This window comes from Melospiza melodia (assembly GCF_035770615.1).
Source record: "Melospiza melodia melodia isolate bMelMel2 chromosome 17 unlocalized genomic scaffold, bMelMel2.pri SUPER_17_unloc_1, whole genome shotgun sequence".
Taxonomy (NCBI): Eukaryota; Metazoa; Chordata; class Aves; order Passeriformes; family Passerellidae; genus Melospiza; species Melospiza melodia.
Window position 1 is genome coordinate 813,044 of NW_026948502.1, and position 140,164 is coordinate 953,207.

The 140,164-nt window shown below is 58.0% G+C and overlaps 7 protein-coding genes and 1 long non-coding RNA gene across 8 annotated transcripts in view; 7 read left to right on the forward strand and 1 right to left on the reverse strand.

Annotated features, from left to right (window-relative positions):
- Nucleotides 1–22,743, reverse strand: part of LOC134432996 (adhesion G protein-coupled receptor L1-like) — a 33,906-nt gene extending 11,163 nt beyond the window's left edge. Inside the window, exons 1-7 of the mRNA XM_063181872.1 lie at nt 22,689–22,743; nt 20,814–20,963; nt 14,562–14,583; nt 14,271–14,405; nt 13,770–13,826; nt 11,780–11,889; nt 5,236–5,250 (exon numbers count right to left, since the gene is read on the reverse strand). Coding sequence (XP_063037942.1) covers nt 5,236–5,250; nt 11,780–11,889; nt 13,770–13,826; nt 14,271–14,405; nt 14,562–14,583; nt 20,814–20,963; nt 22,689–22,743 — 544 coding nt within the window. The remainder of the gene's footprint in view (nt 1–5,235; nt 5,251–11,779; nt 11,890–13,769; nt 13,827–14,270; nt 14,406–14,561; nt 14,584–20,813; nt 20,964–22,688) is intronic.
- Nucleotides 22,744–26,096: 3,353 nt separating this feature from the next.
- LOC134432980 (uncharacterized) lies at nt 26,097–31,499 on the forward strand. Its single transcript, XR_010031451.1, has 2 exons — nt 26,097–26,163; nt 29,877–31,499. It is a non-coding gene; the product is annotated as an uncharacterized LOC134432980 (long non-coding RNA).
- A 1,259-nt stretch (nt 31,500–32,758) lies between these two features.
- Nucleotides 32,759–39,399, forward strand: LOC134432997 (sterile alpha motif domain-containing protein 1-like). The gene is given in 7 exon segments (XM_063181873.1): nt 32,759–33,128; nt 33,199–33,293; nt 34,802–35,084; nt 35,984–36,077; nt 37,318–37,367; nt 37,370–37,428; nt 38,588–39,399. Coding segments are annotated over 7 exon segments (1,113 nt in total). The 5' UTR covers nt 32,759–32,761; the 3' UTR covers nt 38,753–39,399.
- A 1,602-nt stretch (nt 39,400–41,001) lies between these two features.
- Nucleotides 41,002–70,690, forward strand: MAP2K7 (mitogen-activated protein kinase kinase 7). The gene is made up of 11 exons (XM_063181856.1): nt 41,002–41,140; nt 54,063–54,198; nt 55,899–55,965; nt 57,467–57,580; nt 58,419–58,538; nt 59,484–59,591; nt 61,346–61,525; nt 64,003–64,083; nt 65,393–65,535; nt 66,752–66,797; nt 68,478–70,690. Exons 1-11 carry the CDS (start codon nt 41,017–41,019, stop codon nt 68,610–68,612), a joined length of 1,254 nt encoding a protein of 417 aa, XP_063037926.1. The 5' UTR covers nt 41,002–41,016; the 3' UTR covers nt 68,613–70,690.
- Nucleotides 70,691–88,723: 18,033 nt separating this feature from the next.
- Nucleotides 88,724–94,736, forward strand: UBL5 (ubiquitin like 5). Its single transcript, XM_063181903.1, has 5 exons — nt 88,724–88,815; nt 90,858–90,915; nt 92,595–92,678; nt 93,060–93,097; nt 94,422–94,736. The coding sequence occupies exons 2-5, from the start codon at nt 90,860–90,862 to the stop codon at nt 94,463–94,465; spliced, it is 222 nt and encodes a 73-aa protein (XP_063037973.1). The 5' UTR covers nt 88,724–88,815; nt 90,858–90,859; the 3' UTR covers nt 94,466–94,736.
- A 564-nt stretch (nt 94,737–95,300) lies between these two features.
- Nucleotides 95,301–124,201, forward strand: FBF1 (Fas binding factor 1). Its single transcript, XM_063181855.1, has 24 exons — nt 95,301–95,362; nt 95,588–95,676; nt 95,938–95,965; nt 97,541–97,582; nt 98,289–98,338; nt 100,132–100,336; nt 101,365–101,470; nt 101,547–101,641; nt 101,747–101,816; nt 103,661–104,860; nt 106,956–107,095; nt 108,739–108,776; nt 108,902–109,045; nt 109,948–110,103; nt 110,652–110,725; nt 111,720–111,838; nt 114,302–114,420; nt 114,786–114,908; nt 117,758–117,931; nt 118,024–118,200; nt 119,672–119,809; nt 121,205–121,328; nt 122,691–122,848; nt 124,089–124,201. The coding sequence occupies exons 2-24, from the start codon at nt 95,650–95,652 to the stop codon at nt 124,146–124,148; spliced, it is 3,567 nt and encodes a 1,188-aa protein (XP_063037925.1). The 5' UTR covers nt 95,301–95,362; nt 95,588–95,649; the 3' UTR covers nt 124,149–124,201.
- A 2,131-nt stretch (nt 124,202–126,332) lies between these two features.
- LOC134432998 (acrosin-like) lies at nt 126,333–138,282 on the forward strand. Its single transcript, XM_063181875.1, has 6 exons — nt 126,333–126,616; nt 127,531–127,710; nt 132,932–133,182; nt 134,841–134,971; nt 137,299–137,444; nt 137,529–138,282. The coding sequence occupies exons 1-6, from the start codon at nt 126,549–126,551 to the stop codon at nt 138,280–138,282; spliced, it is 1,530 nt and encodes a 509-aa protein (XP_063037945.1). The 5' UTR covers nt 126,333–126,548.
- Nucleotides 138,283–140,015: 1,733 nt separating this feature from the next.
- Nucleotides 140,016–140,164, forward strand: part of EMC10 (ER membrane protein complex subunit 10) — an 8,493-nt gene continuing 8,344 nt past the window's right edge. Inside the window, exon 1 of the mRNA XM_063181876.1 lies at nt 140,016–140,030. Coding sequence (XP_063037946.1) covers nt 140,016–140,030 — 15 coding nt within the window. The remainder of the gene's footprint in view (nt 140,031–140,164) is intronic.

Sequence of the window (140,164 nt, forward strand, 5' to 3'; positions counted from 1 at the left end):
GCGAGAAGAGGAGAGAAAAGAGAAGCGTTCCATCAGCGACTGGGGGGTCCCACGGGGGGGGCTGGGGGGGGACCCCAACCCCGGGGGATTTTGGGGACCCGGGGGAGGGAGCGGGACGGGGGGGGGGTGGGAGGGGGGGAGGGGGGGGTCCCTTATCGGGGGAGGGGACAGAGGGGACGGGACAGAATGGGGGGGTATTGGGAGAGGGGGACACCCCGACTGTCCCCGGCAATGGCGACAAGGGGGCGCCGAGCCCCCCCCGCCAACCCGGGACCCCTTTAATGGGGGGGTCACCCTGAGGGGGGCGGGGCAGCTCTGCTTGGGGGAGGAGCCCTAAAACGGGAGGGGGTCAAATCGGGGGGGGGGCCTAAATGGGGGGCCCTAAATGGGGGCGCTCTAAATGGGGGGGCTCCTCTCCTCCCCCCCCGGGCCCACAGCCAGGGACGATCGAGCGCGACCGAAACACGGGGAGGGTTGGCGGGGGGGGTCTCGGGGGGGTCCCCCCGGTGCTGGGGGGGGTTTTGGGGGGACCCCCCCGGTTTTGGGGGGCTGGGGGGGTTCGGGGGTCGCGCGTGGTCCCGGTGTCCGCTGGCGCTGCAGAGAGGCTGGGGGAGAGAAACGGGGGGGTTAGAGCTGCGGGAGAGAACGGGGACACGGGGGGGGGACACGGGGAGGGGACACGGGGGGACCCCCGGAGCAGAGACCCCGCCCCCAAATACCCAAACCCCGCCCCCAAAGCCCCGCCCCCACGGGGGTCTCTGCGCGGGGGGGGGTTGGGGCTCCCCTGGGGACGGGGCCAGGCTGGGACCCCCCCCAGTGCCACCCTGGCCCCGCCCCCTCAGCCTGGCCACGCCCCCTAAGCCTGGCCCCGCCCCCCGCCCGGGGCGCGGCACGAGGGGGAGGGGCCGGGACAGACACGCGTGTGCGGGGCGGCACAGGTGAGCACAGGTGTGAGCAGGTTTGCAAATATGTGTGCACAGGTGTGCAAATATGTGTGCTGGTGTGTACAGGTGTGAGCTCAGGTGTAAGCATACAGGTGTGCACAGATGTGAGCACAGGTGTGCAAAGCTGAGCACAGGTGTGACACAGGTGTGTGCAAATATGTGAGCACAGGTGTGAGCACAGAAGTGTGAGCACAGGTGTGACATAGGTGTGACACAGGTGTGAGCACAGAAGTGTAAGCACACAGGTGTGCACAGGTGTGACACAGGTGTGTGCACAAGTGTGAGCCCAGGTGTACAAAGCTGTGAAAAGCTGAGCACAGGTGTGCACACAGGTGTGAGAACAGGTCTGTGCACAGGTGTGCGCAGATGAGCACAGGTGTGTTCACGTGTGCACATGTGAACAGGTGTGAGCACACCTCCCTCCGTTCTAGGGGTGCCCACACCTGTGCACACCTGTGCAGCCACACACACACCTGTGTGAGCCCATTTGCACACGCATGTGGGCACGTGTTCACCTGGCCGTGTGTTTGCACAGTGGGTTGTGAGGGTGTGTGCTCAGGTGTGAGCACAGGTGTGAGCCCAGGTGTGAGCACAGGTGTGTGCCCAAGTGTGCTCAGGTGTGCTCAGGCAGCAGCACATTTGCACACTCAGATGTGCAAGAGCTGCCACACCTGGGTCACTCTGTGTTCACACCTGTGGCCGTTACCTGTGCAAGCTCACATGTGAGTGTCACTGTCACACCTGCCCAGGTGCGTGTCATTGTTACACCTGCCCAGGTGTGTGTCACTGTCACACCTGCCCAGGTATGTGTCACTGTCACACCCGCCCAGGTGTGTTACTGTCACACCTTCCTGAGTGTTTGTGCTCACACAGGTGTGTGTCACTGTCACACCCGCCCAGGTGTGTGTCACTGTCACACCTTCCTGAGTGTTTGTGCTCACACAGGTGTGTGTCACTGTCTCACCTGTCCAGGTGTGTGTCATTGTTAAATCTGCCCAGGTGTGTCCCTGTCACACCTGGCCAGCTGTGTCACTGTGTCCCTGTCACATCTTCCTGAGTGTTTGTGTTCACACAGGTGTGTCCCTGTCACACCTGGCCAGCTGTGTGTCATTGATACACCTGCCCAGGTGCATGTCCCTGTCACACCTACCCAGGTGCGTGTGCTGCCCCACCTGTGCCCCGACGCACACGCGTGTGCAGGGGGCCGCGGGGGCTGCGTGTGCAGGGGGCACACCTGGACGTGCAGATGGATCCAGGTGTGCACAGGCACCTGTGAGCGCACAGCCCCAGGTGTGCACAGGTGTGCACAGCCCCAGGTGTGCACAGCTCAGGTGTGCACGAGGACTGGGAGCACACAGGCCCCAGGTGTGCACATCCCAGGTGTGCACAAGGATCCAGGTGTGCACAAGGCACAGGTGTTCAGAGGCGTGCCCAGGTGTGCACAGCCTGGGTATGCACAAGGATCCAGGCGAGCACATGCCAGGTGTGCACAGGTGTGCACACAGATCCAGGTGTGCCCAGGTGTGCACAGCCCAGGTGAGCCCATCCAAGTGCACCCAGGATCCAGGTGAGCCCATCCAGGTGTGCCCAGGTGTGCACATCCCAGGTGTGCACAAGGATCCAGGTGTGCACAAGGCACAGGTGTTCACAGGTGTGCCCATCCAGGTGAGCCCATCCAGGTGAGCCCATCCAGGTGAGCCCAGGATCCAGGTGTGCACAAGGATCCAGGTGAGCCCAGGTGAGCCCATCCAGGTGAGCCCATCCAGGTGAGCCCATCCAGGTGAGCCCAGGATCCAGGTGTGCACAGGATCTAGGTGAGCCCATCCAGGTGTGCACAAGGATCCAGGTGAGCCCATCCAGGTGAGCCCATCCAGGTGTGCACACGGATCCAGGTGTGCCCAGGTGTGCACGGCCCAGGTGAGCCCAGGTGTGCACAAGGACACAGGTGTGCCCAGGATTCAGCTGCGCCCATCAAGATGTGCCCATCCAGGTGCACCCAGGATCCAGCTGTGCCCAGGTGTGCACACAAATCCAGGTGAGCCCATCCAGGTGTGCCCACGGATCCAGCTGTGTCCAACTGTGCCCATCCAGGTGCACACACGGATCCAGCTGTGTCCAGGTGTGCCGCCCGGCCGTGCCGCAGCCCCCCCTTTTCCCCCAGGGATTTTTGGGGTGTTCGGGGGTCCCCGGGAGGGTGGGGGAGGGGAGACTCACAGGCTCGGGGGGGCCCCGCGGTCCGGGGGGGCGTGGCCGGGCCCTGCGGGAGGAGGAGGAGGAGAGAGACACGTTAGGCCCCGCCCCCCGCTCCGGCACCTGTGGGAAGAAGCCGCGGCCCCGCCCCCGCCCCCGCCCCCTCCTGCCCGCTGGCCCCGCCCCTCCCCTGCCACGCCCTCCCCGGACACCGCCCCGCCCCGCCCCCCCCTCCTTCCCGCACGGACGGACTGACGGACACGGGGGCGACGCCCTGGCTGTGACCCCGGAGTGACCCCGGAATGACCTCTGAGTGACCCCTGAGTGACCCTGAGTGACCCCTGAGTGACCCTGAACTGACTGCTGAGTGACCCTGAGTGACCCTGAACTGACCCTGAGTGACCCCTGAGTGACCCTGAACTGACCCTGAGTGACCCCAACTGACCCCAATTATCCCAAATGATCCAAACTGATCCAAACTGACCCTGAGTGACCCAAACTGCCCCAAACTGACCTCAACTGCCCCAAACTCACCCCAAGTGACCCTGAGTGACCAAACTGACCCCAAGTGACCCCAATTGACCTTTACTGACCCCAAATGACCCGCACTGACCCACGGCTGCTCACCAACCCAAAACTGACCCCAAACTGACCCAAATGGACCCTGAGTGACCTCAGCTGACCTTGGCTGACCCCAACTGACCCTGACTGCCCCAAACTGACCCCTGAGTGACCCCAGCTGACCCCAACTATCTCAAACAGTTTTTGAGATAGACCCAAACCGACCCAAACTCGCCCTCCCTGATCCACAGCTGCACCCCGACCCCAAACTGACCCTGATTGACCCCGACTGACCCCTGAGTGACCCTGACTGACCCAAACTGACCCCGACTGACCGTGACTGACCCCTGATTGACCCCTGAGTGACCCAAACTGACCCCGACTGACCCTGACTGACCCCTGAGTGACCCTGAGTGACCCAAACTGACCCCGACTGACCCTGAGTGACCCCTGAGTGACCCTGAGTGACCCAAACTGACCCCGACTGACCCTGACTGACCCCTGAGTGACCCTGACTGACCCAAACTGACCCCGCCTGACCCTGACTGACCCCTGAGTGACCCTGAGTGACCCAAACTGACCCCGCCTGACCTTTGCTGACCCCAGCACGGCCCCAGCCCCCCCGAGCTGTCCCTCGGGATTATTTTGGAGGATTATTTTTGGAGTTATTTATTTTTGGGTTGAATTTTGGGGTTTATTTTTGGGGAGCTCTTTGATTTGGGGGGGTTCAGAGGGACCGGGGAGGTCCCAGGGCTGCCCCTCTCCCCCCATTTTGGGGGGTGACCTGATGGGGGGTGGGGCCCCCCCAAACTCGGGTGGGGCCCCCCCAAACTCGGGTGGGGCCCCCCCAAACTCGGGGGGGGGGTCCCAAGGTTTGGGGGTCCTGGGGGGGCTCGGGGCACTTTGGGGGGTCCCGGGGACCCCCGAGGGGATGGGGGGTCTGGGGGTGCCCCCAAATTAATGAGAGTTAATTACGGGGGGGCAATGACCCCCCCCTGTGTTGGCGACCTGGGGGGGGGGAAAGGGGGGAAGGGGGGAGGGGAAAGGGGGGGAGGATTTGGGGGTTCAGGGGATGGGGGAGGGGGGGCGGGAGGAATTGGTGGGGGGGCAGAGGGATTTCAGGGTGGGGGGGGTCAGGATTTGGGGTGGGGGAGGGGATTGGGGGATGGGCAGGATTTGGGGGGCGGGGTCAGCGGGGGCGGGGGGGGTGAGGATTTGGGGTCACTCTGGAGGGGGGGAGGGGTTCGGGAGGGTATTTGGGGTGCAGGAACAAGGGGGGGCAGGGGGGGCCTGGGGGGGTCTGGGAGGGGTTTGGGGGTTCAGGGGTGGGGGGTGGGGTTGGGGGCGGGGTTTGGGATGGGTTGGGGGGCGCGGGAAGTTTTGGGGGGGTCTGGGGGGATCAGGAGGGTTTTGGGGGGTCGAGGGGGGGTCGGGAGGGCTCAGGAGGGGTTGGCGGTCTCTGGGGGGGTCGGGATGGGGTTTTGGGGGTCAGGAGGGTTTGGGGGTGTTCGGGGGGGCCGGAGCGGGGGGTCCGTGTTACCTTTTTGTTCCACTTCTATTTTTAGCACCGGAAGAAAAGGCGGGAGAGAGCGGGGGGGGGGAGGGGCGGGGTGCGGGGGGGGGGAGGGGTGCGGGGTCACACGGGCGGGGGGGGGGGGAGGGGAGGGGGAGGGCGGGGGGGGGGGGGCGAGAGAGGAGACAAAGAGAAGAGAGATTAAACGGCTCCGGCCCCCCCAGCCCGGGGGGACCCCGAAACCCCCCGGGAACCCCCAAACCCTGCGGGGGGAGCAGGACCCACACACGGACACACGGACACGGGGACAGATGGACACACGGACACAGGGATGGACACACGGACACGGGGACAGATGGACACACGGACACACGGACACGGGACGGACACACGGACACGGGGATGGACAGATGGACCAATGGACATTGGGATGGACACACGGACACGGGATGGACACACGGGCATGGGGACAGATGGACACACGGACACAGGGACACGGGATGGACACACGGACACGGGGACAGATGGACAGAGGATGGACACAGGGATGGACACAGGGACACAAGGATAGATGGACAGATGGACACATGGACACGGGATAGACAGGGGACGGACACACGGGCATGGGACGGACACACAGACAGATGGACACACGGACACAGGATGGACACGGGACGGACACACGGACACGGGATGGACACACAGACAGATGGACACATGGACACAGGATGGACACGGGACGGACACAGGATGGACACGCGGACACAGGGATGGACACACAGACAGATGGACACACGGACACAGGATGGACACACGGACATGGGATGGACACATGGACAGATGGACCCATGGACAGATGGACATGGGATGGACAGAGGGATATGAGATGGACAAGGGGGTGGATATGAGGATGGACACACAGACACAAGGATGGACACAGGGATGGACAGATGGACATGGGACAGACACATGAACATAGGATGGACATCAGGATGGACACGTGGACACAAGGATGGACATGGGATGGACAGATGGGCACAGGACGGACACACGGACAAATGGACATGGGATGGACGGACAGACACAAGATGGACACGTGGACACGGGATAGACATGGGGATGGACACATGGACACAGGATGGACAGATGGACATATGGAGACATGGACAGATGGACATGGGATCTACAGATGACATGGGAATGGACACACGGACACAGGATGGACAGATGGACACGGGATGGACACATGGACAGATGGACAGATGGACATGGGAATGGACACACGGACACAGGGATGGACACACGGACACGGGGATGGACAGAGGAACAAGGGGGACGTGGAGGGGAGGATGGAGGGATGGACACACGGCAGGAGGGACTGACGGACGGAGAGGTGGATGGACAGATGGACATCAGGATGGGCAGGAGGACGGACAGAGGGACGGCAAAAAGCTGGACAGAGGGACAGATGGACAGAGGACAGAAATGGGGAAAAGTCAATGGGAAGGAAGGAGGGACAGAGGGAGCCGTGGAGGGGACAGACGGACGGACACGGAAAGGGGGGATGGGGACGGCCTGGGTGGGGAAGATGGACAGAGGTGATGGATGGGCAGACGGACACAGGGACAGACAGATGGACACAGGCAGAGATGGACACAGGCAGAGATGGACATAGGGATAGACGCGGGGGCAGACAGATGGACAGACAGACATGGGGACAGAGGGACACGGAGACAGACACAGGGACAGATGGACAAATGGACAGATAGACAGACGGACACACGAGGGGTCGCAGGGCTCCCCTCCCCCGCTCTCCTGCCCCCCCCCCGCCCCTCCCCCCGCCCTGCAGAGAGAGACGGCGATGGGGGAGGGGCGCGGGGGGGGCGGGGCTCCAGCAGCTCCTGCAAAGGAAAGAGGCGGCCCCGCCCCTCCCCCACCCCCGGATGGACACGCCCCCCGAGCGGCAGGGACGGAGTGTGAGTGTGAGTGTGCACTGAGTGTGTGGAGTGTGAGTGTGCACTGAGTGTGAGTGTGTGTGAGTGTGAGTGTGAGTGTGCACTGAGTGTGTGAGTGTGAATGTGCACTGAGTGTGTGAGTGTGAGTGTGTGTGTGTGAGTGTGAGTGTGCACTGAGTGTGTGAGTGTGAGTGTGAGTGTGCACTGAGTGTGAGTGCGAGTGTGAGTGTGAGTGTGCACTGAGTGTGAGTGTGTGTGAGTGTGAGACTGTGTGAGTGTGTGTGTGTGTGAGTGGGCACTGAGTGTGAGTGTGTGAGAGTGTGGCGAGTGTGTGCGAGTGTGTGAGTGTGTGTGTGAGTGTGTGAGTGTGAGTGGGCACTGAGTGTGAGTGTGAGTGTGTGAGTGTGTGTGAGTGTGAGTGTGAGTGTGTGCGAGTGTGAGTGTGTGAGTGTGAGTGTGAATGTGTGAGTGTGTGAGTGTGAGTAGGCACTGAGTGTGAGTGTGTGCGAGTGTGTGTGTGAGTGTGTGTGAGGGTGTGTCTGTTGAGTGTGAGTGTGTGAGTGTGTGTGAATGTGTGTGTGAGTGTGTGAGTGTGTGTGTGTGAGTGTGTGTGTGTGAGACTGAGTGTGAGTGTGCCCTGACTGTGCTCTGAGTGTTCCTGCTGTGTGATCAATGTGTGCCTGGTGTGTAATTAGCCTGTACTTAATGAGTAATTAGTGTGTGTTAATGTGCCCAGGTGTGCCCAGGTGTGCCCAGGTGTGTCCCTCGCTTTGCTCTCACACCAGGTGTGTGTTTCACATGCTCAGGTGTGCACCTGGAGTGTCCCCACCCTCACCATTGGCCCAGGTGAGTTTAACGCACACCGTCCTGCACACCAGGTGTGCCTTGAGAGTGCAAGGTGTGCACTTAGCATGTCCTTAGCATGCTCAGGTGTGCACAGAGCGCTCTCAGGGTGTGTTCAGTGGTGTGCTTAGCGTGGCACAGGTGTGTCCAGGTGTTGATTGTGTCCTTGGCACACCCTCAGTGTGTTCAGGGACCCTCGACCCACGCCAGGTGTGCGCTGGCACATGCAGGTGTGTGACTGCATTGGCATGTACAGGTGTGAGCTGGGTGTGTCCTGAGTATGCCCGGGTGTGTTTAACCCATGCTGGGTGTGCCCTGAGTGTGCCCAGGTGTGTTCTACCCATGCCAGGTGTGCATTTAGCACACACATCACACGTTCAGGTGTTCACCATGTCCTTAGTGTGTCCAGGTGCATTTACCTGCCCAGGTGTGTTAAACCCGTCTAGATGTGTTCACCTGGCCATGTGTGTTAAACCCGTCCAGATGTGTTCACCTGTCCAGATGTGTTAAACCTGTCCAGATGTCTTCACCTGGCCATGTGTGTTTATCTGCCCCAGGCGTGATAATCTGCCCCAGGTGTGTTTACCTGTCCAGCAGTGTTTACCCACCCCAGGCGTATTTACCTACCCAGATGTGTTTACCTGACCAGCTGTGTTTATTTATCCAGATGCGTTTATCTGTCCCACGTCTGATAATCTGCCCAGGTGTATTTACCTGCCCAGCTGTGTTGATTTATCCAGGCATGTTTATCTGGCCCAGGTGTGTTTACCTGTCCAGGTGTGTTCACCTGGCCATGTGTGGTTACCTGTCCAGTGTGTTTACCCACCCCAGGTGTGTTTAACTATCCCAAGTGTATTTACCTGTCCAGATGTGTTTCCCTGCCCAGGTATGTTTATTTGTCCACGTGTGTTTCCCTGTCCAGCTGTGCTTATTTATCCAGGTGTGTTCCCTGTCCAGGTGAGGGCGGGGGTCCTGCAGCCCTGGGGCTGGCACGTGCTCCCTTCTGTGGTTTTGGGGCATTTTGAGCGCAGTTCTTGGGTGGTTTAGGTGTGGTTTTGGCCATGTTTTTGGTGTGGATTTTGAGTGGTTTTGGTGTGGTTTTGCTGTGGATTTTGCGTGTTTATGCATTTTTGCCGTGGTTTTTGCCGTGGTTTCAGCCATGTTTTTGGTGTCGTTTTGCCGTGGTTTTGGTCTGGTTTTTGGTGTGTTTTTGCATGTTTTTGCACGGTTATGGTGTGGTTTTTGCGTGGTTTTAGTCTAGTTTTGGTGTGATTTTTGCGTGGTTATGCCATGGTTTTTGCATGGTTTTGCTTGTTTTGGGTGTTGTTTTGCCGTGGTTTTTGCGTGTTCCTGCCATGATTTCGGTGTAATTTTACCATGGTTTTGGTGCATTTTTGGTGTGGGTTTTGCGTGGTTTTGCCATGGTTTTTGCTATGGTTTTGGCCATGGTTTTGGTGTTGTTTTGCCATGGTTTTGCATGTTCCTGCCATGGTTTTTCATGGTTTCACCATGTTTTTGCCATGTTTTCATTGGTTTTTGCGTTGTGTCCTGTCCTGTTCCTGCCATGTTTTTCCTGTGTTTTTGCCATGGTCTTTATGTGGTTTTTTGAGTGATTTTTGCTGTGTTTTTCACATGTTCCTGCCACGATTTTTGTATGTTTTTGGCCATGTTTCTGCCCTGTTGCTGCTATAGTTTTGCCATGGTTTCCATGTGTTTTTTGCGTGTCTTTGCTGTGTTTTTCACCTCTTCCTGCTGTGTTCCTCCCATGTTTTTACCGTGATTTTTGCATGGTTTTGGCCTTGTTTTTAGTATGTCTTTGCTAATGTTTTTCGTGTGTTCCTGCTGTGTTCCTGCCATGTTTTTGCTGTGTTTTTCACGTATTCCTGCCCTTTTCGTGCCTTGTTTTTGCCGTGTTTTTTTGCATGGTTTAGGCCATGTTTTTGCCCTGTTCCTGTCATGGTTTTTGCCCTGTTCCTGCCATGGTTTTGTCATGTTTTTTGCATGGTTTTGGCCATGTTTCTGCCGTGTCCCTGCCGTGTCCCTTGCTGTGTTCCTGCCCTGTTTTTGTCATGTTTTTTGCATGATTGTGGCCATGTTTTTGCCGTGTCCCTGCCATGTCCCTGCTGTGTCCTTGCTGTGGTTTTGCTGTAGTTTTGCCATGTTCCTGCTGTGTTTTTGCCAGGTTTTTTGCATGTTTTTTGCCATGCTTTGGGTGTGTTTTTGCCGTGTTTTTTGCATGTTTTTGCTGTGTTTTTGGTGTGTTTTTGCTGTGTCCTGTCGTGGTTTTGCACTATTTTTTGCATGTTTTTGCCATGTTTTTGCTGTGTTTTTTGCATGGTTCTGGCCATGTTTTTGCTGTGTTTTTGGTGTGTTTTTGCTGTGTCCGTGCTGTGTTTTGCTGTGTTTTTTGCCATGTTTTGGTGTGTTTTTTGGTGTGATTTTGCCGTGTTTTTTTGCCATGGTTTTGTTGTGTTTCTGCTGTGTCCGTGACGTGTTTTTGCTGTGTTTTTGCATATATTTTGCTGTGGTTCTGGTGTGTTTATGCCGTGTTCCTGCTGTGTTTTTGCTGTGTTTTTTTGCATGTTTTTTGCCATGTTTTTGCGTGTGTTTTGGGTGTGTTTTTGCATGGTTCTGGCCATGTTTTGGGTGTGTTCTTGTTGTGTTTTTGCCGCGTCCCTGCCGTGCCCATGCCGTGTCCCCGTGCCGTGTCCCGGTGCCGTGTCCGGCCCTGTCCGGCCGCTCCCTCCGGCGGCTCTGGTGGCGGCTGCAAAGCAAATGAGGGAGGGGCCAGGGGGGTTCTGGGGGTTCCCGCGACGGCGCCTGGGGAGAGACGGGGTCACCCCAAAACCCCCCAGGACCCCCGGGTCACACAGAGCCCGCCGGGGCTGGGGGTCACCGCACCTGCCACTGGGGGGTCACAGCCCGGCCTGGGGGACAAACGCGACACGAGGGGACCCAGGGGGGCACAACTTCCCCCACACACCTGGGGGCTTCCTGAGACCCCTCCAGTCCCACCCACACCCCAAAGGTGCCTCCAGGGTTGGGGACTGGGGGTCCTGGGGGGCTGTGGGGTCCCTGCGGGGGCTCCATGGGGCTCCATGGGTGCTGTGGGGTTAGGACATGGGGGCATTGTGAGATCCCTGTGGGGTCCCCATGGGTGCTGTGGGGCAGGACATGGGGACACTCTGGGGTCCCTGTGGGGTCCCTTGGGTGCTGTGGGGTGGGACACTGGGACACTGTGAGGCCCCTTGGGTGCTGTGGGGCAGAAACTCCCCAGGTGCACCTCTGGGTGCTGTGGGGCTGTGGGGGCACTGTGGGGCAGAGCTGTGGGGCAGGGTCTATAGGGCAGGGCTGTGGGCCACAGCTGTGGGACTGAACAGGGTTATGGGGCAGAGCTGTGGGGCAGAGCCATGGAGCAGAGCCATTGGGGCACGGTTATGGGCCAGGGCTATGGGGCAGAGCTGTGGGGCAGCAATCCTGTGGGGGACCAGTGGCACTTCAGGTACTTACAGGTGCCAGGGACTGGGGGTGCTGTGGGGCAGGACAGCGCAGAGCTGTGGGGCAGAGCTACGGGGCAGGATGGGATCTATGGGATCCATGGGGCAGCACTCACTGTAGGGCACGCAGTCGGACTGCACCTCCAGGTATTTGTAGGGCCTGGGGTGGCTCTGGGGAGCTGTGGGTCAGGATCTATGGGGCAGGATGGGATCTATGGGGCAGGACGGGATCTATGGGGCAGGGCTATGGGGCAGGATCTGTGGGGCAGCACTCACTGTAGGGCACGCAGTCGTACTGCACCTCCAGGTATTTGTAGGTGCCCGGGCAGGGGTCGGGGAAGGCGTCAGAGCCGGCGACCACCACGCACTGAGTGCGGTTATTGCACCTGGGGACACGGGGACACGTCAGGGACATGGCAGCGACACGGCAGCGACCACGGCAGCGACATGGGGGACATGGCAGGGACAGGGGACACAGGGACATGGGAGGACATAGCAGGGACACGAGGACACAGCAGGGACAGGGGGTACACGGGGACACGTCACGGACAGGGACGTGGGGACATGTGAGGGACAGGGGACATGGGGACACAGGGGGACACGGGGACACGTCAGGGACACGGGGCGGAACATTGGGACACATCAGGGACAGAGCAGAGACAGGGCAGGGACATGGGAACATGGGGGGGACACGGCAGGGCCAGGGCAGGGACACGGGGGGACATGGGGACACATCAGGGACAGGGGACATGGGGACACAGCATGGACAGGGACAGGGGACATGTCAGGGACAGGGGGGACACGGCAGGGACAGGGGGGACATGTCAGGGACAGGGGGGTCATGTCAGGGACATGTCATGGACACGGCAGGGACACGGGATAGTGGGAACTCAGGGACACGTCAGGGACATGTCAGGGACACGGGGACATGTCACAGACACAGGGGACACATCAGGGACATGGGACACTGGGGGACAGTGGGGGGTCACAGGGGGACATGAGAGAACAGCAGGGGACAGCATGGGGGGGACACAGGGGGACATAGGGACACGGGGACACAGGGGGACACAGAACATGAGGAGACACGGGCGGGACACAGGACACAAAGGGACACAGAGACATTGGGGGGACACAGGGGGACAGGGGACCTGAGGGGACATGGGGACAGTGAGGGGACATGGGGACACAGAGGATGTCAAGCGGGGACATGGGGACAGGGACAGCAGGACAGTGGGGACACACAGACATGGGACTAGGGACATGAGGGACACAGGGACAGTGGGGACAGTGGGGACATGGGGCAGGGCACAGGTGTGGCCCCTGACACTTGGGGACACAGGACTCAGGTGCCACCACCAACGTCCCTGGGGTGGGGGGGACGCCGTGGGGACACAGGGACATCCTCAAGCTGTGCCACCCCCGTGTTGTCCCCAGGGCCACCCGCCCCACATGTCCCTCAGTGTCCCTGTGCCCCCCCCCGTGCCACCTCCACACCTCCAACTGTCCCCAGGTGTCCCCACGGCACCACAGGGCCATGTCCCCAGCATGTTCCTGCTCCCCCATGTCCCACCCTCCTGTGTGCCTGTCCCTGTGTCCCCAGAATGTCCCCAGCCTTCCACATGTCCCCATGTGCCCTGCACGTCCCCGTGTCCCCCCGTGTCACCCCCATGTCCCCTCTGTGCCATCATGTGCAGGGCCAGGGCCAGGTCCCTGTGTCCGCACAATGTCCCCATGTCCCACCCTGTCCCCGTGTCCCCGCAATGTCCCCATGTCCCCACCCTGTCCCTGTGTCCCCACAGTGTCCTCATTCCCCTGCACATCCCTGTCCCTGTGTCCCCTCTTGTCCCTCTGTCCCCATGTCCCCAAGCCCATTGCTGTGTTTCTGTCACCTGCCTGTCCCCATGTCCCCAACCTCCTGCACCTTCCCAATGTCCCCCAGTGTCCCCAATGTCCCCAGTGTCCCCAATGTCACCATCCCCCCAATATCCCTGGTATCCCAAATTCCTCCAATGTCCCCAAATGTCCCAGTGACCACATTGCCCTGAGTGCCACGAATGCCCCCAATGTCTCCAATGCCCTCAATGTCCCAAATGTCCCAATGTCCCCAGTGTCCCCAATGTCCCCAACGTCCCCAGTATCCCCAGTGTCACCAATACCCCCAATGTCTCCAGTGCCCTCAATGTCCCCAATGTCCCCACTGTCCCCAGTGTCACCAGTGTCCTCAATGCCCCCAATACCTCCAGTGTCCCCGGTCCCCCAGTGTCACCTCTGGGCCATGATGGCCTGGGCCTGGGGCAGGTGACATTGCACGTTCGCCATCTGCCTGGGGTCCCTGATGTCCCCATGTCCCCCCAATGCCCCCAGTGTCCCCAGTGTCCCCCAATGCCCTCCAGTGTCCCCAATTCTCCCAATGTCCCCAACAGCCCCAATGTCCCCAATACCCCCAATGCCCCCAATACCTGCAATGTGTCCAATACCCCCCTCTGTCCCCAGTGTCCCCATGTCCCCCAATGTCCCCCAATTCCCCCAGTGTCCCTGTGTCACCTCTGGGCCATGATGGGCTGCGCCTGGGGCAGGTAGCGCTGCACTTTCGCCATCTGCCCTGGGTCCCTGATGTCCCCATGTCCCCAGTGCCCTCAGTGTCCCCAGTGTCCCCACCATCCCCAGTGCCCCCAGTGTCCCCAGTGTCCCCGGTTCCCCCAGTGTCACCTCTGGGCCATGATGGGCTGTGCCTGGGGCAGGGTAGCACTGCACGTTCGCCATCTGCCCGGGGTCGGCGTCGCAGATTTTGTCGTCGGTCCGGCCGTAGTTGGCGTCGGCCACCAGGACGACATCGCTGCCGGGGCAGCGCAGCTCCAGCGGGTACCCCTCGCACGCCAGCTCCCGGCGCGCCAGCCCGAACGGCAGCGCCCCCCCGGATCAGCCCTGGAACCCCAAAATGGGTCAGGAACCCCAAAATGGTGTCAGGGAACCCCAAAACCCCCGGGGGTACCCCAAAACTCCACACCTCCAGCAGGTACCCCTTGCACGGCCCAGTTCCCGGCGCGCCAGCCCGAATGGCAGCGCCCCCCGGATCAGCCCTGGAACCCGAAACAGGGTCAGGGATCCCCAAAACACTCGGGTAACCCCAAAACACCCGGGTACCCCAACATCCAATCCTGCTGTGCCAGCCCAAATGGCTGCACCCCCTGGATCAGCCCTGGAACCCCAAATGGAGTCAGGGAACCCAGATGGGTTCCATGAACCAAAATAGGGCCAGGGAACCCCAAATGGGGTCCCTCATTCCCACCTCTGTGCCCCGCTCAGCCCTTGGGGTGCAGGGACCACCTGGACCCCAAACCCCAAATCAGGGCCCTGGGCACCCTAGCCCTGCAGCCCCCAGCTCCCAAATCCCAAATACCTGAAACTCCAACCCCAAACACCTGAGACCCAAACACCTGGGATCCCAATCCCAAACACCTGGGATCCCCAATCCCAAACACCTGGATCCCTGACTCCCCTGGGTTCCCCCAGTCCCTGACACCTGGGACCCCAAACTCCAGGGTCCCCCCGATCCCAAACACCTGGGATCCCACCCCCCTGGCACTGGAATTCCCAATCCTGAACACCCAGGTCCCCCCATACCTGGACACTGGGGACCCCAAATCCCCGAAACCGGGGACCCCAATGGATGCTTGGAGTTCCCCAAAATTCTGGGTCCGCATTCCCTGACATCGGGAACAATCCCAAACACCTGGGATCCCCCAGTCCCAAACACCTGGGACCCCAAATCTGACACACCTGAGTTCCCCCAACCCTGGGAACCTGAGAGCCCAGATCCCAAACACCCGGGACCCCAAATCCATGGTACCTGACACCTCGGATGGATGTTCGAGTCCCCCAAAATCCAGAGGCCCCCCCAAGCCTCAACACCTGGATCCTCCCAATCCCAAACACCTGGGATCCCCCCAATCCCAACACCTGGGACCCCAAATCCCAAACACCTGGGATCCCCCAATCACAAACACCTGGGATCCCCCAATCCCAAACACCTGGATCCCCCCCAATCCCAACACCTGGATCCCCAAATCCCAAACACCTGGGACCCCAAATCCCAAACACCTGGGACCCCAAATCCGTGGTACCTGACACCTTGGATGGATGTTGGGTCCCCAAAAAATTCGGACACCCCCCAGGCCTCCACACCAGTATCCCAGTCCCAAACACCTGGGATCCCCAATCCCAAACTCCTGGGATCCCCCAATCCCAAACACCTGGGACCCCCCAATCCCAAACACCTGGGACCCCCCAATCCCAACACCTGGGATCCCCAAAACCCAAACACCCGGGACCCCAAATCCATGGTACCTGACACCTTGATGGATGTTTGAGTCCCCCAAAATCCAGAGGCCCCCCAAGCCTCAACACCTGGATCCCCCCAATCCAAACACCTGGGATCCCCAAATCCCCAACAACCTGGGATCCCCAAATCCCAAACACCTGGGACCCCAAATCCCAAACACCTGGGACCCCAAATCCCAACACCTGGGATCCCCAAATCCCAAACACCTGGGACCCCCAAATCCCAAACACCTGGGACCCCAAATCCCAACACCTGGGATCCCCAAATCCCAAACACCTGGGATCCCCCAAATCTGGCCACACCTGAGCTCCGCCCATGCTGGGAACCCGGGACCCCAAATCCAACGCCCGGATACCCCAATCTCGGACGCCTGGGACCCCCCATCCCACACTGCCGGGAACCCCAAACCCGGCTGCCCCCGACCCCGGACCCCCCAATCCCGGATTTCCCATCCCGGATCCTGGGGCACCCCGAGAGCCAGGCCCAGCTCAGGGCTGTTGTGCCAGCCTTGCACGCTCATTGCACGCCCCTTGCACAGCCTTTACACAGCCCTGACACAACCCTTCCACGCCCTTTACACATCCCTTACAAAAGCCACCGCGCACTTCTTACACACCCCTTACAGAACCTTTACGCACCCCTTACACAGCCCTTGCACACCCTTTAAACACCATTTACACCACTCTTTGCACACCCCTTACACACTCACCACACTCTTTACACCTCCCTTACACATCTGGGACTGTTGTACACTCCTTACACACCCCTTTACACAGCCCTTACACACTTCTTGCACACCCCTTACACATCCTTTACACACCCATTGCACAGCCCTTACACAGTCACTGCACACTCCTTACACTCCCCTTACACACCTGGGGTGTTGTACACTCCTTACACACCTCTTACACACCACTCACACACTCACTGCACACTCCTTACACACACCTTGCACACTCCTTACACACCTCTTACACACTCCTTACGCATGCCTTACATACCCTTTACACACTCCTGACACACCTCTCACACAGTCACTGCACAACCCTTATGCACCCTTTACACACTCCTCACACACCCCTTACACACTCCTTGCATACCCTTGCACAATCCTGGCCACCTCTGTCGTGCTGCTCAGCCCTTCCACAAGCGTTACACACCCCTTGCACACCACTGAGCCCCTCTGTGGTGTTGTACAGACACAACTCTTGCACAGCCCTTACACAACCCTCACACAACTCTTACACAGCCCTTACACAATCCCTGCACACCCCTTTGCACAAACATTTCACAACCCTCGCGCCCCCAGGCACCTCTGGGCTGTGACGCAGGCCTTGCACAGCCCTTACACGCTCCTTGCACGCCCCTGTGCACCCCTGAGGTGCTTTACAGATACGCCCCTGGGTCGGTGTGCAGACCTCACGTTCCTTGCACACCTTTTACATTCCCCATTGCACACCCCTAGCACCCCGCGGTGTTCGGACACACCCCTTACACACGGGGTGTTTGCACAGGCCTTACACAGCTCTTACACAATCCCTTGCACAGCCTTTACACACTCCTTACACACCTGGTGTGTTGTACTGCCCTTGCACACCTTGCACACACCCTGGGCACCACTGGGGTGTTGTAGAGACACAATCCTTGCACACCCATCACACAGCCCTTGCACGTCCCTTACACGCCCCTTACATGCCCCTTACACAGTTCTTACACACCTGTTACACAACCCTTGCACACCTGGGGTGCTGCACCAGGCTTGCACAAGCGTTACACAAACCTTGTACATCTGGAGTGTCATAGAGCCCTTTCACACACTCTACACGCCCCTTACCCCCTGGGGTGTTGTGCAGCCCTTACACAGCCCTTACACAGCCCTTACACAGCCCTTACACAGCCCTTGCACGCCTCTCGCCAACTCCTCTCACCACTCACACACCTGGGGTGTTGTACGCGCATTTCACAGCCGTTACAAACCCCTTAACACCCCTGGGGTGCTGTACAGCTCTTACACACCCCTAGAGTGTTGTACACACCTTACACATCCCTTACACACCCCTTACAGACCAGAGGTATTGTACAGCCCTTACACACCCCTTACAAACTCCTTACACCCCTGGGGTGTTGTGCAGCCCTGTCACAGCACTTACACACCCCTTACACAGCTCTTGTACACCTCGGGTATTGTACAGCCTTTACACACCCCTTACACACCCCTGGGCATCCCTGGAGTGTTGTACACACCTTACACATCCCTTACACAATCCCTTACACACCTCTTACAGACCAGGGGGATTGTACAGCCCTTACACGCCCCTTACAAACTCTTACACACCTGGGGTATTGTACAGCCCTTTCACACCCCTGGGCATCCCTGGAGTGTTGTACACACTTACACAGCCCTTACATGCCCCTTACAAACTCCTTACACACCTGGGGTATTGTACAGCCTTTTCACACCCCTGGGGCATCCCTGGAGTGTTGTACACACCTTACAAAAACCCTTACACAGGGGGCAAGAGTGTTGCACACCCCTTACACAACCCTTACAAACCTGGGGTGTTGTACAGCTCTTACACAGCACTTACACACCCTTTACACACCCTGGGGCACACCTGGGGTATTGTACACCCATTACACACACCTTACACACCTCTTGTACACCTGGGGTATTGTATACCTATGTCACAGCCCTTACACATCTAGAGTGTTGTACAGCCCTTACACACCCCTAACACAGCCCTTACACACCCCTTGCACTCCTGGGTTATTGTGCAGCCCTTAGACAGCGCTTACACACACCTTACACACCTCTTACACACCCCTGGGGTATTGTACAGCCTTTTCACACCCCTTACACACCCCTGTGCACCCCTGGAGTGTTGTACACACCTTATACACACCTTACACACCCCTTACACAATCCCTTACACACCCTTTATACCCCTGGGGCATTGTACACCCATTTCACAGCCCTTACACAGGCCTTACACACCCCTTACACCCCTGGGTATTGCACACCCATTAAAACACCCCTTACACAACCCTCACACAGTCCCTTACACACCTGGGGTGTTGTACAGCCCTTTCACAGCACTTACACCCCTGAGGTATTGTATACAGCCTTTATACAACACTTACACACCCCTTGCACAGGGGGCAGAGTGTTGTAAAGCTCTCACACACCCCTGGGCATCCCTGGAGTGTTGTACACACCTTACACACCCTTTACACACGCCTTACACCCTTGGAGCATTGTACACCCATTACACAGCCCTTACGCTCCCCTTTCACAGTCCTTTCACACCCCTTACACACCTGGGGTGTTGTACAGCCCTTACACACCCCTCACACCCCCCTGGGCACCCCTGGGTGTTGCACACCCATTACACAGCCCTTACACAGCACTTACACTCCCCTTAACACCCTTTATACACTCCTTACACACTCCCTACACACCTGGGTGTTACACACTCTTTACACGCCTGGGTGTTACACATCCCTTACACACCCCAGGGGTATTATACCCCCATTTCACAGCCCTTGCACATCCCTTACACACCCTTTACACACGCCTGGGCACCCCTGAGGTGTTGTACACCCATTTCACAGCCCTTGCACAGCCTTTACACAATCCCTTACACACTCCTTACACCCCTGGGGCATTGCACACCCATTTCAGAGCCCTTACACACCTGGGCTGTCGTACAGCCCTTACATGCTCCTTGCACCCCTGGGGTGTTTTACACACCTCCCACACCCTTACACATCCCTTACACAATCCTTTACACACCCCATATACACCTGGGGTGTTGTACAGCCCTTTAACAGCACTTACACACCCCTAGGGTGCTGTACACACTTTACACACCCCTTACACAACCCCTTGTACACCTAGGGGGTTGTACAGCCCTTTCACAGCATTTACACACCTGGGTGTTGTGTACAGCCCTTATACAACACTTACACACCCCTTACACACCCCTCACACCCCTGGGGTGCTGTACAGCCCTTACACAGCCCTTACACAGCCCTTATACAGTCCTTACACAACCCTTGTACACCTGGGGTGCTGTACAGCCCTTACACACCCCTTATACAGTCCTTACACACCCCTTGTACACCTGGGGTACTGTACAGCCCTTTCACAGCACTTACACACCCCTTACACACCTGGGGTGTTGTGTATAGCCCTTATACAACACTTACACACCCCTTAACACCCCTGGGGCATTGTACACCCATTTCACAGCCCTTACACACCTGTGGAGTAGTACAGCCCTTACACACCCCTCACACAGCCCTTACACCCCTGGGGTCTTGTTACACCCCTCACACACCCATTACACCCCTGGGATGTTGTACACCCATTACACCCGCCTTACACCCCACTTACACACCCCTTGTACACCTGGGGTATTCTACAGCCCTTACATAGCTGGGGTATTGTGTAGAGCCCTTACACACCCCTTACACACCTGGGATATGGTACAGCCCTTGCACAGCCCTTACACAGCCCTTACACACTCTTTACACATCTGGGGTATTGTACAGCCCTTGCACAACCCTTACACACCCCTGGGACTTCTGGGGTGTTGTACACACCTTACACACCCCTTACACACCGCTTACACCATCCCTTACACAATCCCTTACACACCCCGTACCCACCTGGGGTATTGTGCAGCCCTTTACACAGCAGCTGGGCACCCGGGGGTGTTGTACACCCCTGACACCCCTGGGGCATTTGCACACGCATTTCACTGCCCTTACACGCCCCTTACGCGCCCCTTACACACCCCTGACACCCCGGGGCATTGCACACGCATTTCACTGCCCTTACATGCCCCTTACACACCCCTTACACACCCCTTACACACCCCTTACACACCCCTCACGTCCCTGGGGTGTCGCCCACCCCCCTCCCGTGTCCCCCCCCCCCGCCCCCTCCCCTGTCCCCCCCCTCACCGTGGCAGCCCGAGGGCAGCAGCCCAGCAGCAGCACCGGCACCAGAACCGGGACCAGAACCGGGAGCGGAACCGGGAGCGGGAATGGAACCGGGCCAGGGGTGGGGGAGGGGCGCGCCATGGCGGGGGAGGGGCGCGGGGACCCCCCAACCTCAGCGGGGGGATCCGAGCTGGGGAGAGAAAAACGGGAGAGGGGGGGAATTATGAGGGGGGGAATTCATTAATGGGGGGGGAAGGCAGGGGGATTAATGGGGTAATTAATGAGGGGGGAGTTAATTAATGGGGGAATTAATGAGGGGGAATTATTAATGGGGGACTTAATGGTGGAGGACCCTGGGGATCAATGGGGGTAATTAATGAGGGGGGAGTTAATTCATGGGTGGGGAATTGATTCATGGGGGGAATTAATGGAGGGGGAGTTATTAATGGGGGGAATTAATGGGGGGGATCAATTAATGGGGGAGAATTAATGAGTGGGGAATTGATTAATGGGAAATTATGAGGGGGGAAATAATGATGGGTTAAATTAATGTGAGGATAATTACTGAGTGGAAAATAATGGGGGTGAATTAACAAGGGGTTAAATTATGTGGGGGGTAATTAATGAGGGGGTTAAAATAATGTGGGGGCAATTATTGAGGGGAGTAAGAAATGGGGTGAATTAATAAGGGGTTAAATTAATGGGGGGGGAATTATTGCGGGGGCTTAAATAAATTGGGGGGTGAATTAATGAGACGGTGAAATTATTGAGGGGGTGAATTAATGAGGGGGTGAATTAATGGGGGGACAATCAATTATTGGGGTAACTAATGAGGGTTAAATTATTTTAGGGGTAATTATTATGAGGGGTATAAGCAATGGGGTGAATTAATAAGGGGTTAAATTATTGGGGGGTCATTTATGCGGGGGTGGATTAATGAGGGGAGCTGAACGAATGGGGGCAGTTCAATTATTGAGGGGGGTTAAATTAACTGTGGGTAAATTAATGAGGGGGTTAAATAAATTGGCGGGTGAATTAATGAGGGGGTGAAATTAATGAGGGGTTTAAATTAATGAGAGGGTAATTATTTGAGTGGGGAAATAATGGGGGGGAATAATAAGGGGTTAAATTAATGGGGGGTCATTTATGAGGGATGAATTAATGAGGGAGCTGAACTAATGGGGGGCGTTCAATTAATGAGGGGGGGTTAAATAATTGTGGGGTAAATTAATGAGGGGGTTAAATAAATTGGAGGATGAATTAATGAGTGGGGTGAAATTATTGAGGGGATGAATTAATGAGGGGCTGAATAAATGGGGGGAATTAATGTGGACGTGAACTAATGAGGGGGGTGAATTAATGAGGGGGTGAATTAATGAGGGGGTGAGTTAATGGGGGGGGGGAGGGGGCACCGTGCTGTCCGGCCCCCCCCCGCCATCTGTGCCCCCCCGAATTGAGGGGATCCGAGCCCCCCCCAAATTCCGCCCCCCCAGCACCAACCCCCCACCCCCCCCCCCCCCCCCCCCCAGCCGGGCGCCTGCCCCTCACCCCCATCCAGGGAGGTCCAGCTCCCCCCAGACTCCGGGGGGGCCCTGACGTTCTGTCCCCCTCCCCTCCCCGGACCATCTGCTCCCCCCCAAATCCGCCGGGATCAGAGCCCCCCCCCCCGGCCCCAATCCGTGGCCCTCCTGGGGGGGGTCAGAGCCGATTATCGATTATCGATTATCGATCATCGCCCCCGCACACCCCCCACCCGGACCCCCCCGGCCCCCCCTCACCCCGCGCAGGGGCCGATGCGGCCGCGGTGCATTGTGGGAAGCCTCAGCCCCAGGGTTGCCAGGGGCGACGGCGCCGACGTGCATTGTGGGAGAATCCCCCCATCACACCCCCCCCCACCCAGAATGATGGGGGGGGGGCGCAGCGCCATCCCAGAATGCTCCGCGCGCGACATCGGCCCCCCCCCCACCCAACCCCCCCCCAACTCCACCCCCCCTTGGGGAAACTGAGGCGGGGGCGGACCCCCCCCAGCCCCTCCCCCAAAATACTTGGGGGGTCCCCACCCCCCTCCCCCCCCGCCTCAGTTCCCCGGGGGGGGGGAACGAACCGCGTCCCCCCAGAGGGTCCCAGATGAGGGGGGGTCGGGAGGGGCCGCACCCCCCTTTTCAGCGCCCACCCCCCTCAATTCCCGGCCTTCCCCACCCCCCCCTTTATCCGCGGCCCCCGCCCTGCTCCCCCTCCCCCCAAATGTCACCCCCGGCCCCCCGGGACAGCGCTCACCCTCCCCCCGTTTTTCCCAGCCCCCCTCTTTTCACGGCCCCTCCCCCGCGCCTCGGGACCCCCCAGTTCCAAGATCCCCCCCCCCATTTTCGCGGGACCCACCCTAGATTCACGCGACCCCCCCATTCAATCCCCCCTATTCCAACCCCCCATTTTACCGACACTCCTTTCTCATCCCCTCCCCATTTCCCAGCGCCCCCCCGGCCCCTCCGCACCTGCGGGGGCGGCTCCCTCCCCCCCCATCCCCCCCCGCCCCGGGGGCCGCTCCCCAGACCCAAACGGCGCCCCCGGACCCCCCCGTACCTGCGGGTTCAGCTCCATGCGGCGATCGCGGCGCGACCCCCCCGCACCACCCCCGCGCCCGCGGGCTCCCCCCCTACGGCGGCCGCCGGAACTGCGGGACCCCCCGCCCGCCCCTCCCGGCCCGGCAGCGCCGCCCGCGGCCGCCGCCGGAACTGCAGAGACCCTTCCCCCACCCAGCACTGCCCCCTGCGGCAGCCGCCGGAACTGCAGAGACCCCTCCCCCACCCAGCACTGGCCCCTGCGGCAGCCGCCGGAACTGCAGAGACCCCTCCCAATCCGAGCGCCCCTCCCGGTCACTGCCGGAACTGCAGAGACCCCTCCCCATCCCCCATCTCACCCAAGCCCTGCCCCCTCCTGGTCACCTCCAGGACTGTAGGGACTCTCCCCATCCCCCAGCCATCCCCCCATCTATGCCCCACCCCCACACCACCCCCTCCTGGTCATCGCTGGAACTGCACCGACCCTTCCCCATCCCCCACCCTGACAGCGCCGCCCATGGCCAGCCCTGGAACTGCAGCGACCCCTCCCCATCCCCCACGCCATCCATCACCCATGCCCCATCTATGCCCCCCCCCCCCACCACCCCCTCCCAATCACCGCCAGAACTGCAGGGACCCTTCCTCAACCCCCACCCACCCCCACCCCAACACCGCCCTCCCCTGGTCATCACCGGAACTGCAGCGACCCCTCCCCATCCCGGAATCCGTTCATCGCTGCCCCCTCCTGGTCACCGCCAGGACTGCGGGGACCCCTCCCCATCCCCCACCCAATCCATCACTGCCCCCTCCTGGTCACGGCCGGGACTGCAGCGACCCCTCCCCCCACCCTGGGACAGCCCCTGTCCCCTCGTGGTGACTGCCCCTCCCCCTCACCCCGCCCCCTGCCCCCAAGGGTCATGACCTGGACTGCGGGGACCCCTCCCCATCCCCCACCCATCCATCACTGCCCCCTCCTGGTCACGGCCGGAACTGCAGGGACCCCTCCCCATCCCCCATCCCTCCCCCATCTATGCCCCACCCCAGCACCGCCCCCTCCCGGTCGCCTCCAGGACTGCAGTGACCCCTCCCCCACCCGGGGACTGCCACTGTCCCCTCGTGGTCACCGCCCCTCCCCCTCCCTGCCCCACCCCTTTCCCCCAGGGTCATGGCCGGGACTGTGGGGACCCCTCCCCCATCCCCTACACCACTCCCGCCCCCCGTGGCCACTGCAGGGATTGCAGCACCGAGGGGCGTTAATGAGGGGCATTAATGAATGGGCGTTAATGAGGGGCGTTAATGCGGGGGTGTTACTGAGAGGTGTTAATGGGTGTTAATGAGGGGGCGGTAATGAGGAGTGTTAATGAAGGGGAGTTAATGAGGGGCATTAATGAGGGGCATTAATAGGGGTGTTAATAAGGGGCGTTAATGAATGGGCGTTAATGAGGGGCGTTAATGCGGGGGTGTTACTGAGAGGTGTTAATGAATGGGTGTTAATGAGGGGGCGGTAATGAGGAGTGTTAATGAAGGGGAGTTAATGAGGGGCATTAATGAGGGGCATTAATAGGGGTGTTAATAAGGGGCGTTAATGAGTGGGCGGTAATGAGGGGCGTTAATGAGGGGGCGTTAATGAGGGGCGGTAATGAGGAGCGTTACTGATGGGTGTTAATGAGGGGCAGAAATGAGGGGTATTAGTGAGGGGCATTAATGAGAGGCGTTAATGCGGGGCGGTAATGAGGGGTACATATGAGGGGTGATAATGAGGGGTGTTAATGAGAGGGCATTAATAAGGAGCGTTAATGAGGAGTATTAATGAGAGACGATAATGAGGGGTATTAATTAGGAGCATTAATGAGGGGCAGTAGTGAGGGGCAGCAATGAGGAGCGTTAATGAGGGGTGTTAATGAGGGCAGGGCAAGCTAATGCGGTAAATGGGCTTGATAAGGGATGAGTGTTAATGAGCAGCGCTGCTAATTAGGGGTGTTAATGAAGATAGGCGGGGCAGGAGTGAGCCAGAGCTTCAATGATTGGGGAGTTAATGAGGGAGGGTGCTAATAAGGGGTGTTAATGAAGGAGGTGTCAGTGGGTGAGCTTTAGGGAGGAGTCTTAATAAGGGGTAGCATTAATGAGGAAGGTTAATGAGCTGGGGGTTATGACGTGAGGCTCTTTAAGTTAATTAACAGGCAGGCCCATCCCAGCTAATGAATAATTAAGAGCAGCACGAGCCCTGCTAATCGCTGTCATCAGCCATATATTAGCATATGCTAATGAGCTGGGGTAATTAAACTGGAGCTTGTTAATTGTGCAGGGATAGGAAAGAAGGTGCATTAATTGACACGGAGGACTGAGTAGTGCTTATTGAGGGCCTCATTAGCTTAATTAAGAGGTTAATAAAGGAGCCCTCGTGCAGGGCACGAGGCTGAGTGAAAGCCACGCCCTTAGCCTGCCCAGCCCCGCCCATCCCCTGTCAATCACGGATGTCCCGCCCCTCCGAACAAACCTCGCCCATTACATGTCAATCCCGCTAGGCCCCGCCCCCTGCCCGAGGCCCCGCCTCTCGGCGGGCTCGAGTTTAATGAACGGGGCAGGGCCGGGGCGATCTCCGGACTGACGGCAGCGCCGACCAATGGGGAGCAGAAGGAGTGGGACTCGGGGGCGCGCTGGCCAATGGGACGCCGGTGGGTGGGTCTCGGGGGCGCGCTGGCCAATGGGAAGCGAGGGCCGGGCGGCGCCAATGAGCGGCGGGAGCGGGAAGTGGGCGCGGCCCGCGGGAGCGCCGGGCCCGTGAGGGGGAAGACGGAGGGAGCGGGAGAAAGGTGAGGGAGTACCGGGATGTCGCGATAGAGACCGCGATGGACAGCGGGACATCGGGATAGAGACCGGGATACACAGCGCCATTGCACTCCGGAATATCGGGACAGGCCCCGGGATAGATACCGGGATAGGCACCGGGATAGACAGCGGGATATCGGGAGAGCGGGTACCGGGGAAAGCCGGAGAGCAGAACTCCCGGATATCGGGACATCGGGGGTAGCGGAGTGCAGGGAACGGGGCTGGAGAGGGTGAGCGGGGTACCGGGGCACCGGGGCTTGGGCCCCGGGGGACCCTGAGAGCGGTGAGCGGCGGGAGCGGGATCGGGGGTCGGCAGGAAAACAGAGCGGGAGGGGGGAGACCGGGGCCAGCGGGGGACAGAGCGGCGGAGACCAAGGGGCACCGGGAGGCGGAGAGAGCGGTGAGCGGCGGGAGCGGGCCCGGGGGCTCCGGAGGGCACCGGCACCGGGGGTCCCGCGCCCCCGCTGGGCGAACCGGGGGGCGCTGGGCAGCGGGGGAGGCTGGGCAGGGTCTGGGGGGTCCCCTTATTCCCCCCCGAGGGTATCACCCCCTCCCCAGTGGGCGGGTCCCTGGGAAGGGAGCGGGCGTTGCCATGGCACTGGTTGGGGGCGTAGCCTTAGGAGGGGGCGTGGCATGGTTGTTTAATATGAAATAAGGGGCGTGTCCCGTTAGTGGGCGTGGCCTCGGTAAGGGCGCGGCGCTGGCGTTGCCATAGCGACAGAGGGCGCGCGGGGTTGCCATGGGATCGGGCACGCCCCTGGGAGGGGGGGCGTGGTCAGTTGCCATGGTGATGGGGGCGCGACTGAATAGAGGGGCGGTGCCAACGAGCTGTTGTCATGGTGATGAGGGCGTGGTTTGAGGCAAGGGGCGTGGCCCGGCAGGGCGTGGTCCCAGGGGAGGGAAGGGGGGGCGCTCCCGGTGCCCCCGGGATGGATTGGGGGGGGGGCGGGGGGCGTGGCCGGGCCAGGCTCTGCCCTTCCCCGTTCCCGGGGGTTCGGGGACAAAGCCGGGGGGCACGGGCGGTACCGGGACACCGGGGGGGGACACTCGGGGACAGCGATGTGCCCCGGGGGGCCCGGCTGGGGCTGGGACCCCCCGTTCCAGCTGTGGGTGCAGGCCCTGCTCTGGGCGCTGCTTTTGGGGCGCCTCCTCCGCTACGGGGGGGGCCAGGCCCGGGGGGAGCCCCCGCGGGACCAGCCCGGCCCGGGGGCGCCCCAAAACCGGGGAGAGACCCCCAGGACTGCGCCCTGATTGGGGGGGGGCACAGGGACACCTCCAAGGTCCCTCCTTGTCCCCCCGAGTCCCTTTTGGGGTCCCTGAGGGGGAGGGGGTTGCTCCTGCCTCAGTTTCCCCGATCCGGGCTCGCTGGTCCCACTGGTCCGGCTGGGAGCCCCGGGGACAGCGGCCGGCGGCAGCTCCGGACACGGTGAGGGGCGGCCGGGGGATGTGGGGTGGCCTCGGGCCCTTTCGGGGTCCCCCCTGTCCCCTCCCGTTCCTCGGGGTCCCTCTGGGGGGTCCCCAGTCTGCCCTGGGGGGTCTCTGTGTTTTGGGGTGTCCCACGTCCCCTGGAGCGGGGTGCGTGTCCACTTGCAGTGTCCCCTGTCCCTTTGCGGTGTCCCTGTCCCCTTTGGAGTGTCCTCTGTCTCTCTGGGATATCCCCTGCCCCCTTTTGGGGTGTCCCCTGTTCCCTTTCAGGTGTCCCTGTTCCTTTGGGGTGTCCCCTGTCACTTCGAGGTGTCCCCTGTCCATTTGGGGGATCCCCTGTCCCTTTTGGGGTGTCCCCTGTCCCCTTTAAGGTGTCCCTTGTCGCCTTTTGGTGTGTCCCTTGCCCCCTTTGGGGTGTCCCCTGTCCATTTGGGGTGTCCCCTGTCCCCTTTAAGGTGTCCCTTGCCCCCTTTAAGGTGTCCCTTGTCGCCTTTTGGGGTGTCCCTTGCCCCCTTCGGGGTGTCCCCTGTTCCTCTGAGGTGTCCCATGTCCCTTGGGGACACTCCCACGTCCCCCTGTCCCCTCGATGTCCCCAAGGACACCTGTCCGGTGCTGTCCTTGTCCCTCCCGGTGGTTTTGGGGTCCCCCCGGTGGTTTTGGGGTCCCCAAAGCGGGGCCAGCTCGGGGCACGGGGTCACTCAGCTGGGGACAGGGGATGGAGGGACACAGGGACAGGGGGACAGAGGGACAGGGACGGAGGGACACAGGGGACACAAGGACAGGGGACACAAGGACGGGGGGACATGGGGACAGGAGGGGACACGGAGGACACGGGGACAGGGACATGGGGACAGGGATGGGGGACATGGGGACACAGGGACAGGGGGACGCAGGGACAGAGGGGACAGAGGGACAGGGACAGAAGGGACAGAGAGGACACAGGGACAGGAGGGGACACAGGAGACAGGGGGACAGGGGGACAATGGGACAGGGACAGAGGGGACAGTGGGGACAGGGGGACACAGGGACAGAAGGACAGAGGGGACACTTTGCCATGAGGGTGCTGGACAGGCAGAAGGTGAAACAGGGGGACACATGGGGACATCAAAGACACAGGAGGGGACATTGGGGACACGGGGGTGACATCAGGGACACACAGGGGAGACATCAGGGACACAGGAGGGGACATCGGGGACACGGGGGGGACATCAGGGACACAGGAGGGGACATCAGGGACACACGGGGACATCAAAGACACAGGCGGGGACATCAGGGACACACGGGGGGGACATGGGGGGGACAACCGCAGCACGGGGAGGTGACAGAGGAGGGGACTGGGAATGCAGGGCTGGGAGGGGACACTGGTGGCATCGGGTCTGGGGACATTGATGTCCCCAGGTGTCCCCAGGTGTCCCCAGCAGGGGGGACACGTGTTGGTGTCCTTGGCCTCGAGGGGACGCTGCTGTCCCCAGCACGGGGGGCTCTGGTGGCACCTCGTTGTACCCAGGCACAGGGAGGGGACCGGGGTGTCCCCAGGATGGTGGCAGTGTCCCCAGGTGTGACAACATCCCTGTCCCCAGGTGGCACACAGATGTCACAGGTGTCACACAGGTGTCTCTGTCCCCAGTTGTCACACAGGTGACACACAGGTGTCTCTGTCCCAGGTGTCCCCCAGCTGTCCCCAGGTGTCACACAGGAGTCCCTGTCCCCAGGTGTCCCCATTGCCCCCAAGTGTCCCATTGCCCCCAGGTGTCCCCATTGTCCCCACTGCCCTCAGGTGTCCCCCATTGTCCCCATTGTCCCCAGGTGTCCCCATTGTCCCCACTGCCCCCAGGTGTCCCCATTGTCCCCATTGCCCCCAGGTGTCCCCATTGTCCCCAGGGTGGTCCCCAGGGCCATCCCTGTCCCCCCAGTGTGTCACCTCCCCCCACCTGGGCTGTCCCCAATGTGTCCCCTTGTCCCCTTGGGGGTCCCTGAGGTGTCCCCTGCCCCCCCAGGGGTGTCCCCAGGGGTCCTGGGGGTTCCTTGGGGAATTTTGGGGGTCCCTGAGGGGTTTCTGGGGGTCCCTGAGGGGTTTTGGGGTCCCTGGGGGCGGGGGGGGGGGGTGTTGGGATCTCTGGGGATTTTGGGGTCCCTGAGGGGTTTTTGGGGTCTATGAAGATTTTGGGGTCCCTGAGGGGTTTTGGGGTCTCTGGGGTTTTTTTGGGGGGGTTCCCAGGGGGGATTTGGGGAGGTTTTGGGAGATTTTGAGGATTTTTCTGCCCCCCCCCAGATCGTGCTGAGCTTCAAGGACCTGCCAGGACCTGACCCCAGAGCACCAAACTGCACAGCTGGACCCCAAAACTGCACAGCTGCACCCCAAAATGCACAGCTGGACCCCAAAATGCACAGCTGGACCCCAAAACTGCACAGCTGGACCCCGAAATGTGCACCTGGACCCCAAAATGCACAGCTGGACCCCGAAATGTGCACCTGAACCCCGAAATGCACAGCTGGACCCCAAAATGCACACCTGGACCCCAAAACTGCACAGCTGGACCCCAAAATGCACAGCTGAACCCCAAAATGCACAGCTGGACCCCAAAACTGCACAGCTGGACCCAAAACTGCACAGCTGGACCCCAAAATGTGCACCTGGACCCCAAAACTGCACACCTGAACCCCAAAACTGCACAGCTGGACCCCAAAATGCACACCTGGACACCAAAACTGCACAGCTGGACCCCAAATGTGCACCTGGACCCCAAATATGCACCTGGACCCCAAAACTGCCCAACTGGACCCCAAATGTGCACCTGGACCCCAAAACTGCCCAGCTGGACCCTGAAATGCACACCTGGACCCCAAAACTGCACAGCTGGACCCCAAAATGCACAGCTGAACCCCAAAATGCACAGCTGGACCCCAAAACTGCACAGCTGGACCCCAAAATGCGCACCTGGACCCCAAAACTGCACAGCTGGACCCCAAAATGCACAGCTGGACCCCAACATGCACAGCTGGACCCCAAAACTGCACAGCTGGACCCCAAAATGCGCACCTGGACCCCAAACTGCAGACCTGAACCCCAAAACTGCACAGCTGGACCCCAAAATGCACACCTGGACACCAAAACTGCCCAGCTGGACCCCAAATGTGCACCTGGACCCCAAAACTGCACAGCTGGACCCTGAAATGCACACCTGAACCCCAAAATGCACACCTGGACCCCAAAATGCACAGCTGGACCCCAAAATGTGCACCTGGACCCCAAAATGCACAGCTGGACCCCAAAATGCACACCTGGACCCCAAAATGTGCACCTGGACACCAAAACTGCACAGCTGGACCCCAAAATGCACAGCTGGACCCCAAAACTGCACAGCTGGACCCCAAAATGTGCACCTGGACCCCAAAATGCACAGCTGGACCCCAAAATGCACAGCTGCACCCCAAAATCCTATCAAACACCCCATAAAGCCTGAACCCCCAAACCTGGAGGTACCCGAAGTGCACCTGAACCCGAGGGGGTTCGGGACCCCCGTGTTTGGGGTTTTGGAGTGTCCCTGGTCGTGGCCCCACTTTTGGGGTTCTCCCAGGGCTGTCACCCCCTGTTTTAGGGGTTTTGGGGTTCGCAGAGCTGTGACCCCCCATTTTTGGGGTTTTGGGGTGTCCCTGGGTGGTGTTTGGGGACCCCAGGGCTGTGACCCCTCCTTTTGGGGTTTTGGGGTGTCCCAGGGCAGTGACTCCCCTGTTTTAACCCCCCCAGATGGAAGCCCCCCCCCCTTTGTCCCCAAATGGGGGTCCCCAAAACCGGGAGGGGGTCCCCAAAATCCCCTGAAGGGGCCCCAACCCCCCAAGGTTTCGTTGTAAAAGAGTTTGGGACAAATCAATAAAGTTTGGGGGAAAATCCGAAGGGTTTGGGAATTTTGGGGTGCTCCCAAAGTGGGGGTTCCCATAGGCTTGGGGGGGCTCCATGGGTTTGGGGGGTCCTTGACTTTGGGGGCTCTGGAATTGGGGGTGACCCGTGGGTTTGGGGGGGGCTCCACAGGTTTGGGGTGACCCCATGGGTATGTGGGGGACCCCATGGTTTTGGGGTGACCCCATGGCTTTGGGGTGTCCATGAGTTGGGGGGGGTTCTGTGGGTTTAGGGTGACCCTGTGGGTTTGGGGGGCTCCATGGTTTTGGGGTGACCTCGTGGGTTTGGGGTGACTTTGTGGGTTTGGGGGTGACCCCAATGGATTTCGGGGGGCTCCATGAGTTTGGAGTGACGTCATGAGTTTGGGGGTGACCCCATGGTTTTGGGGTGTCCATGACGTTGCGGGGCCTGGAATTGCGGTGACATGTGGGTTTGGGGGCCACCATGGGTTTGGGGGTGACCCCAATGGGTTTGGGGGGGGACCCCATGGGTTTGGGGTGACCTTGTGGGTTTGGGGTGACCCCATTGGTTTGGGGTGTTCATGACTTTGGGGGGCCCTGGAATTGGGCTGACTTGTGGGTTTGGGGTGACCTCGTGGGTTTGGGGTGACTTTGTGGGTTTGGGGTGACCCCATGGGTTTGGGGGGGGACCCCATGGGTTTGGGGGGGGAACCCATGGGATCGGGGTGACTCCATGGGTTTGAGGGAGCTCCATGAGTTTGGGGTGACCCCATGGGTTTGAGGGGGCTCCGTGGGTTTGGGGTGACCCCATGGGATCGCGATGACCTCATGGATTTGGGGTGACCCCATAGGGAGCTCCGTGGGTTCCGGGGTCCTTGCAATTGGGGGTCCCCATTTTCGGGGCCCGGGGGGGTCCCAGCGGTGGGCGTGGCCCCGGCTATGGGCGTGGCCTCTCCGGAAGGGGCGTGGTCTTTCCTACCTGGGCGTGTCTTAAACTGATGGGCGTGGCTTGATGCCAGAGGGGGCGGGGCTCTGGACATGGGCGTTGTTTCCCCTGAGGTAGGCGTGGCTTAGCTCTGTTGGGCGTGGTTTGAGTGCCGTTGTGGGCGTGGCTTTCCGGGGGCGCGGCCGCGCGGGGCGGCTCCACCCCGAGGCGCGCGCGCGCGGCGGCCGCGGCTCCTCCTCCGAGCGGGCGCGCGCGGGCGGGGCGGGGGCGGAGGAGGAGGAGGAGGAGGAGGAGGAAGAGGAGGAGGAAGGGGCGCGGGAGGGGGGGGCCGGCGGTGCCGCGGGGGGGGGGCCATGGCGGTGCCGCCGCCGCCGCCGCCGGGCCCCGAGCAGGCCCCGCGGTACCAGGAGTGGATCCTGGACACCATCGACTCGCTGCGTTCGCGCAAGGCGCGGCCGGACCTGGAGCGCATCTGCCGCATGGTGCGGCGGCGGCACGGCCCCGAGCCCGAGCGCACCCGTGCCGAGCTGGAGAAGCTGATCCAGCAGCGCGCCGTGCTCCGCGTCTCCTACAAGGGCAGCATCTCGTACCGCAACGCCGCCCGCGTGCAGCCGCCGCGCCGCCCGCCGCCGCCCGCCCGCCGCCCGCCGCCCGTCAGCCTCCGCGACACCGCGCGGCTGCTCGGCGGCGACGGCCGCCTCACCCGCGGCCGCCTCCAGGGCTCGGCCGCGCCCGGCGGCGGCGGGGGGGGCGGCCGGGGCGGCCCCCGGGGCGGGCGGCGGCGGCGGAGGGGGCGGCGGGGCCCGGCCCGAGCGCACCCGGCTGGGCGCCATCGCCACGGCCCGCGGGGAGCGCGGGAGAGCGGCCGCGGGGAGGGCGCGGAAGGTGAGGAGGGGGCGTGAGGGGAGCGGCGGGAGGCTGAGGGGAGCGGGGACCCGCGCATTGTGAGGGGGAACGCGGGAAGCGGGGGGGAGCCGTGAGGGGCTGGGAGGAATGGGGGTCGTGAGGGGGCACCGGGGGCTGAGGGGACCCCGAGGGGGCATCGAAGGGAGTCATGAGGGGCTGGCGGGGCGGGGGTCGTGAGAGGGCACTGGCGGGGAGGGAAGCGGGAGTCGTGAGGAGGAGCGCGGGAAGGGGGGAGCGATGAGGGGCTGAGGGGAATGGGGGTGCGGGAGACGTGAGGGGGCACCGGGGGCTGAGGGGACCCTGAGGGGGCATCGGAGGGAGGGGAGTGATGAAGGACTGAAGGGTGCGGGGGTCGTGAGGGGGCACCGGAGTTGCTGCCCGTGAGGGGCCGAAGGGAGCGGGGGGGCCCTGAGGGGACACTGGGGAGGGGCCCGGGGGTCGTGAGGGGGAGCGCGGGAAGGGGGGGGAGCGATGAGGGGAAGAGGAGGGTCCGGGGACGGGGGATGGTCTGGGGGGACCCTGAGGGGTGCGAGGGCCGTGAGAGGGAACGCGGGAAGGGCCGGGGGGCTCGGGGGGCTCAGAGGAGCAGGGGGCCCAGGGGTCGTGAGGGAGCACCCGGGAGGCCTGAGGGGATCCTGAGGGTGTGAGGGTCGTGAGGGGAGAGCAGAAAAGGTGGGGGACATGTGGGGCCCGGGGGTCGTGAGGAGGGAACGGGGGGCTCTGTGAGTGGAGCCCTGAGGGGACACTGGGGAAGGGGTCGTGAGGGGGAGCCGGGAGGGCTGAGGGGACCCTGAGGGCATGGAGGGGACTGGGGTGCTCTGGGGGGGTGACCCTGAGGGGCAGGGGTGGTGAGGAGGCACTGGGGACCCCTGGAGGGTTGGTGGGGACAGAGGGGGGACACAAGGTGGAGGGGACCTGGTGGGGAGGGGACACAGGTCCCTTTAGGGGACCTCTGAGGGGATTGGGGGCCTGAGGGGACAGCAGAGATCTCAAGGGGATGTTGGGGTCCCCCAAGAGGACTTGGGGGACAGGGACAGGGGGGATTTAGGGGACCTGAGGTAACAGTGGGGACCTAAGGGGGTTTTGGGGTCACCAAGAGCCAGGACTGGATGAGGATGGGGACTGGGATGTTGGGGGAACCCAGGGGGGCAATGACAATGCTGGGGTGACAGTTCTGGGGGTGGGGTGTGGAATTGATGGATCCTGGGTTTGAGTGAGGGGAAACCTGCAGGACTTGGGGGTTCATTTTTGGGGGTGTCCTGGATTGGGAGGCTGACTTTCAGGACTGAGGGTATTCTGAATTTTTGGGGGTACAGCGTCACACTGTGGGGGAGTCAGGAACAGCTTTGGAGCCCCTGTTGTGGTGGGGGCTGTGGATTTTGGTGTCAGGGCCGTACATTTTTTGGGGGGCTGTAGATTTTCGGGAGGGGGTTCTCAGCTCCTGGGGTTCCCTTTGGGGTGATGCTCACGGTTTTGGGGACCCCCAGCCCCCCTGCAGCAGCAGCGAGGCCTCGGCGCGGGAGGAGGAGGAGGAGGAGGAGGATGAGGACGAAGACGACGAGGACGGGACGGGCTCGGAGGCCTCGGAGGACGCGGGGCCGCCCCGGCAGCTGAACGGGGAGGGCCGGGGGGGGCCCCCCCTGCGCCCCCCGGGGCAGCCGCCCCCCGAGCGCCCCCCCCAGGCCAAGGCCTGCGCCCCGGGGGAGGGCGGCTGCCAGCACCTGGCCCCCCTGAAAAAGGAGGGGGCCTTCGGGCAGCCCGACAGAGCAGGTGCTGGGGGGCTTTGGGGGGCACGGGGTTGGGGGTGCTGGGGCCCTTTGGGGGGCACGGGGGTTGGGGGTGCTGGGGGTAGGGGTGTATAAGTTTGGGGCAATGGGGGCGGTTTGGGGGTGATAGGGGCAGTTTTGGGGGTGATGGGGCAGTTTGGGGGCAATGGTAGTTTAATTTTGGGCGTGCTGGGGGCAGTTTTGGGGGCGATGGGGCAGTTTGGGGGTAGGTGTGTGTAAGTTTGGGGGTAGGGGTGTGTAAGTTTTTGGGGGTACTGAGGCAGGTTTAGGGGCAATGGGGGCAGTTTGAGGGTGATAGGGGCAGTTTGGGGGGATGAGGGCAGTTTTGGAGGTACTGAGGGCAGGTTTAGGGGCAATGGGGGCAGTTTGAGGGTAGGGGGGTTTAAGTTTGGGGGTGCTGAGGGCATGTTTGGGGGCAGTTTGGGGGTAGGGGTGTGTAAGTTTTGGGGGTGCTGAGGGCAGGTTTGGGGGCAATGGGGCAGTTTGGGGGTAGGGGTATGTAAGTTTTGGGAGTGTTGGGGGGCAGTTTTGGGGGTGCTGAGGGCAGGTTTGGGGGCGATGGGGGCAGTTTGGGGGCAATGGGGGCAGTTTTGGGGGTGCTGAGGGCAGGTTTGGGGGCAGTTTGGGGGCAATGGGGGCAGTTTTGGGGGTGCTGAGGGCAGGTTTGGGGGCAATGGGGGCAGTTTTGGGGGTGCTGAGGGCAGGTTGGGGGCAGTTTGGGGGTACGGCTGTGTCGGTTGGGGGGTGCTGGGGGCAGTTCAGGTGTGGGGTCACTCTGGGCTGTGGGGTCAGGCAGTGCTGGGGTCACTCGGTCCTGGGGGTCGCTGGGGTCCCTCTGGCTGTCCCTGGTGACCGTGGGTGTCCCCGTTGGTGTCCCCGCAGTGTCCCCAGCGCTGGCAGGGGCCGAGCCCTCGGTGCCGCTGTCCCCAGGCCGGCCGGGCCCCCAGGCTGCTGAGGGAGCTCCATTCAGCTGCACGTGAGTCAGGGACGGGCTGCCCTTGTCCCTCGGTGTCACTGTGTGCCACCCACTGTCCCTTGTGTCCCTCGGTGTCACTGTGTGCCACCCAGTGTCCCTTGTGTCCCTCGGGGCCACTGTGTGCCACCCAGTGTCCCTTGTGTCCCTCTGGGACACCTGTGTGCCACCCAGTGTCCTTTGTGTCCCTCGGTGTCACCCATGTCCCACCCAGTGTCCCTTGTGTCCCTTGGTGTCACTGTGTGCCACCCACTGTCCCTTGTGTCCCTCGGTGTCACCTGTGTGCCACCCAGTGTCCCTTGTATCCCTCTGTGTCACTGTGTGCCACCCAGTGTCCCTTGTGTCCCTCGGTGTCACTGTGTGCCACCCACTGTCCCTTGTGTCCCTCGGTGTCACCCATGTCCCACCCAGTGTCCCTTGTGTCCCTCTGTGTCACCTGTGTGCCACCCAGTGTCCCTTGTGTCCTACCCAGTGTCCTGCTGTCCCCATGTCCCCCTGGATGTCCCCTGTCCCTGTCACCATGTCCCTGTGTTGCCCCCCTGTTGCTGTGACCCTGTCCCCACAGTATCCCCTGTCCCAGTGTCCTGGTGTCCCCTTGTCCCTGCCAGTGTCCCAGTAACCATATCCCCATGGTGTCCCCATCCCAGTGTCCGTGTCTGTGTGTCCCCACGTTATCTTTGTGACACTGTCCCCATGTCCCAGTGACCATGTCCCCACGGTGTCCCCATCCCAGTGACTGTGTCTGTGTGTCCCCATGGTGTCCCGCTGTCCCTGTGTCCCAGTGACTGTATCTGGGTGTCCCCACACTGTCCCCGTGACACTGTCCCCATGTCCCAGTGACCATGTCTGTGTGTCCCCACACTGTCCCCATGACACTGTCCCAGTGACCATGTCTGTGTGTCTCCACGCTGTCCCTGTGTCCATGTGTCCCCACACTGTCCCCACTGTCCTCTGATGCTGTCCCTGTCCCCATGTCCATGTCTGTGTGTCCCCACGCTGTCCCCATGACGCTGTCTCTGTGTCCATGTCTGTGTCCCCACTGTCCCCTGACCCTGTCCTATTGACCATGTCTGTGTGTCCCCACTCTGTCCCTGTGTCCATGTGTCCCCACACTGTCCCCACTGTCCCTGACACTGTCCCTGTATCCCCACGCTGTCCCCACTGTCCCTGACGCTGTCCCTGTGTCCATGTCTGTCTGTCCCCACTCTGTCCCCACTGTCCCTGACGCTGTCCCTGTCCCCAGGCCCGGGCGCAAGGACAAGGCTGTGGACCCGGTGGAGTGGTCGGTGCGGGACGTGTCGAGTATTTCACCGAGGCCGGGTTCCCCGAGCAGGCCGGGGCCTTCCAGGAGCAGGTGGGGCCACCCCTGTCCCCTCTGTCCCCACAGTGTCCCCTCTGTCCCCACAGTGTCCCCTCAGTGTCCCCAGGGCTCCCTCATCACCACAGCGTCCCCAAGAACGGTCCCCTCCCTCTGGGACCACTCTGCCCCCTCCTGCTGCCCTTGCGGTGTCCCCTCTGTCTCTGGGACTGTCCCTAGGGGTGTCCCCTGGATGTCCCCTCTGTCCCTGGGACTGTCCCCAAGGTGTCCCCAGTGTGTCCCCTCTGTCCCTGGGGGTGTCCCCTGGGTGTCCCCTCTGTCCCTGGGACTGTCCCCAAGGTGTCCCCAGTGTGTCCCCTCTGTCCCTAGGGGTGTCCCCTGGGTGTCCCCTCTGTCCCTGGGGGTGTCCCCAAGGTGTCCCCAGTGTGTCCCCTCTGTCCCTAGGGGTGTCCCCTGGGTGTCCCCTCTATCCCTGGGGCTGTCCCCAAGGTGTCCCCAGTGTGTCCCCTCTGTCCCTAGGGGTGTCCCCTGGGTGTCCCCTCTATCCCTGGGGCTGTCCCTAGGGGTGTCCCCTCTGTCCCTGGGGCTGTCCCCAAGGTGTCCCCTGTATTTCCCCATTGGTCCCCACCCCTCCCCATAGGTCCCTGTCCATCGCTGTCCCCCAGGGTCAACCCTGGGTGTCCCCACTGTCCCTGTGTCCCCCTTCTCCCTGAGATGTCCCCCCTGTCCCCCGGGTGTCCCCGTGTCCCTGCAGGTGTCCCCAAACCCCATTTCCCCCACAGATCCTCACCCCACCCTCCTCCATTGCCTGGGGCTGCTCCAGCTTCTGTCCCCATGGCCGTCTCTGTCCCCCTGGCTGTCCCCATGGCCATCCCCATGGCCGTCCCTGTCCCCATGGCTGTCCCTCCCTGTCCCCATGGCTGTCCCTGTCCCCCTGGCTGTCCCCATGGCTGTCCCTCCCTGTCCCCATGGCTGTCCCTGTCCCCCTGGCTGTTCCCTGTCCCTGTGACTGTCCCCAGTGTCCCCATGTCCCCAGGAGATCGATGGCAAGTCACTGCTGCTGATGCAGAGGGCCGATGTGCTCACAGGGCTCTGTGTCCCTGGGTGTGCCCTGTCCCTGTGACTGTCCCCAATGTCCCCGTGTCCCCATGTCCCTCACTGTCCCCATGTCCCTCACTGTCCCCAATGTCCCCAGGAGATCGATGGCAAGTCGCTGCTGCTGATGCAGAGGGCCGATGTGCTCACGGGCCTCTCCATCCGCCTGGGCCCCGCGCTCAAGATCTACGAGTACCACGTGAAGCTGCTGCAGCGCAGCCACTTCCAGGACGAGGAGCCCCCCCCGGAGCCCTTTCCGGCCTGAGAGACCCCCGGGGACACGGGGGGACCCCCAGGGACACCCCCAAACCGGGGGGACACCCCCAGACCCGCGGGGACAGCCCGGGATCCGGGAGGGCTCCTCCCTCCCCCGCTGCTGCACACTGAGACTTTGGGGAGTGGGTGAGCCTCGGGGGGGTCTCACCCCGTTTTTGGGGAGCCCCACTTGTCTTTGGGGTGCCCACCTCTCTTTGGGGGCTCCCACACCTTTCTGGGGGGTCCCACCGCTCTTTGGGAGGGTCCCATCCCTATTTAGGGTGGCCTTGCCTCTCTTTAGGGTCCCACCTCTAATCGGGGGGGTCCTGCTCTCATTTGAGGGGTCCCACCTCGCTCTGAGGGAGTCTCATCTCTGTTTCGGGGGGGTCCCACCCCTCTCGGTGGGGTCTCTCTTTTGGGGGGCACCCTTCTTTGGGAGGGCTCACCTGTGATCGGGGGAGCTTCTCTTTAGGGGGTCATTTCTCCTTTGGGGGGGTCCACCCCCTCTTTTGGGGGGCTTCTCCTTGGGGACCCCTCTTTTGGGGGGGTCACTTCTCTTTAGAGGGGTCCTCCCTTCTCTTTTGGGGAGGTTCCCCTCTTTAGGGGGGATCCCACTCTCTGAAGGAGTCACCCCTCTTTTAGGGGGGGTCACCTCTCTCTTTTGGGGGTCTCCTCTCTTTTGGGGGGGGTCACCCGTCTCTTTTGGGGGTCCCCTCTCTCTGGGGCACAGTGGGGGTGGGGACACCCCGCTCCTTGTGGGGTCACCCCTGTTTTTGGGGGTCCCTCTGGGGGCGGGCTCAGCCCTCCTTGAGGGAGCCCCCCTTTTAGGGGATCCCCCATTTCTCGGGGGGGTTTTTACCCGCGGGGGGAGGGGGTTGGGGGGCTCTGCCCGGAGATGTTTTAACCTTCCCCAGCTCCCCCCCCAAATTGGGGTGCGGTCCCCCCAGCCCTTGGCCACGAGGGGGGGAAGCACCCCCAAACCCCCCCGCAGTCTGTGCCCCCCCCCCCCTTCCTCGGGCCTGGCTCGTTTTGGGTTTTTTAAATAAAAACGGAAAAATGAAATAAAATCAACACAAAATCTCGGGGTTTGGGGCTTTTTTGGGGGGGTACCCCTATTTCGGAGGGTGCTCCCGTCTTTGAGCCCCCCCAAAAGGGGAAGGGGGGGGCAGTTGGGGGTCTCGGGAACCCCCAGTGAGGGGAGGGTACTGCGCATGCGCGGGTCCTCCCGCCCGCCAGGGGGCGCCCTGGGGCCGCGCCTGTACTCCATAGCGCCCTCATCTGCGCATGCGCTCTCCAGCAGCTGGAGATAACCCATCCCCTACGGCGGCCGGCAGGGCCCAAAAGCCGCGCTCCATAAACAAGCCGCAAATACGGCCTCCGCTCCCCTAAACTGCCCCAGAACAGGTCCAGATACCCTAAAATGCCCTCTAACATTCCCAGAAAACCCTCAGCTCCCCTAAGCTGCCCCGAGCGGCCTCAGCTCCCCTAAAATGCCCTCAAACAGCCCCAGAACAGCCTCAGGCTTCGCTAAGGAGCAGTAACTGCCGCACAACCAGCTTAAACTGCCTCAGACGCCGCCAAAGCCACAAATGGCCCAATGCTCCCAATGTGCTTCGGGCCGCTCTGAAACATCCTCGGGCTCCCCACGGCTCTTCCGACCCACAGGACCCCCAAACAGGCCCCAGCTCCTCCCACATGCCCGGGAGGCCCCATAAACGTTTATATGGGATCGCGCCCCTCCATGCTCCCCTACGGTGGCCGGCGGAGCCAAACAAAGTCCGTATGCCGCCTCTCTACGGCGGCGGGAGAGGCCCAAACTTCATCTGCTGTGCGCATGCGCGATAGTAGTTCCCCGGTGAAGGCGGCATCCGTGTTCCCTATTTCCGTACGGCGGCCAGAGTGGCGAAAAAGCCGCCGTGCCCTCGCTCCAGCCCCTCATCCCGCGTTTCCACAGCGGCCAAAGGAACCCAAACCCCTCCTTGTCCTCCCTTCAGCTCTCCCTCATCTACAGCAGCCGCTGAGGCGCATAACGACCTCCCGTCACTCCACGCATGCGCAATAACGCTCACAGGGGCGAATATGGAGGCGCCCACCCCGCGTCTTCTCCCTACGCCAACCGGTGTGACCCAGAATTCACAACACGGCGCTTTGCGCATGCGCATTACCCATCCCAGCGGGAAGATGGCGGCGCCCTCTGCTCCCTCCCTCCGTACGGCGGCGGCTCCAAGCCCCGCCCCCCCGCGGCCCCGCGCATGCGCCACGCGGGGGGGGAAGATGGCGGCGTCCTCGCTGGAGCAGAAGCTGTCGCGGCTGGAGGCGAAGCTGAAGCAGGAGAACCGCGAGGCGCGGCGGAGAATCGACCTCAACCTCGACATCGGCCCCGCCCGCACCCGCCCCAGTGAGCGGGGCCGGGGGGGGCGGCGGGAGCGGCGCGGGGGGGGCGGGGCGGAGGCCGCGCTGGGGGGGAGGGGGGAGCGGGGCCGTGAGGGGAGAGCGGGGCTGGGGGGGGGGTGAGGGGAGCGGGGATGGGGGGGCCGGGGCAGCTTTGGGGTGCTTGGGGTAAATTTGGGGAGTTCGGGGCATTTGGGGGTGGTTTGGGAGCATTTTGGGACAGTTCTGGGGTTTTGGGGTAGATTTGGGGTGTTTGGGGCAAGTTTGGGACATTCTGGGGAGTCTGGGGTAGGTGTGGGGTGTTTGGGACAAATTTGGGATGTTTGGGGCAGTTTGGGACATTTTTGGGGTGTCCGGGACAGCTTTGGGACAAATTTGGGATGTTTGGGGCAGTTTGGGACATTTTTGGGGTGTCCGGGACAGGTTTGGGACAGATTTGGGATGTTTGGGGCAAGTTTGGGACATTTTTGGGGTATCCGGGGCAGCTTTGGGGCGAATTTGGGATGTTTGGGGCAGTTTGGGACATTTTGGGGTAGTTCTGGGGTACTGGGGCAGTTTTGGGGTGGTTGAGGCAGGTTTGGGACATTTTGGGGTGCTTGGGGTACATTTGGGGTGCTTGGGGTAAATTTGGGCTGTTTGGGGCAGGTTTGGAGTGTTTGGGGCAGGTTTGGGGACGTTTTGGGGCAGTTTTGGGGTGTTTGAGGCGGTTTAGGAGCATTTTGGGGTAGTTTGGGGATTTTGGGTAGATTTGAGGTGTTTGGGGCAGGTTTGGGACATTTTGGGGCAGTTCTGACTCCCCAGGGACAATTTTGGGGTAGTTCTGGGGTTTTGGGGTAGATTTGGGGTGTTTGGGGCAAACTTAGGGTGTTTGGGGCAACTTTGGAGGTTTGGGGGCAAATTTGGGGTGTTTGGGGCAGGTCTGGGACATTTTGGGGCAGTTCTGGCTCCTCAGGGGCAGCTTTGGGGTGTTTGGGGCAGTTTAGGAGCATTTTGGGGGTAGTTCTGGGGTTTTGGGGTAGATTTGGGGTGTTTGGGGCAGGTTTGGGGATATTTTGGGGCAGTTTTGGGGGATTTTGGGCAGTTTTGGGGCCATTTTAGGGCAGTTTTGGGGTATTTGGGGGCACTTTAGGGCCATTTTGGGGCAGTTTTGGGGCAGTTTAGGGACATTTTGGGGCAGTTTTGGGGTATTTGGGACATTTTGGGCCATTTCAGGGCTGTTTTGGGATGTTTGGGGCTCTTTAGGGCCATTCTGGGGCAATTCAAGGCAGTTTTGGGCCATTTTGGGATGTTTGGGGGCAATTTAGGGACATTTTTGGCCACCTTAGGGGCATTTGGGGCAGTTTGGGCCCGTTTGGGGGCACTTTGGGGCCATTCTGGGATGTTTGGGGAACTTTAGGAGCAGTTTTGGGTCATTTGTGGCAGTTTTGGAGTTTTAGGGACAATTTAATGCCATTTCAGGGCAGTTCAGGGACATTTTGGGATCTCTGGGGCACTTCAGGGACAGTTTAGGGCCCTTTAGGGACATTTGGGGGCAGTTTCGGGGGATTTGGGGCAGTTCTGGGGCTGTTTAGGGACATTTTGGGGCCATTTTGGGATGTTTGGGGTCCTTTTAGGGCACTTTAGGGACATTTTGGGGCAGTTTTGGGATATTTGGGACATTTTGGGGCAGTTTGGGACCATTTGAGGGCAGTTTTGGGGCAGTTTTGGGGGGGGTTGAGGCAGTTTTGGGGCCATTTTAGGGCAGGTTGGGGAAAGTTTGGGACGTTTGGGACATTTTGGGCAGGTCTGGGGTATTTGGGGCCGTTTGGGGCTGTTTTAGGATGGTTCAGGGACATTTTGGGCAGTTTGGGGCAGTTTGGGGCAGTTTGGGGCAGTTTTGGGGTATTTGGGGGCACTTTAGGGACATTTTGGGGCAGTTTTGGGGTATTTGGGCCATTTCAGGGCTGTTTTGGGATGTTTGAGGCCCTTTAGGGACATTTTGGGGCAATTTAAGGCAGTTTAGGGACATTTTGGGATGTTTGGGGCAATTTAGGGACATTTTGGGCCACCTTAGGGGCATTTGGGGCAGTTTTGGGCCCATTTTGGGGCAGTTTGGGACCATTTTAGGGCAGGTCAGGGAAAGTTTGGGACGTTTGGGACATTTTGGGGCAGGTTTGGGGTATTTGGGGCCGTTTGGGGCTGTTTTAGGATGGTTCAGGGACATTTTGGGGCAGTTTTGGGCCAGTTTGGGGGTATTTGGGTGCAGTTTAAGGACATTTTGGGGCAGTTTGGGGTCATTTGGGGGCCACTTTGAGATGTTTGGGGCACTTTAGGGACATTTTGGGGCAGTTTAGGGACATTTGGGGATGTTTGGGGCACTTGAGGGACAGTTTAGGGACATTTTGGGGCAGTTTTGGGGTATCTGGGACATTTTGGGGCAGTTTGGGACCATTTTGGGGTGGGCAGTTTTGGTGTATTTGGGGGCAATTTAGGGATATTTTTGGGCAGTTTTGGGGTATTTGTGGCATTTTGGGGCAGTTTGGGGACATTTGGGGATGTTTGGGGCACTATAAGGACAGTTTAGGGACATTTTGGGGCAGTTTTGGGCCATTTCAGGGCCGTTTTGGGATGTTTGGGGCTCTTTGGGGCCATTCTGGGGCAATTTAAGGCAGTTTTGGGACATTTTGGGATGTTTGGGGCAATTTAGGGGCATTTTGAGCCACCTTAGGGGCACTTGGTGCACTTTGGGGCCATTTTGGGGCACTTTGGGGCCATTTTGGGGCCATTTTGGGGCAGTTTGGGACCATTTTAGGGCAGTTTTGGTGTATTTGGGGGCAATTTAGGGATATTTGGGGGCAGTTTTGGGCTATTTGGGACATTTTGGGGCAGTTTAGGGATATTTTTGGGATGTTTGGGGCAGTTTTGGGTATTTGGGGGCAGTTTGGGACCAGTTTCGGGACATTTTGGGGCAGTCCTGGCTGGTTATGGGGGTTGGGAAGGATTTTGGGGTTTTTTGGGGGGTTTTTGGGGGTTCTCTGTGGGGAATGTTTGGAATGGGATTTTTGGGGTTTCCCCCCGTTGTCACCTCGAGGATCCCTGGACCTCCCAGGACCATTCCCTGCAGATTTTGGGGAATTTTTTGGGGAATTTTTTGGGGAATTTTTGGGATTTTTTGGGGAATTTTTGAGAATTTTTTGGTATTTCCCAGGCTGGGGGCAGCAGCCCCCCCCATTCCCTTTCCCCTCCCCCTTTCCAAATTTCAGCTCATTTTGATCCCAAAATTTAAATTTGTTTCCCCAAATTCTGCCCCTGAACTCCCCAATTTCATTTGATTATTTTCCCCAATTTAATTTGGTTTTTTTCCCCAATTTAATTTGATTATTTTCCCAATTTAATTTGATTTTCCCCAATTTGAATCCATTTCCTCACCCCCAAATTGATTTTCCCTCTCAGTTTCGCTCCTGCCCCCGCAGTTTCATCTCTGTCGCCTCCCCAATTTAATTCCATTTAAATTTCATTTAAATTTCATTTAAATTTCATTTTAATTCCATTTAAATTTCATTTAAATTTCATTTAAATTCCATTTAAATTTCATTTATATTTCTGTCTTCCCCAATTGAAATTCATTTTCATTCCTGTTCCTCCAACTTCAGCTCAATTTCATTTTCCCCCAATTTAATTTAATTTCAGTTAAAGCTCATCCCCCAATTTAATGAATTCCCCCAATTTAATAAATTCCCCCCAATTTAATAAATTTCCCCAATTTAATAAATTCCCCCCAATTTAATTTAAATTCATTTCAATTAAAGCTCATCCGCCCAATTTAATGAATTCCCCCAAATTAATAAATTCCCCCCAATTTAATTTAATTTCAGTTAATGCTCATCCCCCAATTTAATGAATTCTCCCAATTTAATAAATTTTTCCAATTTAATTTCATTTCAATTAAAGCTCATCCCCCAATTTAATGAATTCCCCCCAATTTAATGAATTCCCCCCAATTTAATTTCATTTCAATTAAAGCTCATCCCCCAATTTAATGAATTCTCCTAATTTAATAAATTTTCCCAATTTAAATCCATTTTAAAATTTATTTAAATTAATTTTATTCCAATTTAAATCCATTTCTATTTCTGCCCTCAATTCAAATTGTTCTGCCCCCATTTAATTTAATTTCCCCCCAATTTAAATTAATGTTTGCTTAAGTTTCAATTTAAGTTTTTTTCTCCCAATTTAAATTAATTTCCCCCAATTAAAATTAATTTCCCTCTCCAATTTAACTTTATTTTCCCCCAATTTAAATTAATTTTTGCCCCAAATTTTATTTCCCCAATTTAAATTAATTTCTTCTCCCCAATTTAACTTTATTTCTGCCCCATTTTAAGTTTATTCCCCCCAATTTTAATTCATTTATTTAAATTAATTTCCCCAATTGAAATCCATTTCTGCCCCCAATTTATTCCCCCAATTTAAATTAATTTATTTTCTGCTCTACAATTTAACTTAATTCCCCCAATTTAAATTTATTTTCCTATCCAATTTAACTTCATTTCCCCAATTTAAATTCATTTCTGCCCCAATTTATTTCCCCAATTTGCATTTTCTTCTCTCCAATTTAAATTAATTTCCCCAATTTAAATTAATTGCCCTAATTTCAATTATTTTTCTCCTCCAATTTAACTGAATTTCCTCCCATTTCAATGAATTCCTGCCCCCAATTTATTTCCCCTGATTTAAATGAATTTCTGCTCTCCAATATAAATTAATTCCTCCAATTTATCTTCATTTCTGCCCCCAATTTAAATGAATTTCTGCCCCTTAATTTAAGTTCATTTTCCCCATTTTAAATTAATTTTTGCTCTCCAATTTAACTTCATGTCCCCCATTTAAATTCATTTCTGCCCCAATTTATTTCCCCTAATTAAAATTCATTTTTTCTCCCCAATTTAAATGATTTTCCCAATTTAAATTAATTTCCCCCAATTAAAATTAATTTCCCTCTCCAATTTAACTTTATTTCCTCCCAATTTAAATTAATTTTTACCCCAAATTTTATTTATTTCCCCAATTTAAATTAATTTCTTCTCCCCATTTTAACTTTATTTCTGCCCCCATTTTAAGTTTATTCCCCCCAATTTTAATTCATTTATTTAAATTAATTTCCCCAATTTAAATTCATTTCTGCCCCAATTTATTTCCCCTAATTTAAAATCATTTTTGCTCCCCAATTTAAATTATTTCCCCAATTTAAATTAATTTTCCCCCACAATTTAACTTCATTTTCCCCCCCAATTTAAATTCGTTCTTGCCCCAAATTTTATTTATTTCCCCCAATTTAAATCCATTATTGCCACCCAATTTAAATTAATTTCCCCCAATTTAACTTCATTTCTGCTCCAAATTTATTTCCCCAATTTAAATGAATTCCTGCTTTTCAATTTAAATTAATTCCCCCCAATTAATATTAATTTCCCCCTCCAATTTAACTTTATTTTCCCTCAATTTAAATTCAATTTTGCCCCAAATTTTATTTATTTCCCCAATTTAAATTAATTTCTGCCCCCAATTTATTTCCCCTAATTTAAATTAATTCCTCCCTCTCAATTTTATTTCTATTTTAAATTCATTTCTCCTCCCCAATTTAACTTCATTCTCCCAATTTAAATTCATTTTTGCCCCCAAATTTAAATTATCTCCCCAATTTAAATCCATTTCTGCCCCAAATTTATTCTCCCTAATTTAAAATAATTTATTCTGCCCAATTGAAATGAATTCCCTCAATTTAAATTTATTTTCCCATCCAATTTAACTTCATTTTCCCCAATTTAAATTCATTTCTGCCCCAATTTATTTCCCCAATTTCAATGAATTCCCGCTTTTCAATTTAAATTAATTCCCCCAATTAAAATTCATTTCCCCTCCAGTCTAACTTCATTTTCCCCCAATTTAAATTAATTTTTGCCCCAAATTTTATTTATTTCCCCCAATTTAAATCCATTTTTACCACCCAATTTAAATTAATTTCCCCCACTTTAAATCCATTTCTGCTCCAAATTTATTTCCCCAATTTCAATGAATTCCTGCTTTTCAATTTAAATTAATTCCCCCAATTAAAATTAATTCCCCCTCCAATTTAACTTTATTTTCCCCCAATTTAAATTAATTTTTGCCCCAAATTTTATTTCCCCCAATTTAAATTAATTTCTTCTCCCCAATTTAACTTTATTTCTGCCCCCATTTTAAGTTTATTCCCCCCAATTTTAATTCATTTATTTAAATTAATTTCCCCAATTGAAATCCATTTCTGCCCCAATTTATTCCCCCAATTTAAATTAATTTATTTCCTCCAATTTAAATTAATTTCTGCTCTATAATTTAACTTAATTCCCCAATTTAAATTTATTTTCCCATCCAATTTAACTTCATTTTCCCCAATTTAAATTCATTTCTGCTCCAAATTTATTTCCCCAATTTCAATGAATTCCTGCTTTTCAATTTAAATTAATTCCCCCAATTAAAACTAATTTCCTCCTCCAATTTAACTTTATTTTGCCCCAATTTAAATTAATTTCTGCCCCCAATGTATTTCCCTAATTTAAATTAACTCCTCCCCCTCAATTAAATTTATTTCTATTTTAAATTCATTTCTCCTCCCCAATTTAACTTCATTCTCCCAATTTAAATTCATTTTTGCCCCCAAATTTAAATTATCTCCCCAATTTAAATCCATTTCTGCCCCAAATTTATTCCCCCTAATTTAAAATAATTTATTCTGCCCAATTGAAATGAATTCCCTCAATTTAAATTTATTTTCCCATCCAATTTAACTTCATTTTCCCCAATTTAAATTCATTTCTGCCCCAATTTATTTCCCCAATTTCAATGAATTCCCGCTTTTCAATTTAAATTAATTCCCCCAATTAAAACTAATTTCCTCGTCCAATTTAACTTTATTTTCCCCCAATTTAAATTAATTTTTGCCCCAAATTTCATTTATTTCCACCAATTTAAATTAATTTTGCCCCAAATTTTATTTATTTCCCCCAATTTAAATCCATTTTTTACCATCCAATTTAAATTTATTCCCCCAATTAAAATTAATTTTCCCCTCCAATTTAACTTTATTTCCCCCAATTTAAATTAATTTCTGCTCCAAATTTATTTCCCCAATTTAAATGAATTCCTTGCTTTTCAATTTAAATTAATTTCCCTCTCCAATTTACTTTTTTTTCCCCCAATTTAAATTAATTTTGCCCCAAATTTTATTCATTTCCCCCAATTTCATTCATTCCTGCCCCAGTTTAATTCCCCCACCCCAATCCCTCCCTTTTTAATTTTTTCTCTTTTTTTCTTCTGTTTTGTTTTTTATTTCTTTTTTTTAATTACTTTATTATTATTTTTTTATTATTTTTTGATTATTTCTTTATTATTTTCCCCCCGCTGCCCCTCCCCCATCTCCAGTCATCGTCATCACCCTTAGCCCCGCCCCCGCTCCGTCCCAGCGAGCAGGTACCGCCCCTCCCCCACCCAGGCCCTCCCCCGTGCCTCAGTTTCCCTTTGCAGCATCTTGGCCCCTCCCCCCATTGAACCCCTCCCCTTTTTAACCCCTCCCCCTGTGCCTCAGTTTCCCTTTGCAGCATCTTGGCCCCTCCCCTTTTAACCCCTCCCCCCGTGCCTCAGTTTCCCCTTTGCAGCATCTTGGCCCCTCCCCCCTTTTAACCCCTCCCCATTTAACCCCTTCCCTCCCGTGCCTCAGTTTCCCTTTTGGAGCATCTTGGCCCCTCCCCTTTTTAACCCCTCCCCCCGTGCCTCAGTTTCCCTTTTGCAGCATCTTGGCCCCTCCCTCACCCAGCCCCTCCCCCTGTGCCTCAGTTTCCCCTTTGATGCATCTTGGCCCCTCCCCCCATTTAACCCCTCCCCTTTTAACCCCTCCCCCCGTGCCTCAGTTTCCCCTTTGTGGCAGCTTTACCCCTTCCCAAAATGGGGACCCCTCCCCATTTAACCCCCCCCTTGTGCCTCAGTTTCCCCCTTGCAGCATCTTGACCCCTCCCCCCATTTAACCCCTCCCCGCCCGGAATGTCCCCCTGTGTCCCCTCCCCCCCCCCGGCTGTGGCATGGAGTGACCCCCCCGGCCCCTGCAGCATGCGGCCGTAACGGACCATTGCGGAAATGGGGGGGAACGGGGAAAATGGGGAGAAATATGGAAAATTGAGGGGGGGGGAAATGGGAAAATTGGGGGGAAAATGGGGGAAAAACCAGGGAATGGGGGAAATGGGAAAAATGGGGGTGGAAATGGGAAAAATTGGGGAGAAACTGAGAAAAATGTAGAAAAACTTGGAGGGAAATGATGGAAAATTGGGGCGGGGGGGAGAAAAAGGGAAAATGGGGGGAAATTGGGGGAAATGGGGAAAACCAGGAAAAATGGGGGAAAAAATGGGGAAAAGGGGGGAAATTGGGGGAAAACCGTTGGGAATTGGGGGGGAAATGGGGAAATGGGGGGGAAACCAGGGAGAAGTGGGGGAAAAAACTGGAAAACCTGGGAGGAAAATGGGGGAAATTGGAAGGAAATGGGGGAAAATGAGGAGAAATTGGGAGAAAAGTGGGGTAAAACGGGGGGGAAATGGGAAAAAGGGGTGGAAAATCAGGGGGAATTTGGGGGAAAAAAGGGGGGAAAACCAGGGGGAGGTGGGGGGAAATGGGAAAAATGTGGGGGAATGGGGGGGAACAAGAAAACTGGGGTGGGGGGATTGGGGAAAATGGGGAGAAAACGGGAAAATTGCAGGGAAATGGGGGAAAATGGGAAAAAATGGGGAGAAAATGGAGAAAAATTTGGAAAAATGGGGAAAATTGGGGGGAAATGGGAAGGAAATTTGGGGGAAGAATGGGGGGGGAATGGGGGGAAAGGCAGAGGGAATTGGGGGGAAATTGGGAAAAATGGGATCAAGTGGGGGGGAAATGGGAAAATAAGGAAAAATTGGGGGGGTGGAAATGGGGGAAAATTGGGGAGCAAATGGGGAAAAATTTGGAAAAACTTGGGGGAAATTGGGAAAATGGGGGAGAAATTGGGAAAAATTGGGGGGGAAATGGGAAAAATGGGGGGAAACTGGGAAAAAATGGGAGAAAATGGGGGGAAAAGGGGAGAAGCAGGAAAAATGTTGGGGGGAAATGGGGGAAAATTGGAGAGGAGATTGAGAAAATTGAGGAGAAATGGGAAAATGGGGGGGAAATGAGAAAATTGGGGGGGAAATGGGAAAAATTGGGGAGGAAATGGGGGAAAATTTGGAAAAACTGGGGGGAAACAGGAAAATTGGGGGAAGTTGGGAAAATGGGGGGGAAATTGGGAAAAACTGGGAGGAAAATGGGAGGAAATTGGGGGGGAAATGGGAAAAATGGGGGGGAAAACTGGGAAAAAATGGGAGAAAATGGGGGGAAATGGGGGAAAATTTGAGAGGAGATTGAGAAAATTGAGGAGAAATGGGAAAATGGGGGGGAAATGGGAAAATTGGGGGAAACGGGGGGAATCGGGAAAATTGGGGAGCAAATGGGGAAAAATTTGGAAAAACTGGGGGGAAATTGGGGGGAAAATTGGGAGGAAATTGGGAAAAACTGGGAGGAAATTGGGGGGGAAATGGGAAAGCTGGGGAAAATGGGGGGGAAATGGGAAAACCAGGAAAAGTGGGGGGGGGGAATGGGCGAAAATTGGGGAGGAAATGGGAAAATGGGAAGAATTTGGGAGAAAATGGGGGAAAATTGGGAAAAACTGGGGGGAAATTGGGAGAAAACCAGGGGGAATCGGGGGGAAATTGCGAAAAATGGGGGAGAAAATGGGGAAAAAACTGGAAAAACTGTGGGGGAAATGGAAAAAATGGGGGGAAGATGGGAAAATTGGGGGAAATGGGGAAAATCAGGAAAAATGAGGGGGGAATGGGGGAAAAAATGGGGGAAATCTGAAAAATTTGGAAAATTGGGGAAAAATTGCGGAAAAATTGGGGGAAATGGGGAACAATGGGGGCAATGGGGTAAAATGGGGACATGAGGAAAAAATTGCAGAAAAGTCAGGGAAATGGGAGAAAGTGGGTGGAAAATTGGGGGAAATGGGAGAAAATGGGGAAAAAATATGAAAAAATGGGAAGAAAAACAAGGGGGAAAATTGGGGGGAAATACGGAAAAATTCTGGAAAAAATGGAGGAAAATTGGGGGCAAATGTGGTGGGAATGGGGAAAAGACAAAAATGCGGGGAAATATGGGAAAACAGTGGGAAATCGGGGGAAAATGGTAAAAACTTGGGGAAGTTGGGGGAAAATGTGGGGAAATCGGGAGGAAATTGGGAAAAAATGGGGAAATGGGGGAGAATGGGGAAAGGAGTGAAAAGTGGGGAACACCAGGGGAAAATGGGGGGAAATGGAGTAAAATGGGGAAAAGGAAAATTGGGAGAAGTGAGGGGAAATGGGGAAAAATTGAGAAAAATGGGTGAGAAAATTGGGGAAAACTTTGGGGAAAATTTGGTGGAAATGGAGGAAAATGGAGAGAAAAAAAGATGAGAATGGGTAAAAATGGGGGAAAATGGGGAGGAAATTGAGGGGAAATGGGGAAAAATGGGAATTGGGAAAAATGGGGCAGGAGGGGGAGCTGGGAACGGGGAAAATGGTGGGAAGAGGGAGATGGGATGGGAATGGGAAAAATGAGGCAAGAATGGGGAGAATTGGGGGAAATGGGAAAAAAATGAAGGGAAAAAATAAGGAAAATGGGGCAGGAATGGGGGAAATGAGGAAAAATTGGGGGCAATTGTAGGAAAATGGGGCTGGGAGGGGAAAATGGGGCAAGAGCTTGGGAAATGGGGCAGGAAACTGCAAAAAGAGGAGAAAAAGGGGAAAATTTTGGGCTCTCTGTGCCCCCTCAGTTTTTGGGGTTCCGACCTTTCCCCCTCTCCAGTTTTTGGGTTTTGACAATTTTCTCCCCCGATTTTGGGGTCCTGATGTTTTTTCTTCCACGTTTTGGGGTTCCTGAAGGGTTTTTTTTGTCTGCCCCATTCCAGTTTTGGGGTTCCTGAGCACATTCACATCCACTCACATTTTGGGGTCCCTGCTGTGTCTCCCCATATTTATGGAGTTCTCTCCCCATTTTTGGGGTTCTCTCCCCACGTTTGGATTTTTCTCCCTATTATTGGGTCCTCCCCTGCATTTTTTGAGTTTTCTCTCTGAATTTTGGGGTTCTGTGTCTCCCCCTCTTTGGAGTTCTCTCCCCATTTTTAGGGTTCTCCGTTTTTGGGGTTCTCTTTGGAGGTTTTTTAGGTGTCTGTTCCTTTTTTGAGTTTTCCATTTTTGAGGTTCTTGTCCATGTTTGGATTCTCTTCCCTCTTTTGGCTTCTCCATTTATGGTGTCCCCTCTCCATTTTTGAAATTATTTCCCCTTTGTTTGGATTCTCAGTTTTGGGGCTCTCTCTCCCCATTTTTGAAGTTTTTTCCCCTTTTTTTTGACTCTCAATTTTTGGAGTTCTGTGCCCCGTTTTGGGGTTCTGTCTCTCCCCATTTTCAGGTTTCTCCCCCTTTTTTGGCTTCTCCCCCCATTTCTGGAGTTCTCCACATTTTTGGGGTTCTCTCCCCATTTTTTTGCATCCCCTGCCCATTTTTGGGTTCTCCCCCCATTTCTGGTGTTCCCTCCCCGTTTTTGGGTTTCTCTGTCCATATTTTAGGATTCTCTTCCCATTTTTGGGGGTTCTCTCCCCGTTTCTGAGGTTTCACCATTTTTGGGTTTCTCCCCCCATTTCTGTCGTTCCCTCCCTGTTTTTTGGGTTTCTTTCCCCATTTTTGGGTTTCTCCACCCATTTTTTGGGGTTTCTCTCCCCATTTTTGGGTCTCATCGTTTTTGTGTTTCTCCCCCGTTTTTAGGGTTCTCCCCCCGTTTTTGGTTTCTCTCCCTGTTTTGGGGTTTTTCCCCCCCTGTTTTGGGTTTCTCCCCCCATTTTTGGTTTCTCTCCCCATTTTTAGGATTCTCTCCTCATTTCTGGGGTGTCTCCCCTGATTTTTGGGGTTCTCTCCCCATTTTTGGGTTCTCCCCCCCGTTTTGGGTTTCTCCCTCCTGTTTTGGGTTTCTCCCCCCATTTTTGGCTTCTCTCCCCATTTTTAGGATTCTCTCCTCATTTCTGGGGTTTCTCCCCTGATTTTTGGGGTTCTCTCCACATTTTGGGTTCTCTCCCCGTTTTGGGGTTTTTCCCCCCCTGTTTTGGGTTTCTCCCCCATTTTTGGGTTCTCTCCCCATTTTTAGGATTCTCTCCTCATTTCTGGGGTTCCCCCCCTGATTTTTGAGGTTCTCTCCACATTTTGGGTTTCTCCCCCCATTTTTGGGTTTCTCCCCCCATTTTTGGTTTCTCTCCCTTTTTTGGGGTTTCTCCCCCCATTTTTGGGTTTCTCCCCCCATTTTTGGTTTCTCTCCCTTTTTTGGGGTTTCTTCCCCCTATTTTGGGTTTCTCCCCCCATTTTTGGGTTCTCTCCCCATTTTGGGGTTTTCCCCCCCTGTTTTGGGTTTCTCCCCCCATTTCTGTTGTTTCTTTCCCCATTTTTGGGTTTCTTCCCCCATTTTTGGTTTCTCTCCCCATTTTTAGGATTCTCTCCCCGTTTTGGGTTTCTCCCCCCATTTTTGGTTTCTCTCCCCATTTTTTAGGATTCTCTCCTCATTTCTGGGGTTTCTCCCCTGAATTTTGGGGTTCTCTCCCCATTTTTGGTTTCTCCCCCCATTTTTGGGTTCTCTCCCCGTTTTGGGGTTTTCCCCCCCATTTTTGGGTTCTCTCCCTGTTTTGGGTTTCTCCCCCCATTTTTGGGTTTCTCCCCCCATTTTTGGGTTCTCTCCCCGTTTTGGGGTTTGGGTTGTCCCCCCTGTTTTGGGGTTTCTCTCCCCATTTCTGGGTTTCTCCCCCCATTTTGGGGTCCCTGACTCTCTGTTCTCCCCCCCAGCCCTGCAGCTGCCCCTGGTGAGCGAGGGGGGCCGGGGGGGTCCCCCCGAGAGCCCCCAGCCCGCGCCCCCCCCCCGGCCCCGGCAGATGCTGGGGCTGCCCCCGCCCCCGTTCCTGGTGCCGCGCAGCCTCGAGAGGTGAGGACACGCCCCCGGGCCCTCATTGGCTGACGGGGACAGCCCGGGAGCTGATTGGCTGGTTGAGGAGAGCCCGGAAGCTGATGGGGGAGAGACTGGAAGCTGATTGGCCGATTTGGGAGACCTTGGGTGCTGATTGGCTGATTGGGGAGCTTGGGGAGAGCCTGGATGCTGATTCGCCCCTTGGGGAGAACTTGGGTGCTGATTGGCCAATGGGGGAGAGCCTGGGAGGTGATTGGGGAGAGCCTGGAAGCTGATTGGCTGGTTGGGGAGAATCTGGATGCTGATTGGCCAGTGGGGGAGAGCCTGGAAGCTGATTGGCTGGTTGGGGAGAGCCTGGAAGCTGATTGGGCAATGGAGAAGTGCCTGGAAGCTGATTGGCTGATTGGGGAGAGCCTGGAAGCTGATTGGCTGATTGGCCAGAGCCTGGGTGCTGATTGGCCCATTGGGGAGAGCCTGGGTGCTGATTGGCCAGAGGCACTGGGAGATCCTATGCTCTGATTGGTCAGAGATTGGGGGAGGTCCTGAGCTCTGATTGGCCAGAGATGTAGGGAGGTCCTGTGCTGTGATTGGTTGGAGGTTAGTGGAGGTCCCCTGTTCTGATTGGCCAGTAGTCCAGCAGAATCAAAGCTTGATTGAACAGAAGTCCAGGGGAATCCTGTGCCCTGATTGGCCAGCAGGCTCACATTTGCCAGAGGAAGGTCACGCATCCTGATTGCCTAGAGGTCTGTGGAGATCCTGTGCTCTGATTGGCCAGAGTTCTGGAGAGAGCCTGTGCTCTGATTGGCCGACAGAGGATCATGTACTCTGATTGGCAAGGAGTTTGTCATGTGTCCTCATTGGCCAGAGGCTTTGGGGGATCCTCTGCTCTGATTGGCCAGAGATTCTGAGAAATCCTGTGCCATGATTGGCCAGAGATCAGGGAGTTTTCCATGCTCTGTTTGGATAGAATTCTAGGGTGATAACGTGAGCTGATTAGCCGAGCAGGAGGCTTGTGCTGATTGGCTGGGTGGGCAGGAGTCTGCAGGTGGTGATTGGCCAGACATTCCAGGGAGATCCTGCGCTCTGATTGGCCAGAGATCCAAGGGGCCGTGTGTTGTGATTGGCTGGGCAGGAGGATTCGCGCAGTGATTGGTTGGACGTTCAGGAGCCTGTGGTGCTGATTGGCTGCTGCTCTGAGGGTGTGTAGGCCCTGATTGGCCAGAGCCTGGGGAGTGGCGTGTTCTCATTGGCGAGAGCTTCAGAGTGATTTTAAGCAGTGATTGGCTGGAGCAGGGTTTGCAGCTGCTGATTGGTTGGTGGTTCAGAGGATCCCAGTTGCTGATTGGCCTGGTGGGCAGGAGAGCTGTGTGCCCATTGGCCAGGAGTGTGAGAGCCCACTGGGTGCTGATTGGCTTGGCAGGCGGAATTTCCTGTCCTGCCATTGGCCAGAGCTGTGATTCCGTGTGTGCTGATTGGCCCGGCTCTCCCCACGCCCTGACCTGATTGCCTAGGCTTTCCAAGTGCCCTGAGGTGATTGGCTGAGCTCTCCCATTGCCCTCAGCTGATTGGCCGGGCTCTCCCCATGCCCTGACCTGATTGGCTAGGCTTTCCAAGTGCCCTGAGGTGATTGGCTGAGCTCTCCCATTACCCTCAGCTGATTGGCCGGTCCCTCCCCATGCCCTAAGCTGATTGGCTGAACTCTCCCGTTGCCTCCATAGCATTGAGATCGACCAGAAGCTGCAGGAGATCATGAAACAGACGGGGTACCTGACCGTGGGGGGACAGGTGAGCATGGGGGGGACAGGTGAGCATGGGGGTACCTGACCGTGGGGGGACAGGTGAGCATGGGGGGGACAGGTGAGAATGGGGGTACCTGGATGTGGGGGCCAGGTGAGAATGAGGTGGGAATAGGTGAGAGTGAGGGGGGACAGGTGAGTCGGGGGGGTACCTGACTATTGGGGGACAGGTGAGAGTGAGGGGGGAACAGGTGAGTCAGGGGGTTACCTGACTATTGGGGGACAGGTGAGAGTGAGGGGGTTACCTGTCCATTGGGGACAGGTGAGTCAGGGGGTACCTGGATGTGGGGGGACAGGTGAGAGTGGGGGGGGAAGAGGTGAGAGTGAGGGGGGAACAGGTGAGTAGGGGGGGGACAGGTGGGCGTGGTGAGGGGCCCAGGTGAGGATGGGCTGTTACCTGACTTTGTGGGGTTCCCTGGCCATGGGGCGCACAGGTGAGGGTGGGAGTGGTTACCTTGCTCTGGGGGGCGCAGGTGAGGATTGAGGGGGGTTACCTGGCCATGGGAGGGGTTACCTGGCCATGGGAGGGGTTACCTGGCCATGGAGGCCCAGGTGAGTCAGGGGGTACCTGGCTGTGGGGGGCCAGGTGAGGATGAGGGGGGTGCAGGTGAGGATGGGTGGGGTCATGTGGGCGTGGTGAGGGGCCCAGGTGAGGATGGGTGAGGTTACCTGACTGTGGGGGCCCAGGTGAGGATGGGGAGGAGTTACCTGGCTCTGGGAGGGGTTACCTGGCCATGGGAGCCCAGGTGAGGGTCAAGGGGGGGTTACCTGGCCATGGGAGCCCAGGTGAGGGTCAGGGGGGTTATATGGCCATGTTACCTGTCTGTGGGCCCAGGGTGAGGTTTGAGGGGGGTTCACCTGTCCATGGGCCCCAGGTGAGGTTTGAGGGGGGGTTACCTGTCCATGAGCCCCAGGTGAGGTTTGAGGAGGGTTCACCTGTCCGTGGGCCCCAGGTGAGGGTCAGGGGGGGTTACCTGGCCGTGCAGTCCCAGGTGAGGATCAGGGGGGGGTTACTTGGCCATGTTATCTGTCCGTGGGCCCCAGGTGAGGTTTGAGGGGGGTTCACCTGTCCGTAGGCCCCAGGTGAGGTTTGAGGGGGGTTCACCTGTCCGTAGGCCCCAGGTGAGGTTTGAGGGGGGTTCACCTGTCCGTAGGCCCCAGGTGAGGTTTGAGGGGGGTTCACCTGTCCGTGGGCCCCAGGTGAGGTTTGAGGGGGGTTCACCTGTCCGTAGGCCCCAGGTGACGTTTGAGGGGGATTCACCTGTCTGTGGGCCCCAGGTGAGGTTTGAGGGGGGTTCACCTGTCCGTAGGCCCCAGATGAGGTTTGAGGGGGGTTCACCTGTCTGTGGGCCCCAGGTGAGGTTTGAGGGGGGTTCACATGTCCGTAGGCCCCAGGTGAGGTTTGAGGGGGGGGTTCACCTGTCCGTGGGCCCCAGGTGAGGTCGGGGCTGTCCCAGGTGCCCCCTAACCCCCCCTGCCCCCCCCCCCAGCGGTACCAGGCCGAGATCAATGACCTGGAGAACCTGGGCGAGATCGGCAGCGGCACCTGCGGGCAGGTGTGGAAGATGCGATTCCGCAAGACCGGGCACGTCATCGCCGTCAAGGTGTGCACGGGGACACCTGGGGGACACCTGGGGACACACCTGGGACAGCATGGGGACACCTGAGACGCACCTGGGACACTGCGAGGACACCTGGAGGACACCTGGGACACCTCAGGACACTGCGGGGACACCACGGGGGACACCTGAGGACATCTGGGGGACACCTGGGGAGACCTGGGGATACCTGGGACACTATGGGGATGCCTGGGGGACACCTGGGACCCCCCTCAGTGATACCCGTGACCCCCCGTAACACCTGTGACACCTGGGACACACCTGGAGACACCGCAGGGACACCTGGGGACATACCTGGGGACACCTATGGAACACCTGGGGACAGCTGGGGGACACCTGGGGACAGCTGGGGACGCCTGGGGACATCCGGGGGATATCTGGGACACATCTGGGACACACCTGGGGACACTGCGGGGACACCTGGGACAGCTGAGGGACACCTGGGGACATCTGGGACACCTGGAAAATGTGGGGGACACCTGGGACACATGGGACACACCTGGGACCCCTCTGTGACACCTGGGGGTACACCTGGGGACAGCTGGAGGACACCTGGGGACAGCTGGGGGAGATCTGGGACACACCTGGGGACACTGCGGGGACACCTGGGACACCTGGGGACACCTGGGGACATCTGGGACACCTGGAACATGTGGGGGTACACCTGATGACACCTGGGGGAGACTTGGGACACAACTGGGACACCTGGGGACACTTGGGGGACAGCTGGGGACACCCCTGGGGACACACCTGGGACACTGTGGGGACACCTGGGGGACACCTGTGGCCCCTGGTGACCCCTGTCCCCCCGTCCCCCCTGCAGCAAATGCGGCGCTCGGGGAACCGCGAGGAGAACAAGCGCATCCTGATGGACCTGGACGTGGTGCTCAAGAGCCACGACTGCCCCTACATCGTGCAGTGCTTCGGCACCTTCATCACCAACGTGAGCACACCTGGGGGGTCCTGAACACACCTGGGGCACCTGGGGCACCTGGGCGCACCTGGGGGGTCCTGAACAGACCTGGGCACACCTGGGGCACCTGGGTACCCCTGCATCCCCTACATCGTGCAGTGCTTCGGCACCTTCATCACCAATGTGAGCACACCTGGGGGGTCCTGAACACACCTGGGGCACCTGGGCGCACCTGGGGGGTCCTGAACAGACCTGGGCACACCTGGGGCACCTGGGTACCCCTGCATCCCCTACATCGTGCAGTGCTTCGGCACCTTCATCACCAATGTGAGCACACCTGGGGGGTCCTGAACACACCTGGGCACACCTGGGGCACCTGGGTACACCTGGGCACACCTGGGGGCACCTGGGCACACCTGGGGCACCTGCATCCCCTACATCGTGCAGTGCTTCGGCACCTTCATCACCAATGTGAGCACACCTGGGCACACCTGGGGGCACGTGGGTACCCCTGCATCCCCTGCGTCCCCTACATCGTGCAGTGCTTCGGCACCTTCATCACCACCGTGATCACCTGGGGGCACCTGGAGGGCTGGGGGGGGTCTGGAGTGCCCCCCAGTACGCCCAGTCCCTCCCAGTACACTCAATGCTCCCAGTGCCTCCCAGTACACCCAGTGCCCTCAGTACAGCCGGTCCTTCCCAGTACACCCAGTGCCTCCCAGTACCCCCAGTGCTCCCCAGTGGCCCCAGTTCACCCGGTCCCTCCCAGTACACTCAATGCTCCCAGTGCCTCCCAGTACACCCAGTGCCCCCCAGTCCCTCCCGGTGCCCCCAGTTCACTCCCAGTGCCCTCCCAGTGCTCCCAGTCCCCCCCAGCGCTCCCAGTGCTCCCAGTCCCCCCCAGTGCCCTCCCAGTGCCCCCCAGTGCCCTCCCAGTCCCCCCAGTCCCCCCCATTCCCGTTTCTGCTCCCCCAGACCGACGTGTTCATCGCCATGGAGCTCATGGGCACCTGCGCCGAGAAACTCAAGAAGAGAATCCAGGGCCCCATCCCCGAGCGCATCCTGGGCAAGATGACGGTGGCAGTGAGTGACACTGTGGACATTGAGGGGACATGGGGACACTGGGAACATGCAGGGTGGCTCTGGGCAAGATGACGGTGGCAGTGAGTGACACTGGGGACACTGGGGACGTGGGGACTCTGGGAACATGCAGGGTGGCTCTGGGCAAGGTGACAGTGGCAGTGAGTGACACTGGGGGACAGAGGGGACATGGGGACACTGGGAACATGCAGGGTGGCTCTGGGCAAGATGACAGTGGCAGTGAGTGACACTGGGGGACAGAGGGGACGTGGGGACTCTGGGAACATGCAGGGTGGCTCTGGGCAAGGTGACGGTGGCAGTGAGTGACACTGTGGACATTGAGGGGACATGGGGACACTGGGAACATGCAGGGTGGCTCTGGGCAAGATGACGGTGGCAGTGGGTGACACTGGGGGACACTGGGGACGTGGGGACACTGGGAACATGCAGGGTGGCTCTGGGCAAGATGACAGTGGCAGTGAGTGACACTGGGGGACAGAGGGGACGTGGGGACTCTGGGAACATGCAGGGTGGCTCTGGGCAAGGTGACAGTGGCAGTGAGTGACACTGGGGACATTGAGGGGGACAGAGGGGGACAGCAGGGACACTGGGAACATGCAGGGTGGCTCTGGGCAAGGTGACGGTGGCAGTGAGTGACACTGGGGGCACTGGGGACATTGAGGGGACGTGGGGACACTGGGAACATGCAGGGTGGCTCTGGGCAAGGTGACAGTGGCAGTGAGTGACACTGGGGACGCTGGGGGACATGGGGACACTGGGAACATGCAGGGTGGCTCTGGGCAAGGTGACAGTGGCAGTGAGTGACACTGGGGACATTGAGGGGGACAGAGGGGACGTGGAGACACTGGGAACATGCAGGGTGGCTCTGGGCAAGGTGACAGTGGCAGTAAGTGACGCTGGGGACATTGAGGGGGACATTGAGGGGGACAGCAGGGACATCTGGGGAGATTGGGGACACTGAGGACAGGGGGGACACACAGGGTGGCTCTGGGGTTCTGGGCAAGATGACAGTGGCAGTGAGTGACAGCAGGGACACTGGGGACATTGGGGACATCGGGGGGGATTAGAGACACTGGGGACAGGGGGACACTGGGGACACCTGGAGCATTGGGGACATTGGTGAGATTTGGGACAATGTGGACACTGGGGACATTGGGCGACCAAGGACACTGGGGACATGTGGAGCCTTGGGGACACTGGGGACATGGAGGACACACAGGGTGGCTCTGGGGTTCTGGGGAGGATGACAGTGACAGTGAGTGGCACTGGGGACAGTTGGGGCGTTGGGGACAGGCAGAGGGGTCCTGGCATGCTGGGTAAGATGGTGGTGATGGTGAGGGACACTGGGGACATTGGGGGCAGGCAGGGCGTCCCCAGGATTCAGCACCCTCATCCCGAGTGGGCAGGGTGATGGTGGCACAGAGGTGACAGTGACAGCAGAGTGACGCTGGCACAGAGGTGGCACAGAGATGACACAGAGGTGACACTGGGGACAATCCCTGTCCCACAGATGGTGAAGGCGCTGCTGTACCTGAAGGAGAAGCACGGGGTGATCCACAGGGGACATTGGGGACAGTCAGGGTGTTCTGGGCAGGGTGACGGTGGCACAGAGGTGACACAGGGTGACACAGAGGTGACACAGAGGTGACACAGGGTGACACAGGGTGACACAGAGGTGGCACAGAGTTGACACAGGGTGACACAGAGGTGACACAGAGGTGACGCTGTCCCTGCAGATCGTGAAGGCGCTGCTGTACCTGAAGGAGAAGCATGGTGTGATCCACAGGGATGTCAAACCCTCCAACATCCTGCTGGACGAGCGGGGCCAGATCAAACTCTGCGACTTCGGCATCAGCGGCCGCCTGGTGGACTCCAAGGCCAAGACCCGGAGCGCGGGCTGCGCGGCCTACATGGCGGTGAGGGGACACTGGGGACATGGGGACAGGGTTAGGGACATTGGGGACATCCCTCAGAGTGCGGGCTGCGCGGCCTACGTGGCGGTGAGGGGACATTGGGGACATCCTTTGGGACATTGGGGACATGGGGACAGCCCCTGGGACATCCTTTGGGACATTATGGACATGGGGACAGCCCCTGGGACATCCTTTAGGACATTGGGGACATGAGGACAGCCCCTGGGACATCCTTTGGGACACTGGGGACATGGGGACAGCCCCTGGGACATCCTTTGGGACACTGGGGACATCCCCCAGAGCGCGGGCTGCGCGGCCTACATGGCTGTGAGGGGACATTGGGGACATGGGGACAACCCTGGGACATCCTTTGGGACACTGGGGACATAGGGACAGCCCCCGGAGCGCGGGCTGTGCGGCCTACATGGTGGTGACTGGACATGGGGACAAGGTTAGGGACACTGGGGACATCCCCTGGGACATGGGGACATGGCCCAGAGTGTGGGCTGTGCGGCCTACATGGCAGTGAGGGGACATGGGGACATCCCCTGGGACATTGGGGACATGGGGACAGGGTTAGGGACATCCTCTGGGACACTGGGGACATCCCCTGGGACATAGGGGACTGCACACAGAGCACAGGCTGTGCGGCCTACATGGCGGTGAGGGGACATTGGAGACATCCCACAGAGCGCGGGCTGTGCGGCCTACATGGCGGTGAGGGGACACGGGGACATTGGGGACATCCCCTGGGACATCCTTTGGGACATTGGGCACGTGGGGCAGATAGGGGGCATGGGGACACTAGAGACAACGGAGACATTGGGGATGTGGGAGACAGGGGGACATTGTGGGGCAGCAGTGGGGACACTGGGGGGACATTGGGGGAACGTTGGGGACATTGGGGACACTGGGGACATTGGGGGAACGTTGGGGACATTGGGGACACTGGGGACATTGGGGGAATGTTTGGGACATTGGGGACACTGGGGACATTGGGGGAATGTTGGGGACATTGGGGACACTGGGGGGACATTGGGGGAACGTTGGGGACACTGGGGACATTGGGGACACTGGAGATGTGCCCCATCCCCAGAGTGGCCTCTGGGGGGGATCAGGGGGTGTTGGGTCCCCAGGATTGAGGGGGCTGCACCCCGGCCCGGGGATGGGGCTGTGGGGGATCCCCTCGGGTTTGGGGGTGTTGGGGATCCCCTCGGGTTTGGGATTTGGGGATCCCCCCAGGTCTGGGGTTCTGGGTGCTTGGGGGTTCCCGTGTTTGGGGTTTTGGTGTTACCAGGTTTGGGTCTTTGGGAGTTCCCAGGTTTGGGGCTCTCAGGTTCCCCAGGTTGGGGGGTTGCAGGTTCCCAGGTTTGGGGTTCTGGGGGTTTGGGGCTTCCCCGAGTTTGGGAGTTCCCAGATTTGGGGTTTGGGGTTCTGGGTGTTTGGGGGTTCCCAGGTTTGAGGTTCTGTGTTCTCGGGTTTGGGGTTTGGGGTTCCCAGGTTTGGGGCACTGGGTGTTTGGGGGTTCCCAGGTTTGGGGTTTGGGGTCTTGGGGGTTCCCAGGTTTGGGGTTCTGGGGGTTTGGGGCTTCCCCAGGTTTGGGGGTTCCCAGATTTGGGGTTTGGGGTTCTGGGTGTTTGGGGGTTCCCAGGTTTGGGGTTTGGGGTCTCAGGGGTTCCCAGGTTTGGGGTTCTGGGTGTTTTTGGAGTTCCTCAGGTTTGGGGTTTGCAGGTTTCCAGGTTTGGGAGTTGCCAAGTTTGGGGTTTGGGGTTTCAGGGGTTCCCAGATTTAGGGTTTGGGGGTTCCCATGTTTGGGGTTTGGGGGTTGTGGGTGTTTGGGGGTTCCCAGTTTTGGATCTTTGGGAGTTCCCATGTTTGGGTCTGGGGTTTTGGGTCTTTGGGGGCTCCCATGTTTGGGGTTTTGGGGTTCCCAGTTTTGGGTCTTTGGGGATTCCCATGTTTGGGGTTTTGGGTCTTTGGGGGTTCCCATGTTTGGGGTTTTGGGTCTTAGGGGATTCCCGTGTTTGGGGTTTTGGGGTTCCCAGTTTTGGGTCTTTGGGGGTTCCCAAGTTTAGGGTTTCAGGGGTTCCCAGTTTTGGATCTTTGGGAGTTCCCATGTTTGGGTTTGGGGTTTTGGGTCTTTGGGGATTCCCATGTTTGGGGTTTTGGGGTTCCCAGTTTTGGGTCTTTGGGGATTCCCATGTTTGGGGTTTTGGGTCTTAGGGGATTCCCATGTTTGGGGTTTTGGGGTTCCCAGTTTTGGGTCTTTGGGGGTTCCCAAGTTTAGGGTTTCAGGGGTTCCCAGTTTTGGATCTTTGGGAGTTCCCATGTTTGGGTTTGGGGTTTTGGATCTTTGGGGATTCCCATGTTTGGGGTTTTGGGGTTCCCAGTTTTGGGTCTTTGGGGGCTCCCATGTTTGGGGTTTGGGGTTCTGGGGCCCTGCCCCTCCCCCCGTGCCCCCAACGCTGCCCCTCCCCCAGCCCGAGCGCATCGACCCTCCCGACCCCACCAAGCCCGACTACGACATCCGCGCCGACGTCTGGAGCCTCGGCATCTCCCTGGTGAGTCACTGTCCCCACCGTGTCCCCACCGTGTCCCCACCGTGTCCCCAGTGTCACCCAGGGTCACCCAGCGTCCCTCGGCATCTCCCTGGTGAGTGCTGGCCCCACAGTGTCACCAGAGTGTCCCCAGGGCCACCCAGAGTGTCCCCAGTGTCACCCAACATCCCCCAGGGTCACCCAGCGTCCCTCGGCATCTCCCTGGTGAGTGACTGGCCCCACAGTGTCACCAGAGTGTCACTGGGGTGTCCCCAGTGTCACACAGGGTCCCTAAAGCGTCCCTAAACGTCATCCAGGGTCCCCAGAGTGTCCCTAAATGTCACCCAGCGTCGCTAAAGCACCCCAAACATCACCCGGAGTGTCCCCAGCATCCCCCAATGTCACTCAGGGCCTCTAGAGTGTCCCTAGTGTCACCCAGGGTCCCTATAGTGTCCCCAAATGCCACCCAGGGTCCCTAAACATCACCCAGCTGTCCCCAAAGTGTCCCTGACCCCCCCCAGTGTCCCCAGGCTGGCCCCGACCACCTCTGGGTCCCCAGCGTGTCCCCAGGGTGCCACCTCAGCCCTGCAGTGCCACATCTGTCACCTGTCCCACCTGTCATACTTGTGACACCTGTGTGTGTGTGTCACACCTGGCACCTGTCCCTGTCACACCTGTCATACCTGTGACACCTGTGTGTGTGTCACACCTGGCACCTGTCCTTGGCACACCTGGCACACCTGTGACACCTGTGTGTGTGTGTGTGTCACACCTGGCACCTGTCCCTGGCACACCTGGCACACCTGTGAGTGTGTGTGTCACACCTGGCACCTGTCCCTGGCACACCTGGCACACCTGTGACACCTGTGTGTGTGTGTCACACCTGGCACCTGTCCTTGGCACAGCTGTCACACCTGTGACACCTGTGTGTGTGTGTCACACCTGGCACCTGTCCCTGTCACACCTGTCACACCTGTGACACCTGTGTGTGTGTGTCACACCTGGCACCTGTCCTTGGCACACCTGTCATACCTGTGACACCTGTGTGTGTGTGTCACACCTGGCACCTGTCCTTGGCACAGCTGTCACACGTGTGTGTGTGTGTGTGTGTGTGTGTGTGTGTGTGTGTGTGTGTGTGTGTGTGACACCTGTCACACCTGTCACACCTGTGTCACACCTGTGTCACACCTGTCCCCAGGTGGAGCTGGCCACGGGGCAGTTCCCGTACCAGCACTGCTGTCCCTGTGTGTCACACCTGTCACACCTGTGTGTGTCACACCTGTGTCACACCTGTCACACCTGTGTGTGTCACACCTGTCCCACCTGTCCCCAGGTGGAGCTGGCCACGGGGCAGTTCCCGTACCAGAACTGCAAGACGGATTTCGAGGTGCTGACCAAGGTGCTGCAGGAGGATCCCCCCCTGCTGCCCCCGGCCATGGGATTCTCCGGGGACTTCCAGGCCTTCGTCCGAGACTGGTGGGGAGGGACAGCGGGGGGGACACACAGGGACATGGGGACACACAGGGACGTGGTGGGGACACGGGACATGGGGGACATACAGGGACATGGGGAACAGACATGGGGGGACACAGAGACGTGGGGGACATGGGGACATGGAGGGGACACAGGACATGGGGACACACAGGGACATGGGGGATACCATGGGGATACAGGGGACAGGGAGGACATGGGGACATGGGGGACATGGACATACACAGGGACGTGGGTGACATGTGGGACAGTGGGGACATGGGAACATACAGGGGACATGGGGGACATTGAGACATGAGGGACACAGGGGACATGGGGACATGGGGGGGACACACAGGGGACACAGAGGACATGGGGGGGATGTGAAGACATGGGCACAGGGGGACATGGGGACACACGGGTCATGGGGGACACGTGGGACACACAGGGAACATGGGGACACACAGAGGACATGGGGGGGATGTGGGGACATGGGGGACATGGGACAAGGGGACACACAGGGGACACATAGGGACATGGGGACATGGGGACGCACGGGACACACAGGGGACACAGGGACATGGCGACATGGGGGACAGGGGGGACACACAGGGGACACAGGGACATGGGGCATGGGGGACATGAGGGACATGGGGACACACAGGGGACATGGGGGGATGCAGAGACATGGGGGGCACAGAGGGACATGGGGACGTGGGATGTGGGGACACAAGGGACATGAGGGACACAGGTGACCTGGAGACATGAGGGACATGGGGATATGGGGGATACCATGGGGACATGTGGGGACACACAGAGGACATGGGGGACAAGGGGGCACACAGGGGACACATAGGGACATGGGGACATACTGGGGGCAAGGAGGGTCTCCAAGATGCTCTGGGGACTTCTGGGTGTTTGTCCGTGACTGTTGGGGACACGGGGACATGGGGGCACATGGGGACATGGGGTGGCCACGGGGGACACGGGGGGACATAGGGACACCTGGGGGACATGGGGACACATGGGGGAATGGGGACACGGGGAACATGGGAGGGACAGAGCCCCAGGAGTCCCCAGGGTGCCACCCCCACTTCTCTGGGGGGGCTCCAGGCCTTGGTCTGGGACAGGTGGGGGACACTGGGGACAGGGGGACATGGGGGGACATGGGGACGTGTCCCAAGGGTCCCCAGAGGCGCTCACCCCCCGTCCCCTCCCCCAGCCTCACCAAGGACCACAGGAAGAGACCAAAGTACAACAAGTTACTGGTGAGTGGCACCTGTCACTGTCACCTGTCATTGTCACACCTGTCATTGTCACACCTGTCATTGTCACACCTTCATTGTCACACCTGTTATTATCATTGTCACACTTGGCACCTGTCATTGCCACCTGGCACTGTCACACCTGTCATTGTCACACCTGTCATTGTCACCTGGCACTGTCATTGTCACACCTGGCACCTGTCATTGTCACACCTGTCATTGTCACACCTGTCATTGTCACCTGTCACTGTCATTGTCACCTGGCACTGTCACACCTGTCATTGTCACACCTGGCACCTGTCACTGTCACCTGTCATTGTCACCTGGCACTGTCACACCTGTCATTGTCACCTGTCACTGTCATTGTCACACCTGGCACCTGTCATTGTCACACCTGGCACCTGTCACTGTCACCTGTCATTGTCACCTGGCACTGTCACACCTGTCACTGTCACACCTGTTACCTGTCAGTTGTCACTGTCACACCTGCAGTCTGTCACTGTCACCTGTCCCACCTGTCAGTGTCACACCTGTCACAGCTGTTACCTGGCATTGTCAGTGCCTCACCTGCCACACCTGTCACCTGTCCCATCACATCTGTCTCTTCCCCTGTCCCCTGTCCCACCTGTCCCTTATCACACCTGTCCCTTATCCCACCTGTCCCCTGTGTCCCCAAGGGCCCTGTGTGTCACCTGTGGGGGCATTTGCACGATGTCACCGTCCCTGGGGGTCCCCAAGTCCCTGTCACCTCCCCTGTGTGTCTGCAGCTGTGTCCCTGTGTCTGTCCTGTGTCCCTGTGCCTGTGTCCCCGTGTCCCCAAGGCCACATCCATGTCCCTGTCCCCACTCTGTCCCCAAGCCCTCACCCTCGGTGCTCTGTCCCCGTGTCCCCAAGCTTTGTCCTCCATGTCCACCGTGGTCCCCTTGTGCTCATATCCTCAGTGTCCTCATGTCCCCATGTCCCCACATCCCTGCTGTCCCCAATGTCCCCCACTGTCCCTGCTATCCCTGATGTCCCCACATCCCTGCTGTCCCCCATGTCCCTGATGTCTCCTGATGTCATCCCTGCTGTCCCTATGTCCCCAATGTCCCCATGTCCCTAATGTTCCCAATGTCCCCTGGTGTCCCCGATGTCCCCTGCTGTCCCCTGTGTGTCCCCACTGTCCCTGATGTCCTCTGCTATGCCCTATGTCCCTATATCTCTGCTGTCCCCAATGTCCCCATGTCCCAAATGTCCCTGCTGTCCCTACTGTCTCCTGATGTCCCCAATGTCCCCTGCTGTCCCCAATGTCCCCACATCCCTGCTGTCCCCCATGTCCCTGATGTCTCCTGATGTCATCCCTGCTGTCCCTATGTCCCCCATGGTCCTGCTGTCCCCAATGTCCCCAGATGTCCTGATGTCCTCTGCTATCCCTGACATCCCTGTGTCCCCTGCTGTCCCCTATGCCCCCATGTCCCTGATGTTCCCAATGTCCCCTGGTGTCCCTGATGTCCCCATGTCCCTGCTGTCCCCGATGTCCCCATGTCCCTACTGTCCCTGCTGTCCCCGCTGTCCCTGGTGTCCCCGGTGTCCCCATGTCCCTGCTGTCCCCCATGTCCCCGCTGTCCCTGCTGTCCCCGGTGTCCCCATGTCCCCGCTGTCCCCGCTGTCCCCGGTGTCCCCATGTCCCTGCTGTCCCCACAGGAGCACACCTTCATCAAGCGCTACGAGACGCTCGAGGTGGACGTGGCCACCTGGTTCAAGGACGTGATGGCCCGGACAGAGTCCCCGCGCCCGGGGGGTGGCCTGGGCCACCACCTGCCCTTCTTCACCAGGTAGCGCCCGCCCGGCGCCGCCACGCCCGGCAGGGGACACCGGGGACACCGGGACATCCCCTGGGACACCGGGGACAGCCGGGACACCTCCGAGGACAGGGACAGCCCTGGGACACTGCCCGGTGCCGCCACGCGTGGCAGGGAGCACCAGGGACACCGGGGACAGCCCTGGGACACCGGAACATCCCCTGGGACACTGCCTGGTGCCACCACACCCAGCAGGGGACACCGGGGACACCCTTGGGACATCCCCTGGGACAGCCCTGGGACAGCTGGTCCACCTCTGGGGACAGGGACAGCCCTGGGACACCGAGGGCAGCTGGGACATTCCCTGTGACACACCAGGGACAGCCTTGGGACAGGGACACCTGTGACACCCACCGGGGGTGGTGACACCTGTGTCACCCCCACGTGTCACCCCCCTGTGACCCTCAGCGTGACAGTGACACTTCCACGGCCACCACAGCCCTGGCCTGTCCCGGAGTGTCCCCAGCGTGTCCCCAGCGTGTCCCTGCCTTGCCAGCTGTCCCCTCCCACTGTCCCCACCTCCCCGAGGCCAGGGGACAGCCCTGTCCCCTCTGTGTCCCCCTGGCCGTGCCTCAGTTTCCCACAGGGTCCCGTGTGGGGACAGGGCTGGGGACAGGACGGGGAGGTGGCACCGAGGGTGTGACACTCTGGGAGGTGACACTCGGAGGTGACACTCTGGGATGTGGCACTCGGAGGTGGCACTTGGAGGTGACACTCTGGGATGTGGCACTCGGAGGTGGCACTTGGAGGTGACACTCTGGGAGGTGGCCCAGGGACACGGACACGGCCGGGGGATGTGACACGGGTGTGACGCCGGGGCCTGGGGATGTGACACTCGGCCCCAAGGGGACATTGAGGGGACACGGAGGTGGCACCAGCATGTGGGGACGTGGCACAGAGATGGCACTCGGGGACACGGAGATGGCGCAGGAACGTGGCACAGGGGACAGCGTGGAGAGCCAGCATGGGGATGTGAGAGCGAGGGACAGCGAGGGGACACGGAAGGATGGCACAGAGATGGCACCGGGATGTGACACGAGGATGGCACTGGAACATGACACAGGGATGGCACCAGCATGTGACATGGGCATGGCACTGGAACGTGACACAGGGACACAGAACAGAGATGGCATCGGGATGGCACAGGACAGAAGTGGCACTGGGAATGGACACAGGAATGGCACCAGGATGGCACAGGACGGAGGTGGCACCAGGAAGTGACGCGGGGACACAGGAGTGGCACCAGGATGGCACCGGGAGGTGACACAGGACAGAGATGGCACCAGGATGTGGCACAGGACACAAGACAGAGATGGCACCAGGATGTGGCACAGGGATGGCATCAGGAAGTGACACAGGGACAGAGGTGGCACTAGGTTGGCACCGGGAAGTGACGCAGGACAGAGACGTCCCCAGGCTGTGACAGGGGGATGGCACAGGACAGAGATGTCCCCGGGCTGTGACAATGGGGACACGGCACTGAAGGACACGGAGTGGTGGCCTGGGGACACGGACATGTCACTGATATGACATCACAGGGCCCAGTCCCGGGATGTGACACCAGGATGTGACACCAAGGATGTGACACCAGGGACATGGTCCAGGGATGTGACACCAGAGATGTTGACACCAAGGATGTGACACTAGGGACGCGGTCCAGGGATGTGACACCGCGATGTGACACCAAGGGTGTGACATTGGGGACACCACAATGTGACACCAGGATGTGACACCAAGGATGTGACACCGCGATGTGACACTGGGGACACGGCCCAGGACTGTGACACCATTATGTGACACCGGAGATGTGACACCAAGGATGTGACCCTGGGGACACGGCCCGGGGTGGCCCCGGTGGCGGGGCCGTGATGGTGGCACGGTGACAATCAGGGCCGGGCCGTGTCCCCGCCGTGTCCTCGCTGTCCCCAAGGCCAGCAGGTGCAGTTTTAGTGCATTGGGGGCGCGGGCGGCGCCGCCCCCCCTCACCCTCATTAATTATTATTATTAATTATTATTATTAATTATTATTATTATAAATGCGCATGTGGAACCCGAGGGGCCGCGTCGGCGTCAGGCTCTGGGGACACTGGGGGACGTTGGGGACATTGGGATAGGGAGGGGACACTGGGGGACATGAGGACGTTGGGGACACTGGGATGGGGACCCTGGGGGACATTGGGGACACTGGGATGGACATGAGACAGTGGGGACACGGGGAAATACGAGGGACATTGGGAGATGACATTGGGGACACTGGGGACGCTGGGATGGGGAGGGGGGACACAGGGAAATTGGGACATTGGGGACACTGGGGACATTGGGATGGACATGGGACATTGAGGACACTGGGGACATTGGGGACACTAGGATGGACATGGGACAGTGGGGACATGGGGAAATACGAGGGACATTGGGAGATGGGGACATTGCGATGGGGAGGGGGGACATTGGGGACACTTGGGGACATTGGGATGGGGAGGAGGGACACTGGCGGACATTGGGGACACTGGGATGGGGACACAGTGACATTGGGATGGACATGGGACAGTGAGGACATGGGGAAATATGGGGGGACATTGGGAGATGGGGACACTGGGGACACTGGGGTGGGGAGGGGGGACATTGGGGACACTGGGATGGGGAGGGGGACACTGGGGGACCCTGGGACATTGGGGACACTGGGATGGGGACATGGGGACATTGGGATGGACGTGGGAGAGGGGACATGGGGAAATATGGGGGGCATTGGGAGACGGGGACACTGGACATTGGGAACACTGGGATGGGGACACGGGGACACTGGGATGGGGACACGGGGACATTGGGATGGGGACACGGGGACACTGGGATGGGGACATTGGGGACACTGGGATGGGGAGGGGGGACATGGGGAAGCACAGGGGGACATTGGCAAAGGGGATGGGGACACTGAGATGGACATGGGGACACTGAGGGCAGGAATGGGAAAGTGGAGGGTGGGGACGTTGGGAACAGGAGATGGGACATTGGGGACACAGGAGATGGGACATTGGGGACATGAGAGAGGGGACATTGGGGACACAGGAGATGGGACATTGGGGACAAGGAGATGGGACATTGGGGACACGAGAGAGGGGACATTGGGGACATGAGAGAGGGGACATTGGGGACACAGGAGATGGGACATTGGGGACACGAGAGAGGGGACATTGGGGACACGAGAGGTGGGGTGTTGGGGACGGGGTGACATTGGGATGGGGACAGAGGGAACAGGGACACGGATGGAGGTGGCACAGATGGACCTTGGGGACATCAGGATGGGGACAGGGGAGGGACACGAGTGACATTGGGGACACAGGAAGGGATGGCACAGGGGACACCAGTGACACGGCAGGGACACGGGCACAGGAGGGTGGCAGAGACCTCGGGGTTGGGGACACGGGGGGACAGCGGGGACAGCTGGAGGGTCCAGGTGACACCGGGGAGGGGCCGGGGAGGGCACTGGGGACATCGGGGTGGGGACACTGGTGGCACCTCGGTGGCACTGGTGACACGTCGGGGACACCGGTGGCACCTCAGGGACACGCGGGGGCACTCGGGTGCCACCCCCGTGACGTCGCCGCGGCCCAAGGGTGTCACCAGGGCGACGGGGGGGGGGAGGGGACGCGGGGACAGCGGGGACATCCCCTGGCGTGGGCGGGACAGCGGGGACACCTTGGGGACACCTTGGGGACAGCGGGGACACCTTGGGGACAGCGGGGACGGGATGGCAGCGCCACCGGGCGCCCCCCGCGCCCTCCCCGTCCTCATCCTCATCTTCCTCCTGCCCGAGGGGGGGCCCGCAGGTGGGGGGGACAGAGGGGACAGGGAGGGGACATGGGGGGATGATGGGGACAGGGGGGGACAGAGGGGACATGGGAGGGACAGGGAGGGACAAGAGGGGACATTGTGGGGGACAGGAGGGTCCGGGGGGGACACTGGGGGGGACAGGAGGGTCCGGGGGGGGACATTGGGAGTCCCGGGGGGGACATTGGGGGACCCGGAGGGGACACTGGGGACACTGGGGGGGACACTGGGGGACACTGGGGGGGACAGGAGGGTCCTGGGGGGACATTGGGGGTCCCGGGGGGACATTGGGGGCACCCAGGGCACGGGGGGGTCCTGGGTGTCAGGGGAGGATCTCGGGTGGCCTCGAGGGGACCCCCAGAGCTGTCCCCGCCCCCAGGGCCCCCCCCGGGCTGGCCGTGGGGAGACCCCGCCCCCACCGCGGGACCCCCAATGGCCCCCCCGGGACCCCCGGGACCCCCCAGGCCGCGCTGCAGCGGGAACCGGCCGGGGGTGAGTGCGGGACTGGGGGAACTGGGGGGAACTGGGGGGAACTGGGGGAACTGGGAGGGCACTGGGAGCACTGGGGGGACTGGGGGGAACTGGGGAAACTGGGGGAGAACTGGGGGGAACTGGGGAAACTGGGGGGAACTGGGAGGGCACTGGGAGCACTGGGGGGAACTGGGGGTGACTGGGAGCACTGGGAGGGTCACAGGGGAGCACTGGGGGGAAACTGGAACTGGGGGTGACTGGGAGGGCACTGGGGGGAACTGGGGGTGACTGGGAGGGCACTGGGGGGAACTGGGGGGGACTGGGAGCACTGGGAGGGTCACAGGGGAGCACTGGGGGTTACTGGGTTGAAGGTGGGAGCACTGGGAGGAGTCGAGGAGCAGCACTGGGAGGGAACTGGGAGCACTGGGGGTCTATGGGGGTTACTGGGGGTCACTGGTTGGTGGCACTGGTGGCACTGGGATGTCATTGGTGGCACTGGGGGTCACTGGGATGGCACTGGGATGTCACTGGGATGGCACTGGGATGTCACTGGTTGACGGCACTGGGATGGCACTGGGGTGGCACTGGCCTCGCTGGGGGCGGGGCCCGCGCTGACTCCGCCCCCCAGCCCCGGTGCCCCCCCCGGCCCCCCCGGCTCCGCCTGGACGTCGCCGCCTCCCCCGAGTTCGGAGCGGCCCCGGGACCGAGAGCTGTGCCCGCGGGGGGACGCGTGTTCCTGCAGGTGAGGGACATGGGGACAATGGGGACACCGGGGGGACCGTGTTCCTGCAGGTGAGGGACATAGGGACAATGGGGACATGGGGGACAATGGGGACACCGGGGGGACCGTGTTCCTCCGGTTGAGGGGACACAGAGGGGACACGGGGACAGGGACAGGGCACGCCTGTTCCTGCTGGTGAGGGGACACGGGGACAGGTGAGACACGAAGGGGACTGTGTTCCCGCAGGTGAGGGGACACGGGGGACAGAAAGGACACAGGGGAGGGGACAGAGGGACAGGGGACACGGGGAACAGGTGAGGGGACGTGTGTTCCTGCAGGTGAGGGACAGGGACAGGTGAGGGGACACGAGAGTGGAACACGGGGACACGGGGGCGTGTCTGTGCAGGTGAGGGGGGAACGGGGGTGTCCCGATCCCCATCGCTCCCGTGTGTCCCCCCCCGTGTCCCCCCTCTGACCCCCGCTCTGTCCCTCCGTCCCTGTCCCTGTCCAGGTGTCACCCCCGCACCGTGACCACCCCTTTGTCCCAGTCCCGGTGTCGCTGTCCCCCCGTGACCCCCCTGTCCCGTGTCCCCGCAGGTGTCCCTGTCCCTGTCCCGGTGTCGCTGTCCCCATGCCCCCCTGTCCGTGTCGGTGTCCCCGCAGGTGTCGCTGTCCCCTCTGTGACCCCTCTGTCCCTGTCGGTGTCCCCGCAGGTGTCGCTGTCCCGCGCTCCCCCCGGGCTCGGTTTCTCGCTCCGCCGCTGTTTCGTGTCCCCGCGCTCGTCGCCGGGCCCGCCGCGGGGTCCGGCCCCGGTGCCGCGGCCGCTCGTGGTGCTGCGGGGCGGCTGCGGCGCGGGGCGGGCGCGGCGGCGCCTCCGGGGCTCGTTCGTGCTCCCGCCGCGGTTCCCGGAGCCGCTGCAGTTCCTGCACTGCCGCCTGAGCCTCTGCCGCCACCGCGGCACCGACACCGACGCCGGCACCGGGACCGGGACCGGGACCGGGACCGGGACCCCGCCCGGGCTGCCCACGGTACCGGCCCGGCAGCGGCGCCGCTGGATGGGGATAACGGGATAACGGGATCATGGGATAGCAGTGGGATAACGGGAGTGGGATAACGGGAGTGGGATAACGGGATAACAGGGATGGGATAACAGGATAATGGAATAACGGTATAACAGGGCTGCAATAACGGGAATGGGATAACGGGAATGGGATAACGGGAATGGGATAACGGGACAGCAATGGGATAATGGGGTTGGGATAACGGGGGTGGTATTACGGGGCTGGGATAACGGAGATGGCATAACGGGACAGTGATGGGATAACGGGATAAAGGAATAGCAGTGAGATAACGGGATAACAGGAGTGGGATAACAGGATAGCAGGGGGATAACGGGATAGAACTGGGATAACTGGAGTGGGATAACAGGGGTGGGATAGCGGGGGTGGGATAGCAGGAGTGGGATAACAGGATAGCGATAGAATAACGGGATAATGGGACTGGGATAATGGGATAGCAGTGGGATACGGGATAACGAAAATGAGATAATGGTGTGGGATAACGGGGATAACGGGACAATGGGGATGGGATAACAGGATAGTGATGGGATAATGGGACTGGGATAACGTGATAGCAGTGGGATAACGGGATAATGAGAGTGGGATAATGGTGGTGGGTTAACGGGGATAATGGGATAACGGGGATGGGATAACAGGGATGGGATAGCGGGGATGGGATAGCGGGGATGGGATAACGGGACAGCGATGGAATAAACAGGATAGCAGTGGAAAAACGGGTGTGCGATAACGGGATAATGGCAGGATAACGATGGGATAACGGAACAGCGATGGGATAATGGGAGAGCAATGGGATAACGGGATAATGGGGATGGGATAACAGCGGGACCGCAGTGGGATAACGGGACAGTGATGGAATAATGGGATAAGGGAATAGCAGTGGGATAACAGGATAATGGGAATGGGATAACAGTGGGACTGTGGTGGGACAATGGGGGTGGGATAGCAGGAGTGGGATAACAGGATAGCGATAGAATAACGGGATAATGGGACTGGGATAATGGGATAGCAGTGGGATACGGGATAACGAAAATGAGATAATGGTGTGGGATAACGGGGATAACGGGATAACGGGGATGGGATAACAGGACAGTGATGGGATAATGGGACTGGGATAACGTGATAGCAGTGGGATAACGGGATAATGAGAGTGGGATAATGGTGGTGGGTTAACCGGGATAACAGGATAACAGGGATGGGATAATGGGGATGGGATAACGGGACAGTGATGGCATAATGGGATAACAGGATAGCAATGGAATAACGAGGATGGGATAACGGGACAGCGATGGAATAACAGGATAGCAGTGGAAAAACGGGTGTGGGATAACGGGATAATGGCAGGATAGCGATGGGAAAACAGGACAGCGATGGGATAATGGGATAGTAGTGGGATAACGGGATAATGGGGATGGGATAACAGCGGGACCGCAGTGGGATAATGGGGGTGGGATAACGGGTATTACAGGATAACGGGGATGGGATAATGGGGATGGGATAACGGGGCAGGGATGAGATAATGGGACAATGGGGTAGCAATGGGATAACGAGGATAATGGGATAACGGGAATGGGATAACAGCGGGACCGTGGTGGCATGACAGGGGTGGGATAACAGGAGTGGGATAATGGGGATAACAGGGATGGGATAGCAGGGATGGGATAACAGCGGGATGCCATCAGGATGGCAGTGGGATAACGGGGATAATGGGAAAACGGGATAATGGGATAGCAATGGGACAACGAGGATAATGGGATAATGGGATAACAGTGGGACTGTGGTGGGATAATGGGGGTAGGATAACGGGTATTACAGGATAACGAGGATGAGATAATGGGGATGGGATAACGGGACAGGGATGGGATAATGGAACAGCGATGGGATAATGGGAGAGCAACGGGATAACGGGATAATGAGGATGGGATAACAGTGGGACTGTGGTGGAATAATGGGGGTGGGATAACGGGGATAACAGGATAACAGGGACGGGATAATGGGGATGGGATAACAGCAGGACTGTGGTGGGATAATGGGGGTGGGATAATGGGGAAACAGGATAATGGGGATGGGATAATGGGGATGGGATAACGGGACAGGGATGGGATAATGGGAAAACAGGATAGCAATGGAAAAACGAGGATGGGATAATGGGACAGCAATGGAATAACAGGATAGCAGTGGGAAAACGGGTGTGGGATAACGGGATAATGGCAGGATACCGATGGGATAACGGAACAGCGATGGGATAATGTGAGAGCAATGGGATAACGGGATAATGGGGATGAGATAACAGCGGGACTGTGGTGGGATAATGGGGGTGGGATAATGGGGATAACGGGGGTGGGATAATGGGATAATGGGATAACAGCAGGACTGTGGTGGAATAATGGGGGTGGGATAACGGGGATAACAGGATAACAGGGATGGGATAACGGGGATGGGATAACGGGACAGTGATGGGATAATGGGATAACAGGATAGCAATGGAATAACGAGGATGGGATAACGGGACAGCGATGGAATAACAGGATAGCAGTGGAAAAACGGGTGTGGGATAATGGGATAATGGCAGGATAGCGATGGGAAAACACGACAGCGATGGGATAATGGGAGAGCAATGGGATGACGGGATAATGGGGATGGGATAACAGTGGGACTGTGGTGGGATAATGGGGGTAGGATAACGGGATAACGGGGATGGGATAATGGGGATGGGATAACGGGACAGGGATGGGATAATGGGATAATGGGATAGCAATGGGATAACGAGGATAATGGGATAACGGGAATGGGATAACAGCGGGACCGTGGTGGCATGACAGGGGTGGGATAACAGGAGTGGGATAATGGGGATAACAGGGATGGGATAGCAGGGATGGGATAACAGCGGGATGCCATCAGGATGGCAGTGTGATAATGGGGATAAAGGGATAACGGGATAATGGGATAGCAATGGGACAACGAGGATAATGGGATAATGGGATAACAGTGGGACTGTGGTGGGATAATGGGGGTAGGATAACGGGGATAACAGGATAACAGGGATGGGATAGCAGGGATGGGATAACAGCGGGATGCCATCAGGATGGCAGTGGGATAATGGGGATAAAGGGATAACGGGATAATGGGATAGCAATGGGACAACGAGGATAATGGGATAATGGGATAACAGTGGGACTGTGGTGGGATAATGGGGGTAGGATAACGGGGATAACAGGATAACAGGGATGGGATAACGGGGATGGGATAACGGGACAGGGATGGGATAATGGAACAGCAATGGGATAATGGGAGAGCAATGGGATAACGGGATAATGGGGATGGGATAACAGCAGGACTGCAGTGGGATAACGGGACAGGGATGGGATAATGGGATAAGTGAATAGCAGTGGGATAACAGGATAATGGGAATGGGATAACAGTGGGACTGTGGTGGGATAATGGGGGTGGGATAATGGGGATAACAGGGATGGGATAATGGGGATGGGATAACAGCGGGACTGTGGTGGGATAATGGGGGTGGGATAACGGGGATAACAGGATAACAGGGATGGGATAACGGGGATGAGATAACAGGACAGGGATGGGATAATGGGATAACAGGATAGCAATGGAATAACGAGGATGGGATAACAGGACAGCGATGGAATAACAGGATAGCAGTGGGAAAACGGGTGTGGGATAACAGGATAATGGCAGGATAGCAATGGGAAAACAGGACAGCGATGGGATAATGGGAGAGCAGTGGGATAACGGGATAATGGGGATGGGATAACAGCAGGACCGCAGTGGGATAACAGGGATAACAGGATAACGGGGATGGGATAATGGGGATGGGATAACGGGGCAGGGATGAGATAATGGGACAATGGGGTAGCAATGGGATAACGAGGATAATGGGATAACGGGAATGGGATAACAGCGGGACCGTGGTGGCATGACAGGGGTGGGATAACAGGAGTGGGATAATGGGGATAACAGGGATGGGATAGCAGGGATGGGATAACAGCGGGATGCCATCAGGATGGCAGTGGGATAACGGGGATAAAGGGATAACGGGATAATGGGATAGCAATGGGACAACGAGGATAATGGGATAATGGGATAACAGTGGGACTGTGGTGGGATAATGGGGGTGGGATAATGGGGATAACAGGATAACAGGGATGAGATAATGGGGATGGGATAACGGGACGGTGTTGGGATAATGGGATAGCAATGGGATAACGAGGATGGGATAACGGGAATGGGATAACAGCGGGACCGTGGTGGCATGACAGGGGTGGGATAACAGGAGTGGGATAACAGGGATGGGATAGTGGGGATGGGGTAACAGCAGGATGCTGTTGGGACAGTGGTGGGATAACGGGGATAAAGGGATAATGGGTTTGTGGGATAGTGATGGGTTAACAGCGGGGCAGTGGCGGGACCGCAGCGGAATAACAGGATAACAAGAATGGGGATAACAGGAATGGGGTAACAGTGGGACCGTGGTGGGGTAATGGTGGTGGGATAACGGGGTAGGATAATGGGACTGTGATGGGATAACCGGGATGGGATAACTGGACATTGGGAATGGGATAACAGGATAACAGCGGGATGGTGATGGGATAATGGGACAGTGATGGGATAACCGGGATGGGATAACTGGACATTGGGAATGGGATAACAGGATAACAGTGGGATAGTGATGGTTTAATGGGACAGTGATGGGATAATGGGGATAGCAGGAATGGGATAAGGGGGATAAGGGGAGTGGCACAATGGGATAATGGGAACAGGGAAACAGCAGGATAGCGATGGGATAACGGGATAATGAGATAACAGGGACAGAAGAAGTGGGTTAGTGAGATAACGGGGATGGGATAGTGGGATAACGGGATAACGGGGGTGGGACAACAGAAGATAACGGGATAGCGGGGGTGGGATAATGGGACAGCAATGGGATAATGGGGATAACGGGAATGGGATAACAGTGGGGATAGTGGGTGGGATAACAAGGATAGGATGACAGCAGGACAGCGATGGGATAATGGGAAAAAGCAGGAATGGGATAACGGGGTAACAGGGATGGGATAATGGGGATGGGACAGCAATGGGATAACATGATAACGGGAGTGGGATAATGGGATAGCGATGGGATAACCAGGATAGCAGGGGTGGGATAACAGGATAACAGGAGTGGGATGATGGGATTACAGGAATGGGATAGCAGTGGGATAATGGGATAACGGGATAATGGGATAATGGGGGTGGGATAATGGGGATGGGATAATGGGATAACTGGGATAACAGAAGTAGGATAATGGGATAGTGATGGGATAACCGTAACAGGGATGGGATAACTGGGATAGCGGGGATGGGATAATGGAGATGAGATAACAGGGTTGGATAACAGGGATGGGATAATGGGGATGAGATAATGGGGTTGGATAACAGGAATGGGATAATGGGAGTGGGATAATGGGAGCGGGATAATGGGATAGCAATGGGATAATCGGGATAGCAGGGGTGGAGTAACAGGATAACAGGAGTGGGATGATGGGATAACAGGAATGGGATAGCAGTGGGGATAGTGGGATAAGGGGGATGGGATAATGGGGATGAGATAATGGGGTTGGATAACAGGGATGGGATAATGGGAGTGGGATAATGGGAGTGGGATAATGGGATAGCAATGGGATAACGGGATAACAGCAGGATAGCAGAACACTGGGAATGGGATAACAGGAATGGGGATGATGGGAATGGGGAGACAAAGGGATAACAACGGGATAACGGGAATGGGGGTACAAAGGAAATGGGGGACACCAGGAACGGGGGACACGGGGGATGGGGAATATTGGGAATGGGGGACACCGGGAATGGGGACAGCCCTGAACCAGGAGTGGGACGCGTTGGGGACACACCCCGGGAACAGGGGACAGCGGGAGCGGGGCCGTGGCAGCACCGGGACAGGGCGACACCGGGGGGTGGCACCTGGGACACCGGGACAGGGGGCACGGGGTTGACAGAGGGACAGGGGGACACGGGGGTGGCACAGGGACACCGGGGGGCTCCGGAGGTATCCCCCCCCGGTCCCGCCCCCGTTAACCCCGCCCCTCCCCCAGTGCCGGGCCGAGCTTTGTCCCCGCCGAGGGGGCGGAGCCTCCGGTTCAGGCCCCGCCCCCCGGCCCCGGCCCCGCCCCGGTCCCGTGCGCACCGTGACCCGCCCGATCGTGGTGACCCTGGGGACACCCGCGACCCCCGCGCCCGGTACGGGACCCCCGGGCGGGGACACCCCCGGGACCCCCCCTCGGGACCCCCGGAACCCAAACTCCGCCCCAACCCCGGGACCCTCTGACTGGGACCCCCGCACTGGAACCACCCAAACCCCCCCGGCACCCCCGTGCGGGGACCCCTCCCCAAACCCCCCCGGGACCCCCAACCGAGACCCCCCTGGGGACCGCCCGGAACCCGGGACCCCCTGACAGAGACCCCCCACACAACAGGGACACCCCCACAACCGGGACCCCCTGACAGAGACCTCCCCCCCAAACCTGGGACCCCCCCACAACCGGGACCCCTCCTCAAACCGGGACCCCCTGACAGAGACCCCACCCCAAACCTGGGACCCCCTGACAGAGACCCCACCCCGAACCTGGGACCCCCCACAACCGGGACCCCTCCTCAAACCGGGACCCCCTCCCACCCAACCCGGACCCCTGCCCAAATCTGGGACCCCTCCCCAAACCGGGACACCCCCGGCCCAACCGGGACCCCTCCCCAAACCGAGACCCCTCTCCAAATATGGGACCCTCTCCACAACCGGGGCCCCCCCTCCACACCGAGGACACCTCCAGACTCCCCGGGACCCCTCCCCACAACCGGGGATCCTTCCCCAAACCGGGACCCCTCCCCAAACCAGGGACCCCCCCCACAAACAACCGGGACCCCTTCTCAAACGGGACCCCCCCACAACCAGGCCCCCCCCAATCCCCCCCCGCTCCCGGTGCCCCCCAATCACCGCCCCTCCCTCTCTCCCCCACCAGGTGCCCCCCCGGGGCTCCCCCCGCTGCCGTTCCCGCCGCCCCCGCTCCTCCCGCGCCCCCCGCCCCCACCCCGGGAGCGGCCCCGCGCCCCCCCCGCGGGTGAGTGACAGCAATGGGGGGGGGGGGGGGGCACCGGGACCCCCGGGACTGGGGAGTTTGGGGGATCCCGGAGCCCCGAGTGTCCTTTTGGGGTGGTTTATGTGGGGTGGGGAGGAGACGCCGGGCTCTTTTTGAGGGGGGTCCTGAACTCCTGGGTCCATTTTGGGGGGTTTGGGGGGGGGATTTTGGGGGGGTCCCAGACCCCTTTGGGGGGGTTTTGAGGGGTCCCGAACTGCTCAGTCCCTTTTGGGGAGGGGCTTTGGGGGGGTCCTGGGGGGTTTTGGGGGGCTGGGGGGGTCTCGGGGCTCTGGTTTCCCTTTTGGGGAGGGTCCCGGACCCCGGGGTGCCTTTGGGGGGGCGTTAGAGGAGAATTTGGGGGGTCCTGGCCCCAGATTTGGGGGGGTTAGGGGGGAATTTGGGAGGTTTAGGGGGGAATTCGTGGGGTTCCAGCCCCAGATTTTGGGGAGTTTAGGGGGGAATTTGGGGGGTTTAGGGGGGAATTTTGGGGGTTCCAGCCCCAGATTTGGGGGATTTAGGGGGGAATTTGGGGGTCCCGGCCCCCAGATTTGGGGGTCCCGATTTCGGGGCGCTGACGCTGCCCCCCAGCTTCCCCCGTGCCCCCTGGGGCCGTGGCCGCCGTTTCCTTCGGTGCCTTCGTGGTGGGGGCGGCACTGGCGGGGGGGCTCTGGTTTGTGCACGGCCGGACAGGTGAGAGACCCCCCCAAAATCATCCCTGTGCCCCCAAAATAATCCCCTCAATGTAATCCCCCTCCCCAAATAACCCCCGAACCCCAAAAGACCCCCCAAAATCATCCCCGTGCCCCTGAAATCATCTCCACAATGTAATCCCCCCCCCAAATAACCCCGAACTCCCCCAACAATCCCCCACCCCAAATAATCCCCTTCCCCAAAATATCCCCCTCCCTAAAATAACCCATTTCCACTAAATATCCCCCCAAATAACCCCCACCCCGAAATAATCCCACTCCCCAAAATAACTCCCTCCCTAAAATAATCCAATCTCCCCAAATCCTCATCCCAAATAATCCCCATCCCCAAAATCATCCCCATTCTGAAATAATTCCCATCGCAAAAGAATCCCCCCAAAAAAATCCCCAACCCCCCAAAAAATACCCTCCCCAAAATAACCCAACCCCCTCCAAATATCACCCAAAATAATCCCCATCCCCAAATTATCCCCCCTGCCTCAAATCATCCCTCTTCCCAAAATAACCCCCCCAAAATAACCCCCCCAAAATAACCCCCCCAAATAACCCCCCAAAATAACCCCCCAAAATAACCCCCCCAAAATAACCCCCCAAAATAACCCCCCCAAAATGACCCCCCCAAATACCCCCCCCAAAATAACCCCCCAAAATAACCCCCCCAAAATAACCCCCCTCCCTAAAATAACCCAATGCCCTCAGATCCCCCAAATAATCCCCATCCCAAATAATCCCCATCCCAAAAGAATTCCCCCAAAATAATCCCCATCCCCTCAATATAATCCCCCTCCCCAAATAACACCCAACCCCCAAAAGATCCCCCAATAATACCCCACCCCAAATAATCCCCCTCCCCAAAATATCCCCCTCCCTAAAATAACCCAAATCCCCCACAAAACAATCCCCATCCCAAAATAATCCTCACCCAAAAGAACTCCCCCAAATAATCCCCCTCCCCAAAATAACCCCCTCCCCAAATAACCCCCAACCCCCAAAAGACCCCCCCAAAAATCCCCCACCCCCAAATATCCCCCTCCCTAAAATAACCCAATGCCCCCAAATACCCCAGAAAATAATCCCCATCCCAAATAATCCCCATCCCAAAAGAATTCCCCCAAAATAATCCCCATCCCCTCAATATAATCCCCCTCCCCAAACAACCCCCAACCCCCGAAAGACCCCCCCCAAAAATCCCCCACCCCAAAATATCCCCCTCCCTAAAATAACCCAATGCCCCCAAATCCCGATCCCAAATAACCCCCACCCCAAAATATCCCCCCCAAAATGACCCCTCCCCAAATTCCCCCCCCCCCCGAACCCCATCCCCGGTCCCGCCCCTCCCCCAGACCCCCCCAGGGCTGGGACCCCCCCAAAATTCCCCCTTTGCCCCCCCCAAACCCCCCCAGGACCCCCCAAATTCACCCCCCCAATTCCCCTTTAACCGAGACCCCCCCAAACCCTCAGATCCCCCGGTTCCCCCTCCCAGTGCTCCCAGTATCCATTCCCAGTGCTCCCAGTACTCCCAGTACCCATTCCCAGTTCCCCCCAGTGCTCCCAGTGCTCCCAGTAACCATTCCCAGTGCTCCCAGGGCTCCCAGTTCCCCCCATTGCTCCCAGTACCCATTCCCAGTGCTCCCAGTTCCCCCCAGTGCTCCCAGTTCCCCCCAGCGCTCCCAGTGCCCATTCCCAGTGCTCCCAGTGCCCACTCCCAGTGCTCCCAGTGCTCCCAGTGCTCCCAGTGCTCCCAGTACCCATTTCCAGTGCTCCCAGTGCTCCCAGTGCCCATTCCCAGTGTCCCCAGTGCTCTCAGTATCCCCCGTGTCCCTCCCAGTTCCCCCCAGTTTGGGGTGGGATCCCCCCTCCCCTCCCCCCCTGATCTCTGCCCCTCCCCCCGCAGCCCCCCGGGACCCCCCCGGCCCCAGCGCTGCCCCCCAGCCCGGGAGGGGCCAGGAGGTACTGGGAGCACTGGGAGCACTGGGAATGGGCACTGGGAGCACTGGGAGCACTGGGGGGGTCACTGGGAGCACTGGGGGGGTCACTGGGAGCACTGGGAATGGGCACTGGGAGCACTGGGAGCACTGGGAATGGTACTGGGAGCACTGGGAGCACTGGGAGGGACGTGGGGGATACTGGGAGCACTGGAAGAGAGAACTGGGAGCACTGGGGTGGGCGTCTGTCACGGTGTCACTGTCACTGTGTCACTGTCACTGTCACTGTGTCACTGTGTCACTGTGTCACTGTCCCTGTCACTGTCACTGTCACTGTGTCACTGTCACTATCACCGTGTCACCATGTCACTGTCACTATGTCATTGCCACCGTGTCATTGTCACTGTGTCACTGTCACTGTGTCACTGTCACTGTCACTGTCACTGTGTCACTGTCACTGTCACTGTGTCACTGTGTCACTGTGTCACTGTCCCTGTCACTGTCACTGTCACTGTGTCACTGTCACTATCACCGTGTCACTGTCACTGTCACTGTCATTGCCACCGTGTCATTGTCACTGTGTCACTGTCACTGTGTCACTGTCACTGTCACTGTCACTGTGTCACTGTCACTGTCACTGTGTCACTGTCACTGTCCCTGTCACTGTGTCACTGTGTCACTGTCACTGTGTCACTGTCACTGTGTCACTGTCACTGTCACTGTGTCACTGTCACTGTCCCTGTCACTGTGTCACTGTGTCACTGTCACTGTCCCTGTCACTGTGTCACTGTCACTGTCACTGTGTCACTGTCACTGTGTCACTGTCACTGTGTCAACGTGTCACTGTCACTGTCCCTGTCACTGTGTCACTGTCACTGTCACTGTCACTGTGTCACTGTCACTGTCACTGTGTCCCTGTCACTGTGTCACTGTCACTGTCACTGTCCCTGTCACTGTCACGGTGTCACTGTCACTGTCACTGTCACTGTCACTGTCACTGTGTCACTGTCACTGTCACTGTCACTGTCACTGTGTCACTGTCACTGTGTCACTGTCACTGTGTCACTGTCACTGTCACTGTCACTGTCACTCTCTCTCCTCAGGACACCCCAGCCATGTTCCCAGCCAGGGCAGGAGCAGCAAACTTGGAAATTCATTAATTAGTCATTAATTAGTCATTAATTAATCATTACTTAATCATTAATTAATCACTAATTAATCATTAATTAATCATTAATAAATCATACATTAATCATTAATTAATCAATAATTAATCAATGGTTAATCAGAAGCTCTGCCGATGTCTGTTACCGATGGTCCCGATGGTGCAAAGCTGCGCTGGGGGGGGGAGAGGGGAACTGGGAGCACTGGGACCACTGGGAAGGGATACTGGGAGCACTGGGAGCACTGGGAGCACTGGGAATGGGCACTGGGAGCACTGGGAGCACTGGGAGCACTGGGAATGGGCACTGGGAGCACTGGGAGCACTGGGAGCAAACTGGGAGCACTGGGAATGGGCACTGGGAGCATTGGGAGCACTGGGAGCACTGGGAGCACTGGGAATGGGCACTGGGAGCACTGGGAATGGGCACTGGGGGGAACTGGGAGTACTGGAAGGGGGGTCATTGGGAGCACTGGGAGGGGATACTGGGGCGAACTGGGAGCACTGGGGGGGGTATTGGGGGGGTCACTGGGAAGGGATACTGGGAGCACTGGGAGTACTGGGAGTGGCACAGGAGGTACTGGGAGCACTGGGGGGACTGAGAATGGTTACTGGGAGCACTGGGAGCACTGGGAATGGTTACTGGGAGCACTGGGAGCACTGGGAATGGGTCCTGGTTCAGGATGTGACAAACGCCAATCCCTCGGTTTTAAAATGTAAAAACTTTAATAGTAATAAAATTATTTTAAAAATAATAATACAATTAGAGTAATACTAATTTGAATAATAAACAATTAAATAATTAAGCAATTAATTAATTAAATAGTAAATAATAGAATTGAATCGGGACAATGTGAAACAATAAACACAAAGAATTGGGGATATTTCGGGTTCCTCTTTCTGGGCAAAATAAACCCAAAATAAACGCCCGTGAACAGAGGATTAACCCTTGACAGCAGCGGCCTGTTGCATATTCATGAATTATTCATTAATTATTCATGAATTATTCATGAACTCCATTCCCACGCGGGATTCGGGCCGGTCATCGCCTCCGGGGCAGAAAGAAATTCATTCCTTCTGAAAATGGAGCGATAAATTCTATAAATTATTCTATAAATTCAATAAATTCAATAAATTCTCTTTCTCTGAAGGGTTCGGGTGCGTTGTGGCTCTCGCTGCGAGTCCTTTCTCTAAAAAAAAAAACATTTTACATAACGTCGTTTCTATTTTAACAGTTTTGATAACCCAAAACTACATTTAACGCAGAGAATTAACATTTTTATTAAGAGAATTAACACAGCGTCACTTTCCAACACAACACAGACGATATTCATTTTAATATTTGCAAAACAACAGTCATAAAAACGCAGATTTTTCACAGGGGTGTTTGGGCTGGAGTTTGGGCAGATTTGGGGTGAATTTAGGGTGGATTTGGGGGAAGATCTGGGGGATTTGGGGGAATTTAGGGCGGATTTAGGGGATTTTGGGGAGATTTCAGGCGGATTTGGGGGATTTGGGGGTATTTGAGCAGATTTAGGGCAGATTTAGGGCGGATTTGGGGGATTTTGGGGGATTTTGGGCAGATTTGGGGCTAATTTAGGGCGGATTGGGGGAAGATCCGGGGGATTTGGGGAAATTTAGGGCAGATTTAGGGGATTTTGGGAAGATTTAAGGCGGATTTGGGGGATTTTGGGGAGGTCTAGGGTGGTTTTGGAGGTTTTGGGGGGATTTAGGGCGGATTTGGGGAGATTTGGGGGGCATTCGAGTGGATTTAGGGCAGATTTAGGGCAGATTTGGGGGATTTTGGGGGGATTTGGGGCAGATTTGGGGAGAATTGGGGGTCTTTGGGGGGATTTCGGGCGGATATGGGGAGGATTTGGGGGATTTAGGGGGGATTTGGGGCAGATTTGGGGAGGATTTGGGGGATTTGGAGGAATTTAGGGCAGATTTGGGGGATTTTGGGAAGATTTAAGGCGGATTTGAGGGATTTTGGGAGGTCTAGGGCGGTTTTGGAGGTTTTTGGGGGGTTTTAGGGCGGATTTAGTGCAGATTTAGGGCGGATTTGGGGAGATTTGGGGGCATTTGAGCGGATTTAGGGCAGATTTACGGCAGATTTGGGGGATTTTGGGGGGATTTGGGGCAGACTTGGGGCGGATTTGGGGATTTTGGGGGGATTTGGGGCAAATTTGGGGAGAATTGGGGGTCTTTGGGGGGATTTCGGGCGGATTTGGGGGATTTTGGGTGGATTTAGGGGGGATTTGGGGCAGATTTGGGGAGGATTTGGGGGATTTGGGGGAGATTTAAGGCGGATTTGGGGGATTTCGGAGGTTTAGGGCGGTTTTGGAGGGTTTGGGGGGATTTAGGGCGGATTTGGGGAGATTTGGGGGGCATTTGAGCGGATTTAGGGCAGATTTGGGGGATTTTGAGCAGATTTAGGGCAGATTTACGGCAGATTTGGGGGATTTTGGGGGATTTGGGGCAGATTTGGGGAGAATTGGGAGTCTTTGGGGGGATTTCGGGCGGATTTGGGGGATTTTGGGTGGATTTAGGGAGGATTTGGGGGAATTTAGGGCGGATTTGGGGAGGATTTGGGGAAGATCTGGGGGATTTGGGGGAATTTAGGGCAGATTTGGGGGATTTGGGGGGTATTTGGGGCAGATTTAGGGCGGATTTTGGGAATTTGGGGGGATTTGGGGCAGACTTGGGGCGGATTTGGGGAATTTTGGGGGGATTTAGGGCAGATTTAGGGCAGAATTGGGGAAGATTTGGGAGATTTTGGGGGTGTTTTGAGGGATTTAGGGCGGATTTGGGGCGGATTTGGGGGATTTAGCGCAGATTTGAGGTGGAAATTCCCCCCGTGTGGTCGAGATGAGGCTCTGAATGCGGTTTTTCCTCAAACGGCGAAAGAAACAAAAGGCGACTTTGGGGAGAAAACGTTGATAAATTTAAAAACATCATCAATTTATAAACTTTAATACATTTCCAAACACTCTCAACTCAGAAACTTTAACAAATTCCCCAGCCCTTCCCCTCAGGCCCCGCCGCCATCTTGGGCGCGGGCAATGACGCCACTTCCGGCGCGTCTCTTTGACGTCAGCTCCGGTTCCGGCTCGGCTGTGGCGGAGCGAGGAGGCCCCGGGAGGTACCGGGGGAGATTTGGGGGTCCCGGGGGGGAATTTGGGATCCCGGGGGGGAATTTGGGGGTCCCGGACGGGATTTTGGGGTCCCGAAGGGGTCGGGAGGGAGCGGAGCCGCTTCTGAGGCGGCCCCGGCGGTCCCGGGGGTGGAACCGGAGCTTTTCCCGTTACCGACCCCGCTCCCTTTCCCCCCGTTCTTTTCTCCTTTTCCCCCGTTCTTTTCCCTTCCCGTCCCGTTTTCCATCTCTTTTCCTCCCGTTTTTCCTTTTTTTTTCTCTTTTTCTTATTTCCTCTTTTTTTGCCTTTCCCTTTTTTCTCCCTTTTCCTCCTCCTCCTTCCCTTTTTATTTCGGTTTCCATTTCCCCTTTTTCCCTTTCTCATTTTCCTTCCCCTTTCTCTCCCCCCTTGCTCCCGGTTTTCCCTTTTTTCCTCTTTTTTCCCTTTTCCTTTTTCTCCTTCCCCTTTTTCCTCCTTTTTCCTCTTTTTTCCTCTTTTTTTCCTCTTTTTTCCTCTTTTTTCCTCTTTTTTTCCTCTTTCTTCCTCTTTTTTCCCTTTTCCTTTTTCTCCTTCCCCTTTTTCCTCTTTTTTCCTCTTTTTTTCCTCTCTTTTCCTCTTTTTTCCTCTTTTTTTCCTCTTTTTCCCTCTTTTTTCCTCTTTTTTCTTCTTTTTTTCTCTTTTTTCCTCTTTTTTTCCTCTTTTTTCCTCTTTTCTCCTCTTTTTTCCCTTTTCCTTTTTCTCCTTCCCCTTTTTCCTCTTTTTCCTCTTTTTTCCTCTTTTTTCCCCTTTTTTCCTCTTTTTTCCCTTTCCCTTTCCCCTCTTTTCTCTCTTTTCTCATTTTCTCACTTTCCTTTTCTTCCTTCCCCTTCTCCCTTTCTTTCCCTTTTTCTTCTGTATTTTCCTTTTTTTCCTTCCCCTTTTTCTCCCCCTTTTTCCCCTTTTTGCCATTTTTTTCTCATTTTTCCCATTTCCCTTTTCCCCCTTTTCCCTTCATTTCCTTTTCCCTCATTCTCCTTTCCCTCAATTTTTCCCCTTTTTCCCTCATTCGCATTTCTCCTTTTCTCCATTTCCCCTTTTTCCTCTTTTTCCCCTTTTTCCCCCCTTTTTCCCCTTTGTTCCCCTTTTTTCCTCTTTTTCCTCTTTTTCCCCTTTTTTCCTCTTTTTTCCTCTTTTTCCTCTTTTTTTCTTTTTTCCTCTTTTTTCCTCTTTTTCCCCCTTTTCCCCCTTTTTTCCCCTTTTTTCCCCTTTTTTCCTCTTTTTTCCTCTTTTTTCCCTTTCCCTTTCCCCTCTTTTCTCTCTTTTCTCATTTTCTCATTTTCCTTTTCTTCCTTCCCCTTTCTTTCCCTTTTTCTTCTGTATTTTCCTTTTTTCCTTCCCCCTTTTCTCCCCCTTTTCCCCCTTTTTTTCCTTTTTGCCATTTTTTCCTCATTTTTCCCATTTCCCTTTCCTCCCTTTTTCCTTCATTTCCTTTTCCCTCATTCTCATTTCCCTTAATTTTTCCCCTTTTTTCCTCATTCCCATTTCTCCTTTTCTCCCTTTTCCCCATTTCCCCTTTATCCTCATTTTTCCTCATTCCCCATTTCCCCCTTTTCCTCCATCCCCACATTCCCATTCCCTTTTCCCCCTTTTATCCCCCTTTTTTTTCTTTTCCCCCTTTTTCCCTTTTTCCCTCATTTCCTTTTTCCCCATTTCCCCTTTGTTCCCTTTCCCCCCCATTTCCCCCATATTCTCATTTCCCACATTCCCATTTTTCCCTTTTTTTCCCGTTTTCCCCCATTTCCCATCCCCATTTCTCCCATTCCCTTATGCCCCCCCTTTCCCCCAATTTTCCCCCATTTTTCCCCCATTTTTCCCCATTTTCCCCCCTTTTTTTCCATTTTTCCCATTTTTCCTCATTTTTCCCCATTTTTCCCATTTTTTCCTCATTTTCCCCGTTTTTCCTATTTTTTCCCATTTTTTCCTCATTTTTCCCATTTTTTCCTATTTTTTCCTCTTTTTCCCCATTTTTTCCTCATTTTTCCCCATTTTTTTCCCCATTTTTTGTTCCCAGCCATGATCGAGGTCGTGTGCAACGACCGCCTGGGCAAGAAGGTCCGGGTGAAATGCAAATATCCCACGGAGCTTCAGCTGAGGGGTTTTTGGGGAATTTTGGGGGGTTTGGGCTGTTCTGGGGGGGATTTGGGGGAATTTTGGGGTGAATTTGGAGGGATTTGGGGTTTTGGGGTGAATTTGGGGCGTTTGGGGTGTTCTGGGGGAGGATTTGGGGTTTTGGGGAGGTTTTAGGGGGATTTGGGGAGGTTTGAGGAGGATTTGGGGGAATTTTGGGGTGAATTTGGGGGGATTTGGGGTTTTGGGGTGAATTTGGGGGATTTTGGAGCGATTTGGGGTTCTGGGGGGGATTTGGGGCATTTGGGGGAATTTTGGGGTGAATTTGGGGGGTTTGGGGTGTTCTGGGGGGGGATTTGGGGGAATTTTGGGGTGAATTTGAGGGGATTTAGGGCTGTTTTGGGGGGAATTTGGGGTTTTGGGGGGATTTGGGGTGGATTTGAGGGGATTTTGGGGGGATTTGGGGATGTTTTAGGGTGATTTAGGGGTGTTTTGGGGGATTTGGGGTTTTGGGGAGGTTTTAGGGGGATTTGGGGAGGTTTTGGGGGTGTTCTGGGGATGATTTGGTGCTTTGGGGGCATTTGGGGTGGTTTTGGGAAGGTCTGGGGGGATTTGGGGGGATTTGGGGCTGTTCAGGGGGAGTTTGGGGTTTTTGGGGGTGTTCTGAGAAGGTTTTGGGGGGATTTGAGGAGCTTTTGGGGGTGTTCTGGAAGAGATTTGGGGTTTTGGGGAGGTTTTGGGGGGATTTGGGGAGGTTTGAGGAGGATTTGGGGTGAATTTGAGGGGATTTAGGGGGGCTTTGGGGTGGTTTTAGGGGTGTTCTGGGGAGGATTTGGGGTTTTGAGGAGGTTTTGGGGGGATTTGGGGTGGATTTAGGGGCGTTCTGGGGGGATTTGGGGTGGTTTTGAGGGGATTTGGGGGGGATTTGGGGAAGTTTTTGGGGAGGGATCTGGGGCCATTTGTGGAGGTTTTGGGGCTGTTCTGGGGAGGGATTTGGGGTGAATTTGAGGGGATTTCGGAGTATTCTGGGGGGATTTGGGGTTTTGGGGGAATTTGGGGAGTCCTTGCGAGGATTCAGAAGAGGATTTGGGGTTTTGGGGGGGTTTTGGGGCAGACTGGGGGGCTTTGATGAGGTTTGGGAAGTGTTTTGGTAGTTTTGGGTGCTGTGAGGAGATTTTGGGGTGTTTTGGGGGATTTTGGGGTTGTTTTGGGATCTGTTTTGGGGCAGTTTTGGGGGGGTTTTGAGGCAGTTTGGGGGCAGTTTTGGGGTTGTTTTGGGGCAGTTTTAGGGTTGGTTTGGGGCAGTTTTGGGGCAGTTTTGGAGGATTTTGGGGTTGTTTTGGGACAGGTTTTGCGGGCAGTTTTAGGGCAATTTTGGGGTTGTTTTGGTGGGGTGGATCTGGAAGGTTTTGGGGCAGTTTTGGGGGCAATTTTGGGGTTGTTTTGGGGCAGTTTTGGGAAGGTTTTAGGGCAGTTTTGAGGCAATTTTGGGGTTGTTTTGGGGGTGTTTTGGGGCAGTTTTGGGGTGTTTTTAGGGCGGTTTTGGGGGCCATTTTCGGGTGGTTTTAGGGCCATTTTGGGGTGGTTTTAGGGTTGTTTGGGGGCAGTTTTGGGGTGCTTTGGGGCAGTCTTGGGGTGTGTTTGGGGTCCCTGTGTCCCCTTTTCCTTGACGCCCGGGCAGCCCCGAGGACTCGATCCGGGACCTGAAGAAGCTGATAGCGGCACAGACGGGCACCCGCTGGGACAAGATCGTGCTGAAAAAATGGTCTGGGGGCATGGGGGGCATGGGGGGCACCCAATGGGACAGGATTGTGCTCAAAAAATGGTCTGGGGGCACCTGGTGGGCATGGGGGGCACTGGGGGGTTTTGGGGTTCAGGGTTGTCCTCCATCAATGCTCTGGGGGCCACCTGGGGGGTTTTGGGGTGCTCTGGGGGGCACGGGGGTTTTTGGGGGGCTCAGGATGGAGCCCCGGGGTTTTGGGGTGCTCTGGGGGGCTCAGGGGTTTTTGGGGGGCTCGGGATGGAGCCCCCACAGGGTTTTGGGGGGCCATGGGGGGCACAGGGGTTTTGGGGGACCATGGGGGGGGGCGCTGCCTGCTCTGGGGTTTTGGGGAGGGGGTGACCCCCCCTCTCTCTGCCCCCCCAGGTACACGATCTTCAAGGACCACGTCACGCTTGGGGACTGTATCCACCCCAAAGCTGACCCTAAAAACCGCCCAGAACCCCAAAATCCTGACCCCAAAAATCCCCAAATCCTGACCCCAAAAAGCCCCAAAATCCTGACCCAAAAACCCCAAAATCCTGACCCCAAACACCCCACAGAACCCCAAAATCCTGACTCTAAAAACTCCCAAAAACCTGACCCCAAACACCCCAAAATCCTGACCCCAAAAAACCCAACCCCAAACACCCCTCAGAACCCCAAAATCCTGACCCCAAACACCCCATAGAACCCCAAAAACCTGACCCTAAAAACCCCCAAAAATCCTGACCCTAAAACCCCCAAGATCCTGACCCCAAACACTCCCAAAAACCCCACAGAACCCCAAAAACCTGACCCCAAAACCCCCCAAAATCCTGACCCCAAACACCCCACAGAACCCCAAAACCCTGACCCTAAAAACCCCCAAAACCTGACCCCAAAAAACCCAACCTCAAACACCCCACAGAACCCCAAAAACCCCAGCCCAGAACCCAAAAACCCGACCCCAGAACCCCAAAACCCTGACCCCCCAAAACCCCACTGAACCCCAAAAACCCAACCCCAGAACCCAAAACCCCCTGACCCCAGAATCCCCACTGAACCCCAAAAACCCGACCCCAAACACCCCAAAACCACCCAGAACCCTCCCCCAAAATTCTTAAACCCCAAAAACCCCCAAACCCTCCAACCCCAAACACCCCCTGAACCCCAAAAAACCTGACCCCAAAATCTCCCAGAACCCCAAAACCCCCCAGAAAGTCTCCCCAAAACCCTTCAACCCCAAAACCCTGACCCAAAGCACCCCAAAAATCCCCAAATCCTCCGACCCCAAACCCCCAGAACCCCAAAAACCCAACCCCAAAACCCCCCAGAAACCTCAGAACCCCCAAAATCCCCCAGAAACTCCCCTTAAAATCCTTCAACCCCAAACACCCCAAAAATCCCCAAACCCTCCAACCCCAAACACCCAGAACCCCAAAAACCCCAAATCCTCCAACCCCAAAAAGCCCCAGAACCCCAAAAACCCCAAACCCTCCAACCCCAAACCCCCAGAACCCCAAAAACCCCAAATCCTCCAGCCCCAAAAATCCCCAGAACCCCAAAAACCGCAGAGCTCCTCCCCAAAACCCCTGAACCCCAAAACCCCAAAACCCCAAAAACCCCAAACCCTCCAACCCCAAAAACCCCCAGAACTCCAAAAACTGCAGAGCTCCTCCCCAAAACCCAAAAACCCCCCAGGACCCCAAAACCCCGACCCCAAACCCCCAAAAACCCCAAATTCTTTTTCCTTGACGGCGCCTCCAGATGAGATCCACGACGGGATGAACCTGGAGCTCTACTACCAATAGGGGCCCACCAGTATAACCCAGTACAAACCAGTATAAACCAGTACAACCCAGTGTAAACCAGTACAACCCAGTCCGGACCAGTGCAGCCAGCGCAGCGCTCCCAGTCCATCCCAGTATATCCCAGTCCATCCCAGTATATCCCAGTCCATCCCAGTATATCCCAGTACATCCCAGTATATCCCAGTCCCCTCCCCCATTTCCCCCATATCCGGCCCGGCCCCGTTTGTGGATCAATAAAGGCGATTTTGGGGCCTTCGGGCGATTTTTGGCATTTTCTGGCCACGTTCCTGAGCTCGTGTCGCGATTTTGTGTCGCGATATCGCGATTTGAGGCAACATTGCGGGGTTGTGTGGCGATATCGCGATTTTAAGGCCACACCCGGAAGTTGTGTGGCGATATCGCGGTTTTAAGGCCACACCCGGAAGTTCTGTCGCGATATCGCGGTTTTAAGGCCACACCCGGAAGTTGTGTGGCGGTATCGCGATTTTAAGGCCACGTTGAGGGGTTGTGTGGCGGCATCGCGATTTTATGGTGACATATCGCGATGTTTCCCACGGGGGTACCCGAGCCTGGGAACGCGGAGCTCCCGGCAGGGATAAACCCCGCGATATGTGGGGATCGCCGGCGATACGGAGGAGAATCGCGACAGAGGTTCGGAGCAGGCGCTTCTCGGGGTAGCGCCGTCGTCATGGTAACGGCGGCTTTCCAATCAGGCGCCGCGCGGGGCAGCCCCGTCACCATGGCAGCGGGGGCCTTCCTTAGGGGCGACGTGTTGCTATGGTAACGGCAGGTTTACAATCAGGCGCCGCTCGGAGCAGCCCCGTCACCATGGCAGCGGGGGCCTGCCATCAGGGGCGGTGCGCAATATGGCGGCGCCCATGGCGAGCGCGGGAACGGGTGAGGGAGGCGGGGGAGGCGCGGGCGGGAATGGGAACGGGGAGCGGGGAGCGGGAATGGGAGAGGGAGAGGGAACGGGAATGGGGACCGGGAACGGGAGAGGGAACCGGAACGGGAACGGGAACGGGAGGGGGAATGGGAACCGGGAATGGGAGCGGGAACGGGAATGGGACCCGGGAATGGGAGCGGGAACGGAACCCGAGCGGCGCCTCCGTCTCCCCTCAGGGCCGCGCTGAGCGCGGGGTCCCGGAGCCGGTACCGGGCAGCGGAGCTGGGACCGCCCGGGAATGGCGGAGGGGCCGGGACGGGCCGGGGTGAGTGAGGGGAGAGACCGGGGAGGGGGTCCGGGTGTGGGGTCCAGGTGTGACAAGTGCAGAATCCAGGTGGGATCCAGATGTGGGATCCAGGTGTGAGATCCAGGTGTGAGATCCAGGTGGGATCCAGGTGGGATCCAGATGTGGAATCCAGGTGTGGGATCCAGATGGGATCCAGGTGTGAGCCCCTCCTGTCTCACCTGTGCCGTGGGGAGGTTTCGGTGTTTCCGTCTCTCCCCAGGGAATTTTGTCTCTCCCCAGGCTGGCCGGGCCCGGAGCTGCTCCCCAGGTGAGTGTTGGCACCTGTCCTCACCTCACCTGTCACCTGTCCTCACCTGGTCTCACCTGTCCTCACCTCCCCTGTCACCTGTCCTCACCTCACCTGTCACCTGTCCTCACCTGGTGTCACCTGTCCTCACCTGTTGTCACCTGTCCTCACCTGGTGTCACCTGTCCTCACTTCACCTGTCACCTGTCCTCACCTGGTGTCACCTGTCCTCACCTCACCTGTCACCTGTCCTCACCTGGTGTCACCTGTCCTCACCTGTTGTCACCTGTCCTCACCTGGTGTCACCTGTCCTCACTTGGTGTCACCTGTCCTGACCTTTCTTACCTGTTCTCACCTTCACCTGTTGCCCCTCACCTGTCCTCATCCCCCTCACCTGTCCTTGTGTTCCTCACCTGTCCCCACCTGTCCTCACTTGTCCTCACCTGTTTTTGTGCCCCTCACCTGTCCTCACCTGTCCCACCTGTCCTCACCTGTCCTCACCTGTCCCACCTGTCCCCACCTGTCCCCACCTGTCCCCACCTGCTCTCCAGGGGATTTGGGTCCCTGGGAATGCTGGGATGGAGCGGGGTGGGAATGTCCCAGAGAGGTGAGAGGTGAGAGGTGACAGGTGAGGTGTGACAGGTGAGATGGGACAGATGAGAGGTGACAGGTGAGATGGCCCAGGTGAGGTGGGACAGGTGAGAGGTGACAGGTGAGGTGTGACAGGTGAGATGGGACAGGTGAGATGGGACAGGTGAGATGTCCCAGGTGAGGTGGGACAGGTGAGGTGGGACAGGTGAGAGGTGACAGGTGAGATGGGACAGGTGAGAGGTGACAGGTGAGGTGTGACAGGTGAGAGGTGACAGGTGAGATGGGACAGGTGAGAGGTGACAGGTGAGGTGTGACAAGTGAGATGTCCCAGGTGAGGTGTGACAGGTGAGATGGGACAGGTGAGGTGTGACAGGTGAGAGGTGACAGGTGAGATGGGACAGGTGAGGTGGGACAGGTGAGGTGTGACAGGTGAGAGGTGACAGGTGAGATGGGACAGGTGAGGTGGGACAGGTGAGATGTCTCAGGAGCTTTCCCCACCTGCCTGGTATGGGGAACCCACCTGGGCACACCTGGGCTCACCTGGGCCCCACCTGGGGCTCACCTGGGCTCACCTGGGCACACCTGGGCTCACCTGGGCCCCACCTGGGGCTCACCTGGGCTCACCTGGGCACACCTGGGCTCACCTGGGCACACCTGGGCTCACCTGGGGCTCACCTGGGCACACCTGGGCTCACCTGGGGCTCACCTGGGCACACCTGGGCTCACCTGTGCTCACCTGGGCCCCACCTGGGGCTCACCTAGGCTCACTTGGGGCTCACCTGGGCACACCTGGGCCCACCTGGGGCTCACCTGGACTCACGTGGGGCTCACCTGGGGCACACCTGAGCACATCTGGGCTCACCTGGACCCCAACTGAGCTCACTTGGGGCTCAGCTGGGCCCACCTGGGCTCACCTGGGCACACCTGGGCCCCACCTGGGCTCACCTGGGCACACCTGGGCCCAGCTGGACCCACCTGGGCTCACCTGGGCTCTGTCCTGTTCCAGATCCCATCCAGGACGTGCTCGGGGAGCTCCTGGGATCCGACGGTAATGGGGGAGCTCCAACGGGGTCACCTGGAGAGAATCACTTGGGGTCATCTGGAGGGGATCACCTGGGGAGATCACCTGGGGTCACCTGGAGGGAATCGCCTGGGAATCACATCTGGGATCACCTGGGGTCAATTGAGGGGAGTCATCTGGAGGGGATTACCTGGGGTCACCTGTGGAGGGTCACCTGGAGAGAATCACCTGGAGAGAATCACCTGGGGTCACCTGGAGAGAATCACCTGGAGAGAATCACCTGGGGTCACCTGGAGAGAACCACCTGGAGAGAACCACCTGGAGGGGATCCCCTGGGGTCACTTGGGGTCACCTGGGGGCCAGCTGGGAATCACCTGGAGGGAATCCCCTGCCCTGGGGTCACCGTGGAGGGTCACCTGGAGAGAACCACCTGGAGAGAACCACCTGGGGTCACCTGGAGAGAACCACCTGGGGTCACCTGGAGGGGATCACCTGGGAATCCCCTGGGGTCACCTGGGAATCACCTGGGGGCCAGCTGGGAATCACCTGGAGGGAATCCCCTGCCCTGGGGTCACCTGAGGGGATCACCTGGGGTCACGTGGAGATCACGTGGGAGTTACCTGGAGTGGATCCCTGCCCTGGGCTCACCTGGGGGAATCACCTGGGGGGGATCATTGCCCTCCCCGTCCCCACCTGTCTCCGTGTCCATCCCTGACCCCTCCCTTGTTTCCAGACGAGGCCCCGGCTCCGCCTTCCCGAGGTTCCCGTGCCTCCTTCCTGCAGGTGAGCCCAGGTGGGCACAGGTGAGCCCAGGTGGGCACAGGTGAGCTCTGGGTGATCCCAGATGAGCCCAGGTGAGCTCAGGTGGGCCCAGGTGGGTCCAGGTGAGCTCTGGGTGATCCCAGGTGAGCACAGGTGGGCACAGGTGAGTTCTGGGTGATCCCAGGTGAGCTCAGGTGGGCCCAGGTGGGCACAGGTGGGTCCAGGTGAGCTCAGGTGGGCCCAGCCCTGCCCTTCCCCCATCGGGGCCGGGCTGAGCCTCGTTCTCCAGGTGAGCTCACCTGGGGCCCAAAAAAATGGAAAATTCCCAGTGGAGAAAGGGAAATTCCCAAGGAACAGGAAATTCCCAAACCCAGGAAATTCCCAACAGGGAATGGGAAATGCCCAAAAAAACAAGAAAAAAATGGGAAATACCCAGTGGAAAATTGAAAACTCCCAAAAAATGGGAAACTCCAAAAAAACGGGAAATCCAAAAAAATCCTGGAAATTCCCAAAGAGGGGGAAATTCCCAAAAATGGGAAATTCCCCAAAGAATGGGCAATTCCAGAAAAATGGGAAATTCCCAATGGAGAGTGGGAAATTCCCAGAAAATGGGAAATTCCTAAAAATGGGAAATTAAAAAAAAAAAAAAAAAACGAGGAAATTCCCAATGGGGAAAAGGACATTTCCAATGGAGGAGGGGAAATTCCTAAAGAACAGGGAAATTCCCCCAAAGAATAGGAAATTCTCAAAAGGGGATAGGAAATTCCCAAAGAACAGGAAATTCCAAAAAATGGTAAATTTGCCCGGAGAATGAGCAATTCCAGAAAAATGGGAAATTCCAAATGGGAAATGGAGAATTGTCAGTGGAGAGTGGGAAATTCCCAGAAAATGGGAAATTCCCAAAGAACAGGAAATTCCCAGTAGGGAACAGGAAGTACCCAATGGGGAAGGGGAAATTCCCAAAAAATGGGAAACTCCAAAAAATGGGAAATTCAAAAAAACCCAAGAAATTCCCAACCGGGAAAAGGAAATTCCTAAATGGAAGAGGAGAAATTCCCAAAGGGGAATGAGAAATTCCCAAAGAACAGGAAATTCCCTCAAAGAATGGGAAATTCCCAATGGGAAGCAGGAAGTTCCCAACAGGAAAGAGGAAATTCCCAATGGAGAGCGGGAAATTCCCAGAAAATGGGAAATTCCCAAAACCAGAAAATGGGAAATTCCCAATGGGGAAATTCCCAAAGAACAGGAAATACCCCATAGGGAACAGGAAATACCCAATGGGGAATAGGAAACTTCCAAAAAAGGGGAAATCCCCAATGGGAAATTGGAAATTCCCAAAAAATTGGGAAACTCCAAAAAATGGGAGATTCCCAAAAAACAGCAAATTCCTAACGGGGAAATTCCCTGTGAGGGAAGGGAAATTCCCCCCCCCAAAAAATGGGCAATTCCCAAACAGGAAATGACAAATTCCCAATGAGGGGAAGGGAAATTCCCAAAACCCAGGAAATTCCCAACGGGAAATTACAAATTCCCAATGGGGAACAGGAAATTCCCAATGGAGGGGAAATGGGAAATTCCCAGTGGGGAAGGGGCGAAGGTGAGCGGGGCAGAATTCCCAAGGGATTTGGGACCCACCTGGGCTGCAGGTGAGGGCAGGAGCTGCTCCTCACCCGGAGCTGGATCCCACAGATCACCGGGATCCAATGGATCATCGGGATCAAGATCCCGCGGATCCCACAAATCCCCAGGTCCTGGATCCCATGGATCCCACAAATCACCGGGATCTGGATCCCATGGATCCCACAAATCCCCAGGATCTGGATCCAGTGGATCCCACGAATAACCAGGACCTGGATCCAGTGGATCCCACAAATCCCCAGGACCTGGATCCAGTGGATCCCACGGATCTCCGGGATCAGCTGGACGAGCTGGACGAGCTGGATGCAGAAATCCTGGGAATGGCCAGAGCCAGGTCCAGAGCGGGGAAACGCAGCGGGAAGGGGCCGGGCCCCCAAAAAGGTACCGGGAATTCCCGTGGGATCGACCCTAATCCTGAGGGATCAACCCCAAATCCTGTGGGATCGACCCTAGGATCAACCCCAATCCTGAGGGATCAACCCCAGATCCTGTGGGATCGACCCTGGGATCAGCCCCATTGCTGGGGGATCAACCCCATCCCATGGATTCAACCCCAATCCTGTGGGATCAGCCCCATTGCTGAGGGGTCAACCCAAATCCCACGGGATCAACCCCAATCCTGTGGGATCAGCCCCATTGCTGAGGGATCAACCCCATTCCAGTGGGATCCACCCCATTGCTGTGGGATCAACCCTGGGATCAACCTCAACCCCATGGGGTCGACCCCGATCCTGTGGGATCAACCCCAATCCATGGGATCAGCCCCATTGCCACGGGATCAACCCCAGTCCTGTGGGATTGACCCCAATCCTGTGGGATCAGCCCCATTGCTGTGGGATCAACCCACAGTTGTCCCAGTGCTGGTGACACCCAGAGATGTCCCACAGTTGGTGACACCCAGGGATGTCCCAGTGCTGGTGGCACCCAGGGATGTCCCAGTGCTGGTGACACCCAGGGATGTCCCAGTGCTGGTGGCACCCAGGGATGTCCCAGTATTGGTGACACCTGGAGATGTCCCAGAGATGATTGGTGACACCCAGAGATGTCCCAGTGTTGGTGACACCCAGAGATGTCCCAGTGCTGGTGACACCCAGGGATGTCCCAGTGCTGGTGGCATCCAGGGATGTCCCAATGTTGGTGACACCTGGAGATGTCCCAGCGGTGATTGGTGACACCCAGAGATATCCCAGTGTTGGTGACACCCAGGGATGTCCCAGTGCTGGTGGCACCCAAGGATGTCCCAATGTTGGTGACACCTGGAGATGTCCCAGAGGTGATTGGTGACACCCAGAGATGTCCCAGTGCTGGTGGCACTCAGGGATGTCCCAGTGCTGGTGTCACCTGGAGATGTCCCAGTGCTGGTGGCACCCAGGGACATCCCAGATGCCACCACTGCCCCCCCCCCCCAGCCCCTCCCCGTGCCGATGTCACCTTTGGGGACGACGTCGATGACCTGATGGATTCCCTGGGGCTCGGCAGCGACGGAGCCGGGAGCGCGCCGGGAACGCCGCGGGGGTGAGGGGACAACGGGGACAGGGAGGGGTCTGGTGCCACCTCAGTGCCACCTCAGTGCCACCCAACCTGTGCCCAGCCAGGGGCTCCGGAGGGGCCGCGCCAGGACCCAGGAGCAGCCGGGAAAGGCGGAACTGGAACCGCAGAGGGAGAACCAGGGGCAGGAGCAGCCAGGTGAGCATGGAGGGGTCCCGGAGGGTGAAATCCCGTTGGGAATTCCAGGAATTCTGGGAATTTTGTGGGATTTTTTTGGGAATTCCGTGCGCCGTTGTTCCGCAGGGCCGGGATTTCCCTTCGGATCCTACGAGCCCTCGGTGGCCTCGGGGACCGGGCGGAGACGGGGACGGAGGTACCGGGGAGGGGGGGATGTCCCCAACTGGCTGTGTCCCCGATGTCCCCAATGTCCTGAATGTCCCCTGTTGTCCTGAATGTCCCCAGTGTCCCCCATTGTCTCCCATTGTCCTCAATGTCCCCATTGTCCCCCATTGTCCCCAGTGTCCCCCATTGTCCCCAGTGTCCCCAATGCCCCTGGGGTGCCCATTGTCCCTCACATTTCCATTGTCCCCCAGTGTCCCCATTGTCCCCAATATCCCCAGTGTTCCTGTTGTGCTCATTGTCCCTAATGTCCCCATTGCCCTCAATGCCCCCATTGTCCCCAGTGCCCCATTGTGCTCATTGTCCCCAGTGTCCCCATTGTCCCCAATATCCCCTTTGACCCCCAACGTCCCCCAATGTCCCCAGTGTTCCTGTTGTGCTCATTGTCCCCTTTGTCCCCCAGTGTCCCCGTTGTACCCAGTGCCCCTGGTGTGCCCACTGTCCCCATTGTCCCCAGTGTCCCCAATGCCTCCTTTGTCCCCCATTGTCCCCCATTGTCCCCAGTGCCCCTGGTGTGCCCATTGTCCCTCATATTCCCATTGTCCCCAATGTCCCCTGCTCAGTCCCCATTGTCCCCAATGCCTCCAATGTCCCCATTGTCTCCAATATCCCCTAGTGTCCCCCAGTGTCCCCAATACCCCCGATGTCCACATTGTCCCCAGTGTCCCCATTGTACCCATTGTCCCCAATGTCCCCATTTTACCCAGTGCCCCCAACGTCCCCAATGTCTCCATTGACCCCTGCCCAGTCCCTGTTGTCCCCAATATCCCCCAGTATCCCCCAATGTCCCCAGTGCCCCCGAGGTGTCCATTGTCCCCATTGTCCCCCATATCCCCATTGTCCCCAGTGTCCCCAATGCCCCCATTGTCCCCCAGTGTCCCTCAATGTCCCCAGTGTCCCTGTTGTGCTCATTGTCTCCAGTGTCCCCCAATGTCCTCATTGTCCCCCACTGTCCCCAGGGTCCCCATGCCCCTGGGGTGCCCATTGTCCCCATTGTCCCTCATATCTCCATTGTCCCCATTGTCTCCCAATGCCCCCTTTGTCCCCCAATGTCCCCAGTGCCCCTGGTGTGCCCGTTGTCCCTCATATCCCCATTGTTCCCAGCGCCCCATTGTCCCCATTGTCTCCCAATGTCCCCATTGTCCCCGGTGCCCCTCTTGTGCTCATTGTCCCCAATGCCCCCATTGTCCCCCATTGTCCTCCAGTGTCCCCCACTGTCCTTATTGTCCCTCAGTGTCCCCAATATCCTCCATTGTCCCCAGGGTTCCCACTGTCCTCAATGCCCCCATTGTCCCCAGTGACCCTCTTGTGCTCACTGGTGTCCACAATGTCCCCATTGTCCCGAGTGTTCCCTTTGTCTCCATTGTCTCCCAGTGTCCCCCAATGTCCCTAATGTACCAAGTGTCCTCATTGTCCCCAGTGCCCTTGTTGTGCTTATTGTCCCCTATGCCTCCATTTTCCCCCATTGTCCCCAATGTCCCCATTGTCCCCTTTGTCCCTCATTGTCTCCAGTGTCCCCTGCCTAGTCCCCATTGTCCTCAGTTCCCCAGTGTCCCCATTGTCCTGAATGCCCCCATTGTCCCCATTGTCCCGAATGCCCCCATTGTCCCCAAGTGTCCTCTGTTGTCCCCAGTGTCCCCATTGTCCTCAGTGCCCCATTGTCCCCAGTGTCCTCAGTGTCCCTATTGTCCCCTGCCCAGTCCCCATTGTCCCGAATGCCCCCATTGTCCCCAGTGTCCTCTGTTGTCCCCATTGTCCCCAATGCCCCCAATGCCCCCCATTGTCCCCAGTGTCCCCAGTGTCCCTCTGTCCCCACAGGTGCTCAGTTGGGAGCAGCTCCCGACGTCCCTCCGGGGCCGATTGGCTGGGGCTGAAGGACGAGGATTTCCTGGGGCTGGGGGACGACGATTTCCTGGGAATGGGACAGAAGGACAAGGATCCCACAGGAATGGGACAGAAGGACAAGGATTCCATGGGAATGAGACAGAAGGACAAGGATCCCACAGGAGTGGAACTGAAGGATGAGGATTTCCTGGGATTGGAATCAAAGGACAAAAACTTCCTTGGATTGGGACAGAGGAACAAGGATTCCACTGGATTGGGACAGGAGGATGAGGATTTCCAGGGATTGGGATCAAAGGACGAGGATCACCCAGGACTGAGATTGAAGAACAAGGATTTCCTTGGATTGGGATCGAAGGACGAGGATCCCTCAGGAGTGGGATCAAAGGACGAGGATTTCCCGGGATTGGGACAGAAAAACAAGGATTTCCTTGGATTGGGACAGAAGGACGAGGATTTCCCAAGACTGGGATCAAAGGACAAAGATCCTCTAGGATTTGGATCGAGGGACAAGGATTTCCTTGGATTGGGACAGAAGAACAAGGATCTCTCAGGATCGGGATCAAAGGACGAGGATTTCCCAAGATTGGGATCAAAGGACAAAGATCCTCTAGGATTTGGATCAAGGGACGAGGATTTCCTTGGATTGGGACAGAGGAACAAGGATCCCTCAGGATTGGGATCAAAGGACAAGGATTTCCCAGGATTGGGCGACAAAGATTTCCTTGGATTTGGATCGAAGGACGAGGATTTCCCAAGATTGGGATCAAAGGACAAGGATCCCTCAGGATTGGGACGGAAGAGCAAGGATCCCACAGGACTACGGGACAAGGATTTCCCAGGACTGGGACAGAAGGACAAAGATCCCTCAGGACTGGGATCAAAGGACGAGGATCCTCCGGGATTGAGATCGAGGAACAAGGATTTCCTTGGACTGGGATCAAAGGAAAAGGATTTCCTGGGATCAGGACAGAAGGACGAGGATCCCACAGGACTGGGACAGAAGAACAAAGATCCCTCAGAATTGGGATCGAAGGAAAAGGATTTCCCAGGATTGGGACACAAGGATGAGGATTTCCCGGGACTGAAGGCCGAGGACCCCCCGGGCCCCGGTGCCCCCGGATCCCTGCGGAATTCCCACCCCTGGAGGGTCCCAGAGCCCCCCGAGCCCAGCAGGTAAAGGGAACCCTTGAGAGATCCCACCTGGCATCCAGGAGATCCAGGTGTGGCATGTGACATCACTGTCCCAGGTGTCCTCCAGGTGTTCCAGGGGATGTCACTGCCCCTGGTGATGTCCCTGTCCCAGAATGTCCTCCAGGTGTGCCCAGATGACATCGCTGTTCCAGTCCCCTCCAGGTGTCCAGGGGGACGTCCCCATCCCAGGTCTCCTCCAGGTGTGCCTAGGTGATGTCTCTGTCCCAGGTGACATCACTGTCCCAGCTGTCCCCTAGGTGTCTGGGGGGACATCCCCGTTCCAGGTCTCCTCCAGGTGTCCCAGGGAATGTCCCTGCCCCAGGTGATGTCCCTGCCCCAGGTGACATCACTGTCCCAAATGTCCTCCAGGTGTGCCAGGGGATGTCCCTGTCCCAGGTGATGTCACTGTTCCAGTCCCCTCCAGGTGTGCCAGGGGATGTCCCTGTCCCAGGTGTCCCAGGTGACATCACTGTCCCAAATGTTCTCCAGGTGTCCCAGGTGATGTCCCTGCCCCAGGTGATGTCCCTGTCCCTGTCCCAGGTGTGCCAGGTGATGTCCCTGTCTCAGGTGTCCCAGGTGATGTCCCTGTCCCAGGTGTGCCAGGGATGTCCCTGTCCCAGGTGTGCCAGGGATGTCACTATCCCAGGTGTGCCCAGGTGACATCCCTGTCCCAGGTGTCCCCTCCAGGTGTGTCAGGGATGTCCCTGCTCTGAATTCCCCTCACCTGAGCTCCTCCCACCTCCCCGTTCCCAGGAGGAGGCTCCCCTGGCTCAGCTCACCTGGCTGGGACACAGGTGTCACCTCGGAGGGTGCAGGTGTCACCTGGGACACAGATGTCACCTGGGAGGGCTCAGGTGTCACCTGGGACACAGATGTCACCTGGGTGGGACACAGGTGTCACCTAGAAGGGTCCAGGTGTCACCTGGGTGGGCTCAGCTGTCACCTGGGAGGGCTCAGGTGTCACCTGGGACACAGATGTCACCTGGATGGGACACAGGTGTCACCTAGGAGGGTCCAGGTGTCACCTGGGAGGGCTCAGGTGACCAGTGTTGGGGAGGTGACGCCAGGGATGGAAGTTTGGGGTGTCCCCGTTCCCTCAGAGTCCCAAAGGTGACACCCCTGACACTGGGCAGGTCAGGGGGACAAGTGGCACAGGTGACACAGATAACAGCACAGGTGACCCAGGTGGCATGGGTGACACAGGTGGCACAGGTGACATGGCACAGGTAACAGAGGTGACACAAGTGACCCAGCACAGGTGGCACAGATGACATGGCACAGGTGACAGAGGTGACACAGATGGCACAAGTGACACAATGCAGGTGGCACAGGTGACAGAGGTGACACAGCACAGGTGACACAGGTGACTCAGGTGGCAGAGATGACATGGTACAGGTGGCACAGGTGACAGAGGTGACCCAGGTGACACAGATGGCACAGGTTACACAGATGACATGGCACAGCTGACATAGGTGACACAGGTGGTACAGGTGACACAGGTGACACAGCACAGGTGACAGAGGTGGCACAGGTGACCCAGGTGACACACATGACATGACACAAGTGCCATAGGTGACACAGGTAGTACAGGTGACAGGTGATGCAGGTGACATGGCACAGGTTGCACAGGTTGACATGACACAAGTGACACGGGTGGCACAGCACAGGTGACAGGTGACACAGGTGGCACAGCTGACGCAACAGGGGTGGCACAGGTGACAGAGATGATACAGCACAAGTGACACAGGTGGCACAAGTGACAGAGTTGACACAGGTGACCCAGGTGGCACACGTGACTCAGGTGGCACAGGTGACCTAGGTGGCACAGGTGACACAGCACAGGTGACAGAGATGACACAGGCGGTGCAGGTGACATGGCACAGGTGACCCAGGTGACAGAGGTGACCCAGGTGGCACAGATGGCACAGCATGGGTGGCACAGGTGTCACACAGGTGTCACAGGTGGCAGAGGTGACACACAGGTGCCACAGGTGGCAGAGGTGACACACAGGTGCCACAGGTGTCACAGGCCAGGCCCCACCCCCCTGACTCTCCCCTGGGATTTGTTCCCCCCCAGGCTGGAGCTCCCCCTCGGGCAGGTGGCACCAGGTGACACGGCACAGGAGGCACAGGTGGCACCAGGTGACACGGCACAGGTGGCACAGGTATCAGCAGGTGACACGGCACAGGTCACACGGATGTCACAGGCGGCAGCAGGTGAGGCTCTGTCACCCCCCAGGTGTCCTCAGAGGTCCCCTGGTCTGGGCAGGGACACATGGGGAGCTGTGCCAGGGGATCATGGGATAGTGGGATATCGGGATAACGGGATAGCGGGATTGTGGGATAGCGGGATAATGGGATAGCAGTATAATAGGATCATGGGACCATGGGATCATGGGATAGTGGGATATGGGGATAACGGGATAGCGGGATTGTGGGATAGCAGTATACTAGGATCGTGGGACCATGGGATCATGGGATAGTGGGATATCGGGATAACGGGATAGCGGGGTTGTGGGATAGCGGGATAATGGGATAGCAGTATAATAGGATCATGGGACCATGGGACCATGGGATAGTGGGATATCGGGATAACGGGATAACGGGATTGTGGCATAGCGGGATAATGGGATAGCAGTATAATAGGATCATGGGACCATGGGATCATGGGATAGTGGGATATCGGGATAACGGGATAGCGGGATTGTGGGATAGCGGGATAATAGGATCATGGGATCATGGGATAGTGGGATAGTGGGATAACAAGATAGTGGGATAATGGGATGGGATAATGGGATATTGGGATAGTGGTATAATGGGATAACAGGATAATAGGATAATGGAATAATGGGATGGGATAACAGGATAACAGGAAAATGGAAATTGGGATCATGGGATGGGATCATGGGATATCAGGATGGGATCGTGGGATGGGATAACGAGATGGGATAATGGGATAACGGGATGGGATCATGGGATGATGGGGTGGGATAATGGGATAATGGGATAACAGGATAATAGAATAACGGAATAATGGGATGGGATAACAGGATAATGGGAAATTGGGATAATGGGATGGGATAATGGGATAATAGGATAATGGGATAACGGGATGGGATCATGGGATGATGGGGTGGGATAATGGGATAACAGGATAATAGAATAACGGAATAATGGGATGGGATAACAGGATAATGGGAAATTGGGATAATGGGATGGGATAATGGGATAATAGGATAATGGGATAACGGGATAACGGGATGGGATGATGGGATAACAAGATAACAGGATAATGGGAAATGGGGATAATGGGATGGGATCATGGGATGGGATAATGTGATGGGATGATGGGATAACGGGATAACGGGATGGGATGATGGGATAATGGGATAACAGGAGAATGGTATAATGGGGTAACAGGATAATGGGATAACAGGATAATGGGATAACAGGATGGAAGAATGGGGTAACAGGACAATGGACTGGGATCATGTGATATCAGGATAACAGGATGGGATAGGATCAATGGGATTAATGTGTTGTGATCCATAAGATCGGATGGGATGGCACAATGGGATGGGATCAATGGGATGGGATGGCATCCATGGGATTGGGTCTATGGGATAGGATGGATGGGATTGCATCATGGGATGGGATGGGATCCATGGAATCCTTGGGATGGGATGGGATGGGATCATGGGATGGGACCATGGGATGGGGTTGATGAGATCGATGGAATGGGATAATGGGATAATGGGATGGGATGGGATGGGATGGGATGGGATGGGATGGGATGGGATGGGATGGTTCCGTTCCTCCCGCGTATCCCAGTGATGGCTTTGTCCCATTTTCCACCCCAGCCGTGCAGGAGGTGCCGGGTCATGCCACGCCCGCCCAGGTGAGTGCTGGGCCAGGAACAGGGAGGATCCCGGGGATCCCTTGGGATCTGGGCATGGATCAGCATTCCCAGAGAGGGGAGCTGCCCGTCCCAGGCCCCTCCTGGAGCATCCCCGTATCCCACAGGAGGATCTGGTGTGGGATCCAGCCCCGTCCCGCCCGGAGAATCCCCGAGCTCTCCCGTCCTGGCTCTGCCCAGAGCTTCCCGCAGCGTTCCCAGCCCGGAGGCACCAGGCGAATCTGGGATCCTCCCCATCCCAACAACGCCAGGTGGGTCCTGGAGCCCTCCCATCCCAGCCTCACAGGGATTTGGGATCTCTTCCATCCGGGCCCCACAAGGATTTGGGATCTCCCCCATCCATTCCCCACAGGGATTTGGGATCTCTCCCATCCATTCCCCACAAGGATTTGGGATCTCCCATCCCAGCCCCACAAGGATTTGGGATCTCTCCCATCCCAGCCTCACCAGGATTTGGGATCTCTCCCATCCCAGCCCCACCAGGATTTGGGATCTCTCCAACCCCGGCCCCACAAGGAGGATTTGGGATCTCTCCCATCCATTCCCCACAAGGATTTGGGATCTCCCATCCCAGCCCCACAAGGATTTGGGATCTCTCCCATCCCAGCCCCACCTCAAGGATCTGGGATCTCTCTCATCCATTCCCCACAAGGATTTGGGATCTCTCCCATCCCAGCCTCACCAGGATTTGGGATCTCTCCTATCCCAGCCCCACAAGGATTTGGGATCTCTCCCATCCCACCAGGAGGATTTGGGATCTCTCCCACCCCAGCCCCACAAGGATTTGGGATCTCTCCCATCCATTCCCCACAAGAATTTGGGATCTCTCCCATCCCAGTCCCACCAGGAGGATTTGGGATCTCTCCTATCCCAGCCCCACAAGGATCTGGGATCTCTCCTATCCCAGCCCCACAAGGATTTGGGATCTCTCCCATCCCACCAGGAGGATTTGGGATCTCTCCCACCCCAGCCCCACAAGGATTTGGGATCTCTCCCATCCATTCCCCACAAGGATTTGGGATCTCTCCCATCCCAGCCCCACCAGGAGGATCTGGGATCTCTCCCATCCCAGCTCCACAAGGAGGATTTGGGATCTCTCCCATCCCAGCCCCACCTCAAGGATCTGGGATCTCTCTCATCCATTCCCCACAAGGATTTGGGATCTCTCCCACCCCAGCCCCACAAGGATTTGGGATCTCTCCCACCCCGGCCCCACAAGGATTTGGGATCTCTCCATTCCCAGGACCATCCCGGCTGTGGGGTCGCCCTGCAGACCCTCCAGGCCCGGCTGGAGGAGCTGGAGAACCAGGTGAGGCTGAGGGGTCACCTGTGGGTCACCTGTGGGGGTTTGGAGATGTCACCTGTGGGTGTCACCTGTGGGTGTCACCTGTGGGTGTCACCTGTGATGGTCACTGGGAGGTGTCACCTGTGGGGTCACCTGCAGGGGTCTCCTGGAGGGTCACCTGGGGGGGTTTGGGGATGTCACCTGTGGGTGTCACCTGGGGGGTCACCTGGGGGGTCACTGGGAGGTGTCACTTGTGGGGTCACCTGCAGGGGTCTCCTGAAGGGTCACCTGGGGCTGTCATCTGTGGGGTGTCACCTGTGGGGTGTCACCTGTGGGGTCACCTGAAGGTGTCACTGGGATGTGTCACTGGGAGGTGTCATCTGGGAGGTGTCACCTGGGAGGTCACCTGTGGGGTTTCACCTGGGGATGTCACCTGGGGATGTCACCTGTGGGGTCCACCTTTGGGGTCACCTGTGTGTGTCACCTGGGATCCCAGCCACACGGGGAAACGAAGGTGCCCATGGGGGCTCCTTGCCCAGGGTGGCACCTGGAGCCCGTGCCGTTGCCACCAGGTGCGGGCGCTGGAGCTGGAGCGGGCACGGTGGCGGGGACAGGCCCTGCAGGAGCTCCCGGAGAGCTGCCCCAGGTAACGAACGGGGGCTCACCTGTGCTACCAGATCCCTGCTCCTTACCTGGGGCACCCCGGGACATGGGATCACCCCAGGAACACCCCAGATCCCTGAATCACCCCAGGAACACCCCAGGAACACCCTGAATCACCCCAGAACACCCCAGACCCCAGGATCACCCCTGATCCCATGATCACCCCAGAATCACCCTGGATCTCCCCAGACCCCAGGATCACCCCTGATCCCATGATCACCCCAGAATCACCCTGGATCTCCCCAGACCCCAGGATCACCCCTGATCCCTGGATCATTCCAGACCCCAGGATCACCCCAGATCCCGGGATCATCCCAAATCCCTGGATCACCCTGAATCTCAGGAGCACCCCAGATCCCCGAATGTCAGGAGCACCCCAGACCCCTGGATCACCCCAGGGCAGAGGACCACCTGCAACCCCAGGATCACCCCAGATTCCTGGAGCACCCCAAATCCCTGGATCACCCCTCACCCCAGGATCACCCTGGATCACCGCAGACCCCAGGATCACCCCAGATCCCTGAATCATCCCTGGGACAATCCCAGAATTCTGGATAATTCCAGAATCACCCTGGGTCACCTCAGAATCATCCTGGATCACCCCAGAATCACCCTTGGTCACCCCAGGTCCCTGAATCACTCCAAACCCCAGGGTCATCCCCAGACCCCTGGATCACTCCAGAGCCCAGGAACACCCTGAATCCCTGGAACACCCCAGATCCCTGGAACACCCCAGGCCTCAGGATCATCCCAGAGCCCTCCATCACCCCAGAATCACCCTGGGTCACCTCAGACCCCATGATCACCTCAGATCCCTGGGTCATTCCAGATTCCTGGAACACCCCAGACCCCAGGATCACCCCTGATCCCAGGATCACCCCAGATCCCAGAACCATCCCAGACCCCAGGATCACCCCAGAATCACCCCAGGATCACCCCAGACCCCTGGGTCACCCCAGACCCATGGATCACCCCAGATCTTTGGATCACCCCAGATCACAGGACCACGCCAGATCCCAGAACCACCCCACAACTCAGGATCACCCCAGACCCCAGGACCACCCCAGACCCCAGGAGCAGGACAAGCAGCTCTCAGGTAAATTCCCTCACAGGTAAATTCCCTCCGAGTGCATCATTCCAGTGGGACCCTCTGCTCCATCCCAGAGCTGATCCCATGGGATCCAGACGGTCCCGGGACAGATCCCGGTGTCCAGAAGGATCCCAAAGGATCCCTGGGGCTGCAGATCCCTGTCCGAGCCCTCCTGGGGGGGATCCTGGCCAGGGGCTCTGCTGGGCTGAGTGGGGAATGGCGCTCGAACAGGGGCTGGGCTCTGTCCGGGATCCCCAGGGAACGGGAAAAGTTCACAGAATTCTCAGAATTCATGGAATTCACAGATTTCACTGAATTCACTGAATTAATGGAATTAATGGAATTCACAGATTTCAAAGAATTCACGGAATTCACAGAGTTCACAGGATTAACTGAATTAATGGAATTCACAGGTTTCACAGAATTCACAGAATTCACTGAATTCACAGATTTCACAGAATTCACTGAATTCACTGAATCCAGAGGGTCCCGGGACAGATCCTGGTGTCTAGAAGGATCCCAAAGGATCCCTGGGGCTGCAGATCCCTGTCCCAGCCCTCCTGGAGGGATCCTGGCCAGGGTGGCAAGTGATGCTCGAACAGGGGCTCAGCTCCGTCTGGGATCCCAATGGATCCCAGGAAACGGGGACAGTTCACAGAATTCATGGAATTCTCAGAGTTCACAGAATTTACAGAATTACAGAGTTCACTGAATTCACAGAGTTCACAGAATTAATGGAATTCACAGAATTTGTAGAATTCTTAGAATTTACAGAGTTCACAGAATTCACTGGATTCTTGGAATTCACAGAGTTTGTAGAATTCTCAGAATTTACAGAATTCACCGAGTCTGCAGAATTCACGGAATTCATGGAATTCATAGAATTCATGGGATTCACAGAATTTTCAGAATTCTCAGAATTCACGGAAGTCACAGAATTCAATGAATTTGCAGAATTCATGGAATTCACTGAATTCACAGAGTTCACAGAATTAATGGAATTCACTGGATTCGCAGAGTTCATGGAATTAATGGAATATATAGATTTGTAGAATTCTCAGACTTTACAGAATTCACAGACTACAAAATTCACAAAATTTGCAGAATTCACATAATTTGCAGAATTCAGAGAATTTGTAGAATTCTCAGAATTTACAGAATTCACAGAATTTACAAAATTCACAGAATTTTCAGAATTCACGGAATTCACAGAATTTTCAGAATTCATGGAAGTCACAGAATGCACCGAATTCACAGAATTTGAGTTGTCCCTGGCGAACCAGAGGCTGGGAGCTGAGGCTGGCAAAGTCCTGATCCAGATCCCACAGAGGGATCTCCCTGGGATGGGATGGGATGGGATGGGATGGGATGGGATGGGATGGGATGGGATGGGATGGGATGGGATGGGATGGGATGGGATGGGATGGGATGAGATGAGATGGAGCAGGAACATGGAGGGGTTTCCCTGTGGGATTTCCGTGTTCTGGCATGGGATTGGATTGAGCAGGAACATGGGGTTTTTCCCTGTGGGATATTGCTGTCCTGGGGTGGGATGGAGCAGGAACACGGGGTTTTTCCCTGTGGGATATTGCTGTCCTGGGATGGGATGGAGCAGGAACAGAGGGGTTTTTCCCTATGGGATATTGCTGTCCTGGGGTGGGATGGAGCAGGAACACGGGGTTTTTCCCTGTGGGATATTGCTGTCCTGGGGTGGGATGGAGCAGGAACAGAGGGTTTTTCCCTGTGGGATATTGCTGTCCTGGGATGGGATGGAGCAGGAACAGAGGGGTTTTTCCCTGTGGGATATTGCAGTCCTGGGGTGGGATGGAGCAGGAACACGGGGTTTTTCCCTGTGGGATATTGCTGTCCTGGGATGGGATGGAGCAGGAACACGGGGTTTTTCCCTGTGGGATATTGCTGTCCTGGGATGGGATGGAGCAGGAACAGAGGGGTTTTTCCCTGTGGGATATTGCTGTCCTGGGGTGGGATGGAGCAGGAACACGGGGTTTTTCCCTGTGGGATATTGCTGTCCTGGGATTAGATTGAGCAGGAACATGGGGTTTTTCCCTGTGGGATATTGCTGTCCTGGGATGGGATGGAGCAGGAACACGGGGTTTTTCCCTGTGGGATATTGCTGTCCTGGGATGGGATGGAGCAGGAACACGGGGTTTTTCCCTGTGGGATATTGCTGTCCTGGGATGGGATGGAGCAGGAACAGAGGGGTTTTTCCCTGTGGGATATTGCTGTCCTGGGATGGGATGGAGCAGGAACAGAGGGGTTTTTCCCTGTGGGATATTGCTGTCCTGGGGTTGGATTGAGCAGGAACACGGGGTTTTTTCCCGTGGGATATTGCTGTCCTGGGGTGGGATGGAGCAGGAGATGGGGCTTTTCCCTGTGGGATATTGCTGTCCTGGGATTGAGCAGGAACATGGGTGATCCCAGCTCCTGCCTCCCGGCTGCCCCTGGCAGCGCTCCAGGCCAGGCTCTGCTGGCAGCAGCGGGACGCGGAGCGGGAGCAGAGCCGGCTCCAGGAGGCCGTGGCTGACCTGGAGACCAGGCTGGGGGAGCGGGAGCAGCTTCTGGAGCAGGTGAGGCCCCGTCCCCGAGCTGTGGCTGTCTCCTGTCCCCATCTCTGTCCCTGTCCCTCTGTCCCTGTCTCCTGTCCCTGTTGCTGTTCATGTCCGTGTCCCATGTCCACATCCTGTGTCCCTGTCCCTATCCCCTGTCCCCATCCTGTCCCTATCCCCATCCCCCATTCCCTGTCCCTGTCCCCATCCCACTCCTGATATCTCCCCAGGAGCGCCACTCCCTGTGTCCCTGTCCCCTGTCCCCATCCATGTCCCCTGTCCCCATCCCTGTCCCCATCCCACTCTCGGTGCCTCCCCAGGAGCGCTGCTTCCAATATCCCTGTCCCTGTCCCCCTGTCCCCATGCCACTGCCCCTGTTCCCCCAGGAGCGCCGTCGCGCCGTGGCCGAGCGCAGCCGTGCGGATTCCCTGCAGGAGGCGCTGGAGGAGCAGCGCCGGCTCTCGGCTCAGCTGCTGGCCATGGAGAGGGCGGCGCTGGACGAGGCCAAGGTGAGCGGGGACAGGGCCCAGGTGAGCCCCAGGTGAGCGGGGACAGGGCCCAGGTGAGCCCCAGGTGAGCAGGGACAGGCCCAGGGGAGCCCCAGGTGAGCAGGGACAGGGCCCAGGTGAGCCCCAGGTGAGCAGGGACAGGCCCAGGGGAGCCCCAGGTGAGCAGGGACACACCCAGGTGAGCCCCAGGTGAGCAGGGACATGCACAGGGGAGCCCAAGTGAGCGGGGACATGCCCAGGTGAGCCCCAGGTGAGCAGGGACAGGCCCAGGTGAGCCCCAAGTGAGCAGGGACAGGGCCCCAGGTGAGCCTCAGGGGAGTCCCAGGTGAGCCCCAGGTGAGCAGGGACACGCCCAGGGGAGCCCAAGTGAGTGGGGACATGCCCAGGTGAGCCCCAGGTGAGCAGGGACACGCCCAGGTGAGCTCCAGGTGAGCAGGGACAGCCCCAGGTGAGCCCCAGGAGAGCAGGGACACACCCAGGGGAGCCCCAGGTGAGCGGGGACACGCCCAGGGGAGCCCCAGGTGAGCAGGGACAGGGCCCAGGGGAGCCCAAGTGAGTGGGGACATGCCCAGGGGAGCCCCAGGTGAGCAGGGACAGGCCCAGGTGAGCCCCGGGTGAGCAGGGACAGGCCCAGGTGAGCCCCAGGTGAGCAGGGACGGGGCCCCAGGTGGGCCCCAGGTGAGCAGGGACAGGGCCCAGCTGAGCCCCAGGTGAGCCCCAGGTGAGCAGGGACAGCCCCAGGTGAGCCCCGAGCAGGGAGGGGCTGCGGCTTCCCCAGGGAACCACTGGGGGATGCCGGGGTGGGGGCCTGGACCCGCTCTGAGAGGGACTGGGGTGGGGAGGGGGCTCAGAACCAGCCAGGACCGGGAAAAGGGCTCAGGACGAGCCAGGATGGGAGTGGGACCAGGAAAGGGGCTCAGAACCAGCCAGGTCAAGTCCTCTGGATGCCCACACGGGGCCGGAGCAGCCTCTGGAATTTTGCTCTGTGAGCGGCAGGGCCGGGCTGTAGGAGGGCAAACCCGGCTCTTGGAGCTACAGGAGGGCAAACCCGTCTCCTGGGGCTGCAGGAGGGCAAACCCAGCTCCTGGAGCTGCAGGAGGAGGGCAAACCCAGCTCCTGGGGCTGTAGGAGGGCAAACCCAGCTCCTGGGGCTGCAGGAGGGCAAACCCAGCTCTTGGAGCTGCAGGAGGAGGGCAAACCCAGCTCCTGGGGCTGCAGGAGGAGGGCAAACCCAGCTCCTGGAGCTGTAGGAGGGCAAACCCAGCTCCTGGGGCTGCAGGAGGGCAAACCCAGCTCCTGGGGCTGCAGGAGGAGGGCAAACCCAGCTCCTGGGGCTGCAGGAGGGCAAACCCAGCTCCTGGAGCTGCAGGAGGAGGGCAAACCCAGCTCCTGGAGCTGCAGGAGGGCAAACCCAGCTCCTGGGGCTGCAGGAGGGCAAACCCAGCTCCTGGGGCTGCAGGAGGGCAAACCCAGCTCCTGGAGCTGTAGGAGGGCAAACCCAGCTCCTGGAGCTGCCGGAGGAGGGCAAACCCAGCTCCTGGGGCTGCAGGAGGGCAAACCCAGCTCTTGGAGCTGCAGGAGGAGGGCAAACCCAGCTCCTGGAGCTGTAGGAGGGCAAACCCAGCTCCTGGGGCTGCAGGAGGGCAAACCCAGCTCCTGGAGCTGCAGGAGGAGGGCAAACCCAGCTCCTGGGGCTGTAGGAGGGCAAACCCGGCTCCTGGAGCTGCAGGAGGGCAAACCCGGCTCCTGGAGCTGCAGGAGGAGGGCAAACCCAGCTCCTGGAGCTGTCCCCGGTCCCGCAGGGCTCGGGGCTTGAACGGGCTCAGAACCAGCCAGGATGGAAACTGGAAGGGGTTCAGAACCAGCTGGGTGAGAGTGGGACTGGAAGAGGGGCTCAGGACCAGCCAGGACAGGGAAAGGGGCTCAGGACCGGGTGGCATGGGAGCAGGGCTTGGAGCTGGAAGGGAAAAGGGCTCAGGGCTGGAAGGGGCTCAGAACCAGCAGGATGGGATCAGGAAGGGGCTCAGAACCAGCAGGATGGGATCTGGAAGGGGCTCAGAACCAGCAGGATGGGATCAGGAAGGGGCTCAGAACCAGCAGGATGGGATCAGGAAGAGGCTCAGAACTACCAGGATGGGATCAGGAAGAGGCTCAGAACTACCAGGATGGGATCAGGAAGAGGCTCAGAACTACCAGGATGGGATCAGGAAGGGGCTCAGAACTACCAGGATGGGATCAGGAAGGAGCTCAGAACCAGCAGGATGGGATCGATCTGGAAGGGGCTCAGAACCAGCAGGATGGGATCAGAACCAGCAGGATGGGATCAGGAAGGGGCTCAGAACCAGCAGGATGGGATCAGGAAGAGGCTCAGAACTACCAGGATGGGATCAGGAAGGGGCTCAGAACTACCAGGATGGGATCTGGAAGGAGCTCAGAACCAGCAGGATGGGATCGATCTGGAAGGGGCTCAGAACCAGCAGGATGGGATCAGGAAGAGGCTCAGAACCAGCAGGATGGGATCAGGAAGAGGCTCAGAACCAGCAGGATGGGATCTGGAAGGGGCTCAGAACCAGCAGGACGGGATCTGGAAGGGGCTCAGAACTACCAGGATGGGATCAGGAAGGGGCTCAGAACTACCAGGATGGGATCAGGAAGAGGCTCAGAACCAGCAGGACGGGATCTGGAAGGGGCTCAGAACAGGCCAGGTCGAGCCCTCTGGGTGCCCACACGGGGCTGGAGCTCCCGGGCTGGAGCAGCCTCTGGAATTCCGCTCTGTGAGCGGCAGGGCCGGGCTGTAGGAGGGCAAGCCCCGCGGGAAGCGGCTCCTGGAGCTGTCCCCGGTCCCGCAGGCAGCGTGCCTGGAGGAGCAGCGGGCGGAGCTCCGGGAGCGCTCCGAGGAGCGGCGGCGCCTGGCGGCCGCGTGGGCCGAGCTCCGGCAGCGGGAGCGGCTGGGCCGGGAGCGGGACGAGCAGCACCGGGAGCGCGCCCTGGGCCTGGACGCGGCGCTGAGGAGCCTGGCCAAGGTCCCCGTGGGCACCCGGGGTTCCTAAACCACCTTCTCCTCCTCCTGCTGCTCCAAAGGACGGGACAGGTGAGGTTTGCTGTCCCCCCAAAGGATCAGGCAGAGCTGAAGTTGCGGAGCAGGGAGCTGAGATCCAAGGAGGAGCAGCTCGCCAGGGACAGGGAGGAGCTGGAGGAGGCCTGGAGGGAGCTGAGGCTGGAGAAGGAGAAGGTTCTGAGGGCTGAGCAGCGGCTGCAGGAGCGGGAGGAGGAGATCCGTGAGCTGGCCGAGGTAAATGGAGCATCGGGGGTGGAACTGACAGAGCTGAGCTGGGGCTCCACATCCCCTAAACTGGGGCTCCACATCCCCCAAACTGGGGCTCCACATTCCCCCAACTGGGGCTCCACATCCCCCAAACTGGGGCTCCACATCCCCCAAACTGGGGCTCCACATCCCCCAAACTGGGGCTCCACATCCCCCCAAACTGGGGCTCCACATCCCCCCAAACTGGGGCTCCACATCCCCCAAACTGGGGCTCCACATCCCCCCAAACTGAGGCTCCACATCCCCCCAACTGGGGCTCCACATCCCCCAAACTGGGGCTCCACATCCCCCCAACTGGGGCTCCACATCCCCCAAACTGGGGCTCCACATCCCACTGAGCTGGGGCTCCACATCCCCCGAACTGGGGTTCCACATCCCCCAAACTGGGGCTCCACATCCCCCCAACTGGGGCTCCACATCCCCCCAACTGGGGCTCCACATCCCCCCAAACTGGGGCTCCACATCCCACTGAGCTGGGGCTCCACATCCCCCAAACTGGGGCTCCACATCCCCCAAACTGGGGCTCCACATCCCCCCCCAAACTGGGGCTCCACATCCCCCCAAACTGGGGCTCCACATCCCCCCAAACTGGGGCTCCACATCCCCCAAACTGGGGCTCCACATCCCCCTGAGCTGTGCCTGGGTCCTGTTCCCTGTGTCCGTGCTATTCCCCCATCCCAGTGCCAGTCCCAGTCCTGGTGCCATTCCCTGTCCCCGTCCCATTCCCTGTCCCAGTCCCTTTCCCTTTCCCAGTGCCATTCCCCATCCCAGTGCTGTTTCCTCATTCCAGTCCCATTCCCTGTCCCTGTCCTGGTCCCATTCCCTGTTCCTTTCTCCATCCCAGTCCTGTTCCCAGTCCATTCCCCTGTCCTGGTCCTGTTCCCATTCCCAGTCCCATTCTCCCATCCCGATGCTGTTCCCTGTCCCAGTCCCAGCCCCGGTCCCGTTCCACATTACCGGTCTCATTCCCGTCCCCGTTCTCCATCCCGTTCCCCGTCCCATTCCCCATTCCCATCCCTGTTCCCCATTCCTGTTCCCATCCCCGTTCATTGTTCCCCATCCCATTCCTGATCCTGTTCCCTGTCCTATTGCCATTCCCATTGCCATTCCCATTCCCCTCCTCATTCCCATTCCCCATTCCCATTCCCATTCCTGTTGTCGCAGCGCTCGGCGCAGCAGCAGCAGGACGGGCAGCCCCATTCCCCATTCCCCATTCCCATTCCCTGTTTCCCGTTCCCATTCCCCATTCCCCATTCCTGTTCCCCATTCCCTATCCCCCATTCCCCATTCCCATTCCTGTGTCCCATTCCCAATCCTATTCCTGTTTTCCCGGTGCAGCGCTCGGCGCAGCAGCAGCAGGACGGGCAGCCCCATTCCCCATTCCCCATTCCCCATTCCCGTGTCCCATTCCCAATCCCATTGCTGTTTCCCGGTGCAGCGCTCGGCGCAGCAGCAGCAGGACGGGCAGCGGGCGCTGCGGGAGGCTCGCAGGACGCAGCAGGAGCAGCGGCAGCGGCTGCAGGAGCTGCAGGAGCAGCAGGAGCGGCTGCGGCAGCAGGAGCAGCGCCTCACACAGGCAAATGCCCTCTCATTCCCTGGAAATCACCCTGGAAAATCCCCCCTCCTTCCCTGAAAATCCCCTCAGAAAATCCTCTTCTCCAGAAAATCCCCCCCCCCCCCGGAAATTCCCCTTTCTGAAAATCCCCCCAGAAAATCCCCACGGAAAATACCCCGTCCCAGAAAATACCCCCTCCTTCCCTGAATATCCCCCGGGAAAATCCCCCCTCCCCAGAAAATCCCCCTTCCATAATTCCCACATTTCCCACTCCCACATTTCCCTTTTCCACATTTCCCATTCCCACGTTTCTCACATTGCCCACATTCCCACCTTTCCCATTCCTTCATTTCCCACTTGTCCCATTCCCACCTTTCCCATTCCCACATTTCCCACATTCCCCATTCCCACATTCTCCACATTCCCACCTCTCCATTCCCACATTTCCCACATTCCCACCTTTCCCATTCCCACATTTCCACCTGTCCAATTCCCACCATTCCATTCCCACCTTTCCCTTTCCCACATTCCCACCTTTCCATTCCCACATTTCCCCTTTCCAAATTTCCCATTCCCACATTCCCCACATTTCCCATTCCCACCTTTTCCACATTCCCCATTCCCACCTGTCCCGTTCCCACCATTCCATTCCCATCTTTCCTATTCCCACCTTTCCCACATTTCCCACCTGTCCCATTCCCATCTTTCCTATTCCCGTTTCCCACATTCCCACCTTCCCCATTCCCACATTTCCCTTTCCCACATTCCCTATTCCTGCCTTTCCCATTCTCCACATTCCCACCTTTCCCACATTTCCCATTCCCACATTCCCACCTTTCCCATTCCCACCTGTCCCATTTCCCACATCCCCATTCCCACCTTTCCCATTCCCTCATTTCCCACCTGTCCCATTCCCAGTATTCCATTCCTACCTTTCGCATTTCCCACATTCCCCGTTCCCACCATCCCATCCCATCCCATCTCCGTTCCCGTTCCCGTCCCATCCCATCCCATCCCATCCCATCCCATCCCATCCCATCCCATCCCATCCCACCCATCCCATCCCATCCCATCCCATCCCATCCCATCCCATCCCATCCCATCCCATCCCATCCCACCCCATCCCATCCCATCCCATCCCACCCATCCCATCCCATCCCATCCCATCCCATCCCATCCCATCCCATCCCATCCCATCCCATCCCACCCCATCCCATCCCATCCCATCCCACCCATCCCATCCCATCCCATCCCATCCCATCCCACCCCATCCCATCCCATCCCATCCCATCCCATCCCATCCCATCCCATCCCATCCCATCCCATCCCATCCCACCCATCCCATCCCATCCCATCCTGTTCCCGTTCCCGTTCCCGTTCCCGTTCCCGTTCCCGTTCCTGTTCCCGTTGTTGCAGGGCCGGCACAGCCTGGAGCGGCAGCGGGAGCAGCTCCGGGAGCTGCAGGAGGAGCTGGGCCCCGCCCTGGGGACAGGGACAAGGACGCTGCCAGGGACGGGGACAGCGCTGGGGACACCTCTGGGTATGGGGACACTGCTGGGGACAGGGACACCTCTGGGTATGGGGACACTGCTGGGGACACTGCTGGGGACAGGGACAGTGCTGGGGACACCTCTAGGTATGGGGACACTGCTGGGGACACTGCTGGGGACACTGCTGGGGACAGGGACAGCGCTGGGGACAACGCTGGGGACACTGCCAGGAACAGGGACACCTCTGGGTATGGGGACACTGCTGGGGACACTGCTGGGGACAGGGACACGACTGGGGACAGGGACACGACTGGGGACAACGCTGGGGACACTGCCAGGAACAGCGACACCTCTGGGTATGGGGACACTGCTGGGTATGGGGACAGCCCTGGGGACACTGCTGGGGACAGGGACAGCGCTGGGGACAGGGACAATGCTGGGGACAGCCCTGGGGACAGCACTGGTTATGAGGACACCGCTGGGGACACTGCCAGGGACGGGGACACTCCTGGGGACACCGCTGGGTGTGGGGACACTGCTGGGGACAGGGACAATGCTGGGGACACGGCCAGGGACACTACTGGGTATGGGGACACTGCTGGGTATGGGGACGGGGACAGCGCTGGGGACACTGCCAAGGATGGGGACACTGCTGGGAACAACACTGGGGACACCACTGGAGACACTGCTGGGGACAGGGACAGCACTGGGGACAGGGACAGAATGGGGACACCACTGGGCACCCTGCTGGGGACAGGGACAGCATGGGGACAGGGACAGCATGGGGACACCACTGGGCACCCTGCTGGGGACAGGGACAGCATGGGGACAGGAACAATGCTGGGGACACCACTGGGCACCCTGCTGGGGACAGGGACAGCATGGGGACAGGGACAGCATGGGAACACCACTGGGCACCCTGCTGGGGACAGGGACAGCACTGGGGACAGGGACAATGCTGGGGACACCACTGGGCACCCTGCTGGGGACAGGGACAGCATGGGGACACCACTGGGCACCCTGCTGGGGACAGGGACAGCATGGGGACAGGAACAATGCTGGGGACACCACTGGGCACCCTGCTGGGGACAGGGACAGCATGGGGACAGGAACAATGCTGGGGACACCACTGGGCACCCTGCTGGGGACAGGGACAGCATGGGGACACCACTGGGCACCCTGCTGGGGACAGGGACAGCATGGGGACAGGGGCGGCGCCCATCAGCGCACGGGGGGAGGCTCAGCCCTGTGGGGCCGCTTTTGGGACTCATGGGCTGGGGGTGCAGGGTGGGGTGAGGTGGGAGGCGCTGCTGGGGGACACTGGGGACAGGGACACTGCTGTCCCCTCCTGCAGGGGCTCCTGGGGACATTGGGGACACTGGGGACAGGGACACTGCTGTCCCCTCCTGCAGGGGCTCCTGGGGACACTGGGGACAGGGACACTCTGCTGTCCCCTCCTGCAGCCTCTCCCGGGTTCCTGCCAGCCCTGGGGACGCTCCTTGGGGACAGCGGGGACAGCGCGGCCGCGCTCTATGGACACGTCCTGCTGCTGAAACACCGCGCCAGGATGGTGGGGACGGGACTGGGAACGGGACTGGGGGAACTGGGGAAACTGGGAATGGGGGAGAAGGGTTTGGGATTGTGGGAGAGGGTTTGGGATTGGGGGAAAGGGTTTGGGATTGTGGGAGAAGGGTTTGGGATTGGGGGAGAGGGTTTGGGATTGGGGAAAGGGTTTGGGATTGGGGAAAGGGTTTGGGATTGGGGGAGAGGGTTTGGGATTGGGGAAAGGGTTTGGGATTGGGGGAGAGGGTTTGGGATTGTGGGAGAGGGTTTGGGATTGGAGAAAGGGTTTGGGATTGGGGGAGAGGGTTTGGGATTGGGGGAAAGGGTTTGGGATTGGGGGAAAGGGTTTGGGATTGTGGGAGAAGGGTTTGGGATGGGAGGGAAAGGCTTTGGGATTGTGGGAGAGGGTTTGGGATTGTGGGGAAAGGGTTTGGGACTGGCCAGGGGGAGCTGGAAAGGGATTGGGAATGGAAAGGGGGAAACTGGGTTGGGAAAAGTTTGGGAGTGGGGGAAAGGGTTTGGGAATGGGAAAAGGGTTTGGGGTTGTGGAAAAGAGTTTGGGGTTGTGGGAAAGGGTTTGGGATTGGGGAAAGGTTTGAGATTGTTGGAAAGGGTTTGGGACTCGCTGGGGGGAAAGGGAAAAGGGTGGGAATAGTTGGGGGAAACTGGTCTGGACAAAGGGTTTGGGATTGTCTGGGAAAGGATTTGGGATTGTGGGGAAAGGGTTTGGGATTGTCTGGGAAGGGTTTGGGATTGTGGGGAAAGAGTTTGGGATGGGAGGAAAAGGGTTTGGAATGGGAGAGAGTTTGGGATTGTGGGAGAGGGTTTGGGACTGGGGAGAGGGTTTGGGATTGGGGAAAGGGTTTGGGATTGTGGGAAAGGGTTTGGGATTGTGGGGAAAGGGTTTGGGATTGGGGAAAGGGTTTGGGACAGTCCGGGAAAGGGTTTGGGATTGGGGAAAGGGTTTGGGATTGGGGAAAGGGTTTGGGATTGTGGGAAAGGGTTTGGGACAGTCCGGGAAAGGGTTTGGGATTGTGGGAAAGGGAAAGGGACTGGTGGGGAAGGGTTTGGGATTGGGGAAAGGGTTTGCGATTGCGTGAGAGAGGTTTTGGGGTTGTTGGAAAGGATTTGGGATTGCAGGGAAGGGTGTGTGCCCAGCTGGGTGGGGCTGGGCTGCTCGGGCGCTCGGAAGGTTCTGGAAGGGCCGGGATGCCCCGGCTGGCTCAGCCCTGCCCTCTGTCCCTCAGGATCACGAGTTCCTGCAGAGCGAGCGGCTCTTCCTCGACAGCCTCAAAAAAGGGCCCTGACCACAAATGGAGCTTTGTAAAAATAAAAAAAAAATAAAAATAAAAATTAAAATATTTATTATTTACCTTCCCGTCTGGACAGGGGAAATGGGGCTTTGGGAAAATAAAAATATAATAATAATGATAATAATAATAATAATTATTATTATTTATTTGTTTGTTTATTTATTTATTTATTTATTTATTTATTCACCCTGCTGAGAACCTTCCCGTATGTACAGGGGATATGGAGCTTTGGAAAAATAAAGATATAAATAAAATATAAAAATAACTATAACTGAAAATATAAATATAAATATAAATATAAATATAAATATAAATATAAATATAAATATAAATATATCTAAATATAAATAAATATAAATATAAAGTTCCCTGCTGAGAACCTTTGTCCATTCGCAAGGAGAAAAATTGAGTTTTATAAAAATTTAAAAATAAAAATAAAGACACCATAAAGATAAACATATACATAAACTAAAACTAAAATTAAAATAAAATAAAAATAAAAATAAAAATAAAAATAAAAATAAAAATAAAAATAAAATAATTTCTCTGCTGAGAACTTTCCTCTGTTTACATACAGAAAAATAGATTTTTGTAAAAATAAAAATTAAAAAAATAAAAATAAATTCCCTGCTGAGAAGCTTCCCCAGTCTGCAAGCAGGGATTTTTCAGATAAAAATGATTTGGGGTGAAAATGGGAATTTCAGGATGGGAATTTTAGGATGGGGCTTTTGGGATATTTTGGGATAGGAATTTTTGGGATGGGGCTTTTGGGATATTTTGGGATGGGAATTTTGGGAATGTAATTCTGGGGTGGGATTTTTGGGATGGGAGTTTTGGGAATGGAATTCCATGATGGGGATTTTGGGATGGGGCTTTTGGGGTATTTTGGGATGGGAGTTTTGGGATGGGAATTTTTGGGATATTTTGGGATGGGAATTTTGGGGTGGAAATTTTTGGGATAGGGATTTTAGGATGGGAGTTTGGGGATGTTTTGGGATGGGAATTTTTGGGATATTTTGGGATGGAGATTTTGGGAATGCAATTCTATGATGGGGATTTTGGGATGGGGATTTAGGGATATTTTGGGATCAGAACGTTGGGATGGGAATTCTGGGAACACAATTTTGGAATGGGAATTTTGGGGTGGGAGTTTTTGGGATGGGGATTTTGGGATAGGGATTTTAGGATGGGAGTTTTGGGATGGGAATTTTTGGGATATTTTGGGATGGGAGTTTTGGGACGGGAATTTTTGGGATAGGGATTTTAGGATGGGAGTTTTGGGATGTTTTGGGATGGGAATTTTTGGGATATTTTGGGATGGGAGTTTTGGGACGGGAATTTTTGGGATAGGGATTTTAGGATGGGAGTTTTGGGATGTTTTGGGATGGGAATTTTTGGCATGGGGATTTTGGGAATGGAATTCTGGAATGGGAATTTTAGGATGGGAGCTTTTGGCATATTTTGGGATATTTTGGGGTGGGAATTCTGTGAGGGGAATTATGGGATGGGAATTCTGGGGTGGGAATTTTGGGATGGGGATTTTGAGAATGCAATTCTGGGGTGGGAATTTTGGGATGGGGATTTTTGGATATTTTGGGATGGGAATTCTGAAAAGGGATTTTTGGGATGGGAATTTTGGGATGACGGTTTTGGGATGAGATTTTTGGGATGGGCATTTTGAGAACGCAATTCTCGGATGGGAATTTCGGGATGGGAGTTTTGGGATGGGGATTTTGGGAGATTTTGGGATGGGATTTTTGGTTCGGGATTTTTGGGGCGGGATTTTGGTCTGGGGGCTTTTGGGATGTTTTAGGATGGGGTTTTTGGGATGGGATTTTTGGGATGACAATTTCGGGATGGGATTTTTAGCATGGGATTTTGGTCTGGGAGCTTTTGGGATGTTTTAGGATGGGGTTTTTGGGATGGGATTTTTGGGATGGGAATTTTGGGATGACGATTTTGGAATGGGATTTTTGGGATGGGGATTTTGAATGCAATTCAAATGCAATTCTCGGATGGGATTTTTGGTTCAGGATTTTTGGGACGGGATTTTGGTCTGGGAGCTTTTGGGATGTTTTAGGATGGGGTTTTCGGGATGGGATTTTTGGGATGACAATTTCGGGATGGGATTTTTGGGATGACAATTTCGGGATGGGATTTTTTGGGACAGGGATTTCCGGGACCGGGATTTTGTTCCGGGAGTTCCCGGCATTGCCCGAGGCCGCCCCGGACCCTCCGCGGCCGTTCCGCCCCTCCCCCGGTTCCACCGCTCTGTGACGGCGCCGGGCGGAACCGGGGCCGCTCTGTGACGTCATCCCCGGCCCGGCGGGACCCTCGGGACCGGGGGGGACCCTCGGGGAGCCTCGGGCGCTGCCGTTGTCCCCTGGCCCAGCCATGGCTCCGCTCTGGCTCCTGCTGCTCCTGCTGGCCGCGCCCGCCCGCGCCACCTGGGACTCGTGCGAGTGGGTGACACCCCAGGGTCCCCGAGGGCACCTGAGGGTCCCCAAGGTCACCTGAGTGTCCCTGAGGGCGTCCCGAGGGTCCCCGAGGTCACCTGAGGGTCCCCTGAGTGTCCCCGAGGGTCCCCAAGGTCTCCTGAGTGTCCCCGAGGTCACCTGAGGGCGTCCCCAGGGTCCCCCGAAGGTCCCCAAGGTCACCTGAGGATCCCCGAAGGTCCCCGAGGTTGTCCCCAGGGTTACCTGAGGGTCCCCAGGGTCCCCCTGAGGGTTCCCTGAGTGCCCTGAGTGTCCCCAAGGTCCCCAAGGTCCCCGAGGTCACCACAGCCCAGGGGGGGTCGCAGCCCCGTGCCCGTGCCAGGCTCTGGCACCACCAAGGGGACACGTGTGGCACTGGGGGCTCCTGTCCCGTGCCGGGGGTCCCCTTGTCCCTGTCTCCCTGTCGCCGTGTCGGGGTGTCCCTGTCCCTGTCCAGTGTCCACATCTTGGGGGTCACTGTCCCCGTGTCTCTGTCCCCGTGTCCCTGTCCCTTCCCGATGTCAGAGTGTCACTGTCCCCGTGTTGCAGTGTCACTGTGTCCCCGTGTCCCTGTCACTGTCACAGCCCAGGGCTGGCACAGCCGGTCAGGCAGAGCCGGTGGGCACGGTCACGTCCCCGGGTGATGTCCCTGCCCCCGTGTCACCATCCCTGTCCCTGCCCCTGTCCTGGTGTCAGGTGTCCCTGTCCCGTGTCGCGGTCCCAGTCCCTGCTCCTGTCCCATCTGTCCCTGTCCCCGTCCCTGTCCCTGTCCCTCTGTCCCCATGCCTGTCCCTGTGTCCCTCTGTCCCTGTCCCCACGTCTGTCCCCGTGTCTGTCCCTGTCCCCGTGTCTGTCCCTGTCCCCTCTGTCCCTGTCCCCACGTCTGTCCCTGTCTCCCCCAGCGGTACGTGCGGTCTCCAGCCCATGGCCGAGGAGTTCGGCGGCGGCTCCGGGCCGGTTCCCGGGGCCTGGCCGGGGCTGGCGAGCATCCAGGACCCGCTGCGGGCCGGCAGCGGCCACATCTGCGGCGGGAGCCTGATCGCGCCCGGCTGGCTGCTGACCGCGGCGCGCTGCCTGCCCCGGTGAGCGGGACAGACCCGGGACAGGCTGCGATAGAGCCGGGACAGGCTGGGGTGGGACTGGGATGGGACAGAGATGGGCTGGGATGGGTCTGGGATGAGTCTGGCATGGGGTGGGACTGGGCTGGGATGGACTGGGATGGGTCTGGGATGAGTCTGGCATGGAGTGGGATGGGCTGGGATGGACTGGGATGGGTCTGGGATGAGTCTGGCATGGAGTGGGATGGGCTGGGATGGGCTGGGATGGACTGGGATGGGTCTGGGATGAGTCTGGGATGGGCTGGGATGGGCTGGGATGGACTGGGATGGACTGGGATGAGTCTGGGATGGACTGGGATGGGTCTGGGATGGAGTGGGATGGAGTGGGATGGACTGGGATGGACTGGGATGAGTCTGGGATGGAGTGGGATGGACTGGGATGGACTGGGATGGACTGGGATGAGTCTGGGATGGACTGGGATGGACTGGGATGGGTCTGGGATGAGTCTGGGATGGGTCTGGGATGGGTCTGGGATGGACTGGGATGGGTCTGGGATGAGTCTGGGATGGGTCTGGGATGGACTGGGATGGGTCTGGGATGGACTGGGATGAGTCTGGGATGGACTGGGATGGACTGGGATGGGTCTGGGATGGACTGGGATGGGTCTGGGATGGACTGGGATGGGTCTGGGATGAGTCTGGGATGGGCTGGGATGGGTCTGGGATGGGCTGGGATGGGTCTGGGATGGGCTGGGATGGGTCTGGGATGGACTGGGATGGACTGGGATGGGTCTGGGATGGACTGGGATGGGTCTGGGATAGTTCCAGGATGGCCCAGGGCGAGCCAGGGTGGGACTGGGTGGGACCAGGATGGGCCGGGATGGGCCTGATCAGCCCCGGCTGGCTGCTGACCGCGCCCACCGCCTGCCCCGGTGAGCCGGGATAGACCCGGGATAGACACGGGATAGACCCGGGATAGACACGGGATGGAACAGGGATGGGCTGGGATGGGCCTGATCACCCCCGGCTGGCTGCTGACCGCGGCGCGCTGCCTGCCCTGGTGAGCGGGATAGACCCGGGATAGACCCGGGATAGACACGGGATGGGACCAGGATGGGCTGGGATGGGCTGGGGTGGGCTGGGGTTTGCCCAGGATGGGCCGGGATGGACCCAGGATAGTCCCAGGGGGCTCTAGGATGGGCTGGGATGGGCAAGGATGAGCGTGGGATGGGTCTAGGATGGACTCGGGATGGGCCAGGGTGGGACCGGGATAGACCCGGGATGGGCTGGGATGGGATGGGACCAGGATGGGCTGGGATGGGCCAGGATAGACCTGGGATGGGCTGGGATGGACCAGGATGGGCCAGGATAGACCCGGGATGGGCTGGGCTGGGCTGGGATGGGACCAGGATGGGCTGGGGTGGGCCAGGATAGACCCGGGATGGGCTGGGATGGACCAGGATGGGCCTGGGATAGGCTGGGATGGGCCCGGGATGGACTGGGATGGGCTGGGATGGACTGGGATGGGATGGACTGGGATGGGCCTGGGATAGGCTGGGATGGACTGGGATGGGCTGGCATGGGCTGGCATGGGTTGGCATGGCCTCAGGGGCCTTTGGGATAATCCTGGGATGGACCAGGATGGCTGGGATGGATCTGGGATGGACTGGGCTGGGATAGGCTGGGATGGGTCTAGGATGGATCCGGGATGGGCCAGGATGGGACCAGGATGGACCCGAGATAGGCTGGGATGGACTGGAATGGACTGGGATGGGCCCGGGATGGACTGGGATGGGCCCGGGATGGACTGGGATGGGCTGGGATGGACTGGGATGGGCTGGGACAAACTGGGATGGACTGGGATAGGCTGGGATGGACTGGGATGGGTTGGGATGGACTGGGATAGGCTGGGATGTGCCCGGGACGGACTGGCATGGGCTGGCATGGGCTGGCATGGGCTGGCATGGCCTCAGGGACCTTTGGGATAATCCTGGGATGGACCAGGATGGCTGAGATGGATCTGGGATGGACTGGGCTGGGATGGGCTGGGATGGACTGGGATAGGCTGGGATGGACTGGGATGGGCTGGGATGGACTGGGACAAACTGGGATGGACTGGGATAGGCTGGGATGGAGTGGGATGGACTGGGATGGACTGGGATGGACCAGATAGGCTGGGATGGCCTCGGGGGGCTTTGGGATAACCCTGGGATGGGCTGGGATGATGGACCCGGGATGAGCCTGGGATGGCCAGGGATGGTCTGGGATGGGCCCAGGGAGCTCTGGGGTGATCTGGGATGGACTCAGGGGGGCTCTGGGATGGCTCTGAGATGATCCAGGATAATCTGGGATGACCTGGGGTGATCTGGGATGGACTCAGGGGGGCTCTGGGATGGCTCTGAGATGATCCAGGATAATCTGGGATGACCTGGGATGGTCTGGGATGGCCTCGGAATGACCTCGGGAAGATCCGGGATTATCAGGGATGGTCCGGGATGGTCTGAGATGGACCTGGGATGGTCTGGAATCACCTGGGATGTTCCAGGATGGCCTTGGTGGGCTCCGAGATGGCCCTGGCATGATCTGGGATAATCTGGGATGGTCCAGGGTGATCTGGGATGGCGACGGGGGCTTTGAGATGGACCTGGGATGATCTGAGATGGTCCTGGGACGATCTGGAATTATCTGGGAGGTTCCAGGATGGCCTCGGGGGGCTCCGAGATGGCCCCGGAATGATCCGGGATGATCTGGGATGGTCAAGGATGATCTGGGATGGCCACGGGATGACCTCAGGAGGCTCTGGGAGGCTCAGGGATGGCCCTGAGGAGCTTTGGGATGGTCCTGGGATGTTCTGGGATGGCTGTGGGATGGCTGTGGGATGTTCTGGGATGATTCAGAATGGCCTCAGGAAGGTCCTGGGATAACCTTGGGAAGCTCCAGGATGATCTGGGATGGTCCAGGATGATCTGGGATGGCCACGGGATGACCTCAGGAGGCTCTGGGAGGCTCAGGGATGGCCCTGAGGAGCTTTGGGATGGTCCTGGGATGCTGCAGGAAGGTTCCGGGGGCTCTGGGATGATCCGGGATGTTCTGGGATGGCTGTGGGATGTTCTGGGATGATCCAGAATGGCCTCAGGAAGGTCCTGGGATAACCTTGGGAAGCTCCAGGATGATCTGGGATGGTCTGGGATGGCCCTGGGGGACTCCAGGATGGCCCTGGGATGATCCGTGATGCCCTGGGATGATTTTTGGATGCTCTGGGATGATCTGGAATGGCCCCAGGATGCCCTTGGGATGACCTGGGATGCTCTGAGATGGCTCTGGGGGGCTTTGGGATGGTCCAGGATGCTCTGGGATGGCCTCGGGATGGCCCTGGGATGATCTGGGATGACCTGGGATGATCTTGGACGCTCCGGGATGATCTGGAATGGCCCCAGGATGGCCCTGGGATGGCCTCGAGATGACCTCGGGAAGATCTGGGATTATCAGGGATGATCTGTGATGGTCCTGGGATGATCCAGGATAGCCCTGGGGGGCTCTGGGATGGCCCTGGGATGGTCCAGGATTATCTGGGAGGCTCCAGAATGGCCCTGGGATGGTCCAGGATGATCTGGGAGGCTCCAGGATAGCCCTGGGGAGGCTCTGGGATGGCCCTGGGATGGTCTCAGGATGATCTGGGATGGTCCAGGATGATCCCAGGAGGCTCCGGGATGGTGCCAAAAGAGCTTTGGGGTGGTCCTGGGAAGACCCAGGATGGCCCCAGGGCGCTTTCAGGTGATCCAGGATGATCTGGGATGCTCTGAGATGGCTCTGGGGGGCTTTGGGATGACCTGGGATGATCTAGGATGACCTGGGATGACCCGAGATGGCTCCAAGATGATCTGGGATGCTCTGAGATGGCTCTGGGGGGCTTTGGGATGACCTGGGATGATCTAGGATGACCTGGGATGACCCGAGATGGCTCCAGGATGATCTGGGATGGCCATGAGGGCTTTGGGATGGATCTGAGATGGACCTGGGATGGTCTTGGGGGGTCCAGGAGGTGCTGAGAAGCTCCGGGGGGCCCCGGGACAATCTTGGGATGCTCCAGGATGGCCCTAAGGAGTTTTGGGGGGATCCAGAATGGTCCGGGATGCTCCGAGATGGCTCTGGGGGGCTTTGGGATGGCCCTGGGATGGTCTGGGATGGCCCCAGGATGGCCCCAGGATGGCCCTGGTGGACTCTGGGATGGCCCTGAGATGATCCGGGATAATCTGGGATGATCTTGGACGCTCTGGGATGATCTGGGATGAGCTTGGATGCTCTGAGATGGCTCTGGGGGGCTTTGGGATGGTCCAGGATGCTGTGGGATGAGCTTGGATGCCCTGAGATGGCTCTGGGGGGCTTTGGGATGGCCCTGGGATGGTCTGGGATGGCCCCAGGATGGCCCTGGGGGACTCTGGGGTGGCCCTGAGATGATCCGGGATCATCTGGGATGTCCTCGGGATGGCCCCGGGACTCTCCGGGGTGATCTGGAATGGTGCCAGGATGGCCCTGGGATGCTCTGTCCCGGCCCCCCCGTTACCCCCGGTGTCCCGGTTGCTCTCAGCCACCCCTCACGGTGCCCCGGGTGGTCTCAGCCATCCCTCCATTACCCCCGGTGTCCCGGTTGGTCCCATCGGCCCCTCACGGTGCCCCTGGTGTCCCAGTTGGTCCCAGCTCCCCTCGCGGTGCCCCCGGTGTCCCGGTTACTCTCAGCCGCCCCTCCGTTACCCACGGTGCTCCCGGTGCTCTCCCTCACCATCCCCGGTACTCCCGGTTGGTCCCGGCTCCCCTCACGGTGCCCCCGGTGTCCCGGGCAGTCCCAGCTCCCCCTCACGGTGCCCGGTGTCCCGGTCGCTCTCAGCCGCCCCTCTGCTACCCCTGGTGGTCCCGGTTGGTCCCAGCTCCCCTGACGGTGCTCCCGGCGTCCCGGTTACTCTCAGCCGCCCCTCCGTTACCCACGGTGCTCCCGGTGCTCTCAGCTCTCCCTCACCATCCCCGGTGCTCCCGGTTGGTCCCAGCTCCCCTCACGGTGTCCCGGTTGCTCCCCTGACTGTGCTCCCGGTGTCCCGGTTGGTCCCGGCTGCCCTGGCGGTGCTCCCGGTGTCCCGGTTATTCTCAGCCGCCCCTCTGCTACCCCCGGTGGTCCCGGTTGGTCCCGGCTGCCCTGGCGGTGCTCCCGGTGTCCCGGTTGCTCCCCTGACGGTGCCCCCGGTGTCCCCAGGAACGTCACCGCCTGCCGGGTGGTTCTGGGCGCCGCCGACCTGAGCGACCCCGGGCCCGAGGCCGAGGTGCGGCGCGTGCTGCGGGCGCGGCTGCACCCGGGGCTGGACGTGGCGCTGCTGCAGCTGCAGCCGCCGGCGCGGTGCAGCGACTTCGTGCAGCTGGGCTGCGTCAGCCGGGCCCGGGAGCGGCGGGGCACCGAGGGCATCGGGCCCTGCTACACCGCGGGCTGGGCACCGCTGGCGGGCACAGGTGAGTGCCAGGGGGCACAGGTGAGGGCAGGACACAGGTGAGTGCCAGGTGTGTCTGAGATGGGCACAGGGGAGCCCCAGGTGTGTCTGAGATGGCACAGGTGAGTGCCAGGTGTGTCTGAGGTGGGCACAGGTGAGTGCCAGGTGTGTCTGAGGTGGGCAGTGCAGCACAGAGGGCATCGGGCCCTGCTACACCGCGGGGTGGGCACCACTGGCGGGCACAGGTGAGAAATGAGGGGTGGGATGGGCACAGGTGAGTGCCAGGTGTGTCTAAGGTGGGCACAGGGCAGTGCCAGGTGGGGCTGAGCTGGGGCAGGGCCACCGTGAGCAATGATGGGGAATGGGGGCACAGGGGAGTGCCAGGGTGGGCTGAGATGGGCACAGGTGAGTAATGGGTGGGCTGAGGTGGGCACAGGGCAGTGCCAGGGTGGGCTGAGATGGGCACAGGTGAGTGCCAGGTATGTCTGAGGTGGGCACAGGTGAGCAGTGGGTGGGCTGAGGTGGGCACAGGTGAGCAGCAGGTGTGTCTGAGCTGGGGCTGGGTGTCCGTGGTGGGCACAGGGCAGTGCCAGGCGGATGGGATGGGCACAGGTGGGGGTCAGGTGGGGCTGAGGGGGCACAGGTGAGTGCCCGGGCACGATGGGGGTCACAGGTCAGTGCCAGGTGTGTCTGAGGTGGGCACAGGTGAGTGCCAGCTGTGTCTCTGTGTCAGGTTAAGATCCCATCATGGTCTCGGGTCTGTCCTGAGGGTGGGCTGGGGTCCCTGGGGTGGGGGCTGGGGTCCCACAGAAGACACAGGGGTGCCCAGGTGTGCCCAGGTATGCCCAGGTGTGCCCAGGTGTGTCCCAGGTGTGCCCAGGTGTGCCCAGGGGTGCCCAGGTGTGCCCAGGTGTATCCCAGGTATGCCCAGGTGTGCCCAGGTGTGCCCCAAGGGTACCAGGTGTACCCAGGTGTGTCCCCAGCTGTGTCCAGGTGTGCCCAGGTGTACCCAGGTGTGTCCAGGTGTGTCCCAGGTGTACCCAGGGGTGCCCAGGTGTGGGGCAGGTGTATCCCAGATGTGCCCAGGTGTGGGGCAGGTGTATCCCAGGTATGCTCAGGTGTGCCCAGGTGTATCCCAAGTGTGGCCCAGGTGTACCCAGGTGTGTCCCAAGGGTGCCAGGTGTACCCAGGTGTGTCCCCAGCTGTGCCCAGGTGTATCCCAGCTGTACCCAGGTGTACCCAGGTGTATCCCAGCTGTACCCAGGTGTACCCAGGTGCGTCCCCAGGTGTGCCCACGTGTACCCAGGTGTGTCCAGGGTGTGTCCCAAGGGTGCCAGGTGTACCCAGGTGTGTCCCCAGCTGTGTCCAGGTGTATCCCAGGTGTATCCCAGGTGTACCCAGGTGTGTCCCAGGCGTACCCAGGGGTGCCCAGGTGTGTCCAGGGTGTGTCCCAAAGGTGCCAGGTGTACCCGGATGTCCCCAGCTGTGTCCAGGTGTGCCCAGGTGTGTCCCCAGCTGTGTCCAGGTGTATCCCAGCTGTCCCCAGGTGTACCCAGGTGTATCCCAGGTGTACCCAGGTGTATCCCAGGTGTGTCCCCAGCTGTACCCAGGTGTCCCCAGCTGTGCCCAGGTGTGCCCGGCTGTGCCGGTTCTGGCTCTCACGCCCGGCCCCGCCCCCAGCCCCGCCCCGGGAGGTGATGCGGGAGGTGCAGGTGCGGCTGCTCCCGCCCGAGCTCTGCGACAGCGCCGGGAGCGCGGCCCCGCCCCAGGTGTGCGCGGAGAACCCGCGGGGCGGCTCCGACAGCTGCCAGGTGAGCCCGGCCCCGCCCCCAGCCAGAACCCCGCCCCGTTCCCGTTCCCCACCTGGACCCCGTGTCCCGGTGCCAATCCCTGTCCCGGTGCCAATCCCTGTGCCAGTTCAAATCCCAATCCAAATCCTGATCCCAATCCTGATCCCAATCCCGGTCCCTGTCCTGATCCTGGCCCCAATCCCGATCCCGATCCTGACCCTGGTGCCAGTTCCAATCCCAGTCCTAGTCCCAATCCCAATCCGATCCCAGTCCTAATGCCAGTCCCATTCTGATCCCAATGCCGATCCCAGTGCCAGTCCCAATCCCAGTCCCAGTCCTGGTCCCCATCCCCATCCCGAACCCTGTCCCAGTCCCAATCCCAATCCCTATCCCAATCCCGGTCCCAATCCCGGTCCTAATCCCGGTCCTAATCCCAATCCCCGATCCCAGTCCTAATCCCAGTCCCAGTCCTGGTCCCCATCCCCATCCCGAACCCAGTCCCAGTCCCAATCCCAATCCCAGTCCCTGTCCCAATCCCGGTCCTAATCCCAATCCTGATTCCAGTCCTAATCCAGTCCCAACTCCAGTTCCGATTCCCATCCCGATCCCGGTGCCAGTTGCAATCCCAATCCCGGTCCCGATTCCAATCCTGATCCCGATCCTCATCCCAGTCCCGGCCCCGATCCCCATCCCGATCCTGATCCCGGTGCCAATCTCGATCCAGCCCCGTTCCGTTCCTGTCCTTCCCATCCCTGCCTGGGTCCCGTGTCCCGGGGCTGCCATCCCGAATCCAGTGCCAATCCCAATCCAGTCCCGGTGCCAGTCCGATCCCAATCCTGACCCAGGTGCCAGTTCCAATCCCAATCCCAATCCCAATCCTGACCCTGTGTCAGTTCCAATCCTGATCCCAATCCCGATCCCAATCCCAATCCAATACCAGTTCCAATCCTAATCCCAGTCCCAGCTCCGGTCCTAATCCCAATCCTGGTCTCGGTCCCAGTTCCAATCCCAATCCCAATCCCCATCCCAATCCTGATCCCGGTCCTAATCCCAGTCCCAGTCCCGAATCCCCATCCCTGTCCCGATGCCAGTGCCAGTCTCAATCCCAGTCCGATCCCCATCCCGATTCCAGCCCTAGTCCCAGTCCCAGCTCCGGTCCTGATCCCCATCCCAATCCCTGGGCCAGTTCCAATCCCAATCCTAATCCCAATCCTGACTCCAGCCCTATCCCAGTCCAGCTCCGGTCCTGATCCCCATTCCAATCCCGGTGCCAGCTGCAATCCCAATCCAGTCTCGATTCCACTCCCGATCCTGATCCCGCCCCTTTTCTGTGTCCTGGGGCTGCCGTCCCAGTCCCAGTCCCAATCCCGGCCTCAGTCCTAATCCCAGTCCCAATCCCCATCCCAGTCCCGGTCCCGGTGCCAATCTCGATCCCAGCCCCGTTCCCGTTCCCATTCCCGTTCCCCGCCCTCCCGTGTCCCGGGGCTGCCATCCCGATCCCTGTGCCAGTTCCAATCCCAATCCTGATCCGCTCCTAATCCCAATCGCAATCCTGATCCCAGTCCCGGTGCCAATCTCGATCCCGCTCCCGATCCCTTTCCGATCCTGATCCCGATGCCAATCCCAATCCTGGTTCCAGTCCCGTTCCCGGTCCTGATCCCAGTCCCGTTCCCGTTCCCGTTCCCGATCCCCACCCGTGTCCCGGGGCTGCCTCTCTCCACTGCCCCTCCCCACTGACTCCCACTGCCCCTCCCCCACTGACTCCCACTGCCCCTCCCCCACTGACTTCCGCCTTCCTCCCCCCTTTCGCTGACCCTCTCCCTTCCCATTGCCCCTTCCCCACCCTTGCCCTTCCCCCCACTGACCCTCTCCCCACTGACCCTCCCCCCCTCTGCCTCCCTCCTCTCCTCTCCTCTCCTCTCCTCTCCTCTCCTCTCCTCTCCTCTCCTCTCCTCTCCTCTCCTCTTCCTCTCCTCTCCTCTCCTCTCCTCTCCTCTCCTCTCCTCTCCTCTCCTCTCCTCTCCTCTCCTCTCCTCTCCTCTCCTCTCCTCTCTCTCCTCTCCTCTCCTCTCCTCTCCTCTCCTCTCCTCTCCTCTCCTCTCCTCTCCTCTCCTCTCCTCTCCCTCCTCTCCCCTTCCCTTCCCTTCCCTTCCCCTTCCCTTCCCTTCCCTTCCCTTCCCTTCCCTTCCTTCCTTCCCTTCCCTTCCCTTCCCTTCCCTTCCCTTCCCTTCCCTTCCCTTCCCTTCCCCTTCCCTTCCCTTCCCTTCCCTTCCCTTCCTTCCTTCCCTTCCCTTCCCTTCCCTTCCTTCCCTTCCCTTCCCTTCCCTTCCCGTCCCTCTCCCGGTTAGGGTGACCCGGGCGCGCCCCTCGTGTGCCGGTTCCGGGGCTCGGGCCCGTTCTGGCTCCTCGGTGTCACCGCCAGCGGCCGCGGCTGCGTCTTCACCCCGGCCTGGCTCTTCAGCCGCTGGATCCTGCGGCAGCTGGAGAGCCCCGAGCCCATCGACACCTTCGCGAGCACCGGCAGGAGCACCGGCGGCAGCACCGGGAGCAACGGGAGCACCGAGAGCAGCGGCGGGAGCGGCCCGGAGCTCGAAGAGCCGAGCGCGGTGCTGCTGCGGTTCTTCTCCGTGATGCGGGACCTGATCCGGTTCCTGCGGGACACCGCGGGGCGGCTGAGGGCGCGGGAGCGACCGGGACACCGGGGCGGGACTGCCGGTGTGCCGGGATGGGCACTGCCGGTGTACCAGGACGGGAGTGACCGGGGCACCGCGACGGGACTGCCGGTGTGCCGGGATGTGAATTCCCTCCCGGGATGGCAATTCCCCGTGTGCCGGGATGTGAATTCCCTCCCGGGATGGCAATTCCCCGAGTGCCGGGACGGGAATTCCCTCCCGGGATGGCAATTCCCCGTGTGCCGGGATGTGAATTCCCTCCCGGGATGGAAATTCCCCGTGTGCCGGGATGGGAATTCTTTCCCGGATGAGTACTCCCGGTATCCTAGGACAGGAATTCCCTCCCGGATGGGCATTCCCGGTGTCCCAGGATGTGAATTCCCTCCCGGGACGGGAATTCAGGGTGTACCGGGACAGGAATTCCCTCTCGGTGTGCCGGCACGGGCGTGCCCGGTGTGCCAGGATGTGAATTCCCTCCCGGATGAGCACTCCCGGTGTCCCGGGCCAGGAATTCCCTCCCGGATGAGCACTCCCGGTGTCCCGGGACAGGAATTCCCTCCCGGTGTCCCGGGCCTCACCCGCTCCGTGCCCATCCCGAGGAGCGGCCCCGCCCCCCCCGGCTCTAATTTGAATAAAATCCCGCATTTTGCTCATTCCTGATTTGTTCATTCCTGATTTGCTCGTCCCCGTTTTTCCCATCCCGATTTTCCCATCCCCATTTTTCCATCCCCGCTTTTCCCATTCCTGTTTTCCCATCCCCATTCTTCTCATTCCCATTTTGCCCATTCCCATTTTTCCCATCCCCATTTTTCTCATTCCCGTTTTCCATCCCCATTTTGCTCATCCCTTTTGCTCGTTTTTGCTCATTCCCATTTTCTCCCATCCCCATTTTGCCCATTCCCGTTTTCCCATTTTCTTCATTCCCATTTTGCCCATTCCTGATTTGCTCATCCCCGTTTTGCCCGTTCCCGTTTTACCCATTCCCCGTTTTTCCCATCGCCGTTTTTCCCATTCCCGTTTTGCTCATTCCCATTTTGCTTGTCCCTGTTTTGCTCATCCCCGTTTTGCCCATTCCCGTTTTACCCAATCCTGTTCGTTCCTGTTTTGCTTGTTCTCATTTCGCTCGTTCCCATTTTTCCCATCCCCGTTTTGCCCATCCCCATTTTGCCCATCCCCCGTTTTTCTTGTTCCCGTTTTGCCCATTCCCATTTTTCTCATCCCCGTTTTCCCCATCCCTGTTTTGTTCATCCCAGTTTTGCCCATTCCTGTTTCGCTCGTTCCCGTTTTTCTCATCCCCAGTTTTTTCCATTCTCTTTTTGCCCATCCCCGTTTTTCTCATCCCAGTTTTGCCCATTCCTGTTTTGCCCATCCCTGTTTTGCTCATTCCTGTTTTTCCCATCCCCCTTTTTGCCCATTCCCGTTTTGCCCATCCCCATTTTGCCTGTTCCCGTTTTTCTCATCCCACATTTTGCCCATTCCCAATTTGTCCATCCCTGTTTTGCTCATTCCCGTTTTTCCCATTCCCGTTTTCCCATTTTGCCCATTCCCATTTTGCCCATTCCTATTTTCCCGTCCCTGTTTTGCCCATTCCCATTTTCCCATTCCTGTTTTCCCATTTTGCCCATTCCCATTTTTCCCCATCCCTGATTTGCTTATTCATGTTTTGCCCATTCCTGTTTCCCATTCCCATTTTCCCATTCCCGTTTCGCCCATTCCCGTTTTTGCCCATTCCCATTTTCCATTCCCATTTCCATTCCCATTTCCCATTCCTGTTTCCCATTCCCGTTTCGCCCATTCCCGTTTTGCCCATTCCCATTTCCATTCCCATTTTCCCATTCCCGTTTCCCATTCCCGTTTTTCCCATTCCTGTTTCCCATTCCCATTTTCCCATTCCCGTTTTGCCCATTCCCATTTTCCCATTCCCGTTTCCCATTCCCGTTTCCCATTCCTGTTTTGCCCATTCCCATTTTCCCATTCCCATTTTTCCCATTCCCGTTTTGCCCATTCCCATTTTCCCATTCCCGTTTTTGCCCATTCCTGTTTCCCATTCCCATTTTCCCATTCCCGTTTCGCCCATTCCCGTTTTGCCCATTCCCATTTTCCCATTCCTGTTTCCCATTCCCGTTTTGCCCATTCCCATTTTCCCATTCCTGTTTTGACCATTCCCATTTTCCCATTCCTGTTTCCCATTCCCGTTTTGTCCATTCCCATTTTTCTCATTCCCGTTTTGCCCATTCCTGGTTTTGCTCTGCCCCATTCCAGTTCCTGCCCTGGGACAGGTGAGGCCTCACCTGAAGGGGGCGGGGCTTGGGAAGGGGGCAGGGAAACGAGGGGGGGACACCGGGCTGGGGGTGACCCCCCAAAATCCATCAAGGGGCACTGGGGGTCTCCAGATGTCACTGGGAGGGGTCAGGGGTCACTGGGAGGTCCCCAAATGTTACTGGGAAGAGTCCCAGAGGTCACTGGGAGGTCCCCAGAGGTCACTGGGAGGGGTCTCAGGGGTCACTGGGAGGTCTCCAGATGTCACTGGGGGGTCCCCAAA

Excerpts from the sequence above, each read along its gene's own strand:
- MAP2K7 (XM_063181856.1), top strand. The coding sequence starts at position 41,017 with ATGGCGGCGTCCTCGCTGGAGCAGAAGCTGTCGCGGCTGGAGGCGAAG. Across the intron at positions 55,966-57,466 it reads ACCTGACCGTGGGGGGACAG|CGGTACCAGGCCGAGATCAA; the intron begins GTGAGCATGGGG and ends CCCCCCCCCCAG. Across the intron at positions 64,084-65,392 it reads GGAGCCTCGGCATCTCCCTG|GTGGAGCTGGCCACGGGGCA; the intron begins GTGAGTCACTGT and ends ACCTGTCCCCAG.
- UBL5 (XM_063181903.1), top strand. The coding sequence starts at position 90,860 with ATGATCGAGGTCGTGTGCAACGACCGCCTGGGCAAGAAGGTCCGGGTG. Across the intron at positions 90,916-92,594 it reads AAGGTCCGGGTGAAATGCAA|CCCCGAGGACTCGATCCGGG; the intron begins ATATCCCACGGA and ends ACGCCCGGGCAG. Across the intron at positions 92,679-93,059 it reads AAGATCGTGCTGAAAAAATG|GTACACGATCTTCAAGGACC; the intron begins GTCTGGGGGCAT and ends CTGCCCCCCCAG.
- FBF1 (XM_063181855.1), top strand. The coding sequence starts at position 95,650 with ATGGCGGAGGGGCCGGGACGGGCCGGG. Across the intron at positions 104,861-106,955 it reads GAGCCCCCCGAGCCCAGCAG|GCTGGAGCTCCCCCTCGGGC; the intron begins GTAAAGGGAACC and ends GTTCCCCCCCAG. Across the intron at positions 110,726-111,719 it reads CTCCCGGAGAGCTGCCCCAG|ATCTTTGGATCACCCCAGAT; the intron begins GTAACGAACGGG and ends GGATCACCCCAG.
- LOC134432998 (XM_063181875.1), top strand. The coding sequence starts at position 126,549 with ATGGCTCCGCTCTGGCTCCTGCTGCTCCTGCTGGCCGCGCCCGCCCGC. Across the intron at positions 126,617-127,530 it reads GCCACCTGGGACTCGTGCGA|CGGTACGTGCGGTCTCCAGC; the intron begins GTGGGTGACACC and ends TGTCTCCCCCAG. Across the intron at positions 127,711-132,931 it reads GCGGCGCGCTGCCTGCCCCG|GAACGTCACCGCCTGCCGGG; the intron begins GTGAGCGGGACA and ends CGGTGTCCCCAG.